Source organism: Scomber japonicus, chromosome 8, assembly GCF_027409825.1.
Source record: "Scomber japonicus isolate fScoJap1 chromosome 8, fScoJap1.pri, whole genome shotgun sequence".
Lineage (NCBI taxonomy): Eukaryota > Metazoa > Chordata > Actinopteri > Scombriformes > Scombridae > Scomber > Scomber japonicus.
In genome coordinates, this window is record NC_070585.1 from 9,841,783 (window position 1) to 9,951,744 (window position 109,962).

A 109,962-nucleotide genomic window follows, 5' to 3' on the forward strand; every position below is an offset into this window, starting at 1 on the left:
CAGGCGGATTCACAGCGAGCCTCATGAAAGCATTGTGGACAGATGAAGGTCTATATGTGTTTAATAGGAAGAGGGTGAGTAGCAAGGGATAACTAAAGGCTTAGGAAAAGAAGGAGACAAAGAGGGAGGGAGAGACAGAAGATAATTCACAACACACTTGTGGTGAGAGGAGGAGGCTGCGTCTTGGCAGAGATGTGACTCTCCTCTCTTCTTTTCTTCTTCTGCCCTCATCCCTTGTTACCCGCCTGGCCAAGCTGAGGGAGAAGGAGCCAGTGAAGGCTGGATGCCGTGGCACATGAGCCATTAAATCTTCCTACACTGCGGGTAGGGGGAAGGCGGTAGTACCAGGCCTCATGCCCAAGCTCCGCACACACTGCCAGGCTCAGAGACCTGGGGAGTGGAGCACAGAGGTGGTGCACAGACAGAGAGAGAGAGAGAGAGAGAGAGAGAGAGAGAGAGAGAGAGAGAGAGAGAGAGAGAGAGAGAGAGAGAGGGGGGAAAGGTTGTGGATAATAACACAGAGAGACCAATGCTTCAATCACTAGCAATGTTGGTTATTGAAATTCTATCTTATTTGGCCCATGCCAAAAAAAGTCAAAAATTAGCTGCACTTGATTCAGGAAAAGTTAGTGGATTAGAGTTACACTTCCATAAAGTTGAGGAAGAGACAGATTAAAAAAAGGTTGATTGAAACAGCAGAGGCTGAGACATACTGACTTTTTTATTCCATATGGATCAAAATCCAAAAGGTGGATCCTACACTTCCTACAATTGTATCTCTACATACAAAGCAAATTCATTTTCAGCCATTTACAATATTGGCAGGTTGCAATCAAGTTGATTTTCATTGAAATTATATTAGAACATGAACTGCAAGTGTTTGTTGTGAAAATGCAAATTAAACAATAAGAGGATGATTAACCTCTGCAAAAAACCATCATGTATTTAACATGTTGTTTAGCTGCCTGAATACATCTAGCTAACAAGAATATTTATTGCAGTGCTGGCATCAAAGCACTTTGCTTTGCTTAATGTCCCACTTTTTTTCTCACTCACATCTGAATCCTTCAGGCAGGATCTTGGTCACATGAAGAACCTCTGCCGCTCTGCACCTTGATAGCATTGTTTATTCTACTCTATCTGCCTGGTTAATACCCATATATTTAAATATCTACACCCCATTTGCAATGCAGTATCTCTGTTAAAAAATTTGAAGTCTCACAGTCTGACCTGAGATAATATGTATATATATATCTTTCTATATATATAGAGAGAGAGATATATATATATATAATGGCAAACCTCCTCCAATGTCAGGCTGAGTTTAACTAACTATGATGATTAAACTGACATTTACTACTACTAAAATGCAAAAGTGGCAGAGATTCCATTTTTATTTTGATTCAAGATTTATTTCACTAGTTTATAAAGTCTACACGGTCTTCTTGCAGCAGCATACTTCTCTGCAATGCTTTTTATAAAGGAACCAGGAAGGCCCTTCAGGTCCTCTGGCAGGAGCCTCTTAGTTTTTCCGAAGTCAAGGACGAAAACATTTGTGAGGCAGCTTTTTGCTTTTATGCTCAAAGCTGTTGGAACAGCCTGTCAGGGGATCTGAGAGCAGCTGAAAGTGCTGATAGCTTTAAACAAAAACCTTTTCAACTTCTGCAAATGTTGGTTCTTTTGTTTTCTTTTTTATGTCACTTTATTCACATTTTAATCTTATATCTATATATTTTTATTCATGTGCACTTCTCTCCTATTATTTGCTGACTATACATCATCTGTAAATATAAATGATTAAATGTCACTAATGTGGTGCTATAGATAAATTTTGACTGATCGAATGTTTGATAGAGGAGGTGTTGTGATGAAGCAGATTTGCAGAGGCTGAGACAGTTGCAAGGAAATATTTTTTTTTGGGTTATGACATAAACACAGCAGCAGTTTAAACTTTCCTCTCTCTGTGTTAAACAGGTGAGATTTTCCTCCCTCTCATCCAGACATCGTGGCAGCAGCCAAATCAGATTAAACTGATTTCTCTCAGTAAGAGATTGTTTAGTAAGGAGAGAATTTGGATGCTTTTCAACAGCAAATCAAGGGGCATGCTACAACTGTGTTGGCAGACACAGTCGATTAACCCCTGCTAGCAGGGAGTGATGTGATCGGCGTCTCACTGACTCACCCACTCGAGCTGCTGTGAAGCTGCAGCAGCAATGAAGAGACATTGTTCCTGCACGGAGAGAATCCCCGCAGGGACTCGACAGTCTGAGAGACACTCCGGACCTCAGACAGCTGTACCCCCCAAGAGAGGGACAAGGAGGAGGTTATGAGTAGCAGATGTGACATTACACACACACACAAACACACACCATGCAGCTGATGACATGTCAGGGTCAAAGGAATTTGTCACTCTGTAATGTCAAGTTGTAAAAAGCTTTGACTGCTTGCCTTCTCTCTGTTTTTACAGCTCTCGTCTTCTTCCTCTTGCATGTACTCTGGATGTTTTGGCACCGTCTATTTAAAGCAGAAATGAGAGAAGCAGTCAGAGTGTGTAAATAACAAACAGCTCGGTCTACTTGAAATTTTCACTGACGATGTTTCAAGATGATCTTTCGGAAAGATTTATCATCCTGAAGCCATTAGGACATGGTTGTGTCAGTGTACTGCTGAGTGTGTGTGTTCCAGGTGAGCCTTAATTTACGTCCCGTTAGTGCTGCAGTGTACTAAGTGTGTACAGCATTCTATATTCAAACATTGCACATACAGTATGTCACAGTGGACGGGTGGTAGAAGTTTGACGTTTGGCAGTGAGTGGGCATCCGCTCCTGCAGCCCATGCCCAGCATAACCCTTACACACACACACACACACACACACACACACACACAAACTGCTCAGCATCAGGATCCAACTTAAAACAAACCATCAGGGGGCCCGTCACATTCACTCAGCACTGAGCAACAGACAGACAGCCCTGTTTATAAACACACGCGCACACACACACGCACACACACACACACACAAGCACAGTACAGTACAGTAAAGACATATGCCTACCATGGATGCAGGGCTGGTCGTGATTACTCCTTGGGCACTGCCTGCAGCTACACGCACATACACACACACACACACACACAACAATGAGAGTCGTGGCAACAAAAAAAAAAACACATATTAAAGAGTGATCAAACATTTGTATCGAAATTGAGGAAAATGCCAATTTAATTGATAAAAGAGAACGTTAATAGTTTAGCAGAATGTGCCTTTAATCAACCAAAGTTAACTTGATTAATGTGCTGCACTTGAATCCACAGTTTAATCTACCTGGTGCATTTAAAAGCCTACCACAAAGTTTCAATTGCCAACCAATTATCCGCAAATGATTATTAATTAGGCCAGAGATCCTCAAATCAACAGCATGCGAGTGGGCCTGAAGGCGCAAAATAATCGGAAAGCCTAATGGCAGCTGGTCATCAAACTTCCGCATTAATGGAAACCTGAGGCCCGTGCTAAATTGGATTTGAGTCTCTTGTTTCCGCCAAGCGTGCGTATTGTGCTTAATAAGAGGAAACATGTGTGCCAAACATCCCTGAATAGGACAAATGCAGATTTGCGCTGGATTAAGAATCATAAAACAAGGAGAAGGAGCTTCCTGTTGTGTTTAAGTGAGCCAGGCATCACTTGCCTGCGCGCCAGTCATCACTCGGCTGACATCCCGTAATCCCATGACGAAGATTTATGACCTGACTGCTGAAGACAACATGGAAAAATAATCTGTGTGGAAGGAAACTACAGAGGCTATTTTTATCGGCTCCTTGAGTCTTTTGTTTCAATAAGAAGGCAGCAGCGGGCCTGTGCGCTCACACACAGCCAGTTATTTCTGCTGCACATTTTTTACCCCCCCTTGTAGTTATAAAGCAGAGCCGGGTGTTTGGGATGCATTTTGTTACAGTATTGAAAGAAAACGACAAGTTTGGGAAGAATAAACATAAATCCAGACCGCGGTCCTGAAACAGGTTATGATGACAGAGAACATGTGATTCCGGTTGGTCATAGTTCTCCATTTCCCGGCTGTTATCAGAGATTTCCATCACCAACCAAACCAACCGTGCCGTAAACACAGCCCTCATTTGTTTTCTCCTCGGCGCAATTATATCATGTGATTAAAAAACATTTTAAATAGAGCCTTCGCTGACTTTTATTTGTGTAAAGCGGATCTATTTCATGTAGAGCAGTAATGTAATAATCCCGAGCTGTCATTACGGCCCAGTTTCTCTCTGTGCGCCAAACTCCATCTGATCTCCGCACTTATGAGAACCAGACTGACGCACACCCTCACCGGGCACCGCAAAAAAAAAAAAAAAAAAAAAAAAAAAAAAACCCAAAGAAATCCCACTTCTATACCGGAGAAACGAGAGACAAGAGAGTGCTTTAAGGAAAGCCTTCAAATTAATATAGGAAATGTTAGCTTCAACAGAAAAGCAGAGAGAGTTTCGTGGAGATATTTCACCTTCCAGATGGTCTGAATTAACAGACTTAAATATTTGTGCCTCGGCTCCCCCTCTAATGCTCTAAAATGTTCATTCTATTTATCTATCCGCTGCCTAAATGGAAGGAAGCAACATGGGGAAACACGCAGGTCAAACTAAATGCTTGCTTATGCGAATGAAAGAGAGAACATGTACTTCATAACATTTAAATGAAACACATTCGAGCCTTAAATATGAAATGACTTCATTTTATGATGTTTGGCTATCTTGTTTACTATTTTTATTTTCTGGGCATTTCATCATTTTTGGGGGTAATCGGCTCGGCCTCCATTATTACATTATTATTATTACTAGTCTATTATTATTATTATTATTATTATTATTATTCTTGTATAAAATGGCACAAATCGTTTTAAAAGAATCCCTTTACAGTTAAGTCTTAAAGTTGTATAGGTGTCATCATCCTAGTGGCACATTGCGCGTAAAGATGCTGCAGCTGGATGACCTGGCTGCTCAGAGATCTCCGTGACTAATTGAACACTGCAAAAAATATCTGTCATTTATTGATTCTCGTTAGTTTTGTCTTTCAGTTTATGGATACATTGGCAATTGATTATATCATTTAACCCGTTTCCTCATTAATCAACTTGATACAGTCTTAAATCAGATGTTATTCACTGATGGAAATAAAATAATCCTCCTTATTTAGCAGTTTTTCAAAGTTCTTCATGTTAAAATGAATAAGCCAGGGGTTGATTTAGATAGAAAACTATTCGTTTCTCTTTTAGACTCATTTCTATATTTTTTTTTCTCAGAGAACTCCAGTCTTTAATGTGGAGATAGATGTTACGATGTGCATTTTTTGCAGTGGACCCATGTGGTGGAATGCAAGTGGCGCACCTCCTTCCCTCTCTCTCTCTCTCCCTCCCTCTGTGACGCGCGCAGGGGAACCAGAGGAACAAGACCTCTGTGAGACAGAGCAAAGGGTAGACATTGAAACGGATAAAGGGGGAGAGAGGGAAATATTGTAGTGAGTTTGGAGAGGCGTGCCAATAATCAAGGATTTGGATGAAGGCGCGAGTCTCGGAGAACACATGGGAATGCACTGGATCAATTACGCAGCGTCACGGAGCTGCCGCGAGAGAAGAGGGGCTCCCTAAGGTGCTGAGGCTGCTGCTGCTGCTGGTGCTGCTGCTGCTGGTGGTGCTAGTTGTAGTTGTGCCCCGTACTGCCCTGTCCTGAATGAGTCGATACACTGAGCACTTGCAGGAATAAAGTCAAAGTTCAGACGGATACACGACTCGCACAACTCTCTTTCGCCAAGATGCAGGGTCTGAGCTCCCGGGCTCACGCGTTTTCGGTGGAGGCGCTGGTCGGGAAACCTTGCAAGAGGATGAAAGTGTCAGAGGGACTCGAGTCAAATTCAGCTGGAGACACCGTTAGTGATACGAGCATCGTTACCGGTGAGACAACAGGAAACAGTTATTGGATTTTCGAGAACATTGCAGGAATTTTACGCACAAGATGGAACAGCAAACACACTCAAAATAACTTGGTCACTGCAGTGTTTCCTGTTCAGTTCACATTCACATTTATTGATTTTTCACAATTCAATATATACATAATCATATTTAACCCAAGTGTTGCCCATATGGAATTATTGTGGAAAAAAATATTTAGCACAGTAGGATATTTTTTTGGTAATATTAAGCATCATCAAATCAAAACAAAGTTGATATTAAGTTTAAAATGTGTAAATGCATTACAAAAGCTGCCTCTCTCAACATCTTACTCATTCCACTCTTTTCCACTTTTCAGGCCTAAGTGAGTATCCTGTCAGCCAGATGAAGAAAGTGGGTTCAACACCGAGGAGGCCGGAGGACAGTTCCTGCGATCCGGAGAGACAAGCTGTCAGATCAGGAGCTGAAGAGTCTGAGCCGGGCGGAGAGGAGAGTAAAGCGAAGGAGAGCGACTGCCGCCCGGAGAGGGAAGTCCGGGTGGAGCTGCAGGGCTCAGAGCTGTGGAAGAGATTTTATGAGATCGGCACGGAGATGATCATCACTAAAGCCGGCAGGTATAACATCTGGATGAACGAGACTTATTTTTTAAAAAAATTTTTAAAGAGTGATCTTTAGAAGGAGGACAAATACGGTGCTGTTGCAAACCCTGGTGCCTTTCTTTCTTGACATTACGCATTGTTTCTTTCCGGCAAAACTTTCAAACGCCAAACTCACTCGCCCTACATATCAAGAGGAGCAAAGCCATCTGTTACATTACATTATATATAATTAGGTTTTTATGTGCTTAAATATTTTTGAACTGTCAAAACTATGACAGAGACACGTCAAGAGGCAATAACGCCATATGTGCTATACATTTATAGCAAATATATATTTTTTACAAATATTGATTTCATTATGTTAAGAAACTCCTTAAAAATAAACTGAACACAATCCAGCGTAATCACATAAAAATAATAGCAGGCCCAAAACTGCATCCACTGCCGCACTGCTTAAACTGGGATGTCCTATTACCATTTTCTTTAAAAGCATTTATTGAACAGGAAATACATTCTTTTTTATTTCCCCATCCCACTTAATTTAAATGCCAGACAGTAGTTACGGTGTGACCACTATCACTGATATAATCATATGATATATTTACATCAACAGTTGCAGCCACAGGTGCGCGTTTATCAGGTAGTAAACGGCTTTACACGCAGTGCAGCTAATCAGGAGTCCGTTACGCCACTAAAACACAAATTAGTTTAACTTGGAAGTGATCAGTTAATGAAATATAATTCTGATTCTTAAATTGTGCTGGTTTCCATGTGCAAATATAAGTGAATGTATATCAATTAAATGGTTTGTTCTGAGAAGCTGATATTTAAAAATAAAGGTTTTAAAGTGTGTCAGGCTTACAACAGCATCGATGCACAATATGCTTGATGTGAAATCGTAAATGCAAATTTATATGATGCTAAAAAGTAACTGAAGCACGAAGTTAATTAAATTCAGCTTTATTTTCCAGAATTTTACAAATCAAAAGAAGACCTATGTGATCCAGGACAATCAATTGCATAAAGAGACCTCGTGACGCAGAGATATTTCTGCCGATTAAATTAACTTTCACATCAGTCTCAAAAAATCCATCTGATGTTTGATAGGTAGCCATGTGCGTCCTTTTCTGTTTGGTTTTATTTGTTTGGTCTCTCTCTCTCTCTCTCTCTCTCTCTCTCTCTCTCTCTCTCTCTCTCTCTCTCTCTCTCTCTAGAAATGAATTATTGGGATATAACTACTTGCTGAAATGTAGGTTCCGTTTATTCAATTACCGAGAACACACGCTATAAATCTTTGTAGTGGAGATGCCCTCGTGGCCCCTTGAGGTCCCTAAACTTTTCCTCTGAACTTGGCCGCTACGTGCAGCAAAGTTCATGCTCCATGTTTTTGTGCCTGTTGAGTTTTTTTGTTTTTCTTTTAAATTTACTAAGACAAATACACATGTTTGCTCATTTATAAGAGACGTTTCTCATTAGATGGCATTAAAAGAGACAGGCCAATGACTCACTTGTCATTTGTAACCAATGCACGGCACTTCTTTTCTCCCCTGTCCTCAGGAGAATGTTTCCCTCAGTGCGCGTCAAAGTGCGCAATCTGGAGCCGTGCCAGCAGTATTATATCGCAATGGACGTCATGCCGGTTGACTCCAAACGTTATAGGTGAGTGTATTAAAACACACAAACTCATTATTTACTTCTTTTATTTTTTTTACATACTTAAATGTATATATTGTTGGCAGGTACGTGTACCACAGCTCGCAGTGGATGGTGGCAGGGAACACGGACCACTCCTGCATCTCTCCCAGACTGTACGTGCACCCGGACTCGCCGTGCGCAGGAGAGACGTGGATGCGTCAGGTCATCAGCTTTGACAGGATCAAACTCACCAACAACGAGATGGACGACAAGGGACATGTAGGTAACCCAACTGAGCATGAGCGGCCTCCTCTTATCTCTGCGTGAGGCCTGCTGAGATATCCAGTGAAGAGTGGTAGATTTACATATCTTATCAACTTAATTGATGAAAATATATATAAACTAAAGGCTCTCTCTTTTATTTCATATTGGGACTAGTTCATTTCGGAGTTAAATTAGAAAAATAAGTGAATCAAGATTTAATTGCTGGTTAAATGAGTTTACTCTCTCGATTTATTTAATCAGTGAGTTTTACTACTTCAATTTAGTCTTTAGCTGCTTGGACAGCTTCAGTGCTCCTAGGAGTGCCATCATACACATCCTGACCTATGTCTGGTCTAATAGTGGATGATTCTTCAGGAAGGAAAGCCTGTATGGAAGTGGAAATCCTTCTCAGCTCCAGAATCTCTCTATAAAGGTTCAGTGGTGTACAGATGTGACAGATGTGGTGACTGAGAAGGCTATAGGAGGCTTTTGATTTGATCCCTGTGTTTATAAAATTCATCTGGAACAGGGGATTCATTATTCTGGATATAAGAACACCATGAAGGAATGTAGAAACACTGTACAGCTGAACCTTGCTTTTCCAAAATAGCCAATTAGTCCCTCATGTATCTGTGGACACTTCCAAACGTATAATAGGCTTCACAGGAAATCTTTGGTTTGGGTCATTTTGGTTTTAAATACTGGTTTTAAATATATATGAGTGTTGATTACATTTCGATGATGATACTGGATATATTGTAGTGAAATGGACCTTAGAATAGAGTGTAGCTACTTTCTGTCCTTTTTAAAAGAGTGAATTCAGCCACACTCTTTAAAAGAAAATCTTTATTTTTATTATAAGACAAGAAAAGAGAAAAACTGGAGAAAAATACATCTGGATTTGTAGATGACAGACAGAAGCTCCAAAGCATTGACAATTTTACTTTGTTTATTTCATAAAACGCTTAACAAATTTGCAAAAATCCAAATCTTCCAATAAACTGCCAAATATGATTTTGGGAAATGTATTTTTCCACAAATATCTTTGCAGGATTATGCCTCCTCAAGTTCCTTGTTTCATTTTTTTTTAAAAAAAGATGTCAAATACAAATCAAGTCATAATCATGAAAAAGCTTTAATATTAGTATTATATTTATATGGAACGGTTCAATTAAACCCATGTAAACAGCCAGTAGCCAACACTATTTTCTGTGTATTATTTAGATTTCATATAGATTATGTTGACAGTCTTGTAATTTATATTTTGTTGTATTACCACTAAACCTGTATACATTATATCACCTGCTGTAATTAGTGTTAATTGGTGTAACTGAAGTTATTTTCATGCATGCTGAAATGATGACTTTGATTCATCTATTAACCGATTAGTTAATTAACAAATTAATTATAGGCAGCTATTTTGACAATTGTTTAATATTGTTTTAGTTTTTTTTCTTTGTTATGTGACTAATGATCAAACAAAACATACAATATGATGACATCACCTTGAGTTTTAGGGAATTATGACAGATATGTTTCATTACTTTTCATCGACCAAATTGATTAATCGGTTAATTAAAAGACAAAAACAACAACTTGTGATTCAATGTTAATGAGAATATCACTTGCAGCCCTGTGTGTTTGTTTCAGCTGCTATAATAGAGGTCTACTTTATTGAATGTAAAATATCATTTTCATCTGTTGATCCAGATTATTCTTCAGTCGATGCATAAATACAGGCCACGTGTGCACGTCATCCGGCATGACCCTCGTATGGACTTGTCACAGATCCAGTCTCTGCCTGCTGAGGGAGTGCACAGCTTCTCCTTCCCAGAAACCGAGTTCACCACCGTCACAGCCTATCAGAATCAACAGGTAACACTCACTGAAACTTGCATGCATGGTAAAATACTTTGCGCAGTAATTACATACAATTTTGGGCAACCGTTGCAGTGCAGATTAATTCCAAAATGTTTGGTTATTTGCTCTTTGAAGCAACTAAAACTGTGCAGAAATCGGCCAACTTAGAAATGACTCATTTACAGTCCTCATACTTTTTGTGCCAGAAATATTCAAAAAGCAGATGTCCACTCTTTGTCGTCAACACAGTGATTGTTATGGTGATCCAGTCAACAGCTCGGGCCTGTTTGACCTCACGTAAAAATGTTTTAATCTCAACATCATGGAGGTGATGAGGCCCACTTCCCTGTGGTCTCAGCAAAATCATAAATTGCACTGTCCTGATTTTCTGTGGCGCCCGTTACTTAGAGAGAGAGTGTGTGTGTGTGTGTGTGTGTGTGTGTGTGTGTGTGTGTGTGTGTGTGTTCCTGTGTAGTGGGGCTGACCCCGTTGTTGGCTACCATTCCTCCAGTAACAGAGCCGTCCACGGGGACTGCCAGCTCTTTTCATCAGGGTTCATTTTACGATCAGCGAATGTATTATTACAGAAACTCAGTAACGAGCTGTGACTGGGCTGACTGCTGGAGTCCGCAGCCCATTAAAGCACCAAATAAAACTGTACGACCCTGAACCCCTTCTCCAAGAACCCTGTTTGACATGGCTGATCGCCCTGGGTGCTGCTGGGAGATGCAGTCCCTTAGGGTTGGGGGGGGGGGGGGGGGGGGGCTCTGCCACTCTCCCTGATGTAGTAAAGCTGAGCTCATTGTTAGCTTAACACGTCACCGCTTGACATGTCCGCTCTAACCCTTGTCTGCTCCTTTCTCTCTTTCTCTCTCATGCAAGATCACAAAACTGAAGATCGACAGGAACCCGTTCGCCAAAGGCTTCAGAGATCCAGGGAGAAATAGGTACATAAAACCTCACCAAACATCAACACTTGTTTGAGCTACGTAAAGCACTCCACTAAATCACCCCAGAGACATTTAAAGTTGAACCACAGAAATCTGATCCCACATAAACCCTTCAAATGAAGTTGAACTGTGTAGTGCTAAATTTCACACCTCTCAAAATCAATATTTAAATACCTGGAATAACATTTTTTACTGCTTTTACAGTACATGTGTGTATGTGTGTGTTTGTGTGTATAGAGGGGTATTAGATGGCCTGCTGGAGTCGTATCCCTGGAGAGGCCCTCTCAGCTTGGACTTCAAGCCGTTTGCCATACAGCTCCAAGGTATACTGTTGCTGCAGCTCTCGTTACCGCTCTGACCCAGGCACTTTGTTATCTCTGTGATTCACGTTTCTGACGTCTTTCGACAGGGAGCACGGGGTCGCCGACCGGCAGCGCCTCCCCTCTGAAGAGTCTCCTACCTCTCTCCTCTTCCTCATCCCTTCACCCGTTCTCCCTCTCGACGCTCTCCTGCCAGGACGCCGCTCTCCACACTTTCGCTCTTCCTCTCTACGGGAAGGCCTCCGCCACCTCCCCGCTGCCCAGCAGAGCCTTCTCCTCGCTGGGAGCAGACAGACTGAGAGGCCTGCCCCCACTGTCTCCTTTAACAGACCTCCCGCTCCTCTCTGCACTCCAGGGGAAGAAACCTCCCCACTGCAGGGACCCATGTCTTCACGGGTCTCCGGGGAGCTCCCCCTGCCTGATCCCCCTCCACAGCCCCTTAAGTCCTCAGGGGCCTGCGTCCTCTCTCCTCCCTCATCTCTCAGACACTGCCGGCCCTTACTGTCTATACCGCTACAGCTTCCCCCTGAGCCCCCAACTCGCAGCCATTTCCCGGCACGCCAAACTAGCCGAAGACACCACAGACTGTCTGCTGCGCCAGTCTCCATGGCACCCAACCACCAACCACTGCCTCTGACAGATGGACCGCACTTGCAGGCTCCGGCCCATTGAGTGTAACAAGCCAAAGCTTATTGCAACAAAACAGAGGGGGCTGATTCTCTTTGAGCGAGACTAAGTGAGCAATTTACAGGATTGATAAAGACAGAACTGTGACCACCGGAACATTTTTTTGTATTTAAAAAAACTATTTTGTACACCGTGTTGGATTCACCAGCACAAAAACTGATTGTGAGCAGTTTCTTTTCACTGTGCACAATCAACTAGAGCCAATACTCCCGAGACTGGAGTAAACAGAAATGTAGGCAGGATTTTCATTTGGAACAAAGAGTACAGCCTATTTATGGCCCAACAGCTGTAATGATGTTACCAAAGAGCAATAGGACCTGAGGTATGTAATATAGATGTTAATGTACATGAGAATGACTGTTAAACTCACCACAAGTGCCCATTAAAAGTATTTTTCACATTTTTCTTTGTTCCGATCATACTCTAGCGTCCAAAATGTTCTTTTGTATACATGAAGTATGTGCAAGCAAAGTGAAAGAGGAAACATTGTTTTCCAGTTGTGTTTACATGAATATACAGTATAATTGAAAGTAAAACAGGAAAACACATGTGCAATTGCGCAAAAGGAAGTGATTTGGGGTAAATGATACAAAAATCTCCCTATGAGGCACTTCAATGTTCCTGTAAGTAAGACGTTATGTTGGAATTTTCAGTTGGTATTCAGTGACACTGGACAAAAGCACGTTTTGTTTTTTCGCAAACTCTAAACTCAGCTGAATCCCAGTGTCAGGCTTGGCCACCCCTGACTAATAATATGAGCTCATCAGATCTCTGTGATTTTAGGGGAAGAACAACAGCTGCCAGGATTCAGGAGGCCAGTTTCCACTCCTGTACTTTATTACCAATAATAGCACTAATCAGAGACGCATGGAGTTGAAATGGTTATGCTATAGAGGACTTTATGAGGCACAGTGTATGGCAGGACTGTAGGCAGGCTCCTTGCCCTCTGAAATAGGCGCAGCCGTGTCATCATTAACGTAGTCACTGCTTTAACATTGTTCCAGGATCAACAGTAAATCAATACTGCTGTGTGAAGACTTTCAGAGAAATGTGGAAGAAGAGTCAGTGCCGAATGAAAAACCTCTCACTGCTGTGGCGGGCCAACATAACGCAGTGTTTTCTTGCCCATACCAGAAGGGGCACGCCCGTTCAGCCGCTGATGTGATAATTCATGCCTTCAGCTCAGAGTCAAACCCTCCCTCCCTCCTTCTCAGCAAAGCTAGGAACAGCGGTTTAGGCAAAGCGGGGGAAATGGCCTGTTTCCCGACAAACGGTCATAACCAAACAGCAATTTACTTGTCATGGCCATGCATGATGGTGAGCTAATGCGCGCTGGACGTGGAAATAGCAGGAAGGAGTTAATTGAGGAACTCAGGCAGGGGATGGCCCATGTTTGAGCAGGCGGTCAGGTGCGCTGCTATCAAACAGCCAGTCCTTTGTTTTCAGACAGACATAATCTGTGCTGGTTATTTGATACTGTCTGTCATTTCCATGTTCGGCTATGTAGGAGAATCATTTTAAACTCCCAAGTAATGCCTGATCTTTCAATTAGACAAATTGCTTTCATACCAGGAAAACTGAACTTTGCACCTGCCCTTCTCCAATATGTAGTGGCCAGTGACAGACAGACACACACATACACACACACACAGTTGTAGCCAGTATTGCACAGAATAAAGTGTGAGCACCTGTCATTAGTAGCATACTGCTGAGTAGGATATTTGAGCACATGCATACATTTTGCAATTGTGGTACAATTTCTAGCCTTTATAGTATAGGACCATAAGCATCCCCCCTAAATAAACTACATTTTGGGAAATGTGTTTTCTGCAGAATTACACAAAAAGATAGATACCTGTTGTCTGTACATTGAATTGTAGCTACAGCTAAGAACTAGTAAGCTTAGCATAGCAGACTGGAAATAAGGGGAAAGTTAGCCATGGATTTTCGTTAAGTTTTTTTGTGTTTTGTTTTAAACAAATGGACTATGGCATAATTAGTGAGCTTTAAACATGCTGTTAGGAGGACCAGGCTAGCTTTTATCTCCTGATTCCAGACGTAATGCTAGCTAGGCTAACAGCCTGCTGGCTCCAGCTACATGTTTAGACTACAGACACGAGAAATATAATTTAATTTTTTCCTAAAAATCTAAATCCTGGTAGGAAAACAAATATGCCTTCAAAACTTTAAATAAGTCACATTTTATGACAGGTTTTGGAGGTAAGTTTGTTATAGTTTAACAAAGCTCTGTCTTCTCTTATCAGAACCTCTACTTCAAAACCATTGTTGAGTTAACCTTTTATCATTCTGTCGATGATTAACCGTGCTGCTCATCCATCACATTGTAATTTGCTTGATAATGTGTCAACATAATCCTCTTAAAGGTGGTGGCAGGAATAACATGGAAACTGTGCTGATTAAACTTTGTAATAACACAAGGAGGGAAGTTTCAGGACCGAGTGATTGACAGGCAGTAAAAGGAGAGAAATTTGACCCTGAAGTCATTTGTTTCCAATCATGTGAAATGGCATCCTGAAACAGGAGAGAAGCTCGGGAGAAAGTCGGGATGTGTAAATATACTCTGCCTTCATTAGATTAACATACAAGGCACACACACACACACACACACACACACACACCACACAAACACGCATACGTCAGTTATCTCCTAATAATAGCTGCCATACATACGGTTCACAAGCACTCAGCTGCACATACACACATACACACACACAACCCTCCGCACATTCAGCTTCATTACAGCCTGGCTCTCGATTTTGACTCTGTGAGTCTCTTGTGAAGGGTTTACACTGGATGCTATTTTCTCTGCAAACTCAATAAAAGCTGGTTATTTATCAGGTCAGATTATGGGACGTGACTGAGCTCAGCTGTAAAGTTGAAAGTGAAACCAGCTGTGGCTGAAATTGAATTACACTGAGTGAGTAATGTGAAAAGCAAGGGCAGTTTAACAGTTATTAAGCGCTCCTCTATTGCCCGATCAAGAAGGCATACGCTGCTCCATCAAACTATGTTTATGTTCAATGTGTATGCCCTCAGGAGAGTGAAAGTCTTCCTCTCCTATCACCCATCAAGAGATCCTTTGTAGTCTGCTGCTGGAAACGTCAAAAAGTTCATCATAAATATGTGCCAACTGTGATCCTCCTCCGTTGTGATCAGGAGTCTCACAGCATTAGATCACAGGAGCGATGACAGAATCAGGAGCCTCTGTGGATCTGCATGTTGCTTTGTGTGCATGTATGCTGGTGTGTGTGTATTGCTTGCGGTAAGTCCACAAGTGTGTCTAGAGAGGGGTCACTGGGGCATTGCATAGGCATGTGCTCCCCGGCAGGCCCCGGTCTTACAGGAGCAGAGGTTAGATGAGTGTAGGACAAACAGCTTTAACATGTGGCCTGGTACCTGGCCTGCATGTTTGTGTGTGTGTGTGTGTGTGTGTGCGTGTGTGTGTGTGTGTGTGTGTGTGTGTGTGTGTGTGTGTGTGTGTGTGTGTGTGTGTGTGTGTGTCTGTGTGTGTGTTTGTGTGTTTTGGGGTTTCTTCCAAGTGCTCCATCTGGGCTTCACACTAATGTGATTCATCAGAGAAAGTGTTAATGCCCCAAACAACTCTTGAACTTTCCCTCACACCTTTTTTATTTTCACCTCTTCGCCCTCATTTCTGTGCAGACACTTTGTCTTCATTAATTACAGGCATGTCTGTTAATTTGACTAACAAAACTGCCATCCTACATTTTTTAGAAAGTTATCAAGATCCTTAAAAACAATTTTGAGGTTATTTAATGTTATGTTACTGTCTACCTCTTTCATGGAGAAATACTGCTCTGTTTACTCCATTACATTTATTCCACAGTTATAGTAACTCGTCACTTTTCAGACTAAGATTTGATGATGCACTGGATCAAGAACAAACTACATAAAAGTTCATATAGCCATAAAACATCCACATCAACCATATTAAAGTACTGTTTTCACTCTAAGGATACATTCAGCATAATGAGTACTTTTACATAGTTGAAAACCACGTATCTCCAAAACATCAGGTTTCCAAAACACTCCATTGTTTCCATCTGTGTGACAATACATTTATAGCCAGTCCAATGGGTTTTTAAATATATTATTTATCTTAAGAAGAAGGAGGATTTTCTCAAGCCATTATGGAAGTTTTCTTGAAAAATTCCAAATTAAATATTGTTTTTCTTGGGATAGCAAAAGTACATTTTATTGACCTCTATACTTAAGTATTTCTATGTTGTGGTATTGCTACTTTTACCCAAAAATGATGAAAAGTTGAAAAGTTATCCCACCACTGTTCATTTGACAGCTACAATTACATGTTAAAAATAATAATATACGGATGCAACTAACAATTATTTTCATTATCAATTAATCTGCTGATTATTTAGTCGATTAATCATGTCAGAAAATAGTTTGAAAATGCCTTTATAATTTCTCAGAGTCAAAGTCAACATCTTCATATGTCTGTTTTTTCAGTCCATAATCAAAGACATGCAGTTTTGCCATCATTTATCATCATGTATGACATAGAAAGGCATACAATCACCATCAGCTGGAACCAACTAACGTTTGGCATTTTTGCATTAAAAAAAATGACTAAAACGATTAGGCTACTTGATTATCATTGCAGTTCTGTTACATTTACAAGAGCCTTTGTGCCTGTATAATGAGTACTTTCATTCATACATAACTATAGTCATATAAGACTACAGTCTTTATACTAGTAAGAGTCTGTAACTATGATCAGTTAGAGACTCCTCCTTGCAATTTAGTAAGTACTTGGGTCATTCCATGGAAACTGTTCTGATACTTCATAGCATGAAAAATATGTTTTTAGGTTTTTTTGTATTCTTTTCTTAAATTGTTCACTAAATTATTCACGACATTTAAAAAAAGTAACATGGCTTAAATTCTGTTTTAGAGAAGATTTCCTATTAGTGATGTCACTTAAAGGAACGGTACAGTGTTTTGGTGCAGAAACACACTGGTGTGACGAGATGGAACATGAGACCTATGGACACACATCAGTCATGCTATATTAATCAAAATATGTTTTTCAAAATTTGATTAACACATTCTTTATGAAGAGGGAAGTATTTATGCTCTTAAAAACAAAACAGTCTGAGATTCATGCAATATTTAGTGAGTGTTACCAAATGGTCAGAATGGACATGAGACAATGCAGAAAGAAACAGAAAGCAGTTCATTTTTTAAATTATTATATTATATTTGTATAATAATTTATTATGTTGTAATATTATTATTTATTTTTGTTATTTAATTTTATTTCACTTCATGCTAATCAGTAGACTTGAACAGTTGTATACTGCCTCATTTTCCCCTTTAAAGGTTGGGGACTGAACTAAGCAGTTCAGTTTTACATGGTGGTATTACTGCTGTTAATTAAGTAAAGGATGTACCAGTACCATACTAACTTAAGCATTTACACCAGTTTAACTTCAGCATCACCATCACATAATGATTATGTTTAACCATGGCCATGGTTCATGTAATTTAATTACTTTACCCTTTCTTGTACAGTCATGTGTTTTGTCATCAATGGAGCTGTGTGTTTGAGCACAGAGGGGCTGGAGGGGGGCTGTCAGCACTCAGCTTATAACCAACAAACACAACGCACACTCTGACCCAACCTGTCCATCATGAGGGGCCATCCCTCCTCCTAAAAGAGAGAGTGTGTGCTAATTCCTTCCCCTGTCTAATGTACCAAAGGGGGGATCCTACAGGCGCATGTGTGTGTAGGACATCAATGTGTGTGTGTGTGTGTGTGGGGGGGAGGGGGGGGGGGGTGTGGGTGTGGGTGTGTGTGGGTGTGTGTGGGTGTGAGTGAGAGTATGTGAGAGAAAGAGAGAGGTGCTCTCTGGCATTGGCTTTATTTAATACAGACCTATAAATCAACCCTTTTGGAACAAGAGATGTGAGATATTCTTTTTCTCTTTCCCCCTATCTCTGACAGAGGGATAGATCGTTCTTACCTCTTTTTGCTTCCTGTGTATGACAGGTTATCACTCCTGGGACAAATACAGAGAGAGGGGAGACTAAGAAAAGTGATTGAGTGAGAATGATGCTCCGTAGCTGATGTATCGGATGGCAGATGAGGGGATGGGGTGAGGGTACAGGGTGGAGAGAAAAGAGTGATTTAACGCTGGCCTGTACTCTCCTCTCCTCTTATCCCTGCCCCGCTTCTTTCATGTCTCAACCCAGGGTCGACCTGCCTGCTGCCCCAGATGGTGCTGTCTATCTGGGCTGCCCTCTACAGGATGTGCCCCTCTCACCCCCACAACCACAGACCTATACTAGCCTAATTGATTTCAGGGGGGAAGGCCCTGTCTCTCTTTTGTTTCACACACACACACACACACACACACACACACACACACACACACACACACACACACACACACACACACACACACACACACACACACACACACAGACAGACAGCTTGCCAACAGCTATAGTGCCCCCAGTGCACACACACATACACGCGGCTGGCGCTGTGCGCTGTCAACGCTAATTCAATTTGAGACGCGGGAGTGTGACTAACTGCAGACCTGCAGAGTGTTTTACCATATGCACCACACACACACACACTCCAAACAGATCACTCCACACACTCACACAGCTCTGTCATATCCATCTGTATAATAATAATGTACTTCCACAGGAATCCTATTAATAGATTTCCTCTTTCCCTGTTTCCCTCATTGTTAAAGGACAGTCACCTTGTCAACAACTACAGAAACATCTTCCACTTCATTTTCACTGCCTAACCCAGGATTAACTTACACAGCAAGCCAAGTGAGACCTACAGTAGTTCCAGCACATTAAAACTGAAATAACCAGTTTAAGGTTTACCACTGTCTTGGTCTAAATACAACCATGAATGTTTTAATTATGATTATTTATCATTTGAAATGCATTTTAACATCTGTGTACTTTTTCAGGAAAAATAAAGTTAAAATCATGTCCGTATTCAAGACTTGAGATTTTGGTTAGCAGCAAGAAATATATTAACAAGATTACACTATTTCATAAGTTTAGCATCATAAACCAAAGTATTGGACACTCATTTTGACCTGTTGATGGCGTTTGGTGAAAGACCGAGGGGATACCAACGCTTTTACAGTTCACCTTGAGGGTAACATGAATGTCTGTGCCAAATTTGACTAAAGAGAGCACTGTCAAGAAAGAAAGGAGAAGCGTGTGCTGTTTTTACAGTTTTGCAGCACATGGGGCAAATGAGAGCCCTAATTTGTTTGATTTAGCCTCAGGCAACAGTTCTCTAGGTGAAATAACGATAATGCAATAAAGGAAATGTGCTTCACATGCCGTACCGCTCTCATATTCTGATACAGTGCAGACACAAAGACTGGCAGACAGCCTCTATAAAGAGTAGAAGACAAGGCTACATGTCCATGTTCACGGGTTGTTTCACTGTAAGAGATATCGGAGTGGGTGATGGGGTGAGGTGAGGGTCAAGTTGAGGGGGGGTTAACAGGGTGAGGAGAGGGGTGGCAGGATCAGGTGTGTGTTTTTGTGTGTGTGTGACAGAGGGTCTGAGGGTGTGAGCAGGTGATTGGTTAGATCTTAATGAAGCGTGCTCTGGAGAACAGGGATGGATAGGGCCAGCTGTCCTGACGCGTGTGTGTGTGTGTGTGCATGAGACAGTAAAACTGATTAAAAGCAGCGTTAACACATCTGACAGGAAGCAATGGTCAAGAGGTGAGTGGAAACTGGGGAAAGCCTTGAGCTGGAACGATTAGACACACACTTATAAGCAGCAGCAGCAGTGCCAGCAGCATATGGAGAATGGGGAAAGCCCTGGGCAACAGCGATTGGTCACACATGCCCATCGATATCTGAGTAGAACCAATCAGCTCAGCTTCCTGTGTTTGACCTGACCCTTCACGCGTAGTAATTGAATATTTCTTCTGAAGGGAAGAAAGAAGACAAGGAGAAGAGAGGAGGGGAAAAAAAGAACATGTGCTACCTCATTGTGTGGAACTTTTCCATCTCAAACGCCACTTTAATCAGATTGTCAGTCTCTCTACTGTCCACACTCACAAATGATGATACACTGTGACATAAATAAAAGGGTCACCATGACAAAACTTAACTTAAAAAAAATACAAACCACAAAAAAAATACAATATCATAAATTTGTACTCTATATAATTGTTTCCAGAAAAGTGTTTTCTCTTTTATAGAAGATACACATCTGTTTTATCCTTTAATATAAACTATAAATATGCAGCATCAAGACTTTGTGGGCCTTTGGTGAGTCACGCTACATTTTAGAGGTCTGTAATTTCCTAATAAATTCTTAAAGTTTCCTGTTCTTGATGTTTCCTGGAAAGGACTAAATCCTAAGTCCTAATTTTAGGGAAAATAGAAATTTCCTTGAAATAACTGCTCCATTTAGACACAAGTACACATTATTACAAATGGAGTTTATTATATGGTACATATATATTATGTAGTAGGCTACGTATAATAATATTATTCTTGTTGAATTGTTCACTTGGCTGTAGACAAATTTTTGCATGTAGACCTGACCTGCTGTGCACTGACTAAAAGATAGTTGAAGTTATGCACCAGTCCATTGACTATGTACCAGTTTAACACTGTCTCCATTTTCTCAAATAAGTTATTTTTTAGAAACTTTAAAGCAAGGACTATATGTGTATGTAAAGTTTCTCACCGTTTCCCTGCTCATAGTGAACTGTCTGGACATATTATATAATATCCTCTGTGTGTGAATCATGTAGCGGTCAAACCAATGCCGCTTGTTGCAATCAGAAACTTTTTCAAATTTCACCGAGCCAGCATGTGTGTGGTTCTGAGCAGCTCGCCCCACTGAGCAGAAGCAGACAGGTCGCCAGGGGGACAGGACCACCTGCCCACCGAATCTCTGCCTGTCTGCAAGTACCCCTTCACTAGGAACCAGGACAAAGAGGTGTTGACAGCAGGAGAAGGGAGAGCCACTAGGTATCAACACCTTACACACACACACACACACACACACACATATACAAACACAGGTTTCCCCAGAGTTGCGTTCGGACAGAAAATGTATCCTCTGTGGCACATCTGGAGGAAGCATTCCTACACATATGTTGAGATGCACACAGTGGAGAGAAAAATACGCCATGACAGACTCTCCCGGCTTTAATTATACTTAAAGAGAAGAGATGACCTCTGAAGACTAAAAATAGATTTAAAGCAAAACTTAAGAAATAGATTTTGGAGTTCCTCTGACAACAGAGGGACATGGAATTTTAATTTCGGGCGATCTAACTGATGGCAGAAATGACTGACAGCTGTTGGATCACTGGGGTGAGCAGAAAATGGGAGTATATTTTAGGATAACTCCAACCAAGCACATTCATGCTCAAACCGGCTGCAGACAACTCACTCATCAAAGTTTCTGGTAACAGGCAAAATGGAGGCCTGCGTCAGTTCGGGGGCACTGATGATGATTGTGAATGTAGTTAAATGTGTACTGATGATAATTGGGAAGGACACAAAAAGGGTCAGAGGTGGCTGAGTGTCACTCTGGAGGACTCCCATCAGCCACGGTGCTGCGGGTGTGTTCATGTATAGATATTTGGCAGCACCTGTAATGGCTCCCAGCTGAGTCTCTCCTCCCCCCTGGGATTCAGCGGACTGTGTGTGTGTGTGTGTGTGTGTGTGTAATGAGGCACTGGCATGCGAGCGGCAGAAGGCCGCTTCCTCTACAGGTGACACCTTTGACCTCTCATCTGGTCCCTGTTGGAGGAAAGGAGCAGGAGGGGGGGGGGGAGATGGAAAAAGGAGAGGCATGTGGAGATGCATGCTTCACCCGTCATCCAGTTATAAGACAACAAAGAATGTGACAAGTGAACTATATGTAAAAAACTCTTTTAATGACTTTGTGTCTTTGCATATACATGGAGTATTTAAGTGTTCATAATAAAGCCCTCAAGCAGTGGTGAGCCACTATGGCAAGAGTGGTTAGTGCAGCATAAAAAAACAAAGTAAAAAATAATCTGGCATTCTTCAAAGCATTCAATAGTAAACATTTTCAATAAGCCCTCTTTTTAAGAAAATATGATGTAACAAGGCAACAATACTAGAGGTCCTGTCATCGTCAGTCATGCAGGTAAGACACAAAACATTGACAGAACAAGCATGCTCTGAGCAATATCCAGTCAGTCAGTCAATAAATAAATGAACACACAAGTAATAAATAAATAAATACACAAATAAATTAATAAATATCTATATTGCTTTTATATATATATACTGTATATAACCAGTATGGAGTGAGGTATTAGATACTAACGGCTGTTTTTTCTCAACAATTTTCCCATGAAACATTGCAGTTTTTAGGGAATTGCCCACAATGAACCACTTGAAATTAATACATGGGTCAAGAGGCATGCCAACACAGTTATGTCTGAATGCTGGGTTATAAATAATCACAATACATGTTAAATAAGAATGTGCAAATGAACCTTAATACAGAAAGATTTAAGGTGATGTGGTTATTACCAGTCTCTTTCTGTTCTCAGACAGCGTCTTTATTATTCAGAGGATAGGACAAACCTGGAACACAGAGTTTGCAGTCACACAGCGCCTTTTGTGTTTATTTTCCGTTTCTTTTTTCTTTCACTCTTTCCACTGCCAGTCTCTTCCTCTGTCCCCTTGTTCGTCTCCCTCCTCATGAATATTTCTTTCTTGCATCATTATGACACCTGGTCTCTCAATCTGGACAGCCTCTGGGAGAGCTCATCCTGAGAACAACACAAAACACAAACAACACAAGTAAATTAGTCCAGACAACCATGAGTGAAACATGTGATGCTATTGAAAAGAACTTTCAAGAGATGCAGTGTTGACAATGACAATAAAAACCCAAATTATCTGTCTTTCATTTTAGTATTAGTGGCTAAGAAAAAAGCGTATTAAACAGAAAACCCTTCAAGATTTTGTCAGGTAAAAACAAAACAAAACACACACACACACACACACACACACACACACACACACACACACACACAGATGTCAACAGTTTCTCGCTCTCCTGATGATCTACAGGTGGCTGTAATGTGCCGAGAAACCCAGCAGTGCACCAGTAAAGAAGGGGAAGAAGGCTGCAAGCTAGTAAACCTGGATGTCAACAATGTGGGATTTAAAACATTTTGTGAGGAAGGAAATGCACTCAGCACTTGTGTTCGACCTCAAAAGATAAACACGATGCATTTTGGTGAATAAGACTCAAAGTAAACATAGCTTTTTTTTTTTTGTTTACATATAAATTCCATGGGGCACCTTTAATCTGATACTGATGATGAGTATCGATTGCTCAGCCTCTGTAAGTTTGAAAAGTGTCAGCAAAAATGTTTGCAGTTATGTTTCTCATGAACAACAGCTGCTGTGGTCAGCTTGAATTGTTTTGGTTAAAATGGATTTCAATGGTGAGTTTTCACAGTGGAAAAAGTATCAAAACATTGTTAGGAAAAGCGCAAAGGCTTCCTGCCACATAATCCACTTTCCCACTGTCTATCTGTATGCTGAGTATGTTCCAAACAGTCACTGTGAATACCCTGCTTCTGTGTCACACTATCATCCTTAATGAATTTGGGAGTTTATAGAAATGTTTCTGTTTGTCTTTTTGTCTATGTCAGTATGTCAGTGTTTGAATCTATTGTTTCAGACATAATTCAAACCAATAATAGCAGCTGTTTGAAATTACAAACCTTTAACAGCCACCTTTAAATCCTAAAGGAGGAACGTTGGTTGTCGTACACAACCAACGTTCCTGATTCTTGTACACCAACAGACACTGCCAAAGACATTAAAAGGTAATGTGTGAATTCTGTTCCCTGGTGTAAAAACATAATAACGGGATGATGATAAAGTGAGTTTTACCTGTTCAGTTGATGCCACAGATGAAGAGAGTGAAGACGTCTGGCCTGGAGGAAGCTCCAGGTTAAGATCCAACCTAAAAAAAAGGTGAAAAGCACAAAAATTTGCTTTGCTGCAAAGAAAATCAACAAATGGAGCATTTTTACACACAGAGAATTAATTCTGATGTACTTTTTGTATTACAAGACGGCCTTGTAAATAGTGTAAGAGGTGCACTCAATGAAAGCCATTTAAATAAAGCTTTTGGTGCAATTTGTTCTGCCTTATTACTTTTTCAAAGTTCTGTTTTAACAAATGATTAATAGAGGAAAAGCATAATTCACTCCACTTATGTTTCTCCTCTGGTAATTTTTTTGCTGGCGTCATTCATTTATTCATTATTCATGTTTTCAAATTGTTGGAGATTGTTGTAGATTTTTGGAGATGTGGGCCGTACTCACCCTGCTTCATCTGCCATCTCACGCAACAGCATGTCAACTTCACTCTACAGGCAAAAACAAGCAAACAAGAATTTTAAAAATGTGTTCATTGGAATATAATCATATTTGGATTATTACTGGGGTTTGCGTGCTATCATAAACAGCAACAGGACAACAGAGCATTTTCCCGGTTGTGTGACAACAAAGCTTGTTACCTGAGGTGTTGTTAGAGTGGTGGTATTGCCCATTGTGTCTTCCATCTGAGTTGTCTGCACGTCAAGAGTTTCAAACTGATTTTCAAACTTGTCCATTAATGCAGAGATCTACAGAGAAAAGGCAGAGACACAAAATCTCATAATCTCTGTGTTAAGCTATATTTGTGTGTGTGTGTGTGTGTGTGTGTGTGTGTGTGTGTGTGTGTGTCTGTGTCTGTGTGTGGTCATCTATTAGGGATAACCTTTTACCTTCTCCAGGTTCATGCTTTTCAGTGTGGCATCCATAGACTTGACCACTCCAGACATAGATTTAGATACCTGGGCAAGAAACACATAAAAGACAAATGTTAAAGTCTCCTGTAGGCCCCTCACCCTCTAACAGTCTAATTTGTTATGATTTAAAACAGGATCAGGTGTTTTCATTCATTCAGTTAGCTGGCTGTTGACTGGAAGAAAACCCATGTGCTGTATCCTTATATTTCCACTAGGTGTCACTTTTACCTTTTTAACCAGATAATTTGTCACAGTCTCTCATCCCCTGATGTTCCTTATTTGGATCTAAGAGTCAAAATAACCTATAGTCAGCCAGGTTATGATTGAATGGAGTTTATTATTAATGCTGTTTTATAAGGCAGCAGCATTATAACAACACACTGAGATTATAAGTATGTTTTTTCCAGCTATACGATCTCGCACTCTCCTACCATTTCTACAAACACAATTATCTAGAATCATGTCATGCTTACAATGACTCCTGATTAAGGCAATTTGAAAGGGCCTGTCACCATCATAAGAGGGAGAAGCTAATGGCGTAAAGTCTGTAGCACATATAATGACAGTTGCTTTAATTGGTGGCTTTTTGTTTGCATGTCTGCAAGCCTTTTTCACACAGACTGCCTCTGTCTGCTTTGTGTGCGGATTTTGACAGTATGAATCTAAATGTGATAAGGGATATTTAAAAAACTGGACTTTTTATGCTGAAATGGTTACAAAGTGTAGCTCATCATGATCTAAATTAGGGTGCAGATGACACTAAGAAAGCTACATGCACAGTAAAGATCTGGTAAATTGGAATAACAATGTCTATTACAGTAGTATAACATTTATACCAATATAAATATGATCAAAAATTAAACATGTTTTGTTTTAATTGCTTTAAACTCATTAAAAAGGTTGTTTATTACAGTGGGGGTGTTTTACACTACAGCAGGTGCTTCTAATGACCAGATAATGCCTTAAAAGTTAGTTGGAAGTATGTCTGCATTAGGTGGTTTAGGTAGGTTTCCCCCCTGGTTGTCATTTATGTGTTGAATGTAACATCATTAAAAAGCGATGCCTTCCACACACCATTAACCTGCTATCCTGACCTGGTTCATAGTGACAGCAGTCTGGACTCTGGATGCCACAGCATCCACACGGGCACTCATCCTCAACAAGTTAATGGACTGGTGCTTCTGGCGGATGGCATTCTCTGCATGAATCCTGCCTGCCTCCATATTACCTTTCTGGATAGCCTGCAGAAACACAGGAAACAGGAGTTTATACACGTACTACAGGCTACAGCTACTCTAGGATCCAGATTTCTGGTAAATCCGTGATTTAATAAGCCCACCTGCTTCACTTTGGCTTTTTCTGCCTTTTCCTCTTTGTCACATTTCTTGGAGTTGCGCTGTAGCTCCTTGACAGCAAACTTGAGGTTGAACAAGTGCTCTGCAGAACTCGTCAAGGGAATGGGTAATGATATTAATGTCAATATACCCAGCTACAATACATTACAACAGGCTGCCTTTCCTAAACAAGTGAGAATTCAACCAAAGAGTCATACATTTAGTAAGGTGAGCTAGCTAAAGTGCTGTTGTGTTCTCTCATCATACAGTGACTGAGCAAAACTTACAATAGCACCAAACCCATTTACTCCCTTCTGCTACTGCTAGCTAACTGTATTTAACGTTATGTGTGTGTGTCAGACTTCACAGGAAAGGATACTGTCCATACTCGACATGGTGAAGGTCTATTTCTGACACAAATACTCAGTCTGATTAAGTGCTGGTACAACGTAGCATCCAGCCAGGCTCTTATTTCCCACAGTTGTTTTGATTTCTTCAAGCGACATCCAGCAACTGTAGCGAGGTGAGATGCTTCACCTTTGTATACTTCCGGCTTTGCTTAAATTCAGTTAGACCAAGTGGAGCAGTGGCGTTTGTGTCGCAGTTACAAATATTGTCTTTTTTCCTGTGGGAGAGCTGATGTAATGTATCTAGGCGGAATTTTTCGAAAACGGCTAAAAGCCTTTTGGGAAACAAGTGCTCCTGTGTGGCGCAGACTAACATTTCCTTCATAATTGAACTGTTTAATAAATGTAACTACTGTGAGTCAGATGGGTCGATGTCATATGCGTGATGATTCACCTCCTCCTTTTTACAGTAACGTCAAGCAAAGTATTTAATATGATTTTCATCAGTTTGTCGTCATTATGGCACTTTAATCGAAAAACATGAAGAACAAACAAAAAATACAAAGACTGTCAATATTTTAACAAAGTCTATTTTATATGATATCTTAAAGGACTCACAATAAATGGACTCTAGACGGTTCTGGCTTGCTTTTTACAGTTTTGCTGTTTTTGTATGATAATTATTATTAGCCTATACCTCTTTGTTGTAAATAAAGACAAAAAATAGGGGGAAAAAACAAAAAAGAACTTCAGTGTGGAGCTATGGTCTTGGAGGCATGGTTGTAAGAAGTGGGTGAATTATCTTGACTCATGTTTCTCTTTGGAAGACGGCCGCTGACACTCCCGGCTACCTTTCACCGTCGTCACGCACACGGTCACGATTTTGCATGGCGTGCCCGCGCATACTACGTCACGACCGTTCAAGAAGTGGACGAGCGCGGACAAGTCCCATCCAGAGGCTATAAATAGTTTGTACCCGGTATATCGGTAGGTTGTGGTACACGTCTAGTGACGTCATTTGTGCTGTTTTGTGAGGGAGTAGATTGACCTTTACCACGGAGCCAGTCGCAGTTATCCGTTTTCCAATCGCGTGTTTTTTCCCTCACTTTACTTGTGTTACAGCAGCCAGAATATCACATCTGTCCCGCTGATTATTTAGACGTGTTATCCAGGCTGGTTCTGCATGGGTGTGAGTTGACGGGAACGTATAAAGACTTTGGCTGGTTGACGTTGAAGAGATGAAACTGCCGGTCAAGCAACGTGGAAAGAAACGGATCCTCGATGCTGAATAAAGAAATATACAAAGAGGTTCATGTGTTTATACGTGCACCGGCCGGCCGAAGGGGGCTGGGGTTGGGTGGGATTATAGGCTGAGTTGGGGGGGGGGGAGCAGCATGGATGAGTCATACTCTGTGTTATGGACACACTGGATATAATAATGTGTGTGCGGGAGAGTGACGAGGTGAATGACACGTGTTTTTAAAGATGTTCCCTTTTAAACCTCATGTTTTTAACTGGCTACTTTTAGCAGGGATCCTCTGAGGTTTGAGTTATAGCTGCACAGCCCAAACAAAGACGTCCTGACCTCAACTTCAACCATTACAAATCACACTGGAAATTCTGTGTAATTTATCTCCCAGTTATACGACAAACACACCCGAGCAGACACACACACACACAAGTCTCCTTCATTCAGGCAGTACAATGCACAAGGTTTAGCCACTTGTATTTTAATATGGATACACGTGCTAGTTGAAAAGTGCAGTACAAATTAAATGTAGGTTATTATTATTATTATTATTAAATCTAAATGTATCAACCTCTCTTGAAACCCACTTTTTCAGAATTGCTTTCTCTTGAATCAGTTTTTTTTTGTTTTTTCTCTGTATTAATGATTCATACCTCATCCTTGTTATTAGTACTGTATCAATTCTATTTTTATTATTTATCTGATCATTTCTATTGGTTTCATGTCTTTGTAAAGCAATTTGTAACATGTTTTTTGAAAAGTGCTATTTAATAAAGTAGTACAAGTAGTAGCAGTAGTAGTAGTAGTATCCCTGACACCTCTTAACGCCAACTCTACCATCATCATCACCATCCACTCCACCGACCCTAACCTTAACCCCCTAACACAACCCTAAACTAACCTTAACTTTAAACCAGTCTTCACCCTTATGTAAAGATTTGTGTTAAGGGGAACTTGCTTTTAGTCCGCATAAACCAGCGGTCCTCAAAGTGGGGTCTGGGGTCCCCCAGGGTCCTTGAGTATTCCAGGGGTCACCAACAAAAAAAGGGGGATTATTTATTTTCCATTCTATCCATAAGTAACTAAATGACAGAATGTGTGACTATGTTGGTCATGGGTTTCTATAATAAAACATCTAAAAGCAAACATCCTATCAGATGGGGGGTCTGTGGTCTGATGTGTGTCAGTTCAGGGGTCCTAGACTTGACGAAGTTTGAGAACCACTGGTGTAAACAGATTTATGTCACCACAATGTGAGGAATACCTGATCACACACACACACACACACACACACACACACACACACACACACACACACACACACACATACAGACACACACTCCCCAGTCATAACTGAATGACGGCAGGTCGCTATGGAAACTGCGTTACGCTCCGGGCGGCCGGAGGAGAAAACAAGAGCGCGAGGACTCATTTCAGTCTTCATTTCAGCACCACGCGCCTCCTGGACAGCGCCCGAATGAACTCGCGCACAGATCTCAGCCTCACATGCCTTACGAGGGACAGAGCCGCATCAGCACCGAGTCTAACCGCGAGTGGGTAGGGACTTCAAAAGAAAAACAAACCCGAGAACAAGACACGCAGACTCTCCGGACCTGAAGCTCGGGTGGAAGGTTTAATTCTGCTGTCAGACCGAGAGCCCATCGCTCCCTCAAAAGCCACAGCAACAGGTAAGACCTATTAGCTTTGAGAAGTTGGTTAATTCACTTTTTGGTGTGGCAGCATGCTCCCTATCCACCGGTATCTAATGTGCTTTTAATCCTATAGTACTCAGAAGTACTACTGCCCTTTATCCTGCCAGGTACTTAATTGCTGTTAATTACCTTCACCTGGCATCTCAGGTGTAAGCAAGTGCGTGATTAGAGTGAAGACCTGCAGGGCAGAAGCAAACTCAACAGGGCTCTGGGTCGTTTCCAGTCAATTTTGGGTAGTGATAGACTGTGAAACTAGAATATGCTATGTGGAAACCACTAAAAAACAATCTTAGGATAGAAATGTAGTAGTTTCCTTTATATCTATTTCATATTAATTCCTGGTCAATGTATGTATAATTTACATTTTGCAGGGTTACATAGCAATTACTGAGTTATTACCTGCTATTTCAGTATTAGCCATAGTTATTGGGATTATCATTCTTCCAGTAATTGTATTGTCACTACAGTGTACAACTAGAAACAACTCACGCAGTTCTTTATTCAGAGTTAACTACACATATACAGAATTGTTTGGTTACCCGTACGACGCTTTACAGTCTCGGTACCCAAGACAGCAGCCTGCGTTGAGAGAGCATTATTGCTTTTGTTTGTTTTGGATTTAGTCCGGTGTGTATGAGACCCTCAGATTTGCTGGGCTTTCAGTGGCCATAGATTATGTGCGAGCCGAGTTGATACGCCTGGATGAGTCACTCAGGCTGCAAGTTTGCAGAAGAGTGAGAAAGGGGAGGAGGGGGGGTTTAGAGGGGCCAGCTGGAAAACAGTCCTGCAGTGCCTCTCTGCTTCCTCAACACATTGTTCCCGTGTATATGATCAGTGTCAACATCTAGGACAGTATTTATTGCCTCTGGATGCGTGGTTTCTATTTCTATTTCTATTTCCTGCAACTTGGAGCTTGTTGAAGTGGGGCTCAAACAGATGTCTCATCCACAGCAGTTTTTTTTAGCTGGAGCTTAATGTTCTCATACTCAACTTATTTGTCCTGTAGTGTGCTCAGTTCTTTTTGAACGGGCAAATAGGTTACCTTGGTACCTTTTTTTTATTTTTTAGCATGCACTATTTGTAGTTTCAATGGGGTAAAGTGCTGTTCATGTTTGTTGAAATACTGCAACGCGGATTACAAGGTTTACAAACACTCTCTGTGATAAATTGTTTGTGGTTATTGCAGACTATAGCCCTCTGATGTCTGACAAACTGCTACCAGAAAACATCCCATTACTGCTCATTAGTATCCCCATGTTTACCCTTCTTGTATTGACAAATCATAGCAATCAGCGGCATTCAGCTGCAGCACTGAGTGACAACTATTGATTAAAGCAAACAATAGATCATAATGGGCTGCTATGAACCACAGTTGCACACTCAAACACAAGCACTCACTCCCTGAAACACTTTGACGTGCGCCCACAGTCACACACTCAATCACATAACCGAGACTTTCCAGACTTACATGGTTAGGCAAATGTTGTTTTGGCTTATTGAAAAATGTGTCTACTTTGTAGAGATTGATTGATGGAGTCTGGACGCAGAGGCTGCGTGCGTAACTGCCAGGAGGATTACACATGTGGACATCGAGCAAAATTAATTGGCTGATATTAAATCCCATGTCGTTCCAGTTTATATTCCAATTCATAAAGGTGTTACAACAAGAAAAAAACGGGTGTGCATTTGGAGAAGTAACATGGAGAAGCCATTGTTTGTAGTGTTTACTCGTCATGTGCTGCACACACGAACACAAAAACAGATGTGTGTCTTTAATTAGTGACGTTGGTGTGATTAATGCAGTCTGCCGGTGATGACTCATTCAGCTTAACCCTTGCTCCTCCGGTGGAAACAATCAATAAACAAAGATTAACTATGCCTGTGTATATACACACATGATGTTTTATTTTTTATTACATTAATATTAGTAAGATATCAATGGGTATTATCTGTGTAAAGGTTGTAAAAAAAACACTGGATTGTACTTCGATTCATAGTATTTCGGGCTCAGTTGGAGTGTAAATAGAGGTACTAATTAATGTGATACTTTTGTTGCATAGTAAACACTGCAATGTGTGAACCAAGTGAAACACTAATTAGTTGTGATCTGGTTGAGCAGTTTATGCAGAGCACATTTATGTGGACTGCTCCATGTGGCAGCTTGTCAACACAGCAGTTACATTAGCATTGTGGAAAAGCTGTCAGCCAAGCTGTGACTTGCAGACAGCAGACTAACAGGGAGTGTGCATATGAGTGTGAGTGAGTGCTAAGTGTGTGTTTGTGTGTGTGAGGTCTGTCATAGGCTACTTTTGGGGACACATTTCAGACTTAGGACCAATTAATTGGGAATGGCTTGTCCAACTGGGGACAAAAGCTGTGCTCCCAATTGGGGGAAAAAAAGATTTTTGGGTCGGTGTTAAGGTTAGGGTTAGGATTAGGTAATTAACAGTGATGGTAACTGTGCAGTAAATTAATATAAGTCTATGTAAATATCCCAAAAGTGACTTAAGTAAAGGGTTTGGGTTAACCCCAAATCTCTCTCTTTCTCTCTCTCTCTCTCTCTCTCTCTCTTCTCTCTCTCTCTCTCTCTCTCTCTCTCTCTCTCTCTCTCTCTCTCTGTGTGTGTGTTTGTGCGTGTGTGTGTGTGTGTGTGAGAGAGAGAGGGAGAGAGAGAGAGAGGGAGAGAGAGAGAGACAGAGATGGAAAGGGAGAGAGTTCAACACATTTCACATTTTATTGGTGAGTAATAAACTCTCATTGTCGTCCTCTATCCCATCCTTCAGGAGCACAGCAGCATGTCTGAAACCAAATCCAGTCAGCGGTTCCACAGCCTGAATGCTGAGCAGGTGGAAGTTCTCCATCAGGTTCTGTCGGATGTAGTTCCGATCCACGGCCGCGGGAACTTTCCCACGTTGGAGCTTCGTCCTCATGACATCATCATAGCTGTAAGGGCCAGACTACAGAAGCAGGGAATCACAGTAAGAGATGTCCGTCTGAATGGCTCCACAGCCAGCCACGTCCTAGTCCGAGACAATGGCACGAGCTACAAGGACCTGGACATCATCTTTGGAGTGGAGTTGCCCAGTCAGGAGGAGTTCCAGGTATGACTGACACTGTACACTGATTACTCCCATTAAGAAAGGAAGCAGGCCAGTGTAATGAGCATTGAGTGCTAGAGTATAAGCCCCTGCATTAACCCTGTTTTTATTCTGCTGTATTATCTGTGACGGCACTAAATCTCTAGTGTCTGTGGCTGATTGCAATATTGATTCTTGTGGTTTTATATTGACAATGACATTATGGTATTATATAATTTAATTGTAGATTATTTTACAATAAGTATGGATCAATAGTACTGATTTTAATATATTTGACTGCTTTGACAAAAAATGATATGGAGTTCAATAATGCAAGCAATACTGCATTCAGATTGTAGTCATTAGTAGTAGCTGTCATGTTGTGGACCTGTTCTCTTTTCAGGTGATCAAAGAGTCAGTGCTGGGCTGCTTGCTTGACTGCCTTCCAGCTGGGGTCAACAGAGAGAGGATCAGCAGTGCCACAATGAAGGAGGCCTACGTTCAGAAGATGGTCAAGGTTTTCAATGAACATGACCGCTGGAGCCTCATCTCCCTCTCAAACAATAGTGGCAAAAACCTGGAGCTTAAGTTCGTGAGCGCACTGAGGCGGCAGTTTGAGTTCAGTGTTGACTCTTTCCAGATCATTCTGGATCGACTGCTCGAGTCCTACATGATGCAGCAGGAGTCACAGCACAAAAATAATACTGTTGATCTCAAGGACCATACTGCAGAGAATCAGAGTAAAAATTCTCCCTCCCTGATTAATCAGGCAGTTGCTGCAGAAACAGAAATGTCCACTGGTAGAGACTCGTCCAGTTTAGGTGCTCAGCTTAGCCAGACAGAGCAGAGAGAAGCTGTGCATAAAAAGGAGTCCCAGATTGAACCCTCACAACAAACTGAAAATTCAAACCAGACAAAACACTCCACAGCGGAAACAGACAACAAAGAGGAAACACCTGCAGAGCCTCAAGAACACAGTGGAAACATCAATGACACAGACCTTTCTGATCAACAATCTCTAAACCTCTCGTCAGTAGAGAAAGAAACCCCTGAGAAAGCTGAACCACCAACTCAGATTGAACTCAAACACGAGCCAGAGCTCTTGGACACAACCAAATGCTCAACAAAGGAAGAGCAGGCAGAGCAAATTGAGTCCTGTGATGGTATACAACCACCACATTCAAATCAAACAAAAGCCCCTCCTGAACAGAAAGAACTCATTGAACAGATGGAAGAAACTGAGTCTCCAAACACCTCAAACCCAAACCAAACAGAGTCCCTAAACCTGGGAGAAGAATCCCATAGTGAAGAGTTCTCTGATGAAACAGACTTCTGTAAGTGTTTGAGTAAGGATCAGAGGACCAATGAGGAAGATAACACACAACTAATGTCTTCTCTGGTCAGTGGCATGTCTTCACATGGAAAGATAGAGACACAGTTGTCAGATGAAAGGAAAGTAGAAACAGAGACAGGCGAGCAGATACAAGAAGAGACGAAAGATGACACTGAAATAAGTCAAATGACAGAAGAGAGTTTAACATCAGAAGCAAAACACAAAGAGGACACACAGGGTATTGATTGTTTCTGCTCCACCTCTTCCATATCTCTCACACTTCACAACACACAGCCTACTGGCACACAGGATACACTGGAGGTTCAGAGCACACATACAGATAACTCAGAAAAATCACCCAACATACTTGATGCCATTAACCCTCCAGATACTCAGGACATTTTACCTGCACCACACAGCCTTGTTTCTGACAAAAAGACCTCCAGTTCTCCCTCTTCTAAGGCCTCAGATAGACTTTCCCATATGGTGGTGCTCAAACACTCCTCTCCTAAACCCCCTCGGAGGATGTGTAGGAAGGTTACCCCCAATCCTTACCCCAATGCAGTATCTGAAAGTGATCCTGTCACAGCTTCCTGTCTAGAACCACACCTCTGTTCAAACTTCTGTCCTAGCCCTGAACCTGATATAGCCTTTGACCCAAAGCCGAGTGTTAAGACCTGTCCTGATACATCCATCAGTTCAGACCCTACACCAACCATCATCTCTACTAAAACGAACCCTGGGACTGAACCCCAACCCTCCACGAACCTTGAGTCAAACCTAGACCTTACCTCAGCTCCCGATCCAGCCCCTGATATAAAGTCCACTTCTGCTGTGGATCCCACGTCTGCTTTACCTCAAGAGCCATCATCCTGTCAGTTAATCACAGAGGGTTCATGTGAGAGCCCACAAGAGACACCAACTGTGGCTTTGGATGAGCAAAGCCAGTCCTCCCCTAGAGATACTGCCTCTCCATCCAAACAATCAGAGCATCTTGACTCTCTGGACACACTAGTTTCACACTCTGATATGTCCAGCTCAAACACCCAAGAACCTGCACATACCTCAGACGTTGGGCTCAGTGATGAAGATGATAACAGAGAATTACAGACCAAAAAAACAGACTTGGGTCAGCCAAATAGCAGCCCACAAGACACCACACTCAGTTCACCTCCCTCTTCCGACTGTGTCACCCCTCCCGTTTCCTGTATCACCCCTCCTGTACTTAGTCTTTCCCCTCCTTGCTTCACCCCCTCACCCCCCAGCCTCAGCCCTCCACCATGTCTAACCACTCCTTCTCACTGCCTCTCATCTCAGATGCTGAGCACCATCAGCCCGGCTACCAGCTTTGGCTCTCCACCCCTGAGTTTCAGCCCTACCTCGTCCTGCCTCAGCTCACCCTCTTATCTCACCCCTCCTATGCTTAGCCTCAGCCCTCCTCCTGTGTGTCTTAGCCCCCCTTCTTCCAGCCACAGCCCTCCCCTCCTCTGCCTCACTCCACCAGCAGAGTCAGTGGATCTCGCACCTCAGGTATCTTCAGACATTGAACCTTTGATACTGAACAAAGACGAGGAGGAACAGATTAAAGATTCCCCTCAGCAAGGAGTTCCTCTCCTACAGTTGGAGGATAAAAAAGAACCAGATTATATCTCATCGTTGGCTCGAGTTGCAGAGCCTGTATCTTTTCCAATCACAATTCCAAGCTCCACATCACATGCGATGCCTCACTCTCAGCCAGAAGGCCCGGGGGAATCTGTCCCTCCAAAAGCTGATGAGGCATCTAGCTCCATGCCTGAGAACAAAGAGGCCTCTGCGGTAACTGCAGGCATGCCTGAACAGAGCAACACTCCACGGGCATCTGGTTCTGTCCCTGCTGTCGAGGTCCTGGCAGAGAGCATGTACGGCGATTTTGAGGCAGCCATGGACCACCTACGCTACCGTCTAATTGCTACAAGGAACCCTGAAGAGATACGAGGTGGCGGCTTGTTGAAATACAGCAACCTGTTGGTCAGAGACTATCGACCAGCCAGCGAGACTCAGATAAAGACACTGGAGCGCTACATGTGCTCACGCTTTTTCATAGATTTCCCTGATGTACAGGAGCAGCAGAGGAAGATCCTGTCCTACTTGAAGAACCACTTCATCGGTGAAGAGAGAAGCAAGTACCAGTACCTGATGACGCTGCGTCGTGTGGTTGATGACAGCACAGTGTGTCTGATGGGACATGAGAGGCGTCAGACACTGAACATGATCACAGTGTTGGCGCTCAAGGTTCTAGGAGAGCAGAACATCATCCCCAACACAGACCATGTGACATGCTTCTACCAGCCTGCCCCCTACCTTGCTGAGCACAGCGCCCCCTATATAACAGAGCCCAGCTACTGCAGCTACTACATACCCCAAGGGGGATCAACTCTCCTTTACCAACCGTACCCCTTACACCTGCACACACAGACTGGACTAGTCTAAAACACACATATGTTTAATTACACAAAATACACAATAGAGCAAGAGGTGCTTGCCATGAAGAAAGAGCTGGAGAATGAAATTATAATCCAGGGATAAACTGTTTGGTCTATAATAGACCTATGGGGGTGGGATTGAGTGGGTTTTTTACAGTAAACTCCCCAAGTACTCTGTAAGGTTCTAACATGATTATATGTAATTATCTGGGCTTTGTGGGAAAATAATAATTCTTCCGATATTGTTAAAATTCCAGAAAATGCTGTATGCACTGCATGACTCATAGCCCTTTGGTCTCCCTGGGAAACCAACTGTGCTGTTGACATTCACACACATGCACAGACACACACGCACACACACACACACACACACACACACACACACACACACACACACACACACACACACACACACACACACACACACACACACACTTCCAGGTTCTTGAATTATTGTACACTCTTTTCATGTTCTTACTGTGTTGTTCTTAATGGGTTTGTTCAGAATGTGGACCTTGCCTGTGGTTGATATTGTGCATGGATAAGTTAGGACTGTTCTTTCACTGCCAAATACTGTGTGACTACTATGCTTCTTAAACAGTTTAATGTAACTTTGTTATTTCTTTACTGACAGGGTGTATTCTAAAAAAAACAACAGAGGGATAAGTTTAGCAGTGTGTACAGTACTTTTGTCAAACTACACACATGCATGCACATACACTCTGACACACAAAACTAGACACAAAAATACATACAGTCTACTGTATGCACATAAAGATAGACAATGCATGAGTAGCTAAATATATAGATCAAATCCTGAAGCAAAGGCTTTTAATTTAATAAAAAAATGATCTATTTTTGCAAGACTTTCCAAGATAATACTCGGTGGTAAACAAGACAGGTAGTTCCTAAGAAATTGCCAACAACAATGCCTTTGCAATAGACTGTACAGCATATTGATTACAGTATATTGTGTGTGAATACACTGCATTGTTTTCAGGTAAACTGTGTTAAGATGTAGTGCTTGATTCCTTTCCCTTGTGGAGTCCTTTCTATAATCATGTGAAGAACTGTACTGTAGTGTTCTAATTTGTTTAATGCTAAAGTTTACTCTATGGAGGTGGTCAGGTTATAACCATCTTTGGGTCATCTCTAAACCTGGCAGATGCAGAAAAATTTGCCTAAATCGAAGGATTTACGTTTAGACTCATATGACTCCAGTCAGCATGAATCAGCATCCAGAATCAACATGAGACAAGTTCAAATCCACTTCAGACCTGTTTGAATCTAAGTTTCAAGCCGTGCAACAGCAACTATGACCAAAGATGGTTTAGTAGGGAAATCAAGTGCCTAAATGTGAGACATCATTGGCATGTCTTTATCTCACTGCACTGGGGGTGTTAATGGGGTGGGCTGGGGCTGGGTTGGGTGTGTGTTGTTGTTGACCCCTGGTATTGCTGCCCATTTTGATGTCTTCTTTAATGTAGTCCTTTGTTGTAGTTTATTCATGTACATTTTGATAAAATAAAGAGAAAATTCAACAAACCTTCAATTGAGAAATGTAATTCTTTTAGGAGTAGTTAAGTCTTAACTTGAAAGAGAAAAAGATTTCCAATATCAATTTCTTTCTTGTCTTTTTACTCCATTGTCCCCCCCCCCCCCCCATTACACACACACACTTTTACTTTTCCCTAAAAACGACATGCTTTTCAGCTCACGTATCACACCCATGATTGCACACTGTAATGATCCACTTAAGCGTGACCGTCAAATCATGATGGTGCCCAGGAGAGCGACCCAAAGCTGTGAAATTCTGTATGTGCGAGGCCTCTTATCACAAATCACCTGTCCTTCAGATGTGTTTGGACCCGAATGACGCACAACCTACGCAACACGGCAGGCTCAACAATGTGTAAATGTGAGGAGAATATGGTTTGTGAGGTGTGAGACTGAGAGGGGATACAGGAGAGGAGGGGGCATTGTGTGTGTGTGTGTGTGTGTTATTACACGTGCCTTCTTTCTGTGTGTGCATACTTCAGATGGGAATGAATGTGCAGAGGCAGTATCAGGTGGTTCCCTCCTTCACTCTTAGTAATTAAAGAGAGCTACATTATAATGAAACAACAAGCCTCCCTCCCACTTCACACCACTGATCTGGTCATGAGCACAAAGGTATGAGCCCCTCGCATCTATTTACACACGGTGTAGGCTTGAACTTGTGTGTGCGAGGTTGCATATATGTGGCACTCTGGGAGAGAAAAAGAGCGTGTGATCCAATAAGGTCTGTATCAGCGTCTCACAGACCTCAAAGCTACTCTTGTCCACTCAGGGTTTCCATAGAGACAGAGACAGGCAGCATGGTGGGCGCAGAGAGCATGACGGAAGACAGGGAAGACCCACACACCAAATGAGGGGGAGAGAGATGAAAACCAGCTAAAGAAAAAGAGATGGGTGGAGTGAAAGAAAAGGATAGTGGACAGAGAGGTGGATGGAGGAGAAAAATAGAACTGAGGGAGAAAAAGAAAGCAAAGGACAGAGAGTAGAGTGGGGAGGGAGGGTTATAGATAGAGCGAGGTGTGAGGAGTGGGAGCAGGGGAGTTGATGGGGAGAGCGTGGGAGGTTGTCAGGCCCTCAGTCACAAGGGAGTCACTGTGAGGTGGCTGCAGTGACGGCAGCAGTGATGTCAGAGCAGGAGCCTGCATACACACATGTGCACACACATACACACACAGCTGCATGCACATCAATTTTACTAATGGCCTGCCCACCAGTCCACCCTCAACAAACATTTTTTAAACTCACTGAGACAAAAAGAGAACATCACCCACACATCTGTCCTTCTATCTTTCTGTCTCTCACATGCTGCGGTCAGTACATCTGACTTGACTGTTTTCTCTGTATCTTTTAATTGGTTTATATTTCCAAATCTTTTAACACCTTAGAGTTATAATAGGAATTGCTTGTGGGCACATTCAGCCTCTGCAGTGTAAATGAAAATAAAAGTATCAAGTTGGGATTGGCAAAGGCTTAAGGGATGTAACATGTTGCTCTATCTAAAGAGAAAATTGTGGCTGCTTGCCAATTTATTTGAATCCCCCAATCTCTCTTTATCTCCCTACCAAATTAATTCCTCTGCAACTTTCTTTGTCAGCCAGCCATGTATAGTCTCATGTGAGTGCAATATTACTGAATGCCAGAATATAGTGTAATGAATAAACCTAATATCATGAAACACTTAGTGGCACACAATTAATAGAAGCTCTGATAGCTAATAAAATGGTTATGTACTGTAGTATTCACCATTCATAATTTTTTTTCATTCACTACAAACTCACCCTCACCCCCCTTAACCTGTACCGCCCACGTCTTCTACTTCTCTCCTCACCCCCCACCCCCACTGTGTGCCTCCCACCCACCTGCTTCCTTGACTGTTGTGACGCAGTCCTCTTCCAGCTGAGGATACAAGAGGATAAACAGCCTGATGAAAAACAGCCAAGAAAACCATTTTACTAAAAGAAATAGAGCAATTGGCAAGGAAAGTGGCTGCTGCATCTTTAGTTTTAATACCACCCACCACTCACCACACACACACACACACACACACACACACACACACACCTCCACCCCCCGCCCCCCTTGTCAGACATACACATACACTGCCCCCACATTTAAATGGATGCACTCCTACTTTATCTGCTAATTCATCCTTAAAAGCAAAATTGGAAAGGCAGTGAGGAGTGTTTCAAAAATAGTTTTTCATTTCTCTATAGATGTGCCGTCACGACTCTGTGACATGGATGGATGATTTCTTAAAGGCGAACTTGCCAAGTGCACGCCATACATGGAGCCTGAATCAGAAAACCTTGAGGAATCAAACCTGTCGATCATATTACTTTGTTACTTTTTCTACTCGTCAATTCAATACGTCTGGTCTATTTCCAGACTTAAATTGTGCCATCATTACTTCAACCTCTCACATATCAGTCCAAATTGTGCACTGATGCAGAATACGGTGAGAGATGATGATTGTGTTTCCTGAATGGTGTGTGAGCTGTCTGTCTCTTAGGAATCAAATCCATTCAGGAACCCGTGGGTCACTGAGACCTCACTTTGTTAATTATGCAAACTAAATGCAGCATAATGGATCATAATGTTAGCCATGTGACAAAAACACAAGCTTACATAACGGACGATCAATCAGGCGGACAGGGAGGCAGATTTTCAACAGAGCAGATTTTAGAAGGAAGAATGTGGATATTGCCCACCATCACTTACATTAAAAGTGCATTATGAAGGAATATCTAGTATGAACAGGAGGAGTGATTACAGCAAGAAAAACCTTTGTTGATGTTAATTTGGTTACCTGTGTTGCTTCAGAACAGACTCGAATAATTGTGAACCTGTCTATTAAGATTCAAGGGCGCTCCTCCAATTTTGCATATAAATCTCAGTTCATTCACCATGCAAAGTATGACTAAACCTGTGGAAAAATGTCTCCTTTGCCTCTGCCTTCTTTTCTATTTACGTCCCAAAAAACTCTCTGATGATGTCAATGTGATGTCATCAGGGTCAAAAATTGTAATTGGAAAGCCTGCTTCACAGTATTTACCAAGAAGATAGGGTTTAATCTTAGAAGCTCCCCAGTTGCATTATGGTAGATGTAGGATCTAGTGTTTTTGAAGCTTCACCGTTACTAAAAGTCATGTTTGACAATTCTTTTTTAACATCTCTTCCCTCAAACTTTATGGTGCAACACTAATGCCCCTTTAATCATAGTACAAAGCAGGACAAAGCATGAAAACATGCATGTCTTCTGACTCTTTAGCCTTATGAATGATCCTGCATTTGTTTGCTTTGTTGTGAAAACCATTTTCTCCCTTCCGACTATGGCACAAAATAGGTTTGTATTATTCTATTACATGATGGACAAAAATGAAAGCCTGACATCATCAGACAGGTCAGAGATGAAACCCAGATCTGCGTGTCTGAGTGTGTGTATGTCTGAGTTAGCTGGGTGGGGGGGCTGTTTGTATGTGCTGATGTTTACGCCTCTGATCCATGGCACTGCTGCTGTTTGCAGTGAAGCATGTATTAGCATGGGATTGGAAGAGGAGGGGGTATCTCAGTGTGTGTGTGTGTGTGTGTGTGTGTGTGTGTGTGTTTGTGTCTACACTGATTGACGTCACAGACGCCCACTGATTTCCATCTTGTCTGCGTGCGCGGAGAGAATAGATCCCCATCTGCATCCAGCTCTTCTCCCCCTGCACACTTCCATCTCCCTCTTTGCTTTCTCCCATCACCCCACCCCTCCTACCCTCCTCTTCCTCACCTCCCGGTACTTTCTCTTCCTCTCCTTCTCACCCTGCCTCTTCCCATTCACTCGTTCTTGTACATCCCACCCCCATGTAGAGTGCAGCCAGCCTCACAGATAAACAAGTCAGTCGAACACAAACAGTTTAAGACGGCCAGACAGCAACATCCTCTCAGAGCAGCATATTAGAGAACCTTGCCACTAAACATCTGTTCATTTCAAGCATCACTGAGGTCCAATCTGGAGGGAGGACATTTGACTCAGGCTTTTTCCACACTTAATGGGAATATGTATTGTTCTATTGCTACTGACTGTGTGTGTGTGTGTGTGTGTGTGTGTGTGTGTGTGTGTGTGTGTGTGTGTGTGTGTGTGTGTGTGTGTGTGTGTGTGCATGCGTGCATGTACAAAAGTGTGACGTTCTTTCCACAACAAAAACTCATCCACATTCACACACCGGTATCCCTGGTGACGACAGGACATCGTTTAAATCATTTCCTCGCAAAAGGTCATCTTCATCTTTTAGGCAGAGCCCTCCCCCCCACCCATCCCCCCACCCTCCTTCTCTCCCTACTACACACTCACACACTCATTCCTTCCTCCTCCTGCATGCAAGACCTTGACCAGCTGACCAGAATCATGCAGACTGTGGGCATGAATGAATGAGCGTAGGGAGGAGACAAGGGCCTGGAAATGCGAGGGATGACAGAACAGGAAATGCACATGTTTAAAAAGGGAGAGAGCTATTTTAGTCAACATATCATAACCCATCAAAGAGACAGAGACAGGATAGAATGAGAGTGCACTGGGGTAGGGGTGGGAGTAAGGAGGGAGGGGGGGGGGTGGTTGTGCAAGACTGGGGCCACAGCTCCCTTGTGATTACTCGGACTAGACAGTGAAAAGTGATGAGCAGCAGACAAGCAGGCAGAGTGGCAGATGGTAAGGCAGACAGTTAAGCAGGCAGACAAACATGCAGTTGCAGACAGACCCACACAGATAAAACAATACTGGAGTAAATGAGCTCTTTGATGTCAGAGTGCCTTAGGAGATAGGGATGTGTGTGTGTGTGCATCTCAGTATCAAAGCTGTTAATGAGTCAGAGGCCTAATCACAGGAGACAGGATGAATGGGATGATCGATGAAGGTGTAGGAGCTGAGGAATATCACAAGGACACACATGAAAGACAGTGGCGCAGAAAAAAAGGAGACCACAGTAGCTAAGATCTGAAACTTTCCCCATCCGATCAATATTGTATTTCCTTTTAGTATCCCTCACATCACTGCAACCTCATCAACAGCTGGCACAGAAGGATGCTGAACGCAGCTCACACAGCACTCCGGCTTGGGAATTTTCTCTCAGTTAAACCGTTAGATTAAAAAGAAAAGTAAATGAATCAAACAGATGATGCTGACAGAGGTTTAAAAGAAAGTATGAAGGGAGGTGGGAGTGGGAGATTTTAGCCTGGAGGGATTCACTTTGGACTTCATGACTCATATGCTATTATTCAGTCATCAAACATGCCTGGGGAAAAATAATAACACTTTTAATATACCAGTTAATGAAATGTAAGGTTAATCAAAGCTCCACAGGATGCCATGAGCAAAGCGTCTCACTGGGAATAAAAATAGGACGAGGCTGCCATCTAGTGGCGAAACTCTGCAATAACGTTCTCCACACGACAAAATATCGACAAAATGGAGCCCGGTGCTCGGCCATGACAATGCAGGTCAGAGGGCTGAAACTGGCGCACAAAATTGCGGGAGAAAAGTCTAAAACCAAGACGGCGTCGTTTAAAACGCGAGCAGTGATTTATGTTTAAATCCACATTTGCAGCTTCTGCAGGCGTCTATAAAAGAGAGAGAGAGAGAGAGGCCTGATGCAGTCTGTTGCAGCTGATCAAATCCTTTAAAAAAGAGCTATTTTTGGAAGGCATTGCAAATGTGCAGCATGTGATTAAAAAATGTTCATTTGCACGTTTTAATGCACATCAAAAAGTATGATTTGGGTTTGTAATAATCCAGGAAACATGCATGAAGGGTACATGCTTACACACACTGTCAGTGCTGGAGGCAAATACACACAAAGCATTTCATAGTGCGCTCTAAAGACTTAATGCATTTTCTCATGGATGCTCCTATCATGAAGTGATGCATGCAGCTTTGTATGTTGAGCTCAGCTTATATGATCTTGGTAAATAAACTGGTGCTATGTGGTTTGAGATTGGAGGTGAATGTGGGTCATACTCACGCTTGAGTTCATGTTAAATCTGTGTGTGGGAAGCCTAAAGGGGAGCACTGTCTGCCCCTTCACTGGGTGTACATGTGGGCCTCTATAGGACATTATAACCTCCTTCTCTCTTGTGATAGCTACAAGCACAAAAGGTATACAAAAGTCTTCACTAGAGGCCTTTATGGGGTTGTCGAGTGTAGTGTCCCTTCCTTTCTGGAGTGGTGTCCCAGCTGTGGCTGACTTTGAGCTGACTTGACCTCCCAACAGATCTGTGGAATAGCTCATGCTGGTTCGAAGCACAGCAGACTTAACTGTCCAGATCTTAAATCTAATCTAAATCTAGTCAACAAATACCAAATACCAATTAAGTTAAGAGGACTGCTGAACTTCCACTGTGTAACTTGATGAGGCAAACAACGAGGATGTATTGCCTCGGTCAAGACAGAATCTGCATCCTGTAGCGGCAATCTCAAAGGTCTGCAGTGAAAATACATTACAGGCATGTTTCAATTAGTCAGAGGTCACAGCAACAGTCTGAATCCTGTTTTATGTCCCACGTCTATTAAAATGAATGTGAGCATGTGCTTTAAATGTCTGATTACACATTTCCTTGTACAGATGAACACTGAAATGCTCTCACATGTGGTAAATAATGAAAACTGCATTAAAGGCTAGGTTTAGCACAGGTTTACAGGCTACATTGCAGCTTTAAATTTTCATTTTAAAATGATTTGTTAATGCCTTTGCTTACAAAGTGACTGCTGGAATTTTAAGTTAAACAGAAGTTGACTTTGGAAGTAGGTACACGCTTATTAAGATCACAAATATGACAATTGTTAATGTGGAAGATCCAACTTCTATCACTGTTAAAGAAACAAACTCGAGACACAGATTCGAGGAAAATTCCCAGGACTTCTTTTTATTAAGAGAATTTCAGAACATAAGAGAGGGACCAGACACCTGCATTTGTCAGAGAAGGTTTCCAAATTCAATCGTTTTAAAAAAACCAGAGTGTTTAGAAAAGCTGACACGACAGCGTGGATGGAGCAGGAGCTGTGTTTTTTTTTTCTTTTTTTTTCTTCTTTACACGCAGGGTCGTCTAGGAGACGGGTCGGAGGCATCACTGTTCCCGGAATGTTTCACATGTTCGTCTTCCTCTTTCTTATGGACAACACGCTTCACACGCATATTTTTTTTTAAAACACGATTTCAATGAAAAAAAAAAAAGACCGTGAGACAGAAGCAAAGGGAACTCACTGCACATTTAGAGGTCTAAAAGAATCACCCACATTAACATGGCTGAACCGTTAATAAAACATGGATAAAAGGCTGAACTGTAGGAGAGGAAGGTCTAATCTGTGGAGGAGGGATAAGAGGGGAAAGGGGGAAGATCGGGGAAGAGAAAAACACAGGAATACACAACTCACAACATAGCCAATCCGGCAGGGACACACTTTCTACACCAAACAAGCCTTTAACAATCATGAAATGCCATTTAAAAAAGATTTTAGTGTGTTCATCTTGCTTGCAGACACTTGATATGATCACTGCAAATCTGCAAGGCGCTCCATAATCAGCTTTGCTTTTTGTGCTAAAAATCTGTACGGATACTTATAAAATCATTGATAAAAATATTCCTCTGTTAACAATACGCCTTGGAGGGAAACCATGTGAGAGACTTGGGGGGGCTGGCTGGCTGGCTGGGGGGTTGGGGGGAGGGATTGTAGAGGAGGAGGAAGCTTGGGCAGTGGTGCTACTCGGACTTGGCCTCCTCCTTGGCCTCCTCTGGGGCTGCCTCCACCTGTAGGACAAAAGCGAGCGGAGAAAGTTAAAACTTTGAACTGTCTTGAAGACAACAATAACCAACTTTTCCTGTGATTAAGAACTTTTTTAAGTTCGCTCACCTCGTTGGTCTTGGCCTCTCCGTTCTCAGAGTGGTTTTCCTCGTTTGCCTCTGCCTCGGCATTCTCCTTTGCCTTCTTGGTCTTCTTGTCCTCCTTCTTATCGTTCACAGCCTTTTCTTTCTGTAAAAGGGAAACAGAATGAGCTGTTAGACGGACGAATATTCAAACGCTATCTGTGTCTTCTCCCGCTTTGTAATTCACTCATGGGCTGGCCAATGTCTCCTACCTTTGCTGCTTTCTTGACCTTTGGTTCCGGCTTGGGTGGGGCCGGTTTCTGTGAACAGAGAGGGAGAGATTAACAAACAGCTTAACTTTAAGACAACAGTACTTTCTATGCTAATTTATAAAATGTTTTCATGTTTCTGAGCACTCTGGGAGAACTTTGCCTACAGTAACACAATTCTTTAAATGAGTGGCAAAGAATAAAAAGCCTGGACTGTGTTTTCTTAAAGGAAACCTTTAATAAACACCCTTTATATCATTTTTATGGCTCCCATTAAAGGTTTATTAAGGACATTAGACCATATTCTAATATTAAACAGTAATCATTCTGACAACCGCCATTATGCCATTAAAGGCAGTTAGTCAGTACTGCAAGTAGATACTTGTGCAGATGTTTTTAATGTCCAGTCCTGTAGTTTTTGCTTTCTGAAACGTTTCTAAATCTAGTTTTACTTGTGGAATAAGCAATTATATCAATTCTCATGTATTTGTGTCAACTTTATCGCAAATTAATACAATACATGACTGTTGTAGACCAAGTTTCAAGCTTAATAATGTAAAGATTACATGTTTTGCAGTAAGTGTTGCTAGAAATCTAATATGAGTGTTTATTAAGAGTGAAACCAAATTGAATGTGTGCTTTTGATTATCCGAGTGGTTTTGTATAGTAGGTTTTCGGTGTGTTAACTACTTTTAAGCATTTAACTACTTTTTACGTGTTCATTAACCATATCTAATAATGTTAAATGAGTTTGTTTGTGTGTCTTCTTACCGCTGATAACCGAGCTGATCTCCTCTGGGGCTGAAACAGAACAAATTGTTACAATGGAGGGGGGTTTATTCACATTGGGATTGTATTCAGGAAACACACATCTGAATTGAATATAAAAAGCACTTTCTCCATGATTAAGCCCTCACATAACCCTGATAGTGATTAAATTTTAATTCTAATCACATGTATATGTTGTTGCTTAACTTGCCCAACTCTTACCTCCTCCTTGTCTCCTCCTTCTGTTCCCTGTGACTGAAAAACACAAAAATAACAGGTCAGGATGGAAAAAAGAAAAAAATAGCATTATTAAGAGTTTAACCGGTGTTTATAAGAACAAGAAACAGCTGCTAAATGCTTCAGGCACTTATTACGCTTAATCACAAACCTGTTGAAAAAACTTTTTAGTTTCATACGAAAACACTATTTTTTTTCAAATACAGGTAGTTTTAATGGATTGCAGCCCAGAAATAAATGGGTAATGCTTAATTTCAGGAATGGGCTATGAGAGCTCAGCCATGTGGGCCCCTGGGGACATATTTTGAGAGCCCAGGCCCTGCTTTTCCCTTTCACTCCCCCATCTCTTTCTCTCATTCAATGCATGGAGCTCAGATTTGAAAGCTGGCGCGGGAGTCTCTGAGAAGGGGGAGGGACCTGCGGAGCTCACGGGCGCCACCGAGCGGCAGAGCCACGCCATCGCAGCCATTTGGGACTATGAACAAAGAGAGAAAATATATAATTTTACCGAAACGAGACGGCGAATGTTTGTTTTTGTGGCCAAAATGCAAAGAAAAGGTACTGATGTATTTTCTGGTGGCACTTTGAGGCGGTTTGGTGGCCGAATGGCGATAAGTGAAGCGTTTGTTCTCGGTAGGTCGGAGACGAAGGTGGACAAGAGCTGCAAAGCATGGCTGCTGCTTGTGCTTTAACTGCATGGAGACCGAAAGAGACTTCTGACTCTCCAAAGGACAGCGGCTCTGGCACGAAAACGCGTTTTAATGGCCGAGTCCGAGCAGGAAAATATTCATTCTAACACACAAAAAATGTACATTATATCTAGAAAATAGGCAAAAATTACCAGCGATATATAACAGCTATACGCTGCGTTATAATTGAGTAATGTCTCAGAGGGATGTCTTCACAATCGTTTGCATTGCATTAATAGCTGATTTCCCCCTCAAACTATTTTTATTATTTTGAGAATACGTACCTTTCTCTTGGGCATGTTGATCTCTTGGAGGTTTTCTTACAAATACAACTAAAAACTGTTTTTCTCAGTGGGATCAGTGCATGTGAAGACGAGTGTCTCCCTTATGCTCGGCAGTGTAGTAAACACACTGAACAGAGAGGCGAGTGGTTGAATGGGGGGAGGGGTGCGGCTAAACGCATGATTGATAGGCTCTCGGCCAATCAGGTGACGCCATTCGGGGCTGCAGAACACTTGGAATTTTAGGAGCCGGTGATGTTCTGGGGTCTGTGCGAATGGCTTCTTGCAGGGTGAGATGGGGAGGAAGGCTTGCAAGAAGGAAAGGATTGCATTCGAGAGAGACATATTGCCTTGCACACGAGTGTGTTCAGTGACTGTGTGTGGGTGTATGTGTGTGTGTGTGTGTGTGAGAGAGAGGCCGCACGGTTAACCTGTACGCCCCGTTATACAGGCCCCGGCGGCAGGCAACATGCCTCTGTGTAAAGCCATGCATCCTCGCTGGCTGTTTTAAAAGAGCAGCGCTCACATCTGCAGTGCCCGGCAGGGAGACATTTCACCGTAAATTCACTCCGTGTTTGAGTCCAATATGGCGCCCACTCCTCTACCGACACATTTTTTTTGTTTGTCAGTCGGCTTTCCCTAAATTCGTTTCAGTAAAAAAACCCTTACGCGTCATCTGCCCCAGACGCCTGCAGGGGGCCTACAAAGCCCGTCTAATAATAATAATGAATGTGGCTGCTCAAGACGGCGCTTCCACTGGCTGTGCTGTTACACAAAAAGCTCACACAAAGTATTCCAAAATAAATAAATAAAAATCACAGCAGAATGTATGTATTATTCTCCGCTACAACGCAAACACACCTGCGTTTAATGAATCACCTGTAAAGTGCGCCTATTCGCAAAAGTAAAAAAAAAAAAAAGAACAATAGCGTGGGCAAGCAGACAATGGGGTCGATGCTGAAACACTCAGACAATATAACCCTGCTCTCTTTGCCATTATGATAGGCCTATTGCTTCTGTGAGTGCGTGTACGTGCCTCCGTGCGCGCGCTCTGCACACACACTCACACAGAGAGAGAGAGAGAGAGAGAGGGAAAGAGAGAGAGACTCTTAGGGGCGGGGAGGCAGAGTAGAGGCGGAGGAGGAATGCAAAGCTCCATCCAGTGCTGAGAACAGGAGCATTTGCGCAGATTGTCTGCGCTGCCTACAACGGACAGACAGCGTCTCAGCCTGGGAACTTTTGTTGTTGTTTCTGTGCCACAGCCGAGCAAACCGCCTGCAAAGTGTCTGCAAGGAGCAGAGTAAACGAAAACAACCACCGCCTTTTACCGGACTTCAGCGTCAGGGATTTAACATGGTGATCAAAGTGTACATAGCATCGTCCTCCGGATCCACTTCGGTAAGGGATTAAAGGAATGGCTTTTCTGTGTGTGAGGTTTCAGCTGTTGTTATTATAGTAGCCTACATCTGCAGCATCCAGAGCTCTGCTGCAGCTTGTTAGGCAGCAGAAAGAGAGCTGAACTTTTAATGAACTCACTAACTGATGTCCATCGGGCTGTCATCCTCTCAGTCTGGAGTGGTCTGACTCATCACTAAACATGCTGCTCTGCCCTCCTCAGGACTTTGGGCACAGATGGAGTCTCTCTATCTCCCCTCTCTGCCTTTCTTCCTGTAACTTTATCACTGAGTAAGAGACAGGGAGGAAATGAGTGGCTGGTAACAGAGCAGCCGCATTTCTTTCTCAGCTGTGGTTTGACATATTATTTCCTGAAATGACGCTTTTTTTTAAACCAGTCTGAACAACAAGAAGGTTATGAAGCAAAAAAACAAACAAACAGAAGAATCAATGAATATACTTAAAATTCTCTGCTTTGTCACCTGATGCCAGGACAGGGAGTTTGTGTGTTTGATAAGGGGAGCAGCTGGGATCTGTTGACTTGCCCTGTAGTTTTTTAGTGTTTCTCCCACTATCCTGCAGCCTCCTTCAGTTTTAAGCTTTCCAGTTTCTTCCAGAGTAGAGAGGAATGACGGTGATGCAATTCTCCGGGGCCCCCTTTTTAGACATGCAGCTGCAGCCCAAGAACACTAAGGCTATGCTCAGTTTAAGACTTGCTGGAGGTCTGGATCAGAAATTCTTGTGCTTTTTTTCCTCCTTCTTAATATAGAAGTGCATTGAATATCGAATTCTGGCTCTAACTTGTTATTCTTGTAATCAAATCCATCTGAATTGCAGCTGCTTTAAGATTCTTAACACAATATGTGATGCAAAGTATCACCAGCATCCACTCAGTGTCAAATTTGAAAGACTTAAATAGTATCCACTACTGTACTGAAACATCCATATTTACTTATTGGCACTGCACAATTTGTCAATTCATGTCAATCACCTTGAGGATGATTCACCCTAAATTTGGCAGCTTGTTCTAGCAGCTCAAACACAGAGGAAGTGATCGAGCACAGAGGCTCTTTTCAGCCGGACTGCACTCAATAACTTTATTGCCCTTACAGTAAATGACATTTGCAACGGCTAAGCAGCAGCAGTCTTACCGGACAGGACCATCCCTGTAATGTCAGAGTGGTTGGAGTTGAGAGCCAGTGATGCCATCACCGTGCTGGAGCCTGTCTGCTGGGAAAATGCATTACCACTTATTGATTGATTTGTCTCTATTATAGTCTGTTAGAATTGCATAGACTAAGTGGGTGAGCTTATGTGCTCTTATATGTTGCACGGACACACTTCTACTCACATTATCATCATCTCCATTCTGCATCTGTTTTTAGAGCAGCAGCGCCACTGACTGCTGTTTTATCTTGATTTGCTCTGGTGTGGTGGTTTCTTTGGATTGATTTAGATATTACGTCACAAAGTTAATGGGACTTACTGCACGCCTGAATTATGCACTGTTTATTTTAAAATGTCTCTGTGTGCTTTTCTTAATGGAGTACATTTGTAGTCCGATGAGTGAGAAGTAGTTGAATTACAAATTGCGGCCGAAAAACCATCAGCTCTTACCAGGCTTGCAGTTGGATTGCATCAGTGGCTACGAAACAATGTGATTTCACTCCACTATGCAGCAACGTCTGCGGCCGCTAATCGCTCCAGTCTAGCAGAGTATGTGAACAGACCAACAGTCAGTATTTCAAAAGCAACATTTAAAGCCTTCGCTCCGCCGAGGGAATGATTGCAGGTCAGTGGGAGAGTCGGTGTAAAGTCAGCCAGAGGGATGTATCACACTCAGTACTTCAGTCAGCATTATTCAGACAGCTACACTTTCTAGAGACATTAAGTTGTATTGTGTGCGTCTCGTATGGATTGTGTGTCAGAGAACATTTATAGCTTTGAGTTATTTCATGCAGAATCTGATCCACATAACGGCAAGTTATCAGAAGTGGTTTTATGTAGGAAGAACAAGAACAATTTTTAATGTTTGATTTGATATAAGGCAACCACAGCTGATTCAATAAAGATGTAAACTAATGCATAAAGGCCAGTTAGAGTGATGCACTGTTTCATTATGAAACATAAAGAGAAACTGAGGTGATATTATAGCATGAATAGAGCTGCAAGGGTTATTTGAATAATCTGTCAATCTATTAGGCATCTATTTTATTTGTTTTAGTCATTTTTCAAACCAAAATGCCAAAAATGATCTGGTTCTAGTCTCTCAAATGTGAAGATTTGCTACTTTGATGTGTCTTATATGACAGCAAACTGAATATCTTTCAGTTTCAGACTGCAGGTCAGACAAAACAGGACATTTTCATACTTTTTCTTGAGCTGAGGGAAATTATAATGCACATTTATCAAACTCATTGAATAAACAATGAATCAAGAAAATAATGGACAAATTAATCCATAATGGAAATAATAGCTGCCCTAAATTACTGGAACAGTTATTGCAATCCAGTACTAAAGTGCTGCTATAAATACTACTCTTTAGTTTAGTAGTTTGATGTAAAAATAACAAAAACACCTCATGGTTTAATGCTGCTTAGCACAGCAACACAAAATGCAGCGTCACAAATCATTATAGAGGTGAATCAACACTTTTCTGGTACAAAGAATAACATTATAAACTTCAAAAAAGGAGTAATTATCTCAACAATTAGCTATGTCTCCTTATGAAGTGTCCCTGAGCAAAGCACTGATTGGCAGCTTAGTTGTTGTTTCACCTGGTTTTTGGGTTACTAGTCAGAAAATAATTTGAATAGCAAATAGGGACTTTCTTTTAAATACACACATGTAAATGTAATACATACACACCTGTGGCAGTGCGTGCAGACTGTGAATATCAGTAGACACAGCCACAAACAACAGCCCGGAACTACAGCACACATTTACTGCCTTATTTCCCTTTATGGACTGTAACACTATTATGCAAGTTCCTTATTGCCACAATAAGTAACTAACTACCTGACTAAGAGCAAGGTATAACTTTTTTGGTGTGATTGTGTACAGATAGTGTAAGTGTATTTGTCCAAGTGCAAGTGTTATGGTTTTTATGTCTCAGACAGAGTGTAGCATCAGGGTTCATAGGTTAGGCTTGAGTTTGTGGAGTAGGTCAGGTTGGGCCTTATGCTGTTGTTTCACCTTTTGGCAGCAGTTAGAGAGTCCAGCCAGAGCAGCAGTGTGAGGCTCTTTGTACCAATGCTGTAATGCTGACTGAGCTCAGGATTGGGCGGAGGCTACTGTTGTTACTAAAATTCCAGTAAGTCTGTTTTCAGTACCAATCAGACTTGATCTAATCAAGACGAAACCTTTATCCCTTATAAACACACATGGCTGTGGTCTGATTAATGTTTCCTTTAGTCCACAGAGTGGATTTTCCTGTTTTCAAACAGGAGAAAAAAAGGGCATTCAGTTTTTTAAATATTACTGAAACATTTTCAGTTTACATGTGTTTTCATTTTTATCTGAGTGAATTGAATGTGAATGAACTCCCAGCCTCAGCTGACATCACTGATTGAATCAGTGTCCAGCATATTGATCCAAGCCTGTGCTGTCCAAACAGTCCATCCAATCAATGCCTGCCATTGTCTGGCAGCTATTAATGCCTGACCTTTTTAAGGGATTGATCAGGTCAGGATTAGTTCTCACTGCAATGCCTCTACAACACTCAAATGATGGGGATGATGTGGAGGCCAAAGAGCTTTTGGTGCAGATTCCCTCTCCACATGGGCAATAATAACAATAACAAAGTGCAACCTCTTCAACCTGAGAGGCTTTGGATCTGTTGTTTAATTCTTATCAACAAATACTTTGGAAGCTTGAACTGCTGGTCAAAAGTAGTTTTACAATGTCAGTCAGTGTATGAATCAGAAGCCTTCTGGAATGCAGATAAGTGCCCATATTGATGCATCAATAACTAAATGCACCCGTAATCGTTCCAGACTTAATAACTTTTGTGGATCATCCAGTTATTGCTGCAGTATCATCACAGTATGAGTGTGCAGTAAATACCAGATCTATGTTACAAAAAAACCCCAAAAAGTTTGTAAATGATTCTCAATGTCTGTTTCAGTTTGTTAAAGCACCAAAATTAGGAAAAAACATTTGAAATGAGGTCATTAAGCTTCTCTGTGAGTCACAGATTACAACGTTTTCCTGGTCCTAATTAATTACATAAGAGTCAAAAGCCACACTAGCAGCATTTGGCACAGTGATACTCTGCTAATGTCAGTATGCCTTCATGCTCACAGTGACAATGTTAACATGTTTGTTTGGTCATTTGATTGTTTTACATCTTAGTTTAGCGGGTTAGCATGCTAACTGTGGCTAATTAGCAAATACTAAACACAAATAATATTAGTTTGGCTGATAAGAGTGCTGTTAATTTTACAGGCGCGCATAAATGTCTGCACAAAAATTGTACCAATCCATCCAATAAATGCTGAGATATTCCACAGCATAAGTGAACATTTTGATCTTCTGATAGACTAGAGGAAACATATATCAGGACCACCTAAATCAGCAGGCTTCATCGACTATTGATGTCTGGACAAGATTTCATCCAATCCATCCAATAGTCCTGAACATAAATCTCCACAGTGGTGGACTGACTGACACACCAACATTGCCATCTATAGAGCCATGCTGCTAACATGGCAAAAATCAGTTACTATACTACTAACTATTACTAAGTTACCTCCTGACCCATGTGTGGACAAAACAAATAGAAAATATGTCTCCTGCATTTGTATAATGTTAAGCCCAGTGTCCTTTGCATACCTAGACAAATACTTAAGTATTGATAGATCACAGTAATTAAAACTTCTACTGCATGTAGACTGGCTACAGGCCACACTCTGACTCAGCTCTCTCTTGTCTCTAATATTTTGTGACATTCCAGGAAGACAGATAAGGAGTGAAAATACAAGGCAACAAGAGAAGAGTAGTTGTTTATTACCACACCCAAAGCCACGGACAGTCAGTTTCCTTCCACATAAAAATCACCAGGAGTTCCACTCAAGACACCATGAGCAATGAAAAGGGCTAAACGGCCAGAGCTGGGAGCCCTCACTGTGCAATTAGAGTTGGGGGCAGATGGCATGAGGCCAGTTTCCCCGACAAATTAATTTTGCTTGGCAACAGTACAATGCAGGCTTGTTGAGGGACAAGGGAATAACCAGAGTGCAACAAATGAAAGGAGAAAAGTATTAAAGTATATTTAATTTGTCAATGTAACATCTTTAGCTTAAGTTGGTTACTTTGTCGCTTTTGATAAAGACACCAGCTTCACATCTACAATGCAAATGTGAGTCAAATAAGAGAAAATACTTTGGAGGGGTGGGGTGGGGGGGGGGGGGCTGAATGAGAGTGAAAGGGAGGCTGGGCAGATTCTTCCCTCAGAGAGAGGATTGTCTGTGTTTAGAGAGACAGAGCGAGGTAAAGTGAGTTTGAGCTCATGGCGTTCCGCTCGGTTGCTCCGTCCCACGCTGGCTTCCAGAGCAGGTGGAGAGAGCTGGTCTCAGGACTTTGTCCTCCAGAGTGCAACTGCCATTAAATGATTCAAACTGTACAACTGCTAATCTGCCAGCATTGTCAGCGCCCTCATTTGCATGCCTCGGTGTTGTTCCAGCAGATGGCTGTTAAATAATCCACCTGTTTCGTCTGCATGTCATAAAGCTGGGAGGGGCCCTCACATGGAGGTCTCTGCACTGATAGGAAGACAGTCTATTGATTATCATCAGTGGAGGTTTGTAGTGTTTCCTTTCGTCATGAAGTTGGCTTAGTTTGGCTGTAGGTGTGTGTATATGTGTGCAGCTGAGGCTGGATGTGTGTGTCTCCTTGCAGCAGGCCTTATTTGGCTCGTGTTTGACCAGTTACCTCCTCTCGAGTCCCAGAGGAGCTTTTGTTTCCGTCTGGCCTTGTAGGGCCATCCTCCCTCTTACACACACCCACTGAGACCCCATTGGGCCATAATTTCATACACACATCCATATAGAAATAGGGACAAGCAGGAACAACAGAGAGAGTCAAACACATACTTCTTACCCATTGTGTTGCTTCTTTATTATGTTTTTGTATGTGATTGTATTTGTTACTTGGTGACCTAATAATTCAGGACCACACCTGAAACACTTTGAAAGGGGTCATTGTGTGCCATCAAAAATAGATATTCATGTAGATTTTTTGTTGTAGAGCTGCTTACTTCTCAGAAATGACAAATTGTTATTATGACAAATTATACTTACTTACATTTAGGATGTTATATTTTAGGAGTGACACAAATGAGACAAGTGAGAGAAGAGAGGTGAAAATAATGACGTGTGCATGAAAATCGCATACAGAGAAATAGACAGCAAGCCTCAAGTGACATTTCCTGTCAAATTGAAAGTGTGTGATGGGCAATTTTCCAATCTTGGCATTTTTCATGTAGATAAAACACAATCTGTACTTGCCTGACTTCACGCTCTTCAATATTTCTATCACTTAATATTCACTTGCCAGCAAACAAGTGGTAACTCAGTAACAGAACAGCCAGTAATTTCTGTCGTACAGTTCCTCAAAGCAGAGAATAAGAAGTGTCCTTATTTTTGCAGCAGACTGATAACAGTATGGTGAACCCCAGACCTTATGTTTCCTCGTACGGCTAAAGTTGACACGTCTAACAACTTCCTCACCCTATCACTATTTTTTTCTCATCTCCCCCACATGCAGATTAAAAAGCAGCAGCAGGATGTGATGGGCTTCCTAGCAGCCAATAAGATCGAGTTTGAGGAGTGTGACATTGCGGCCAACGAGGCCAACCGAAAGTGGATGAGAGAGAATGTCCCAGAGGAGTCCAGGCCGGCCACGGGGAACCCTCTCCCCCCACAGATATTCAACGAAAGCAAATATTGCGGGGTGAGGCACTCACTCACACACTGACACACACATACCTGTTTTTACTACCTTGTGGGGACTCTTGACTGGGTGAAGTCCCGTGGGTTCCACCCTTTCTAAAGAGTCTAGAGACGTAATTTTAACTCCTAAATTCATCATAATTCAGTTTGAACAAAAAATTACTTGAAATATCAATAACTCTCACATAAATTTGAAACCTGAATTTTGCCCCCCTCGTTGGGACAACGCCTATTAGCATACAATTGAAATCACTGTTAGCCACAGTACAATTCATATGCAGTATTTGAACAAATGTTGGATTGAAACCCTAACCCTAACCCTAACCATTAACACTGCATACTGCAATAATCCAGTTAGCCAGGGGGCTAATCGCTAAGCTAATATGCTAATACGAAGCTAACATGCTATGTATACACACACTTACACACTTTGTCAGGAAAAGGTCCCCACCAGGGAAATTCGTACACTGCAGTACTGTGTGTAAACTCTGGGGTGCACACAAAGTCAGGAAAACCAACCCTATGGATACCTTTTTTTTCCAAAAAACTGTACCAGGAGGCTGTTTGCTATTGATTCCAATGCTCGTGGACCAGGAGTCGGTCCCCACGGATTAGTATGTCAGGTTGCGGCCCCCACCAGGATAGAAAAACGCGCACACACACACATGCTCACAATCTTACCTCTGACACTTTTGGCTGTATTTACATAGATTTACATTCATTTCCTGGAGAGTACTCTTAATCATAAGTAATCATAATCATTACTGCGTGCCTACAACTAATCATTACCCTTACCATAACCACTGACCCAAAATCAATTTTTACCAATTGGGAACATGCCTTATGTCCCTAGTTGTACAAGTTGTCCCCAATCAACCAGTGTTAAGTCTGGTTTGTGTACCTGAAAATATCCTTAGTCATACCCAAACACACACACAGGAAATGATTGTCATGTAATTGCTGCTCTGATAACTCAGACACTGAGCTGTGTCAGTATGGAGCACACATTGTGGGTTTTCAATGATGATTCTGATGTTTTTAGGCTGCATAATGCATGTTTTATATTGTAATGTAGAAGGTATAGTTCATTGTGACAAACCCACAGATAATTATCCCCATCAGCACCTTTCAATCTATTGTTTTGGTTTTATGTCCACAACTTTACTGTTTTAGGTTCAGTCTCACCATGTTCAGCAACCATATTTCCAACTGTAGCAGGCAGCCGTTTTTAATTGAAGCAGCTAAAGAGCCAGATATTATTTACTCCAGAAGTTGGTGGAGATCGAAATAAGGCTGATAGAAGAGCAAATATTGAACTTATATTCATCTAGTAACCAAAAGTACTATTGCAAATGAATGTTAATGGTGTGGTGGATGTGTAAATAGGCAGCTGCTACAATACATAAGATGATAATATATCAGTGTAAGCTTGTTTCGCTTCCCTGAAGCCACAAAGTCAATTATGGCTGCTTTAAATTTGACTCTTACAACAAAAAGTGTCACATTTAAATAGAATATAACAAAGAGAATACAAATTTAACCAGAATTGTATCCTGGCCGTGTGGAAGAAGTTTCAAAATTCAAAGGAATGGATTGACATTGTGGGGAATATGTTTTGTTTTATGAGAGTTGAATAAGAAGAAAACCTAGCTTAATTTGTGAGTTTTAGTGGTGTATTTTTATATGTGATTTAACCTTTGGGCAGAGCCAGGCTAGCTGTTTTCCTGTTTCCTGCCTTTATTCTAAGCTAAGTTAAACGTTGCCTAGCTTCAGCTTTATAATTGACAGACAGCAATGACATTGGAATCGATCTTGTCAACTGTTGGCAGAGAGTGAATAAACACTTTTCCAAAATTAAAATCATCATGTATGGAAATCAAATTTAGTTCATGAAGGTAGAAAAAATAATTAGGAATTTCACCAGCCATTACTTTTGATAGCAACTGTAATACATTTTGGGGCACTGGCTTAGGATGGGAGAATTTTAACTTATGACCTCAGTATTTCTAATACTCTGACTGAGGTCCTGCTCAGCAACCCTTTACAATGTACCCTGACTGTCTGTCCAGGTTTCACAGATGCTAGTTCACTGCCTTAACGAAGACACAGGGCCTTAAAGGGATAGTCCAGTTGAAATACATTTTGCTGTTGGCCCTGTCCACAGCAAACAGTGCTTCCGTGCCAGTGCTACTGGCTGTTTTTCCAAACTGGAAATGTGCTGACTCAAATCTACTGCAGGTTACACTGAGGATGGATAATTACCTCATATGACCCCACTTCAAAATCCGAACTCCCTTAAAGCCTGGGTGCACCGAGGCACCATGCAGTGCAGCTAATGGATAGCTGGAAGTAAAGTTGTACATGCAGGATGGGCTGTATTGAATGTCACAGACAAAGAGAACAGCATTTCCCAGGATACTTGCAGCTGTAGGGCCTTCTTGAGGAATCTGTTTATATGTGTGTGTGTGTGTGTGTGTCTGTGCTGGTATGTGGGTGTGGGAGCGAAGAAGGAAAATACATGCAGGAATGAGAAGGAGTGATGGACACTGCACTGACACTTCCACAGTAAATGGGTGACTGTGAGCTTGTTTACTCAGGGTTGCATTCTCACAAACAATACCCTCCTATCAGATTGACTATTGAGGCCTGTCCTTGGACAAATAACACATCCTCCACAATGACTTTTTTTCACAAAGACTTCTCATTTGCTCTCATTTGCTGCTCAGATTGTCGCCCTCAGGCACCGATCCAAAGTCTGTTTCCTATTATCATTCCTCAGGTTGGAGTTCAGATTTAGGTGAGCTTTTTGTCTCATCGATCTGACACCTCTTATTCTGTCTTTCCCAGAACTATGAGGCCTTCTTCGATGCCAGAGAGGACAACGCTGTGTATGCATTTCTAGGGCTGACTGCTCCCCCAGGCTCGAAGGTAAATGAGCCCAACATAAACACATAGCTTGTCCTCTCTTTGATATTCCTACAGCCTCACCATATTTCTTCTAACACCAGCTTATGTGCTGTTAATATATATTTATCCACTGAAAACAGACATATTACATAATACATCTGTTCATGATATCCTAACACCCAAGCAGGCCTCCTATCCTCTTCCTCTCACTCCTGCACACTGGTGCCTCCTCTCTGCAGCAACAGGAAGTGCAGGGAGGTGTGCCAGTTACCATAGAAACAGAGGGGGTTTCCTCTTTGCTGTGGCAGGGGATATATAAACCAATATCCTCCATTTTAATATAACACACTCTCTGCCTCTTTTCTCCTCCCCTCTGCTTGTGTTTCTCTCCAGGAGGCTGAGGCTCTAGCAAAGAAAGCACAGCAGTAGCTTTACACCCAGTTTTTACCTGAGACCTCAGGCCTAGACCCAGACGCAGACCTGGACCCAGACTGACCTGAAGCAACATTTCACTCAGCTTGTAAATCTGTGGGATTTTTTCTTTCTTTTTTAAACTCAGTATGTTTTTTTTATTGATCTATGTTCAGTTGTGCCTTGTCAGCTGTAGCGAAAGGAGGTACAAAAGCAGAGCATTATGGGTATCTTAAGAACAGCTCTGCTTCCTCCCATTAACCTCAGCCTGTTAAGCCTATTGGCCTAATGTCACGTCAATCAACCATTAGCATGAACATAAACAGAATGACATTCTGTGTAGCTTCGACACATCAACAGACTCAGCAAAACCTACACACTATGAAAATTGTAACAGACCCATCATTTGGCCCTCATTACCCCATCTAATGTTAACATTACATCATAAAGAAGTTGCTGCCATTAATTTAACTCATCAGGTTTAATCGGTACATAATAATATCAGTCTTTGTTGAATCCTGGAAACATTGATGCAAATATTGTGCTCCTGTCAGTCACGTCATCGCCCAAACTGCAGCACTTTCTGTAGGAGTTACATATTATAATGTTTTTATTTACTATTATATTGTCTTAATGCTGTTTTAATAGCAAACTTTTTTCTACAAGATGATATATGTTTAAAAATGACAAAATTTACAAGTCTGCAAACCTTAAGTGATGTGAAATAGTTTTTTTTATTTGCTGTTTTTTGTTTTTTTTTGTTTAGTTTTTTAGGGAAGCTGGACAGCTATTCCATTTTGCTATAAGCATCCCGTTTCACACTGTGTCGGTAATCCCTGTCTTACATAAGTTGATATCTTCCCTAAAATAAAATAAAAATATAACTGCAAATAAAACCTGACTCATTGCTCCTTACCATTGGTGTCTGTTGTGAAAAGTCTTAAGAACGATACGGTCAAATAAATTAGATATCTACTGCTATATCTGCTTCCTTAAACAATTATTTTTATGTACAATAAAGGATTTTGAGTTTACAGAATATAATTGTCTTTTAATTGAACAATACTTATAGAAACTGAGGTATTATGTCATCTGTGATTTAATTATTATTAGAATATAAACACTGAAAGAGGAAGCAGGACATGTTTTCAAGAAGCAATCACTCCTACTTTCCACACCTGTTCTCGATAACTGTTATTCAACCAGTATACATTCCATAATTCAATACAGTACTTTCAGTATTATTTTTTCTTGAATATTTCTGTTTTAATGCTACTTAATATTGTTCCACTGATGTAGTGAAATACTGTAATTTTTAATTTACTACATTTATTTTTCAGGTTATAGTCAGCAAGTACTTTTCTGTTTTTAGTTTCAACACATATGATAAACTCATAAAATACAACACACTTAATATTTTCCCAGTGATTTCCAGTGATTTTTGCCTTGTGACCTCAACAAAAAGCATTGTCTGCTTGGGGCTCTTTGTCAGCTTGATGTTAGCAGATGTGAGCACTTTCACTAAAGAGAGATTGTCCCTCTAAATTTGTCAGGTGGCTCCATTTGGAGAACTGCTTGAGGACCAAAATAAAAACTATCCAATATTCCCCAGAAAACACAAGATTACTGAAATGTTTGTGTAGCAAAAGTTATTTGTTCTTTCACTACTCCATTCATCATCTCTCAAACCCTCAGATTGATCTTGTGACCCTTTGGAAGGGCCCATCCACTAAGTTGGAAAAAACACACAACAATATATAAAAATACCTCAAACAGTATGAGTTGATAACTAAGCCCTACATTTTTCTAACAATACTTCTCTACTTCGAATTATGCAGTATTTCGAATGCAGGACTTTTACATGTAATGGAGTATTTTTATATTGTTGCTTATCACCACTTATTTATTATTATATATTACTGTATTTAGTAGTTGACGACTACTCCTGTCAGCCTACCATATTAACCTTTCTCAGCTTGTGTACGAATGCAAATGCACAGTTCTCATTTTATTCTGAACTGTGATTTTCAGTTATAGATTAATAAGGAAGTATGTGGTAGGGGTGGAGGGGCCAGTTCTCAGTTGCAGAAGTGAAACAGGCCAGCACATCTACACAGTTGCACACACAGTCACACTCTGCCATTAGCGCTCTAGACTGACAATAAGAAGCAACACGGGCTAAAAGTCCTGAGAAAAGAAGACGAGAGTCATCCTGTGCCATGTTGGCTGAAGGTTTTCTGAGAATCCTGCGTTACAGGGAGGAAAGAAAGTTTGCCTCTGCTTCTGAGCTGCACAAAACTCAGGCACACGCTCACCATACAGATCCGTTAAACAGTGCTCTCTCAAACTCTACAGACACACGTCGGACAGAATCAACCGAAGCAGGTAAATGGTCTTATTATCACTGCTTTGCTCAGATGTAGTGTGAAATCTAGCATTCCGGACTTAAGCTCAACATGGTCTAGCTTTCTCTAACTAAAAACATCTTAATAACCAGTTTATCTTTTGTACTCAGGTCCACACCAGGAAGAGCTAGACTCTACCCATGCCCATGGATTGAGAGTGCTGCCTCAGGGTGCTACAGGCCTCTCAATCCCTGGCTGTTCAACTGTGCTTGCCCTAGACTCTGACTTTGCACTCTGCTTAGACAGTTGTAGCCTCTTGGATCAGTATCCAGACCTGCAGGTGGCTGACTCAGGTCTCTTCCCCCACAACCCACTCAGAGCTGCCATGACCCAGCGTAGGTCGCACACTCTGCCTAATGCCTCTGAGTTTTGTGGAGCCCAACAGGAGATGCAAGGTGAGCCTCTTTTATCAATACCAGACCAAGGTTATCTGGTTATGGGGGCCAGTGTGAATGTCAGCCTGGATCTGCCGGGCTCAGGGTTGGAGCCCATGTCTAACTCGGTGCTGAACGGACTGCTGGACAAACAGCTGGAGGAGGTGTACCTGCAGCATCTGACTGAAAACTTGGCTAGATGCAGCTCTAACATAGGGAACAGCCTCTTGCGTGGTCTGGTGCTGCCCCCACAGCCAAGCAGCGAACCACGGGGTCCAGACTCATTAGAGGCCTGTCTGGAGGAAGGGTCTGGAGAAGACAGTGACAGGAATATTAGCTATCTGAGCACCCAGAACATACCTCCCTGCTCATCCAACTTTAGCTCCCCTGTGCTGCGAATTTCAGAGGCTGAAAGTACTCATCTGCAGTGAAGAATGAGGGCAAAAACCCAGAAAAGTATTAAATATGGAAACTGAGAGGTGGAAACAACTGTATTTGCTAGTATTTTTATTTATCTGTCTTTAGTCAGTGTCCTTGTTTACTTACTGAATGGAATGATGCCTCAACTTTACCTGCTCTCATATGACATCTGCTGTTAGGTTTTAGTACTACATCACCCTGAATTTACCTGTTATTCATTAGAAGTCATTTTACTTCAGAAGTGTGTTTGTGAAAGGTATTTAACATATTCATACTGTGTGAGTTTATCCTGTATAGTGAAGAAACCTTGTAAAAACCTACTGTAGATCAATCCTTCCAGTCTAAATAAAGTTAAATGAAAATAATCATTGCTGATCTTATTTTAGATTCTAGTGGTACACCATCAGGGCACAACGATTTTTCTATAAGAAGTATGAATAAATACATTTAGACTATAACTAAACTATAGATCATTGTAAACAACACATACACACAATGAGAAAAAGGAAATGTGTGTGCTTGTGATTCAGAAAACCAAACTTTAAACAAAGCAAAATAGTTTATTCTACCTTACCTTAAAACAATGTACATCCATAGTTTTGTGTGTGTGTGTGTGTGTGTGTGTGTGTGTGTGTGTGTGTGTGTGTGTGTGTGTGTGTGTGTGTGTGTGAAAAGTATATAAAAATAGATTGTAGAAAACCACCAGGTTTATCCAAAGTCCAGTTTCTTTTTGGTCATTTGATCATTTGAAAATTTGTTTGGGAAGTAGCACCAGTGAAGTACATTATAGATCCTACATTATCCCATTCTTTTGTGCCCTTGTGTTGTTGAGGGGCCTTGTCAAAATCAGGTTTGATAGGGTAGTATTCCAGCGCTAGAGCACTATATATATCAGCGTAATAGTACAAATATAATCATGCTGTTGACTTGGAGGCAGAGTTGTGCTCTGTGGCCTCAGGTTAATCCAGCCATGCTGATTGTGAGCCAAATGGGGCTGCAGACAAGGGAGACAGAAGAGGTGCGAAATCTTTCACCCAAAGAGGAACTGTAAAACTGATGTGCTGCATACTCTGCAAAGGCCAGGAGAACAAGAAAGATTATAAGAATGTTACTACTACTACTACTACTACCGAAAATAATAATAATAATAATAAGCTTTGTACTGGTGTAAACTAAATAAATAATGAACACGAATTATGGAGTCTGTTTTAAAAGATATGGCTGGAAATTTTCTATATATTTCTTATGGTCAACAAATCTCTGCAGAGTCAAATCAACAATGAGCTCACCCAATTTACATGTATTGCATGTGTATCCAAAGCCTCATATATCTTATCCCTCTATGCCTGATTAAACCTCAGGATTGTGTAAGCAGGTACAGACTCTGTTTGACTGACATCTCCCTGACTTCTCTGTACTTAACTTTATCATTCTAATTAAAGGCCTGGTCCTGCCTACTCTGAGCTGTTTTCAGTTATTCTGGCTGATAAGACGTCTGCTCAAGTGGAAGAAAAAAAGTGCAACATATACTTTGAGAGTGGGATCATCAAGCAGACTGTACACACCCACACAGTCCTGACATAAGGTCTAATTAGGAGAACAACATTAGTAGAAAAAACTGTTAGAATACCATGAAAAGCACCACAATGGTAATATATAGTCAGTACTGTAGTACAGTCTATTAGCTTTGTATTAACGTTTTCACTGTGAATATAGGCACTATAGTCTACATGGTGAGTAAATGTAAACAGAATGTGTTTGTGTGAGGTTGTGTGGTCCAGGTCTTACTTACAATGAATTGAGTTATTTATTGAACACTGAAAAAAAAAATCAATCAACATTCTTTTCTATTCTTCATTTTATGGGAAGAAACTAATCCATGTAACTGTATTTATTCATTATCAAGCTCAAGTATTCTGTTATGATAATCTTATTCATAATATCTTTATGTTTCTATGTCTAAAACATTAACTCTCTGATTTATAGTTCAGATTAAATCCAGGGGGTTTGTGAATTGTGGTATTCCAGCAAACATGTCCAGTTGCAATATGGCTGGTTATTGTTTCATTCAAAATTAATAATAATTAAAGAACAAAACAGATTTTGGATAAGGACAATTAGTCTTGCCTGCAGATTAAAATAAATCCTCTTGTTGCCACAGGAGAAGATATTTCTATAATTTTGGGAATTGATTAGTCAATTGAAACAAAACTAATTAGCAACTATTTTGATAATCACTTAATTGTTTATGTCATCTTTGAAGAAAAAAAAAAGTCAAAGATTTGATGGTCCCAGGTTCTCTAATGTGTTCTCGGTCTTACATGACAATGAATTGAATATATTTAGGTTTTGGATTGATTATTTGACAAAACAAATCATTAAATGAAGCCACCTTTGCTACAGGATATTGTGATAGACTTTTTTTACTCTTTTCTGATGTTTTATAGATCATACAAACAATCGATTAATCGAGAAAATAATCAACAGGTTAATCCATAATGAAAATAATTATTCGTTTAAACTATCTGTACAGAAGGAAACCTTACCATCAAATGCTAGATTCCACTACGAATCTTGCTAGCTCAGGGATTCCTGTGCACATTAGGGGCTGCATGAGTTGTGGTCAGGTTGTTTTGTGTGTGTGTGTGTGTGTGTGTGTGTGCATGTGTGTCTGTGTATAAGTGTGTGTGTGTGTGCCTCTCGCCCTCCCCCTATCTCCATAACACCCTGTCCTATTCTCTCTCTGTCTCTCTCTCCTGTTGTCCCAGCATGGCTGCAGTATGGCTGCTCTGTGGACTCCCTCTCTGTTAATCTCTGCCTGCATGTTGGGATGTTTGGGCCTGACCCCCCTCGCTGAGCGCCCTCAGCCCCACAACTTGCCCCCCTCGCTGGGCTTCAACAGCAGCGATGGCAGCCTGTCTGTGGATCTGCCCATGGCTCTGAGGGTTTTCAGTGTGGACTACCACCATGTGCAGGCCCCCTTTGAGATCGTGCTGTGGATCATGCTGGCCTCGCTGGCCAAGCTGGGTGAGCCTCAGCTGCTCGTACATGGAAAGCAAACTTTTGATTAGTGGTGGTTCGATATTGTTAGTGGTTTCACTGGGAAAAATAAAGTATGGGATGTATTCATGATTGGAAATATAAATAAAAGTTGATCAACCTGTGTATTGGTAACATATTCCAAGTTATTAGCCAATGATTATGATTTTTATTTCACATAAACAACCCTGTACAAAAACAAGCCTTTATTTATGGCCTTTTTTACTTTTAAAGGTATTCCCATTCATAAGTCATGTAATCAGGAAAATATTTTGAATTCCTCTTAATATTTAGTATAAATAAACACACAAAAGCATCCCATTACTACCCAACTGTTATATATATATATATATATATATATATATATGATGTATATGAGTTGTTGGTTTACCTTCATTTTTGAGCATTCAGTCACAGTGATTGTGACAGTCAAAAAACTGTTGACAACTGTTGTCCTTTCTGTTCTCTCTCTGTGTTTATATCCACCAGGTTTCCACTGGTCTGGTCGTGTCCCAGCGGTCGTCCCAGAGAGCTGTCTTCTCATCATGGTGGGCCTCCTGGTGGGAGGGGTGATCTATGGCGTCCGTCACTCTGCTCCCCCGACTCTAAGCGCTGATGCTTTCTTCCTTTTTCTCCTCCCACCCATCGTGCTGGATGCAGGATACTTCCTGCCAGGGAAGTTGTTCTTTGAAAACCTGGGTACCATCCTCTGGTTGGTGCACAATCATGATTTGATTTTAAATGTGTGTGTGTGTGTGTGTGTGTGTGTGTGTGTGTGTGTGTGTGTGTGTGTCTGTGTGTGTGTGTGTGTGTGTGTGTGTGAGAGAGAGAGAGAGAGAGAGAGAGAGAGAGAGAAAGAGAGGGAAACAGAGAGAGAGAAAGAGAGGGAGAGAGAGAGAGAGAGAGAGAGGGAGAGAGAGAGAGAGAGAGAGAGAGAGAGAGAGAGAGAGAGAGAGTTTGTGTGTTATGTTTGTGAGTTAAATATACTAAATGTTTTATTTTTCTTTTGTAGGACAAAGTATCCCAGTTTTGACAACTTTTTGTCTACAAATGATAATTTTAGAGTCCTCCTCCACTCAAAAATGTGTTTTTCTTCTTATTCCTTTGGGGTTTTTTAGAGCTTCACTGTGCAGTTTGTTTTCATGTTCATCTGCTGAAAGTGTGAAGTTTTTTCTTGTACGTACAAATGTGATTCAAGGGCCAGTATACAACTTACACAAGTGTGATGTGGAAACTTGAAGCCCCCAGTGTACAAACACTGAAAATGAACTCCACAGTGAAGTAGAAGACATCTTGTGTCCAGCAGCTAAACTTTTGAAATAAACAATATTGGCATATATACATATATACTATATATACTTACTACAAAAACAGTAGTAAGTGGATTTTTTTTGTCAAACTACTACTTTCATGCTTTCACTTTACTAAAGGGTTATACTGGTGACATTTCATCAATCTTGAGTGATTTGCACATCAGTATCCATCCTGTTTGCTGTAAAACTACTGATTCTCTCTCCAGGTATGCAGTGCTGGGAACCTTGTGGAACGTGCTGGGCATTGGCCTGTCTCTGTATGGTGTGTGTCTGCTGGCCCAGAGCTCTCTGGGAGACGTCTCTCTGCTGCACTGCCTGCTGTTCGGCTCTCTGATCGCTGCTGTCGACCCTGTGGCCGTGCTCTCTGTCTTCCAGGAGATGCATGTGAATGAGCAGCTGCATATCTTGGTGTTTGGAGAGTCGCTGCTCAACGATGCTGTCACTGTGGTGAGGGTAGAGGTTGACCTACGGACTTATGATGAAATAATGAATATTTAATAGTCTACATAAAACACTCTTCTTCCTCTTAGGTGCTCTACAAGCTGTTTGAATCCTTCCTCCGCTTGCCTTCAGTGACAGGGCTAGATGTGTTGCTGGGTGGGTGCAGGGTGCTGGTGGTGGGCCTCGGTGGCCTGTTTGTTGGCCTCTTCTTTGGCCTGGTGGCAGCCCTCACCTCACGGTTCACGTCCAGAGCACAGGTCATCGCCCCACTCTTTGTCTTCCTCTATTCCTACTTGTCCTACCTGACCTCAGAAATGCTTCACCTCTCTGGTATCATGGCGTGAGTACTTCTGAATAGTATTATATACTCCATTCTATATGTTTTCCTCAGTAAAATCTTATTACAATTGTTATTTTTCCCTGCAGCATTGTGACCTGTGCTGTGACCATGAAGCAGTATGTGGAGGCTAACGTGTCTGAGCGCAGCAACACCAGTATCCAGTACTTCCTGAAGATGTGGAGCAGCGTGAGTGAAACCTTAATTTTCATCTTCCTGGGTGTGTCCACCATACAGGATGTCCATATGTGGAGCTGGCCCTTTGTCTGCTCTACACTGCTGCTCTGCCTCATCTGGAGGGCCACAGGTACTGTAGCTTCAAAGATCTTTAAACGAACTCACCTACACCACAACGTCATTACACCAAAACCAATGCAGTTTCAGTTCAAAACGTTACATCCAATCCCACTTTAAGTGACTAGATAGTTTATAGGTTTTTGTTACTTTTAGGTCTGTCTTCACACAATACTGACACGTCAATATTGGCCTTGAAGATATTCTCCCAGAATGCAACCACGCCATAAAAAGTGCAAAATTCCCTCTTTTTGTTTCTGTGGAATGAAATACCTTTTTGTGCTGTGGCGGAAGGATACATTTTGTAAGTTTCTTACCTGCCTTTTGGTGCTCAAGACTTGTTCAGAGTAAACTTGAGGTATCTTCTTTTGTAGATTTACAAGTTGGGATATTTTTGCAGTCTGTCTTTTCAATTTTTGTGTGTGTTTGTGACCTCACAGAGCTGATCTCAAGCAGTTCTTGTTGTCCTCCAACTCTGTGTCTAGTACATGGAATATGGTTTGCATCTGAGCTTATCTGGTGTGTTCTGAAAGAAACAAGCGATGGGAAACTATGTTCCAGAGACTTCTATTAAGAGATCCTGAAAGACTGAGTAGTTACTAAGGCAATGGAAACAAATACAGCGTTTTCAAGACTTTGTAGAAGAGGGGCTGTGAGAAAATGTATGAAGAACCTCATTGCACCATCACCATTGATTGAAAAAGAGTAAATAAACACACTCTGTAAAAGGTGAATAGAAAGTTGGTTTCATGCACGAACAAAACTACATGTGATTACTAGACTGTATCCCTCTGCTGCGGCTTGGTAAGGTACATTCAGGAAACAAAAAGAGGAAATTTTTATACGAAACTGTAACTTTGGAATCTACTGACTTGATTTAGGTAACTCAGACTGCAGAAGCTTCATTTTAGCTTTAACTGAACTTTGGAAGGCATATTTACTCAGAATGAGGTCTGTGGATTTTGCTCCTCATCTCTTACCTCTCTCATGTTCTTACAGCGACAAAGACCTATTTCCATGCACATATTGGCACTTCAGTAGACAGACTTGAAAAAACTTGAACCTGTCCTTTAATGATGACATATTAAATGTCTCACCACATTTCACCTTCTTTCAAGGTGTTCTATTGCTGACTGCTGTGGTGAACAAGCTGCGGAGAAATGTTGTGACTTTTCGAGACCAGTTCATCATTGCCTACGGTGGCCTGAGAGGGGCAATCTGTTTCTCCCTGGTCTTCCTGATTGATGACTTCCCTAAAAAAAGACTGTTCATCACAACAACCATTGTAGTCATCCTCTTCACTGTGTTTGTGCAGGTAGAAGAAGAGTTTTTCTTGTTTGCGATGCCTTTGTTTGGTTTAATGGAGTACTTTTGGTAATACTGTATTTATTGAGTTGGGTTTTGTTTGCTTTCTAGGGGATGACCATAAAGCCTCTAGTCGAGCTGCTGGATGTGAAGAGGAAGAAGAGAGCTCTGCCTACTGTCAGTGAGGAAATCCACAGCAGGGTGAGAAATAACCAGTGTGTGTAATTAGTGTACTTTTCCATTGGGTGATGAACATAGACACCAAAATACTTCATGTGTCTGTTGTGTCATTTATTGCAGTGAAACATACCTCTAGTCTAGAGGATTATTATGTATCTTTTATTTATAACACTTTGTTAACTTTTAACAAATTATTAATTTTTAAATTGTATTTTTATACATTATTACAACATAACAAGATTTAATTTTGTAGCATAGCTCTAGCTTGTTTGAACATTTTTCGGGACCATACTATTACAAAATGTATGCATTTTATGATATATGAATTACATATTGATATCTTTACTAATAGTTATATACGCACTGATTTTATTGTCTCTTCTCAGCTTATAGATCATCTTCTGGCAGGGATTGAGGATGTTGTTGGCTACTGGGGACAGCACTACTGGAAAGACAAGTTTGTTTCTTGTGTTTTACTTACTGTAAACGTGCTTCACCTTCCCTTGTTAAACATGATTCTAAAAACATAGACCCTGAGCTGACCAGTAGATGGCAGCAAATACCACATGCAAAAGTTCCTCATGATGTCCACATTCAGGACTGATGTGAGCTGGTGCCTTCAGTGAATCTCATGTGCCTGTATGTTTGTTTTCTGTGAGGTTTGAGCAGTTCAATAAGAAGTACCTACGGCGTTTCCTGATCCGTGAAGATCACCAGGCACGCTCCAGCATCCTCAGAGTCTACCAGGAGCTTGAGAGAAGGGAGCAGAGAGGAGATGAGGAGGCACCAGCACTGTGAGAAATCATCTTTCTATGTAATCTATGCTTGTGTTTGGTTAGTGTTTGGTATATGTATATATATTAATCTATTGGCTGGGATTTGGCTAAATAAATGTGAATATTCACCCCACACTTTTAGAGTAGACCCCCGCTCCCACAGCCGTCCTCTCCTGCCAGAGGAGATGGACAGTATCAGACGTATCCTCTCCAGAAACCTTCACAACTTCAACAACAAGGTAAATTTAAAGCTTTTGTGTTGATATAAAGCTCATAATGAGTGTAATCATCTGCCCATTTTTATGCCTATATTGTCACTCCAGCAGACACCGGCTTACAGTAGACACACTCTTCACCAGGACGCCACCATGGAGAGACCCAGGAGGCCCCTTTACAGACACCAGAGTCTGGGAGAAAGACACACATATAATACAATCACACACTGGCCACAGGTATTGGACCTGTAAGCACACAGATAGACATTCATTTAACATATTTTTTCAGTTTAATATTTTTCTCATAGCTAGTGAAATTTCAACAAATGAGGTGGGATCATTCCATTTGAAGTACTTGAAGGTTGAAAGGAAAATGTCAACGTGAAATTCACCAGCAATGCTTGTAGTACATTGCTCAAGCTGTATTCAATATTTAATAAGTAAATATTATTCATATTATATTTTAATTTAGAAGATCCCTGAACATCAATACTCCACCATCAATTTTACTGTGTGAAGGTGGGTTGGAGGGGGAATATTTCAGAACAGTATCACTATTTTGAGTAAAGCAAAAAAAAAAGTTCATTAATTACTTACTTGAGCAATTACTTGAAATAACTTGTTAAACACACGTTTCATATTTTACTGTGTATCTCCTTTGTCACAGGGGGAGGGTGGGGAGTTCCATGGACCACACAGAGTGAGAACAGGACTCAGCAGGTCTCACACAGGTAAAATGATGAACAATTCAATACACAGTATATGAAAATTACATATTAAAGGAAAAATGCAGTTTTGGCAAATGGATTACATGGAGTTCAATGAAATGTCAATGTAAACTTTTGTCTCTCTTTCTTTTCTTTTAATTCTCATCAGAGCCCTCATAACAATATAGGGAAGTATTATGTAGCACATGGCTACTAAAAGTACTGGTGGTGGAGGTAATTTAGTAAATTAATGATTTGAGTTAGTATTTGTGGTATTCAATGACCGCACAAGACATGGAACTATGAACTGGTACCTTCTATTTATGAAAATTAAACCTGAAGTGCAGAACCTTTACATATATATGAGCATGTGTTACATTCAAACCCTGTCCAAATGAGTTCAAACAATGCTGATTAAGTCTATTAATGCCAGATAAATCTCTCTGTAGCTCAGAGAACTTTCTGTGGCAATAGAAAATAGGCTATAAATAGATAATTACCTAATCTGATGACTCCATCATGTTTCTTGCCCCTCTGCTCTTGCCTCTTGGGACAGGACTGGGGAGTTGGGGGGATCACATGTATGCAGGTGCCACAATGTCGACAGTGTTTTTGTAATCACTCACAATTCCAGAAGGGGGAGACAAAGGTCCCACACTGCAGCTTTAAACCAAATAAAATATATGGTCAATAGGTTCAATGTTTAGTTAAAATGTCACAAAGATAACTTTCATTCCTTTTTCTTACCTTCTTTGATTTTGAATTACTGATTTTTTCAATTTCTGTCTGACTGGGTGCACCCTAATGTAATGCATTCTCAATTCTCAATATTGGATCCAAAATAAGATTGGTAACAATATTAACACCTGTTTCCATATTTCTTCCAAAACCCTTGTCCCTTTACATTTCAGTACAACTTTACAATAGTTGACTATTCACTGTATCAGCAATAACAAAATCACTGTAACCAAGGCACAATAATACACTATATTAATAATATGAATACTTAGACTGTTCACTTAAACCAGTGGTTACGACTCAGTCTTTGCACAGGCATAGGGAATGTGTTTGAAGAAGAATGAAGTGTCTTTTCCAAATCAAGTCAGAAAGGAGTAAAGTCAGAGTTTGTGCTGGAAGTTGAGTGTAAGCATGGTGCTGGCCTTGTGCAGTCCATGATGTTTACCCTACTTTTACCCTACTGAGAGGGGTAATGTTGTCAGTTCTTGGCTCTGGGCTCTTCATTCCAGGGATCTAGAGGTCTTGTCTGGGTTGGCTTGCCATGAATGTCAAATCAACTTCAGCATTGGCAAGTTTCAGTGACCCTGCCTCTTAATCACACACACAGCAAAGTGCACACTATTGTAGTTCTGATTTAACGATATTATATCATGTTTTTACCGTTTTATCTGAGTTACATTTTTACTGTTAAGCAGCGGCTACCCTCTCTACCTATGGTGCTGCAAACCTGCATTCTGACTGGCTAGCACTTCAGTGATCTTAACGTTTTGTCAACTGGTTTACAGTTACTTTCCTCATCAGGTGTCCCCCGTCTCTCCCTCTCTCTCTCCCTGTCTCTCTCTCTCTCTCTCTCAACCTTTGACCTTTAAACTATCTGTGGCTCCTGAGCTCACTATAGCCTCTCCTGTCTTGTTAGTGTGCTCCATAAGCCCGAGGCCCGTCCTCCAGGACTCCGCAGCTCAAAGTGGGTCAGTAGATCCACAAGCCTCAACTGCCATAGGAGACCAGGTCTGCCCACAACACCAGGCACGTATGGCAAGAGCCCAGAAGAAACAGCTCAGCTTTGTTTTGGAGAATGAGAAGCAACAATCAAGATAATAACAAAGACAGAAAGAGATGACTGAATTCTGTGTATTCAGTCGATTCAAAAGTTAAGTACCTCAAATTAATTTAGCCATAGAGTTGTGGGGTGCAAGACTGGGTTGATACAAGGTTTTTCCCTCAAAATAAAATGATAAAACTAATTAAATAATCCATGTTCTGGTTTCATCATATTGAGTGTTTGCAAGACACAATAAAGCTGTCCTCTTTTCAACTCCTGAACTGCTCTTCAGACACATGGTGGAGGTTTGGGGGTCATTTGCGTCTTCTGTCTAATTCATTTTCAAAGTGGCACTCCAACAGTAACACCTACGTTAGAAATACCTTGCAGTCATAAATGCTTATACTCCACATCATAAGTACACACACAAACCAAACCTTGTGGCAGAGCACACTCACGGTAATTTGACAAGGACAGGCTTACTGCTTCCTAAAATAACCCCTGTCCCCCGTGCCTAACCTACTGGGTTACTGTAGCTTTTTTCCCCCGCAGCTCCCAGCATGCCAGGGAGTGTCTGTGATAGTCAGACTGTTTTCTTTAGGACTGGAGTTGGGCAGTGGGCTGCAGAGTGCACACTAACAAGGAACTGAGTACTCACTGATCTGAAGTTTGAAGGTTAAAGAGAATAGCACAGCGGGCTGGAGTTATGAAGGTGGGAGCTGCAGCTTTGGCCGGTGGTATATTTGGGGTATTAGGGACCCTGTGTTTCTTTCTGGCCTTTGGGACAGACTACTGGCTGGTGGCCAGTGACAACTGTGGACCATATACATGGTCGACACAAACAACACCGACAGGGAATAAAGATGCCAATGGAACTGAGGTAGGACAGATACATGTGTGTGCGTGATTAATGTTTATAGTCATAGAGAAGCTCATGATTGTGTGCACATACAAGCAAACTTACAAAATACATAAATGCCAACCATATTACAGGCAGCTAGAACTGATAGGTGAGCAATGTACGACACAATAAAAGTCCAAGCAGTGTTTATTTTAATCACAGAAACATCACATATGACCACTACCACAAAAAGACCAGTGTGGTCTGTGGACAGTGGTGACCCAATACCAACATAGCATGTAGGAGATTTAAAGCTGTACTAAAGATATTTAGTTGTGCAACTCCATAAAGTTGAGTTTTGTGACTTTCAGTAAGGGTCAAGAAACACTGGATCCTACACATCCCCCAATGTGGCCAATAACATCTTTTCATTACGCTGGGTCTAATAAATGCAAACGTTTTTCAGAGTTTCACAGCCTCAGCTTATAATGCAGATTTTCTGTTAACAAGACTAACCTTTGTGAGTTGCATGTTAACATTGGCTAATTAGCACTAAATACAAAAGTACAACTGAGGCTGATGGGAATGTTATTAGATTAAACCAAATTATTGGACAGGTTTTGACCTGATTATTATATGAAAAGTTAAGTAATACCAAAATTCATCCTCCAGGGATCAAGTTTGATGCTAATCCATCCAGTAGTTGTTGAGATATTGCAGTCTAGACAGTCGACCGACAGACCGACATTGCAATCCTTACAGCCATGCTGCTGGCATACTGCTAAAAATTGTGTTTTCACAGGATCAGCAGTTCTCCTCATGACAATTGACCAACTGCCCCTTTAATTTTCCACCATATTCTTCCATGCCACATTTATGAGAAAGTTCACTTGATGCAAAGTAAGGGATATATTTATAAAACCGAATCCCCCAGTATACCCCTCCCTAACATCGCAGCACAACAGAGTCTTTCATTTCCAATAAAAGAGGATGATTAAAGTTGCTGTGTGTTATTCTGCACCATCAATCATATTTTTGACAAGCAAGTGGAGGGTATCATTCATGCGTGTTTCATAAGTTTCCCTTCAAAACCTCATAGACCAGCAGGCCATAATCAGAACCACATTTGATGCTGTGGCACCACTGAAGTACAGAGCCACCCAGAGCTACTGACACAGCCATGTGTTGACAAAGCTGACATAAATTAATGTTCATTCATCCTCTGATCATTGAGTGTCCATCTCTTTATAGGCTATGTCTACTGATGTTTGTCTGTCTCTTTTTCTTCTTCAGATCCTGTTTGTGAAGGCGGTCACTGTTGCTCCTTCATCTATCAGCCTCCACCATGAGGGCTTTTTCTGGCGTTGTGTGTTCCAGGTGGACCCCACAGCGCACGCAGTCCTGGCCACTCTCTTTAGTATGTGGGCTTATGCCAGACTTTTTCTTAAGGCAACAACATTCTTTCGTTGGGGCTTATTCGGTTTGGTTGTATGTCTCGTGCTCAGCTGTGTGGTCTGTGTGACATGCTACCAAGGGCCGGAATGATAAATGCCTATAATTTGGAAACTTCACAGAAACTATACAGGAGGAGAGCAATAATGAATTTCAATATAGGATGTGACATTTTTCAATCTTGTGGTGTTTCTTATGTTTTTCTGTACACAAACAGTCTTCTTAAAACCACATTTTGGGGTCGAGACTCTCTCTAAGCCATAAAACACCTTTTAAACTTTCCTTTTTCTTTTTCTTTCTCCTTGTAGCAAACCAACCAGAATCCAAGGTGTGTATCCATGGTTACCTCTTTCCTCTGCCAGTTGCACTTGGACAAGTGCCTCATCCAAGTTATGATGCTACGGCAGGTAATAGGCTACTCTCAGTCACACAGGCAGATGACGAACTAAAGGAAAACTGTAAATTAGTCAAGGAATATAATCAAAGCAGATGTTTCCATACAGGACGTGAAGGTTCACTGGATGATATGATATGAAAATGAACACCTATGGGAAATTTTGGAGTGTATAGTCAAACACAGAGTTTGAGAATACGAGCATTGAAGCTCCTTCAAGCACACAATCACTCAATGTTGATTTCTTCTTTAATTTCTTCACTTGTCTGTATCTGTGTCTACACACACCTACAAACAAACATGTATGTTATTTTACAATCACTTCCTCACACACATACATGCACAATTTTCATTTGGGTATTTGCAGTGAGTGTAACAGTAAAATAAGCTTAGACTCCAAAGTATGTGAAGGGTCTAGGGGGTCATTGCACCCATTGATTGAGCCTATACATTACTGGTAAAAGGAATAAATGAACTGCAAAGATGGTGAGAAGAATTTTAGAAAATGGTGAGTTCTTGGGTCAAAGTCCCAGTGAGTCTAAAAATATGGACACCACTCTCATGTGTATGCTAAATATGAGGCAGCAGCTAGTTAGCTTAGCTTAACACAAAGACTGTAACCAGTTTGCCTGACTCTGTCTAAAGGTGGGGCATTCTCTTATATTTTAAATATTTCCAACTTGGCTTTTGTATGGATTAACAAATATATAGCATGTTTATTAGTGAAAATGTTGAAGTATTCTTTAATTGTAGAACATTACTCGATTGCTAACCTCTCCAGATTCCTAGAGAAAATACTAAGTTAATACATAACACCAGTGTCCTCAATGATCGTTGCGACCTTGATGCAAACACTCTCTCTAGAAACATAGACTGGTCTTCTGCTCTCACGGTGGCCTGCTTGTATTTATTGCAGTGTTTCGGGGCTTCTGGACTGTGCTGATAATCCTCGGGCTGGTCTCGGCTCTGACTGGAGGTTTCCTCTTGGTCTGTGGTGTCCCCTTCATCAGCCACAAGCTGTACAAGCTGGGCGGGGCCTTCTGCATAGCTGCTGGTAAAATATAAACTTTACTATATGCATGTGTAGAGTTTATAGTCATAGTGTCTGCAGTGTGAAATATGTTGTCTGGGGAATAAGTGAACGTACACACTCATGTTGGAGTCAGCTGCTTTCAGCTGTTCATACCTGTCACATACAAACAGACAAACACATACCCACCACACAGAGCAGCAGATGTCACCCTGCAGCACTGTTGCTATACCAACAGCAGGTGTAAACATTGATACTGTGGTAACGGTAGAAATGAGTAGGAGCTGCATTCCTATGGAGTAAGTCACAACAATGATAGGCTCTATCTGACTCTCCTTATATCACTCCACAGCCTGCTTTTTCCTGCTCGTCCTGCTGCTCTATGTACTGTGGATGGAGCTGGTGGACGTGAGGAGCTACATCCTCCAGGAGAGAGGGGAGGCATGTCCCAGTGCACACGTTTCAGTGCTCTATGGCCTGTCATTCATGGTGGCGGCAGCTGGCGTGCCTCTGGAGCTTGTTTCTGGGTTGGTCTTCATGCTGGTGGGCCGAGCGCTGCACGCCAGCAAGTGAGCTGGCCATCTGGCCTGTAGGAGAAGAGAGAACTGACCTTTTTATGTGCCGCACTGGGACTGGGAGCACCACACTTCTTGGATGTACATAAAAACTGTCTGGAAAGATACGACCAACATTATAGCACCACCTTTTGGATATTAAGTAGCATGCAGACAGAGAAACTAGTTTGGTGTATCACTTTTACAATTTTAGTTGCTCTGTTTGATTTCTGTTTTTAAAAAATCAGTGTTTACTAGGGAATAATTGTACTACAATATATAATCTTATGGGATTAACGTGGTGTACTATGCATATGCTATTGACAGTAAGGAGCAATATGTGATGTGCCACATTTTTTTCTACACAAGACTGTGTTGATACACTCAATTGCATTCTTCTATAATTCTACCAATTGCCATTTTTATTAATTCTGCAAATGATGGGTCCATAGCATGGAAGGTGAGAAATGCATTGGTGAACCAGCTGTGTCCCCTGTCCTGAGTTTGGCACACGATCAAAGAAGCTTGCTGGCTGGAGCGGAGTGAGAGGGGAGGGAGGGGTGTCTGTGTGGCCGGATGGACTGGGGACAGAAATGGTAGGTTTTGATAGAGAGGGGGGTGGAGTAGGAGAGGGCTGGATATAGGAGGGGAGAGAGAGAGAGAATTGATGCGTGTAGGGGGGCACAAGGGGGCTTTGAGAAATGAACAGCTGTTTGTGGGTTTGGTTGGTATAGCCTACAGCAGGCTGGCCACCTGCCTCCTTCACCCCAATCACATTTCACTCCCTCATTCAATCTCCCATGCTTTATTTGTTCTGTCTCGCACTGTCACATTTATCTTTCCTTCTTACGTGTTTACAGACGCTTCAGTGTTAGACTGAGGCCAAACCATTCAAATTCAAGTGCAAAATCATGTGGTAAAGTACCTAATGTGTCGTTATGGTGTCATACCAAGCAGAATTCATGCCTGCCACTATTATAGATAATCCATTGACAACAACCTCCTCTCTTATTTCTTCAAAGTTATTAGATAAAATATTCATAGGAGCACACACATAAACATTCTGTCTTTGGCTTGGTGTTATCCAAAAGGGAAACACAGACTTGTGATTGTATCATAACTGCTACAATATTAGATCATCCTCTATTTTCATTGGTCTGAATGGGCAGCAGGCAGACTCTCAATCACACATATCAGCTTTCATCTGCTCCACTGAGGAGCAGGAGGAGAGGCATGTTTGCTTCAAAGAACTCAATCATATGAAACTCACACACGCACGCATGCACACACACACGAACACTCGCACGCACACACACACGCACACACACACGCACACACACACGCACACACACACGCACACACACACACACACACAGACACACACACACACACACACACACACACACACTGTGATAAAACTGTCTATATGAATACACCAGTGTTAATTATCAACATATACTGTATATATATGCATAGGTGCACATGCAGTTATGATCTCAGATCAGACTTGTAGTCTAGTTTACTTCAGAGGCTTATAATGTAATGGAGCACCATAGCGATCTATCAAAAGTTATAGGTCAGATAAGTTTAGCTGTGCTGTGATGTCAGAAGTACATTGTGGTTGTTTGGTATTTGACTTTGTAATGATGTGATGTTTATTTCTGATAAACATCACAGATATATGTGACATATTTGTCTGAAACAACTTAATTGCTACCTGTTATGGTTTTGACATAAACTTTTATCTCAATGAACCATTTATGATCAATAAAGTTTGTTAAAATAATAATTTATAGACCATCATTTCCGACATTAAATTTGAACTTGGGGACCTCAGAAGCAGAGAAATCAAAATCACAGTTTGACTTTAAGTATTTAAACTACAGGTAAACACACCACTCCTTATCTGAAGAAACTTGAAGAAAATAAGATACAGTAGACAAAAAGAAACAAATACAAGAGGTTAGGAAGAAAGAGAAGAAGAGACAAAGTCAGAAAAAGATGTTTTTTTGAGGTGTGTAATTGACAGAATCAGCAGAGCTGACTGGGAGATGAATCTGATCATTTAAAAAGCACAGCAAAAAAAGGATTTTAAAAAACCCACACCATACACAGCAGGAAGGTGGGATTTTCTGCCACCCTAATACAATGGAATTAAATTGAGTTTTGTTTGTGATGCATTTGAAAATTACATTTACAAAAACTTTCCAGAAACTGTTTCTAATACACATGCTTCATTGATCTGATGACAGTAAGATCTAAATTATTCTTAGTAACCAGGACATAGAAAGACACACTATTTGTGTTTTTGCACTTGGTGAACTTATCCTTTATGTTGCTACCTGAGCTTCTGCCTAAACATACAACAATAATATTAGTATTATCAAATACAAAAAGGAAATCAAATGCAACAAAAAGAAAAGGCTACATTCTCGGTTAAATTGCGTATGAGGTTTGCTTCAGCTGAGATATTGCAGTTGAAAGAGCTTAATCCTTTTATTGGTATGGGAGTCACAGTTAAGGTTGTAGCACTGACCTTACGTGTCAGCTGAAGTACTGAAAGAAGTTGGGATGAAAGTTGACCTGCAAACTCTGAAGGGAACTGAAGTTAAAGAACTGAAAAAAGTTGAAGTTCTGGTAAAGGTTTAAGCACAGAAAGAAGTCGAGGTGTCAGCTAAAATACTGAATAAGCAATAAAAGGAGTTTTGGTGTCAGTTTAGTCACTAAAAAAGCAGCAGCGAGTTTTAGTTGATGTGTAAGCACTGAAAAAACCTTGACTGAAAAGTTGCAGCCCCTTTATTCATCTCAATGTTGCCAGCAAGGGTGCCAATGCAGATCACTGCGGCAAAAATACATCGACATGCAAAAACATTGAACCTTTTGAACCTTTTGTCGGCCCACAAGACAACTTTATCCTGAAAAGTGCTGCTGTGGCCAATCAAATGTTTACTATTGAAACAAATAAAATAATTTCCCTTGTGATAGTTTTATCATAAACCACTGTGTAATTGATAAACCTTTAAACACAATCTGTTAGTCTTCTTGGATTGTAGAAGAAACAGTTTTATCTTCAAATCTATAACATAGACAGTTGACAATTTACATTTAGTCTGTGCTCTTTCAATTCTTTAAGACATTAAGCTGTCCAGAAAACTATTAATGACACATTATCCTCAACTTAGATAAATAGTTGGCAACTGGTCCATATGTTCACTTGCGTTGTGTTGAATTACAACAATCGACCAGCAGAGGGCTCTCTAGCTCTCCCCTTCAAAAGGAACATTTCCCATGCATGGATGGACAGAGGAGAGAAATATGAGGGAGCAGCCAGTGAAAAAGGGAAGGAGTGTGAAGGAAAGGAAAGGAAGCAATTACTGAGCAGAGTATTGAGCTAGAACCCTGGCTTGTTCAGTGACTGTAGCTCTTCCTAATCATAGTTAATTAACTCTTATGTCTCCTCCCTTGTCATCCACAACAATGGAAACACACTATCACTTCATTTAAAGAAGAAATAATCTTGCACTTGAAGTGTCAGCAATTATGGTGTTATAATATTATGCATATGGCATAGCGTGCATCATGTGAATAAAGACATGACATGATAATAAAATAATAAATGGTTTGCAAATTAACCCCACCAGACCCGAAGAACCCAAAGAGCATACATCTTGTTGATTGGGGATAATGAGTGTGCATTATGTATGTGCGTGTGTGGATCTATGTATATATCAGTGTCTTTACAGGCAAGCCAGCATTATTCACTGCTAATTTTCCAGTATTTGCCAAAGGCCCCGTTCATGTGATGTGTCAGACAGCAAACAGCAGGATGTGGTCTCACAGGAGGTAGGAAAAATTAACCCTATGCGGACCCCTCACCCCTCCATCCTCCGGAGCACCTGGACTGAATACTGGTGGGCTCTAATCCAGTCAAAGAGGGGATACACTTGGTGAGAGCGCTTTCCTTCCTTTCTCTAACCCCACAACTCTACTAGTGAGCCGATTACCTGCTCTGTGTGTGTGAGCCCTGGCCCACTATGTCCTGAGCATGGCTCTTTGTGTGTGTGTGTGTGTGTGTGTGTGTGTGTGTGTGTGTATGCATGTGTGTGTGTGTCTGTGTGCACACAGGACCAGACGGACACAGTTTCTCCCAGATAAAGGCTTTTCTCCTGTCAAAAATGACTGCCCTGATAAGAGCTGATATGAGAGAAAAGCAAGCCTTATGGCATCACTCTTGCTTTTTTTTGTTTCTATTGTACACCCCAAATCCCCAGGAACAGACCCACCTCCTCCCACACACACACACACACACACACACACACACACAAACACACACACACACACACACACACACACTCACAGCTAATCTGTATTGAGGGGTAGTTGAGGTAGAGAGGGAGCAGGTGGGGGGATAAAGAAGAGTTGCTGTGTGAGTTTCTTTTTATATTTTTGTTTAAATAACTACTGTGGTCTTATTAAAGACATCCCTCCCCTCAAACAACCCCACTACACACACACACACACACACACTCACACTCACACACACACCCTGTTCATGCAGACAGATTATGTCTCAGCCAGTCAGAGCTCCTGCCTTCAATTAACCTCACATAGACAGGATCACTTACACACACATACTCTGATGATGATAGCAGGGCGGAGACAGTAAAGAGGTGTGTGTGAATGGCAGCAATCTATACAATGGGCTTTACTACATAGCAAGACATGATAGTGGACTAATTAGTGAAGAACGTTATGTCATATGCTGTATCCTGTGACTGAGAGACATGGCAAACATGCCTGTGTACCATCCTCCATGTAAATTAACATTAGATATAATCAACTGTTACAGCAAACTCACCAGATGTTGTTCTCATTGCTGTAAAACAGTAGAGAAATAAAAAAAAATCAAGGTGGAATGTGCTGTTGAGTATAGCCAGAAGAAAATAAATATTGGACAGTAAATGAAAACAGCTTGTGTTTATGCTTGTCAGAAGGTTAGGTTGGTGGCTTGGGCAAGTAGCAGGGATGTCTAAGAAAGGAGTTTAAGTATGTGAATTAGGCAACTCATACATGTATTGTATTAGGGAATGTTTGTGTCTCTGGAGACAAAATGTGTGGTATCATGAAGCTAAAAAGGTTTCTGACTTTATTAGACTTTGGTTAAGGTCTCAGTATGTTACAAATGAAGGTGTTGTTAGATGATGTCTAATGAACCCTTTCCGAACCCCCTCCTACTGAATAGAGAGTTAAAGTTGTGAAGTCACTTCCAGGCTAGCCTCTGTTCCACAAGCTTCTGTGACTCAGTGCAATCTCTCATTTGGTATTTCTGTCATCAGCCTTTCTGTAAAAATGACATGTTGCTGTAGTTAACTTTTCATATTCAAAGAAAACTCCTTACTTACTTTGTGAGCACAGATAAAACTGCAGTTACTATGAAAAAACTACAACTGCAGCAGTGAGGGTACTTATGTCACTGTAACTTGGTTTTCTCCATATCCATGAAACTCAACACTTTTTTCTAAAGTTTTTTTTCAACTCTCTAATTGTGATCTCTGCTGTGTAAAACATGTAGGCTACAGTGTTCACTTCTCTCTGTCCTGCTGTTACTACAGACATACCTTAACCGGCCCGTGACCGCTCAACTTGCTAATGCTAATGGTGTGCTGGAATGCTAATGTGTAGGGATTATGGTAAATGGTGCTTGTTAAATGCTGCTAATACACATAAATACTGTAATAGCAACAACATTATTGTCCTCATCTAAACGTATGAAGCGAGCCATGTGACATACTGTTAAGAAAGGATCTGTTCCAAGGCTAACATGTCAGCAGGACTGTGCCCAAAACTCTACAATAACATGCTACTTAGCATGCTAAAACAGTATGCGAGATTTTTTAGTATATCCGAAACCTTACTATAGAAACCAATTGTATGTGAATTGCATCTATATTATCTAAATATTACAGTATGCAAGCACTAGACGCTACGGCAACAATATAACAGATAATGGCAGACCAAGGCAGCTATGGTGTAGTGTCAATAACACTTCAATGTAAGTAAGGTTTGCTAGGCTATTTTTCAAACTGGTTGAGACTCTATAGTTTACTATGGTTATGCAAATATATGTAACACTGTTTATTCACACAAAAATATGTTGAACGATAATACACATATTGGGTATGTAGTGTACAGTATGTGATTTCGGACCCATTCCGGCTCTCTATTGGGAGACAATTTTTGTAACTTTCTGAATGAGATAATCTGACCACCACATCTACTTTATAGATTGCTATGTGAAAGTGTGCAATGTGAATGCCAGATTTGAACTTTTCTCTCAAGCTCTTTTTTATGCTTCCTTTGAAGCATACTGAACCCTTCAGGGTAAGCCATGTATCAGACCAGCTCTACTGGATGAGTCCTCCTACTGGTGTACTGTTATATTCTGCTTCTTTATACTCTCACAGTTAAAATAAATACAACAATGTGACTGATAGAACATACGACTATACTCATGTTTGTTGTAGCTGCTGCCTCCTTAATTCACATCCGGCTGATACGCAGGGGGATGTAAACCTTTTTTGGCCCAGTCTCTGTGTGTGTGTGTGCGTGTGCGTGTGCGTGTGCGTGTGTGTGTGTGTGTGTGTGTGTGTTTAGAACCTGGCACACACCACTGCGCAGCTACCTGGACACACACACACACACACACACACACACACAGAAAATCACTGTGTACATGTACTGCAAACTCTCTGAGCTGTCTGGCAAACAAACCATATCCAGTACAGATACAGTAGAATCCATTTGAACAATAAATAAATACAATAAAGTCAAATAAAAACAAAGAGCTTTGCATACAAGCAGGAAGCGCTCTGTGTGGGCAGACCGAACAGAGGAGATACTGCTTTGGGCTCGTGTCCCAACCATGCCTTTTCTTCTTCTCAACTGTATGTCTTTATTTTCTTTTAACAACCCCCCACCACCACCACAACCCCCCCCCCCCCACACACACACACACACACCATTCCTCTCCCCAACTCCTTTCATTTATGCTGAAGGAGAGGAAGAGGAGACTGAGGAAAGAGGAGGAGGGGGTTGCGATTAGTTTCAGGGTTCCAGCCCACTTGATTGGCAGCTGGCAGCATATGGAGCTGTGAGGAAGGTTTGCCCACGCTCACTTCTGAGGAAACAAATATTTGCCTGAAGGGGAGAGAGAGAGTGAGAGAGAAAAAAATATTAATTAGTTTGCAGACGCACCGAGAGATAAAAGTCGGCAAGACGTATCCATCAAAAGGCTGCAGAGTTAGCTGCAAAATGGAAATTTTCCCCAAGTTGACAGATCCAGTAGGCTGCTGGCAGAGCTGAGGGGAAGAACACATGCGCGCAGGGAGAGCACTGAGGTGCACAACACAGGAACCCAACGTGGAGTCTATATTAGCATCTGTGCATACGTTAACATATTCTGAGTGGAATTAACTTTTAGGCATGCATCTTCCACGCTTGAGAAACATTTCTCTAGCCCCTCCAATTATTTCTTAATTACCATCTCCATATTGAAACAGAGCTGTGTGTATATAAAATCGACACATATGCAACCCATCAGATGCACTCAATGAAAACATGCAGGTACCGTTAAAGAAATGTTTGCATTCACACCACGAATCCAACTATTAATAAAGAAGATTAGATTTTTTACATTAATTTTTAATAAATGTTGATAATATATTGTTGTACTAAAACCTCCAAGCCATACATGATCAGATACTACAGGAGGTTATCCTCTATATAACATCTCAGTAGGGATATACACACCTACTACCCCATTTTTTCTGCTCCTAAATCTACTATATCTACAGTACTATATACTGAGTCTGTGCACTGAGTGTGAGACCTCAGGCTTAGTGTGAAGATTAGAGGCCGACCAGAAGTTAGCCTCAGTGCAAAGTGAAACAAAATGTCCACCAACCAACTCTCTGAAGCTCACTAATTACTATCACATGGTCTGAGCTTGTTTGTTTGATTTAAAAGCAAACACAAATGTTATGGAAGTAAAATTGCAGTTTATTATCCTAACAGGCAATGTTGACTCAGTGAAGCAGTTTAGGGTTTGGATATCAACAAACTTCAACTTAAAAAGTCAAAGGTACAACCCTGTGTGCATAAAAATGTATGGTGAGAAGAGCACTCCCAAAGATGCATTTAGGAAAGGAACATCCAATAAGTAAACTTCAAATTCTGTTATAAGTAACAATTTTGAGATAATGGATAATACAAACTATTAAATCAAATCACCTTTTGGATTGTGGATGAATTCAGCAACCATGAAGTGTTTGAATTCTGACTGTCTCTCTGTTTGTAGCAATGGCAGCAGAAGCTTAAGGATATTTTAGTATTTAGACCTTTTAGACTCTTTCACCATGCTAAAATAATATACAAAACACGATTTCTCACAAAATAATTCAAACTAGTATTTGTAAAATAAACATAAAAGCCTGTATTATCATCCAGAAGAATCCCTTGTTTCTCATTATATTACATTGAGAAGGTTGTTAGAATAAAAAAAATAAATGGGAATACAGGATGAGGAAAAACACCTCCAGAAGCAGCACCCTGTTCCATTTTGTACCACCATTTGTTGGCAGACCACAACCAGGCACAGTGACAGTGCACAGCCTCCCAAGTCTTGTCATCACTGCGAGGTTGCCAGGTTTGATACAATCATGCCTGTACAGAAACCAAAACCTGTGCTCACTGACCATATCTGCCAACCAGCAATACAGCCAAGGTCACTGCACAGAAGTAATGAGTGGATGGATAAACCACTGTTGATCAAGAAATAGCTTCGACTTGTAGACCTGCCAAACATCAGACATTATCATTTTGCATTTCTGTTTATGTATGGGTTCAACAAATGACATAAAATGTGTTACTCAGCATGTTTTTTTAAAGTTTGGTAACAGCCATGCCAGCTGTTTACCCCATTGATTCCAGTATCTAAGCTATGCTAATCATCTTCGCATACTTATTGCACAGACATGATATTGGTAATCTTTCTCATCCCATTCTCAGAAAAAAAAAAAAAAAAAATCAAACATGCACTTCTTAACATTATTAACATCATATCTATGAGTCAGGCTAGCACATTGCTTTGCTTTCATAACTCAAATGACATGAGAGCCACTCTCTGGGGCAACAATTAGAAACGCAAGAGCACCACTACACTAATAAAACAAACACACCTATTTCTATTTTTTCTTCAAGACATTAATTGTCTATGCAAATAACTAACTTCATCTGCAAACCTCTGAATTCTATAATCACGACCAAAAAAAAAAAAAAAGAAAGAAAGAAAGAAAGAAAGAAAAAACAGATGAAAGAGACCCGCTTTGCTTTGATTCATGGCGTTCAAACACTGACCATGGGATTATGCCGTACTGATAAGGTAATTAACAGACTATGATAGTGTAATTAAGCAACATCTGAGAAGAAAGACTGTTGGAGTGGTGTGTTGGTGTGGGCGCACATCAAAGCCTGTGGCACTGCTTTAAAGGCAGATTGGCTGTGCAGAACATTTGGTTTAGCACGGTTTCCTCCGCTAAGGTATCGACAAGGGCTGAAAGAAAGCTTGTTGTGCCGTAGAGAATTAGCTGACAACGCCAAATAACATTATTGTGATGGAAATAAAATGCCTTTTTTTTGGGTGGGGGTGGGGAGGGGGAGGGGGGGGGGGCAATTCAGTTAAATAAAATGGACAGAGATCATATCGAGGGGAACACAGAGGCGGTAACTGATAGCTCCATTGTTAGAGAGCCAAATGGTGTCTCTCTCTATCAGCGTGCAGTCTCAACAGATTCCACTGAATAAATGGAACTTGCATGAATTCACTTGCTTTGCTTTATTGAGAATGCATCTTTGTGGGGTTTGTCGTCGGGCCTCGCAGAGTGCACTCCCTCCATTTCCCTCTCCCTCTCTCCCTCTCTCCCTCTGTGTGCACTGAACCAGCACAAATTCGGTTTTATTGTATTTATTTGTTTATTTACTCTTATCTCTTTTCCATTTCAGAGGCTTCCTATCAGAGACCTGCAAACCTCAGAAGCCGAGTGGCAGGGGAGCCGTGGGTTTACATTTGTGTGTGTGTGTGAGTGAGTGTGTGTGTGTGTGTGTGTGTGTACATACAGTAGTGCGTGTGTTTCAGGGGATTGGTATAAAATTAAAATACAAATAGAAAGCGAACATTGGAATCATCACTTTTGTTATCGCCAGCTATACGGTTTACAGCTCCCACTGTTAACAAATTCCTCCAGGGTGATGAAACAGAAAGCGCTGAAATGTACTCACTTCATGACTCAGAGAATATCTTTTAAGTAATATTATAAACACACTTGGCAAGAGCTCTAATGCAATGGGTGTGAAACTCATTTTAGGCATTAGATGAGACAAACATTATTGCGTCCAACAATAAAACGCTCTGCCTCTGATGAGCACAATCACAGTTGTTTAACATGTTTTACTTCTGAGCCAAGTCTGTGGGAATTCCTGGGGACACATGATGTTACAGACCACCACACAAGCCTTAAGGATACAATAGATTTTTTTTTAAACCACTTTTAGCCTTTTGGTTGTCTCACCATGTGTATTTCCTTCTGACTCTACTCTACTTCACTAAAAAAGAAATGTCACAAGGAACCAGAGGACACAAAAGATCAATTAATCCAATGTCAACTAAATTGCCGAAGTGCGGTATAAGAGAAAAACACTTAAAGGAATAGGCATTTTGGAAAACACGCTTCTTGGCTTTCTTGCCAAGAGGTAGATGAGAAAATCAATACTACTCTCGTGCGTGAGGGTGGTATCAGAATTCTCATCCTACTCTTGTCAAGAAAGAAAATAAACATATTTCCCCAAGTGTTGAACTATTCCTACAAAATCATTGTAAGTGTACGTCTGTGGTCCAGTTGCTTTATGTGATTTATCTATTTTTTGTGTTTGACAGTAGACATAGACAGGAAACAAGGGGCGAGAGCAAGCAGGATATCGACTGCCAAAATCGAACTTTCAACATTGTGGTTAATGTTAGGGTTAGGGTTAGGGTAAGGGGTTAGGGTTAGGGGTTAGGGTTAGGGTTAGGGTTACTAAACCACAGAGACCCTTCTTATTTTATACCATTGTTTTAAAAAATAAAGAGCACTAGTCCTATTTGTGCCCTTAGCACTCTGCACCTTACTGAGTGATTCAATAACATAGTGTTCCCTATGCAAAATGTAGTTTAAAAGTCAAAACTTGATATTTTTATGTTATACAGCTGGTTGCATCAGCCAGAGAATATTCAAGATCACACAGATGTCTTTCTGCCCATAACGATAAAATGTTTGCCCAGTGAAACCAGCAAATTCAATATTTCCACAGACTGTACCATCACTCTGCTCTGCTCCTCTTCTTTCCTGGAACGTAAGCACAGTCTGTGGAAATACTTTTATCTTTCCAGGCAGGCAGTAGACTGCGGGATCACAAATACCCGCTGCTGGAACACAGTAAAAATATATAACGTTTTGACTTGTTGCCTTGGGTTTGAATAGGCAACACTGTGTGACTGAATCACAGGGTGATGAGTGGAGCGCTGAGGTCACAAATGGAGGTACGAGCGCATCAAATATCAGGATTCTAAGAAACAGACCACATAATAGTCATGTCTAAATACATTTTAAAAAACCTTCATCCACATAAAAAGTACAATATGAGACAAGGGTTTTCAGAGATTTGTATGTTTTTTTGGTTGATGAATTATCTACTTTGTGTGGGTGGAGGGCCAAAGCAGAAAAAAGGATACTTTATTCCAATGCATCCCCATAGTGTTGCAGTTATGGCCTAAAGCCAACAGTAAAGAAACTGTATTTGGCATATTTTCTCACATGTGCATGTGGCTCCACTGTACTCACTGCGACTGGTGTGACTGAGGTGTGTTTGTTTGATGGCAGACGAGGCGAAGATTGCAAGTTGGAGCAAGCAGACACACACTCATGACTTTCTTAAAACAAAAAGTTAAACAAATGTATCTCTGGTGAGATAAAGTAAAGGTTCAGCCCAGAACAATCACATGAACAAAGCCAATCGTTTTTAGTTACACAGATTATATTTTATTTGGAATACTGGTGCTTTAAGACAGTGAAGTAGCATAAAGTCCCATCAATCATTGACTTATTACCACCACCACCACTGACGTCCTCGCCAGTCACCCCAAGTTCTGAAATGTGTGTGTGTGTGTGTGTGTGTGTGTGTCTCTGGTCCACTCAGGAGGAGAGAGCGAGCGATCTCGCCAGGATCTGAACTGCCTCTTTGATCTCCTAAAGCCAAACAGAGGGAGAGAGACGCTCGCCCCTCACAGAGAGGATTAAATATCCCTGAGTCGGGACATCACAACTCCCTCTCACTACCCTCCTCTCCTCCCTCCATCCCTCTTTCCTCCGCTCCCTTCCTCCTCCCGTCTACCCTGGTTATCACTAAGTCTCCAGAGGGGCTGGAGGGAAAGGAGAGCGAGGGACGAGGAGAAGAGAAGTGGAGAAAAGTAAGTAAAAAAGGAGAGGTTGAACATTTTTAAAAGCCAAGAAGACATCTGGGTCCATGAGGACTTTGACTGTTTCACCCACACAGGTCAAAGTCTGAGTAGGTCACAGTTTTGCCCCGGGCTCTTTATGTGTGTGTGCATTCGTAAGGGTATTGTCTGGGTCAGGAGGGAACGGTCGGGATCTCACATCAGGCAGGATTTATTTAAGAGTTAGTAGGTTGTCAAAAAGAAGAGGATTTGTTTAAGAGAGTGGGGTGGAAGGGGTGGAGGGATTTGTTAAAACAGCCAGATGAAAGAGTGCAGGAGGTCTGTGCTGTTGTGCTAACCCCTGTAAACTCGGAGGTATGCCCCGTGTGACTTCCGCCCCACACACATCTTTGAGAAATTCTTGTATTAAATGCTAGATAAGACAGTCCTCTAGGACAAAAAAGAGTACATGTGATTTATAATGTATTTCTACTGCAGCAACAAAAAGCCAATACATCATTCCTAGAAAGTTGATCCTCATTCCAAATATTGCACTATTACCCTTTCGCTGTTTGTTAGTAGACTATACCTCTGTGCGATTAATGTTTTATACTGTATGTGATGATATGCTAATCTTCTGTCAACGTGGCAATGAAAATAAGCCTTAGAGAATTTAAATCTCAAGTTTTATTCCTTCGACATTCATTTCTTAGGATATAAATAATATAAAATAATGAAAATATTGCAAACTTATAGATCTGTTTGATTAGCCGACAGTAAACCACACAGGCCAGACTGGGACCAGCTGTTTGGTTTTTAAAAAATATAGGGGATGACTATATGAACCCTACAGTAAGACAACCCTTTTTTAGCAATGGTGTGGTGCGAAGTGAGAAAATCTGTGCGGAAGCCGAGTAAGACAAATCCTTTGAAAAAATAATTCATGAAGTGGGCAATGTTGGTGTTGTAAAATCACACGACTGATGAAATTGAACAAATTGCAAAAAAATCACTTAGTAGCCAAAAAATACTACTTAACATACACCTGTAATGCAATCATATAGAGTACTGCAAAGTATATACTCTAATACAAAGTACAGATATCAATCACATATCAATATATGACTTATACACCACTTTAATCTATGGCACACAAAATAGCCTACAGTGCTCCTTATCTTGCTAATTATTAAAGCTAATTAATTATTTTACAGAGCAGCTTAAAGGCATATCCGCGTAAAAAAAAATGTATCAAGCACCCGGCGGACCTTCTGCATACATTCACATATCACTCACGGCTGATATACTGTAGGTGACTTGACCTCAAATGCAGAATTTGTCAGAAATCCAAATGTATTCAAAGCAGGTCCTGACCATGTTTCTCATTGTATCTGCATAGAGTTTGCAGGGAAATAAGGCACAGTACATTTTAGCAAAATAACCTGCACAATGTGATCAGCTGCACAGAAAGTTGATACGTACAGTCACAGTGGACCACCAAAGCCACGAGCAAGCAAAGAGACAAAGACAAATTCTTGCTGTATAATTTCCAGCAACACCTGCTGCTATGGGAATGTTGCTCTCCAGATCTCCACTGTCTACTGTCTTATAAAAGCACAGTAGTTAAGTATGCACTAACAGGACACTAGCTAACTTTCCCGGTTGTTTAACTTGAATGATGATGCTAATTTGTTATATGTTGACTGGTGCCAAAATACTCACTGGTGTTTGACTGGCTTCACTTTTCAGTTGTTTTTTTTTCCCAGAGCGCTGAGCATTCAATTTCACAGTGGCATGATAGATGCCACATGGCTCCCATCGGCAGACCTGACATGATTGCTTCTATAACAGCATAATACAGTCTTTCACCACACAAAGTGACTGACATTTGGCTCATGCTATTATCCCAACTATTATCCCAGTGCCATCTTGCTTCTTGTTTGAAAAAGCAAGAAATTGAGGAAAGATAGCCATGGTGATGTGATACAAATATAGTAACTATTATGTGTTTTATTAAAATTGACAATAGTAGTGCTTCAGAATTAAAACAAATTCAAATTTACCCATTTTCCTGGGGAAAAAATGACAGTTGTATTAGTTGTATTATAGTAGGCTACTGTATTAATGTAATACAATATAGTATTATAGTAGTTGTATTATATTGAACACATGATTGCACATCAACTTTCTTTGGGAAACTTTACAATTTCCTTTATTTATTTATTTAATTTATTGTCCCAAAATTCTTCCCAAAAAAGGCAACTTTTACTGAATCATTGTGTGTTTGAATAGATTCAAACGTGTGTATGTGTGTGCGTGTGTGTGTGTGCATGTGTGTGTGCTCGTGTGTTCCTGGACTATTACCTCCAGCTGAACAGAAGCGAAGGTCAGCGCTCTCTACGAGGGGTTAATACAATCACCATTACTGCTTCCTGCTGCTGTGATGGGGCAAAGGAGGCAGGGCGTGGAGGAGGGTGTGTGTGTGTGGTGGGGGAGTGGGGGTAGCTGTAGGGAGGAGGATGAGAGAGGCAGTGAGGGCAGACACAGAAAGGGGCAACTCTTACATGACAGTGACAAATTGCCTTGTATTTATTCAAATTGTGTAATGTGATATTTTGGCTGTGTTGTAATGCGTGTTTCCAGAGCGTTTAACCCCACTGATGAGTTAACACTAACGAGCTTGTAAAGACGAGAAGGCGAGGTGAGCTGCAGACACTGAAGTCAGTGGATGCTCGACTGGCAGGAACAATATCCGGATAGACTCGCAGTTAAATGAAAAAAAAAAAGTGAAAGACAGATGTCAAGTTAGTAATCTCTTTTTAATTAACTGGTTAAAATCTTAAAAGTAATTTTCTATAACTTGACAGAAATGGCACATACCTATAATTGGATATTAATTTATTTTAATTGTATTTCTGTAAAGCTATTTCAGTTAAAATGCAACATCCTAGAGTTGTATGGTGGGTTTCACGTAATAGTGCTTGAGGAACCCAGTGGAAGCAGGACTTACAATACTTTCCTCACCTAAATAATTACACGGCTTACATTGCTTACATTACTCGATACATAACTTTATGCTACTCTGCCCAGCTCCAATGTGCCTTGTTTTGTTGTTGTTTTGTGTCAGACATTATGGTTTCACATGCAGTTAGACTATTGAATGGAGGTGTACTGACCATCAACAGCTTGTTTAGCCCTGAAGAATGCATGTAGCTCTCCCGAAGTTCCTTCCTCACAGTGAAGCCCCAAAGTTTAACTCTGTAACTTGAACTTAATTCCCTTAATTCCCATTTGGCTAGTTTGGGCTAATAAATATAGCTGTCAGAACTTACCACTGCTGAAGTGATGACCACAGGTTTTTAAAACTTAGGAGATTGTTTTTATAACACTGCATGGACAAAATACATTTCATTGCATGTCTAACTGAGCTTGATAAAGGAGATAAAGGTTCATGGGCCACACACAGGTAAATGGTTGGTGAAGAGATGTAGAAGCATGTAATGATGAATCTGAGCAACATAGAAGAAGGCAGTAATCCTACTACAGGAACTTTGTGTGTTTTATATGACAAGTTGAAAGTGATGTTGTGTCATTGTGAGATTGAAGAGTTGTAATGTCGCAATATCAAAAACCTTTTAGAACAATGTAAACTATAGATTACCAGTAGTACAAGCCTAGCACGAATGCTGGTATATGACCTTCTCCACTTGTAGCTAAAAAGTGATGTGCAGTTAACATTACAGTCTCAGTATAGAGAAGTTTACAGATTTTCTCATGATAAAAAATGGTCCCAATGCACTAAGACTGAGATGAAAGACCTCTTTTCCAAACTCTGTGACATAGCATTCAGATCGACCTCATCTCCATGGACGTGTATAACAGTTGATGCTGAAAACAGAAGACATAGCCTCTGCTGGTTCTCCTCGCTCTGTCCTTTGGATTATTGATACAGACACCTGCAGCGATCCGGGAAGTCGACACACACCGATGAACACAGCCAACACACACTGACACACAGAGCCAACACACTGCGGGGATGAGTCATGGAGAGCTGAGGTCAGTGCAGAGATCTAGAGACATTAGTGAGGAGAGAGGGGAAGCACCTGCTCGAACAGGCCTCAGGGAATGAAGGATAGATGAAGTGGCTGTGAAGATAGCTGGATGCAGCTTTGTAGAGGGACAGATGTGAGATTAAAAACTTTTTCGGTGATATAACTAACTTTGTCTTGCAAGAGGGATCTTAACAGCAAACTGTTCTTAGTGTAACATCTGTTAAAGCCTCTAGAAATTTGGCTTGAAATACTAAAAATGTATATGATGTCAAGGTTGATGTCTCAGTAAGCATCTGTAAAAAAAAAAAAAAAAAAAAAAAAAAAAGTTCATAACTTGAAAATCTGTTTCAAAAAATAGCTCATAGACCATTTCTCAAGACTGTAGACGTGGCAGATCACGTTTTGATTAACACCTGCACCGGCTCCTGGGGGCTGGCTAACTTCAGCAGCTAAAAATGGAGTTTCTACGGTGCGGAGCTAGGCTTCTAACTCAATGAGCCTTGCCTCCAACATAGGATACCACATTTATTACATGTACTGTACCATCACTAAAGAAGACGGGAATAACTAAACATAAGACACACTGAGCAAGGCAGAGAGGAAATCCATCTCTAACGCTAAGCTAATGTTAGCAGGTCTGAAAAGGATGTAAACAACTGTGTGACTTGTGGAAAAAGTCGCTAAAAAAAGGAGAGTGCTAACAGTGCTTGAGCAGAACTAGTGTACATTTTTTAAAGTGGCTAATTAGCCACAATAATGAAGAATATAGGAAGATGAACTAAGATAGGATGCAGAAATGGTACAAATAACGCAAAAACTCCAGCAACCAGCAATGAGACAATATACTTATCACAGCACGTCAGTTATGATTGATTTGCATTATTTATTGAATCATTTTTAGATACATTCAATTCAAAGTCAGAGCATTTACGGCATTTGAATGCAACTGGCTCCACCAATGTACCTCTCGTTTATTTATATCCATGAAAATTTCAGTCCTTAAAACACTTAAAACACATCACAGAACAAACACATAAATAGCAACCATGCAACCATGCTAGTTCTTGTAGAGCTACTTGGATCTAGTGGCTTTATGTCTGTTCAGTTTTGGAAGTTCTCACAGTAACAGGACCACTTGTTACATTTTGGTATTTCACACAAAAACTCTATGATACATAGTGGCTAGACAACCAATTCCTAGATACTGTGTTAATTAATCAGTAAGTAATGGTTGATTCCCAGACATTTGTAAATGTCACGTTGACCTCTCCTAATGAGTCATTTTCGTTAGCTAAAATTAATGACTATTCATGTAAAAGTGCTATGAATATAATAAGTGAAATCATTTTTTGAGGATTGTGCTCCATCTCTGATACATGATGGGTGTATCTATGACCTAATCATTACAGACTGACTCATTAATATATTCAAGTGACTCATACATCGACCATGTAATTAAATTGGACATATTGTGCACATTTCCCGGTCTATATTTATATTCTGGGGCTCTACTGGAATATCTTTGCATGATTTACAGTTTTAAAAAACTCCCCATTTATCTTATACTGACCCCTTTAAGTAGCCTTCAGTTCAACCTCTGTCTGAAATAGGCCGTTTAAGCTCCTGTCTCTTTAAGGTGCCCCTCTGAGCCCACTTTGTTCTTTACTCAAAATGTTAACTTCTCAAATACATCCCTTCATATGTGAGCCCAAATCAGGTTTGCACGGGGAACTTATCATAGACATTCACAACATAATAATATATAAATGACAGAAAATCACAATCACAAAAAGCACAATATATCCCCTTTAAGATATTCCACCCACCTTACACAGTGATTGACCAGGTGTGCTGAGGTGTGAAAACAGACTGAACTGGAACTCTCTCTCAAGCTGTCTTTATTTTTCACACTTCTAGCACATTTTCACTTGTACAATTACCTTGAAGGAGATACGACTGCGATGTTGTCTCTATTTGTACAACTCTTTGTGTTGAGATGACTACAGATAAGCAGAGAGGATGCCGAATTCTTGCAGCTATAGTAGAAGGCTACGACAGCAGGATTTTCGACCCACTTTCTGCCCCATACAGAGCTGGTATAAATACATTTGCCTACAGATGACACATGATACAACCAAGTTAGTGTGAAGCACTAGGCCTTCGGGAACTACTTGTACTCTTACTAATTAGCAGTTAGTTGCTTAGTTATTCCCTGGTAACTACTCAAGAATATCCATACCTTATGTAGTGTTTTGTCCCTGTCAGTTGTTTCCCTCTTTTTCCTCAGTGTCCTTCTCTTCTCTGTCCTCTCTTTTTCTCCCGCCTCTCTCTTCTCAGTGAAGCCTTATCAGCGCTCCAGGGACTAACTGACATTCACACAGGCGCTAATGACACCACAGGATTCGAGGCGCTTCGCTCTCCGCTCTCCCCTCTCGCCTCTCTCCTCTCTCTCCATATCTGTTTCTCCCTTTCTCGTTCTTGCTGCTTTTTCTCTTGTTCTCTCTTCCTGGGCAATTAGACAGAGAGAGAAGTCCCAGTTGGCTCGCAGTGGTAATCAAACATCTTTTTCTTGTCCATTTAACACTGGGATTAATTTCCTACAAGGTTAATTAAAGAGGCCCATCAGACAGAACTGATTATTGCAAAGGTTACTGTAGCACTGCTGCTCACTGTTTTCCTGCCTACGTCTGTACACACACACACACATACTTATGCACTTAAATGCACACATACATACACATGCACCCACGGGGACAAAATGGAAAAACAGGATTACATGGTTGTCTGTGGATGATGTCCAGTTTTTGTAAGCAAGGTGATGCTTTGGAGGCGTAAAAAAAAAGGCAGAAGAGTCACTTAGCATTCATTCATGTGAACAAATCCTTATTTTAGTGTCCAAAAAGGCTGACACATTATTTGGTTTGTTTGGTTTTTTTTGGGACTGGTCAAAAAGAGATTTATTTATTTAGCTGAAAAAATGTGTGGGTGATACATATTTCATTTTGGATGCCGGACTATGAAATTTTGGTTTTGGTTCAGCGCCACTAACAAAAAGCACAAGGAAGTTACACCATGGTAGCCATAATCCTATACACGAGTGGTTGTGTTTGTCTAAATAGAGAGACCATAAGACCATAAGTCCTCTCACTTATGGTAAAACAAACAACAATAAAAACAAAAAAAAGTTTTCCTTTGTTACACCATCTGCCTGTTTGAAAAACTTGAACCAAGAGGCCACCAATGATATCAGCTATGGTTTCTTTGTCATACTGTAATTACTCATGTATTATTACTCAGTTACAAAATTTGAATCACCTGGCTACCCAGCAGCCGAGCGGTTATGACGCATCTCATTCTCCTCAATGCATTTCCTGTCTGTGTCTCTACTGTCACTTACATTAATGAAAAAATGAGAAAACTAAAGTTGCAGCAACACCTGGTTAGCTTGTCTTGTTTGAATGAGAGAGATTTAGAAGTTCTCATAAGCAGATTTTCTTTCCTTTGAACAGAGTCGGGCTAGCTGTTTCCCCCTGTTTCTAGTCCTTATGCTAAGCTAACTGCTAGCGGTAGCTTCATATTTACTGTACAGACATGGGAGCACAGCCCAGCTGAGTGGTGTCAATTTTGTCATCTAGCTCTTGGCAAGAAACCACATTTAATTAAAAGAAAAATGAATTAAATATCTCCTAAAGTGTTTAACATTTCCTCAAAGTCATTTTCATTTGTGTTGCCCAAAATCACAATTTCACCTCCTCCCCAAACACTACGAAACGAGATGCTTTTTTTGATATTTAAATGTAATTGAAGATTTTCCTCAACACATATTTTGATATATAGTAGTGTACATCTGTGTCTACATATTTAAATATGACTCCTGCGTCATGATGGACCTGTAAATCATGTTACCCATGGAGAACGGGCTGTGGCAGCTCATGTCCACCACTCAGCAATCACAGAGAACAAAGATCACCATGACAGGTATAACCATACAGAGGAAACATTCCTATTCAACTGGTTACCATAACAGCAGCGAGTAACACTGGGGTCACAGTCCATAACACACACACACACACACACACACACACACACACACACACACACACACACACACACACACACACACACACAAAGACTCTCAATTAGCAGAGCGCCAGCCATACCAGCCTGTGTCTGTTTATGCTGCACAGTGAGAAAGAGCCCTCAGGTGAAACACACACATACACACTCTTATACACATACAGTCACACATGTGCGGGTTCATTAGCATGCTAATTGGAGGTGAGGACAGTGTGGTGTGGAGGTGGTACAGAGCAGCCCCAGTGTATTAATCACAGGCTCTGGGAGACCAGCTGACTCCCCAACCTGGTCTTTCAGCCCCCTCACCCAGCTGCCCCTCCTCACCCTTGCACCTCCCTCCATCCAGTCTGCCCACCTCCTACTCTTCTACTGAAGCCAGCCTCTATGACTCCCTGCCCAGCTGGTAAAGGGAGCTTCGGCACACAAGGAACGCTGTGTTTAGCACTAGAGGTTCATTGAGATTGGACACTGATGTTTTCTTTTTCAAAATCTTGGCTGTGGTTGAAAACACTAAAATACATACCATAAATTGTAATATATGTTAACAATTCCACAATGCAACATGGAAATTAGAAAATTAGAAATATATATAATGTGTAAACATTTTCTAACATTCCCAATACTGATAGTGAGTAATGTGAGTGACTTTTCACACATTCCGAATCTTGGGTCATTCCTCTAGTTTAAGTTGAGCATTTACAAACCATTTTAAATGTTCAGTTTTCGCTTAGACCAGCATCTTTTTGGTCACCTGGGGTTAGCTCAACAAGCTGTAAACACATTCACTGACATATATAACGTTTTTATAGCAAATGTGATATAAAACTGTTGCTTATTTACACATCCAGCATACATGGAGCAACATCAGCTTTCATTTGGACTCGTGTTTCTGACCACTGGACAAATTTAAGTCCAATATTTATCTCCAAAAACTCTTGAGGAAAATACACAGCTCCTTTCTATGAGTGACACCTTTCATATTACATGTAGTCATTTTAAACATTGTTCAAGTAGAAATATGGAGTGGTACTTTAATGGCTGCCTGAGTCGATGAACCCGTTTTTAACAAGAAGGCAGGAAGTGTTTTAAATAATATGAGATGTGTTATATCTTAGATTTTCATGACACTGTAACCATGCCAGCTATTTAACAGATAAAAGAGCTGATATATGATTATGTGAAAACCACCAGTGCTATGCAGGCAGCGAGAGTGAAAGAGAAAAAACGCCAATGAAGCAGCCAAAAGTAACCTGCTGTTACTGTAACAAGGGACCCTGATAACACAGTAATAACAGGCTAATCGTATTTGGGTTCAGAAACCACAACATGCTAATTCAATTAGCTTAATAAGCCCCTGTAGATAAAGGGCTTGTTTCGGCTGTCGTGATTGGCTCAAGGTCCCAGGGAGGTGGTCCTCTGGGGCTGGTCGGCTCAGCATTCGCCGTCACCAGTAGAGGGAGAACTTCCAGCACAGGCCATTGTGTGTGTGTGTGTGTGTTTACTGGATATTAACAGATGTTTACTGTAGGAAATTCTCTAATTATGCAGGTTTTTCTGCAGCTTTAAACACATATACTGTACGTCAGAGGGGCCTCTGTGATTTGTTAAATATGAGAGTTCTTATGTGAGTTTATTGGCAGCTAAACCTTACACAGAATGATACGGGCCTTGCAATCTTAAGATCTGACCTGGGTGATATATCAAGGTGCTCAAGAAAAAGTTTCTCTCAAAGTTTGACTCCAGTCAGTTAAATGTTATTTGAGGTTCAACCCAACAGATTCTCCAAAGAAGCAAATCCACAAACTCCTACTTCTGTAAACTGTGCATCCTCTTAAAATTTCAACAATGAGGAAGTAGTCACTCGCCCCTTGGAACTTTCTTTATTGTTTGTCTCCACAAACACAGCACACAATGCCGAACAAAACCATTCTCAGTCTATTGTCCTGCTGCTGTGTCTCAGTTCACTCTGAGCGTCTGTCTCAGCTTCTGGGGTCTTTGTGTGGAGATGCACAGAAAGGCATGGCAGCATTGTTTCACCGGCTGAGGAGGAGAATGGAACTGTTACAGTGGAGAGAATTGGCAGCTGAGCCCAGCGAGGAGATTCTCCACACAGTATTAGGGAGAGGGATCACGACGCTCCACCGCCGCGCTGGCCCCGCTCACCCCACACACACACAAACACACACACACACACACATGCACGCACCCCAAAACTAGACGCGCAACCTCGGCTCCCTCCCCTTCCCTGTGAAATCTGCATTCTGTCTTAACCCTTTGTTTCTCAGCAGACAAGCTAATCTGTTTACGGGTGTTTGTGAGGGCGCCTTTGTTTGTGCCACGCACATATGCGTGTGCACACATACACGCATTAATCTGCAGGCCACGAGCCAGCTGACACCAGCAGAATATAACACCAATCCCCACAGACTCTCTCCTGCAACCGCACAATCTTTCTTTCTTTCTCTTTTTCTTCTCTGTTCTTTCTTTCCCTCTTTCTCCCATGTTTTCCCTTACGTATACGCATGTGTACGTGTGTGTGCATTCAACATGCGGCTACATGCATATTCTGCGGAAAGTGGGGGGATGGTGCATCTGATCAGCAGAGTACGTATAGCAGATAAGCGAGGAGGCAGTGTCAAATGAACAGAGGCAGTGTAGGCAGAGAGAGGAGGGTGTCTGGAGGCAGAGAACTGCTGTAAACAACACAGCTCGTATTTAAAGAAGGATTTGTTCAGAAGCTGAGTGCACAGCTGGATCTGTACTGTACACATCAGCAAAAAAAAAGAAAAAAAATACACACACACACACTCCCTCTCTGACTGGGCCCGTTTCTCTCCTCACACCAGCTCAATCCCCTTCATCAAACGTCACAGCAATTTGAGAGATTAGACAGCGCGGATTAGACACCACAAGGCTGCCTCTTTTTGAAGCGTCGGATGCCTTTGTGCTCCATTCTCTCCACCTCTTTCATTTCATAAGACGATATTATATCGAGTGGTGGTAAGACTCTCACATTCACAATAAATGCGTCTCAGTTGATTCACTGACTATGGGATGTGAGTGAGTAGCCTAATTATGTAAGAAGTAAACACTTCTCGCCGGTTGCTTATTCCACCTTGCACTGGCATACATGTTTATTGGTTGGCCTTACTAGATTTCCCTGCCTCTACTTCTGCTCTGATTAATGAGATACACACACACAAACTCATACACGCACACACACACACACACATTCAAAGGCACGTGCTCTCAACACCATCTCCCCTCTCACCAACTTAGCGGCGCTATTAGGCCTGATTGAACCCTATCCAGTGGATGTAATATATTAGCAGGGAGATTATTCTGACGTTAAAACATGTTCCCTGTGCTGACAGCATCATCAATCACCCTCACACTGCCTGTGGAAGACTCACACACTGGACATAATTGCTTCAGCATGGGGTTGGAGAGAGGAGGGAGGGGGAGGAGAAGGAGAGTGTGTGAGATTTAGTGTGGGTGTTTGCATTTGCATGTTAGCCATACAGACAAGTGCAGAACCCATGATACAGGAAGGTGCCGGGACCCAAACTGGCATTTGATGATCCTGACTTTTCCGAAATGAACTCTAATCTGAGTCATCGCTCATGAATAAAATGACAATGATTTTTTCCAACAGTTAGTTCTGATAACTTTGGCTAATGGGAGTGACTGTTTTCTATTAGCAGCGGCCTCTTGTGGATGAGTCATACACAGGTGGACTTCTTGTTCAGTGGTGACAAAAGTATTTAGATCCTTAAAAACATCAATACTTTAATATAAAAATACACTTCAAAGTAAAAGTTCTGCATTCAAAATGATTTAAAGTTGCTAGTAGTAATTATTACAAACAATCTGGACTTAAATCTGCCTTAATTCACTTTTTCCCACTTGGGGGCAGCACAACAAACTGTAAATCCTCTCATGTTATCACCTTATACTGTCAAGTTGATCAAGCACATATTTTTTAGCAAACAGGTGCCTATTTCCTATACTGAGCAGACAGAGAGCAACATCAGCCTTCATTTGGAGTCCTGTTTCCGGCCACCTGACAAATCCAAAGTCCAGTCTTCCCTCTCCTTTTCGCTCTATTTTCATCTCCACCAAATCCTCAGAGAAATACTTGGCTGTTTAGCTGCTAAATGTTTCACTGTTTTCAGCACTTACTCTATGTGTCTCTATGAGTTTTGTCACTGAAAACAACTATGGACACAACCCTGATTAAAGCAGTGAGACTGAACCAAAACAGTTAAGTTGTGAGCTCAAAGATGCTATGTAAACCTGTAAGGGACTGCAGATTTAGGCGAGAATTGTCTATGGGTGCATCACTGCATTTCCCCCCATAGTTAATATGAAAATATTATATTATATGCAGCAAAAAGGTCTGTATCAGTGTTATATTATCATCTATTATGGTAATGGGTTATTATTACTGATGGATTAACATGTATGCAGATGTTTTATGTTGTAGGTAGTTGACAAGGAGCTAATTTAAACTTTTTTACACACTAATGATCTAATCTATAATACTGTATTTTATTTATTCACATTTTGAATGTAAAATTTAAATATTCAAATGTGAATTAATGTAGTTACAGGACAATATTTGCCTCTAAGATGTCATAGTTGAGGCACAGTTTGTGCACTGGAGGCCACACCTCACACTTGTGTAAGTTGCATATTGTAGTTGTGATGTCACAAATCATGCTCTCAGGTAAACGCCTTAAACTCAGATTTAAAGTGAGAAGAACTCTCAACCCTCAGGCGTTAAGTGTCACATTCTGCATGTACATCATTCAAAACAATGAAGCTTATACATCTAAGTGAAGGAATGAGAGGAAGAACGTTTTGAGTGGATGGGGATTTTAAGCACAGCACGTAAAGGTACTTAGTTACATTCCATCATTAATTATTCCTTTAGACTGCAGGCATTTGGAATAATATCCAGCTTCTTTTTGTAGATGACTTTCCTACATGGGGACAAAACTTATTTTCCTTTTTCTTGTCTAATCTTTGTTTCCAGCATGTTTCCAACCCTGCTGTTTAGCTTTGCTCTCACCTGCTCGCGACCTGCACTACAGTATTTGCATGCTGCTCACAGGAAGGTGGATTAAAAAAAATAAAAAAATCCACCACAGTCTGCGAAGCCCACCTTTGTATTATTGTTATCGGATATAATCCATGCTATTCCATGCTGCTTCTTCTCGTTCTATAGCAGCGACCCTCTCCCTCTCTCTTTCTCTGTAATGTGATCCAGTGATTAGTATTCTGCTCAGGCGTTAGGATGGAAAGCAGAGTGGCTGCCGAGAGGTGTCCTGAATCACATCACTCATATTCCACTAAGTGTGTGCGTGCCTGTGTGTGTGTCTGCGTGTGTGTTTCAAAGAACGAGAGCGACAGAAAGAGAGAGTGAACCAAATCAATCTTATATCACCAGCCGGCCACTAAGTGTTGCGTGTGTAAGCGTCACTCTGCATTGTTTAAACACACATTTACCATCTAACTGAGCTGCTGCACTGCCATTTGTCAGCCCCCCCCCCCCGCCCCCCCTGCATGGTGTGTGTGCATGCGTTGCGCTTGTGTGCGTGTGTTTGCACACATGCCAAGGTCAACTGCACCTCTCCCCTTCTACATGCTGCTGTTATTTCACAACTCAAATCCATCCTTTGCCTTTCACTTCAGCTCCAAAAAATTAGGGGACAATTCTATTTGTGTGATTTGTTTATCTCATCTGATAATCTATAATAGTCACATTCCTACACATATGCACTAATTGGTCATCTGGACAGGCTGGGATTGCTGTAACTAAACATAATTTATCTGGTACGGTGCAGTTTAGTGTTACAGCTTAATAGTGTTGTTTTATCATGAGCGTTAATATGCTGTAAAATACAGAAATTAAAAATAAAATGCTTTACGGCCTGTAAACAACAGCGCTAAATACAAATTAGCTAGAGTTGGCAAACTTCCTGACAGGCCAACAACAACAACAGCATGAGGATAAACCTTCAGTCCAACTCCTCTGCTCGTGTACGTGGGCATTTTTTGAGGAAAATCTTAGCAGGGTTGAGAGTACACTTTCCTACGCCACACCACATAAACCATTCCAAGGCCGCACCCAGTTGCGTTAGTCCAGCTCATGGCCACACTGTGTATCTCTAGGAAAAATGGAGTGTATTTAATCAAAAGACAGGAATTCGAATTTGTGGCATCTGTTTTGTCATGTAAACAATTATTATGCCACAGAAATGTATAGCTTGCGTAAAAAGCAGCATGTAACCTGCAGTAACTACAAAACAGATCAAAGAGGCGAGCCAATTAAACCTCTGTAAAGCTGGGCAGACACAGTGGAGTTTTATTTATCTTGTACCTTATCTTGTTTTAACTCACACTGCATGTTTTAATGAGGCTCTCTGTGCAGTCAGAACCTGCCACTTTTATGTTCAGACTGTATCACATGTACTGACATGTAGGCTTACTGTGCACGACGCCAGTGTTCACTTCACACTGAATGTAAGCATGGTTGGGTTTCCCCGGTCGAAAGAGAAAGGCAGAATTTTTTGGTGCAATTATATGATGAACGGAAACTAAATAAGAAGAAAAAAAGAGAGAAATGTGGAGCTGCAGATGTGAGGAACACAATAGACTGTCTGTTCTGTTGCTTAATTCAGTTTAATATCGCAGCAGTTTCAGTTAGGAACGACAGTCTTAGCCACAATATGTAAAGTACTACTTCAATAATATTAAAACAAGATCATACAGTTGAAAAAGCAGCTTTTGACTGCAGAAATGGAAATTCAGTGAACAAACAAGACAGTTGACAAAATGTCTGACTGGACAGAAATGCAACGACTCTAAAATGGTTTGATGATGCAGGTTGTCCCACTTCACTCCTGCACTCTGCCACAGAGAGACAGCCAAGAACACACCTGAGGTAAAGAGTTCATGTAAAGTTAGCTGATAAATAGCCAGCATGACTAGTCTTAACAAAAGCTAAAACTAAGTTTACTTATTGATTTCATTGAGAATGAACTATAGTGTTTTCCCCCATTAGAGTACAACATGAAACAGTATAGGTAAAGCTCATTTTAATGAAGAAAAGAACCAAGCTAAACTTCTGCTAAAGCTAATTCACTTCAAGCCATCTGAGCTTTTGACCCTAGTGAGGTGAATCTACCTTTTACTTACATATTTAAAATGATTCAATTGTAAATCAATGTATTACATCAATGTCAATGTAATGCTATATAAAGGATGGACAGACACATTTACTTTATGTTTTTACATCTACAAACCAGCTGAAAGGTTTGAAGCTGTCCCCTTACACTCTGTGAAGATTATCTAAAGGCATGGTGTAGTATCTTGATTTTAGACACCCTATTATCTAGATTTTATGGTGATCTTTTTTTGGAGGGGGGGTTAAAATGATTTTTTTTTTATTTAAAGGCATAAAATGAAGTTATTTAAACCTTTCATCTATTACACAGACTAGCCTTTAAACCGTTTATTTCTCAACACTGCTACAGTGCCAGTGAAGTTACTGCCTTCTGCCTTTGCAGGTAGATTACTCTCCAGAAAATAAAAATGTAATTAACCACAAAACTCATTAGCTTGAAGAGAGAAAGTTCTGTTCATTTTATTGGATGGTTTTGCCTCCAAAATGCACTCCGCTCTACTAATAGTAAATGTATTCTAACCTTTCACATTTGAATGCTGTAGACCATTACGACCTTTTTGTAAAATTAGCTGGCGTTATTGATGATTTGTTTTAATAACACAATGTCTCCCTCTTTTCCTGGATCCCTGATGTCTGTCATCTGATTATATTTTCTTACAGTAAATGGACTGTAACAGATTTCAGTTAACGTTTCCTGACAGCCTCAAAGCTGAATGATACTATGCTGCCAAACTCTGCCTTGTGTGAACAAAAAGACAAATTTCATTACGGTATGACTTTCCAGAAAACACCGCTGCACTGTGGAGACATTACCATAACAAATATCACAAAGGCTAAGTTGCGTATACAGGGCATGCTTTACTAAAAGGTAAAGAGACTAGAGAGATGCTGTGCACAGGTACACAGAGGGATAAAATGGAAAAATGTGTATGCGTGTGTGAAGGTGGGGAGGGTGTGTGGCCTGCAGGGGTGAGAGAGGAAGACGGAGTGTGTGTGCATGCATTAAAATAGGGGATTTTCTTGTCAGAGTAGCAGGGTTGGGGATTAGTTTAGGATCTGACTGAGACAGAGGAGAGGAAGGCTGATGACTTTAGCCACATAAAGAGATGACTGGGCAAATATGGACGCATACATCAATATCAGCGGCGAGCACATTATAGCGACGCCCAGCAGAGCAAAACACATACAGTAGACAAGCCGAGGAGATTTTCTTTGTTTATGCATGACTGGAGAGAAGGAAATTAATATCAGTGAATTGAATCCGCTCCTATGGAAGATTTTTATGCCTCCTCAAACCTCAGACTCACAAAATAGATGCAAGTGACACACACATACACACACACTTTCATACACACACACACACCCTGCTGAAAGACAGACACTAAAATAACCTCTGTTCCAGCTGGTGGACTGCTGAGGCTCCTGCTGGGCTGTTTTAATGGAGAAAATTAGCCAAGCAGAAAGGTGGATCCTGTTTGTTATGCTCCACTGTCCCCCTTCCACACAGTAAGCCAAGGAGGCATCCTCTGTTGTCCTCTCTCTCTGTCTCTCTGAGCTCTCTTGACACTGTCTATCTCCACCAGCTGCTGCTGCCTTCATACATCCCTCTCCTCCAGCCTCCCTCCTCTGCCAGGCGCAGGATCCATACAGGACATACATCTCACACACACACACACACACACACACACACCCAACCAACACCGTTAGTAATCTCAAGTATCCTCTGTCTTTGTTTAACTTTACAGGCCAGTGTTTTAGCATCATTCCCTCTCATCTCATTTACTTTACCCCACCCAGCACGCCCCTCCTGGCTCCTGGAAGTGTGCTCACCAGCAACTAGCCATATCCCACCCGCAAGAGAATGTCAAAGCATGAATGAGATGAAAAAAAGGAAAAAGGGGCGCAAACAAATGAGAGGTTTGCATGATACGGTAGTCAGACTGAACAGAGAGAGAGATTGAGAGAGAACGAGAGTGAGAGGTGAGAGAGTGAAGGATGAGAGAGGATATGCAGAGGGGTGAAAAGCTTCTTTGTTCTGGATGCCCTTGAGACAGCTGACATTGCCACAATAAGACCTTCTTTCAGAGGGAGAGAGAGAGAGAGAGGAGAAAGAGAGCAGGATTTAGTACTTTTGGCATACTGAACTGGTAGTAATAGTGGAGATAGTAGAAGTGGTGTCACTGTTGTGTGTGCGTGTGTGTGTGTGTGTGTGTGTGTGTGTGTGTGTGTGTGTGTGCGTATGTGTCTGTATCTTTTAAAGGGAAATCTTGCTTTCACACATTATTCCTATGAGCTGTTTACTGTTGGAATCAGATCTTGAAGCTAGTCTGCAGAACATGTTCAATAAGTTAGAGATCAGGTGAGAAATTAGGAAAATAAAAAAAGGAAAATACCCACAAAAAAACCAATGCTAACTTATCGAAGGTGTAAGGATGGGGGGAGTCATCTATGTTGTTGATTAGAGTTTGATACTTAAATTTGGCCAACTGGTGACCAGTCTGTTGTGTTAAAGGAAAATTCCAGTTTCTTATCTTATCTTCTTGGATCTTATTTTCATAGTTTGACTCATCATTTCTGCCAGTTATTGTAACACCATCCTCATCAAAGTAATTACTGATATCTGGGATGGCAGTGACATCACATCTAATGGGGCAAGAAACACGAGCAGTCAGTCGGCCATAGAGCTTTCAAACCAACACCCAGGATAGCTGAACCTATTTCATCACCCAAACAGTCTGTTGTAAACATCATCCCAGTTTACAGACTTCAGCTTGTGTAGGTGGGGGTTACAATTTTCCTATGCAATGAGGGGTTATTACCATACCACATTCCAGTGAAAGTTACTCATCCGGTGAATACGCCCCAAAAAGTTTTTTCAGGCCTCCTCGGGCTTCCGTATTTTTGGGCCCAATGAACATAGGCACAAGATTATTATAGTTCAAGCCAGTTGACACAAGAATTTCATGAAATATTTTAGTGAGTCTTGCTCCTCTAGACTTTTCCAATTTTATTAGACCTAATGGATAGTCTTTTGTGGATGTGTTTTCTTCTCATGTGTTTGTGTGACAAAAATGTAGTCATTGTTTTGCAACCACTTCTTTTCTAATGTATGTGTATAGAGAAAAAAAGTCTCCTGTATGTATCCTGTGATTCTACTTTACTTTCACCTCACAGCCCAGCCCTGTTTGGTGGGTGCTTAGTTTTTACAGAGGTTTTCGTTGTGCTTACTTTTGTGTTTAATTCCAAAATCGCAGCAAGTCATTTAAGACATGATATCCAAACCCACAAATATTAATATTAAAATTGTAATAAATCTGAGTATTTTCTCTGCACTTAACCCCACTAGCATACAGAAGGAGGTTAGGAAAATTTAATTTATATTTTCTTTCCTGTGAAAAAAACAACCCCTGAGATGCTTCTAGTTTTTACTGCAATTCTGTCCAACTTCGTACTTGCTGCCGAACTTTTGTCACATCCTGTATCTGCACCAAACACACACACATACACACACACACACACACATACACACACACACGAACACACATGAGAAATCTGAGAGCGTGTTAGACCTCTCTTCCTCCTCACCCAGAGTTCCTGGCCCCAGGGGGTGGAGGGTCTCTTCACCCGTCTCACACATCCAACCCAAACACACAGCAACCCACACATACATGCACAGAGACAAAAAAGCACACACACACACTGGCAGCAGACCACATCAGAGGGGGTCCATTCCTCCCAAGTCCACAGGTCTTTGGATAAACATATTATTCTGGATTAAATGTTTCCCATATTTGTTATTCTTCCCTTCGAGACTCCAGGTGGAATTGGTACCAAACCAAAAATCATACATGCATTCCTTTGAATGAAAGAGCGGGCCGAGGGAACAGCTCCGAAAGGGGAACGAGAATTCCCTTTCGAGCGAGAACTTGTAACAACATTTGTGCAGATTCTTCGATTGCCCCAGATTCTTCATTACACGTCTAACAAAGGCCGCGCTGTGTTGTCGAGAAGTGGTCTTTTCCCCCTGCAAATCGTGCCGCGCCGCTAACCAGCATTCTCTGCAACATCAGGAAGTGTGTGTGCTCGGTGGAGGGCCGCTGCTGGCTCTGAATCTGATCCAATTGGTTCAAGAGGCACTGATCCTTGCTGGGACGCCACAGTGTGTGTGTGTGTGTGTGTCTCTCTCTCTCTATGTGTGTGTGTGTGTGTGTGTGTTACCCTCATACACTTTGAATAGAGATAGAAGGTGACAGCTGAGCAGCAGCTTCAGGCCTAAATTGAGGCCTAAACTGAAGACTTCAGAGACAGA

At 41.2% G+C, this 109,962-nt stretch overlaps 8 protein-coding genes across 9 annotated transcripts; 6 read left to right on the forward strand and 2 right to left on the reverse strand.

Annotated features, from left to right (window-relative positions):
• Positions 1–5,813: 5,813 nt before the first annotated feature.
• On the forward strand, positions 5,814–12,214 carry tbx22 (T-box transcription factor 22). Its single transcript, XM_053323313.1, has 8 exons — positions 5,814–5,952; positions 6,308–6,563; positions 8,106–8,207; positions 8,288–8,462; positions 10,158–10,322; positions 11,190–11,254; positions 11,495–11,580; positions 11,667–12,214. The coding sequence occupies exons 1-8, from the start codon at positions 5,814–5,816 to the stop codon at positions 12,212–12,214; spliced, it is 1,536 nt and encodes a 511-aa protein (XP_053179288.1).
• Positions 12,215–22,970: 10,756 nt separating this feature from the next.
• LOC128362550 (charged multivesicular body protein 1b-like) lies at positions 22,971–26,950 on the reverse strand. The gene is made up of 8 exons (XM_053323331.1): positions 26,846–26,950; positions 26,472–26,569; positions 26,227–26,373; positions 25,109–25,177; positions 24,860–24,967; positions 24,666–24,709; positions 24,229–24,301; positions 22,971–23,090 (listed from the first exon to the last, which is right to left on the reverse strand). Exons 1-8 carry the CDS (start codon positions 26,859–26,861, stop codon positions 23,043–23,045), a joined length of 603 nt encoding a protein of 200 aa, XP_053179306.1. The 5' UTR covers positions 26,862–26,950; the 3' UTR covers positions 22,971–23,042.
• Positions 26,951–29,419: 2,469 nt separating this feature from the next.
• Positions 29,420–36,670, forward strand: LOC128362687 (terminal nucleotidyltransferase 5C). Its single transcript, XM_053323534.1, is given in 7 exon segments — positions 29,420–29,615; positions 30,438–30,508; positions 32,558–32,875; positions 33,255–33,535; positions 33,621–33,651; positions 36,066–36,587; positions 36,590–36,670. Coding segments are annotated over 7 exon segments (1,500 nt in total).
• An 8,406-nt stretch (positions 36,671–45,076) lies between these two features.
• Positions 45,077–48,427, reverse strand: LOC128362554 (non-histone chromosomal protein HMG-14A-like). Its single transcript, XM_053323338.1, has 6 exons — positions 48,290–48,427; positions 47,302–47,334; positions 47,083–47,112; positions 46,315–46,362; positions 46,089–46,208; positions 45,077–45,985 (listed from the first exon to the last, which is right to left on the reverse strand). Exons 1-6 carry the CDS (start codon positions 48,302–48,304, stop codon positions 45,938–45,940), a joined length of 294 nt encoding a protein of 97 aa, XP_053179313.1. The 5' UTR covers positions 48,305–48,427; the 3' UTR covers positions 45,077–45,937.
• On the forward strand, positions 47,613–60,870 carry sh3bgrl (SH3 domain binding glutamate-rich protein like). Of its 2 annotated transcripts, none has more exons than XM_053323334.1 (4): positions 47,613–47,874; positions 56,447–56,632; positions 59,479–59,559; positions 59,932–60,870. In XM_053323334.1, the coding sequence occupies exons 1-4, from the start codon at positions 47,794–47,796 to the stop codon at positions 59,965–59,967; spliced, it is 384 nt and encodes a 127-aa protein (XP_053179309.1). In that variant the 5' UTR covers positions 47,613–47,793; the 3' UTR covers positions 59,968–60,870. The 2 variants fall into 2 exon arrangements, with proteins under 2 accessions (XP_053179309.1, XP_053179310.1); XM_053323335.1 differs by lacking the exon at positions 47,613–47,874 and adding an exon at positions 49,465–49,684 and having other exon boundaries at positions 59,932–60,865.
• A 1,242-nt stretch (positions 60,871–62,112) lies between these two features.
• On the forward strand, positions 62,113–63,199 carry si:dkey-237j10.2 (uncharacterized protein LOC568721 homolog). Its single transcript, XM_053323327.1, has 2 exons — positions 62,113–62,334; positions 62,465–63,199. The coding sequence occupies exons 1-2, from the start codon at positions 62,169–62,171 to the stop codon at positions 63,157–63,159; spliced, it is 861 nt and encodes a 286-aa protein (XP_053179302.1). The 5' UTR covers positions 62,113–62,168; the 3' UTR covers positions 63,160–63,199.
• Positions 63,200–65,928: 2,729 nt separating this feature from the next.
• Positions 65,929–73,591, forward strand: LOC128362688 (sodium/hydrogen exchanger 2-like). Its single transcript, XM_053323535.1, has 13 exons — positions 65,929–66,175; positions 66,677–66,899; positions 67,707–67,947; positions 68,031–68,281; positions 68,368–68,585; positions 69,691–69,887; positions 69,989–70,078; positions 70,444–70,514; positions 70,717–70,851; positions 70,976–71,072; positions 71,157–71,285; positions 71,716–71,779; positions 73,410–73,591. The coding sequence occupies exons 1-13, from the start codon at positions 65,929–65,931 to the stop codon at positions 73,589–73,591; spliced, it is 2,145 nt and encodes a 714-aa protein (XP_053179510.1).
• Positions 73,592–74,239: 648 nt separating this feature from the next.
• Positions 74,240–77,980, forward strand: LOC128362548 (transmembrane protein 182-like). Its single transcript, XM_053323329.1, has 5 exons — positions 74,240–74,415; positions 75,670–75,793; positions 76,137–76,235; positions 77,139–77,276; positions 77,605–77,980. Exons 1-5 carry the CDS (start codon positions 74,242–74,244, stop codon positions 77,823–77,825), a joined length of 756 nt encoding a protein of 251 aa, XP_053179304.1. The 5' UTR covers positions 74,240–74,241; the 3' UTR covers positions 77,826–77,980.
• Positions 77,981–109,962: the final 31,982 nt, after the last annotated feature.

What these genes read in the sequence shown, in the direction of transcription:
- LOC128362548 (XM_053323329.1), top strand. Translation starts at nt 74,242, where the DNA reads ATGAAGGTGGGAGCTGCAGCTTTGGCCGGTGGTATATTTGGGGTATTA. An exon ending in AAGTTATGATGCTACGGCAG is followed by an intron (nt 76,236 to 77,138) that starts GTAATAGGCTAC and finishes TATTTATTGCAG; the next exon opens with TGTTTCGGGGCTTCTGGACT. An exon ending in GGCCTTCTGCATAGCTGCTG is followed by an intron (nt 77,277 to 77,604) that starts GTAAAATATAAA and finishes ATCACTCCACAG; the next exon opens with CCTGCTTTTTCCTGCTCGTC.
- sh3bgrl (XM_053323334.1), top strand. Translation starts at nt 47,794, where the DNA reads ATGAACAAAGAGAGAAAATATATAATTTTACCGAAACGAGACGGCGAA. An exon ending in GGCCAAAATGCAAAGAAAAG is followed by an intron (nt 47,875 to 56,446) that starts GTACTGATGTAT and finishes CCCCACATGCAG; the next exon opens with ATTAAAAAGCAGCAGCAGGA. An exon ending in CTGCTCCCCCAGGCTCGAAG is followed by an intron (nt 59,560 to 59,931) that starts GTAAATGAGCCC and finishes GTTTCTCTCCAG; the next exon opens with GAGGCTGAGGCTCTAGCAAA.
- LOC128362550 (XM_053323331.1), bottom strand. An exon ending in CTGCTGTCACTATGAACCAG is followed by an intron (nt 25,178 to 26,226) that starts GTCAGGATAGCA and finishes TTTCTTGCCCAG; the next exon opens with GTATCTAAATCTATGTCTGG. An exon ending in AAAGCATGAACCTGGAGAAG is followed by an intron (nt 24,968 to 25,108) that starts GTAAAAGGTTAT and finishes TTTTCTCTGTAG; the next exon opens with ATCTCTGCATTAATGGACAA.
- si:dkey-237j10.2 (XM_053323327.1), top strand. Translation starts at nt 62,169, where the DNA reads ATGTTGGCTGAAGGTTTTCTGAGAATCCTGCGTTACAGGGAGGAAAGA. An exon ending in GACAGAATCAACCGAAGCAG is followed by an intron (nt 62,335 to 62,464) that starts GTAAATGGTCTT and finishes TTTTGTACTCAG; the next exon opens with GTCCACACCAGGAAGAGCTA.
- tbx22 (XM_053323313.1), top strand. Translation starts at nt 5,814, where the DNA reads ATGCAGGGTCTGAGCTCCCGGGCTCACGCGTTTTCGGTGGAGGCGCTG. An exon ending in GTTGACTCCAAACGTTATAG is followed by an intron (nt 8,208 to 8,287) that starts GTGAGTGTATTA and finishes TATTGTTGGCAG; the next exon opens with GTACGTGTACCACAGCTCGC. An exon ending in GTTTGCCATACAGCTCCAAG is followed by an intron (nt 11,581 to 11,666) that starts GTATACTGTTGC and finishes GTCTTTCGACAG; the next exon opens with GGAGCACGGGGTCGCCGACC.
- LOC128362688 (XM_053323535.1), top strand. Translation starts at nt 65,929, where the DNA reads ATGGCTGCTCTGTGGACTCCCTCTCTGTTAATCTCTGCCTGCATGTTG. An exon ending in TCTTCACTGTGTTTGTGCAG is followed by an intron (nt 69,888 to 69,988) that starts GTAGAAGAAGAG and finishes TTTGCTTTCTAG; the next exon opens with GGGATGACCATAAAGCCTCT. An exon ending in GATGAGGAGGCACCAGCACT is followed by an intron (nt 70,852 to 70,975) that starts GTGAGAAATCAT and finishes CCACACTTTTAG; the next exon opens with AGTAGACCCCCGCTCCCACA.
- LOC128362554 (XM_053323338.1), bottom strand. An exon ending in AAGGAGGAGACAAGGAGGAG is followed by an intron (nt 47,113 to 47,301) that starts GTAAGAGTTGGG and finishes GTTCTGTTTCAG; the next exon opens with CCCCAGAGGAGATCAGCTCG. An exon ending in GATCAGCTCGGTTATCAGCG is followed by an intron (nt 46,363 to 47,082) that starts GTAAGAAGACAC and finishes CTCTGTTCACAG; the next exon opens with AAACCGGCCCCACCCAAGCC.